At 41.5% G+C, this 101330-nt stretch overlaps 13 protein-coding genes across 21 annotated transcripts in view; 6 read left to right on the forward strand and 7 right to left on the reverse strand.

Annotated features, from left to right (window-relative positions):
• Positions 1-5657, reverse strand: part of RB195_013873 (uncharacterized protein) — a gene marked incomplete at both ends in the record, with an annotated part of 6374 nt that extends 717 nt beyond the window's left edge. The window contains 23 exons of the mRNA XM_013442831.2: positions 571-717; positions 791-889; positions 941-1075; positions 1134-1256; positions 1436-1519; positions 1581-1703; positions 1761-1860; positions 1967-2068; positions 2127-2223; positions 2417-2515; positions 2584-2669; positions 2743-2795; positions 2876-3023; positions 3196-3275; positions 3342-3455; positions 3530-3620; positions 3724-3792; positions 3872-3966; positions 4021-4129; positions 4215-4324; positions 4381-4480; positions 5435-5496; positions 5553-5657. Coding sequence (XP_013298285.2) covers positions 571-717; positions 791-889; positions 941-1075; positions 1134-1256; positions 1436-1519; positions 1581-1703; positions 1761-1860; positions 1967-2068; positions 2127-2223; positions 2417-2515; positions 2584-2669; positions 2743-2795; positions 2876-3023; positions 3196-3275; positions 3342-3455; positions 3530-3620; positions 3724-3792; positions 3872-3966; positions 4021-4129; positions 4215-4324; positions 4381-4480; positions 5435-5496; positions 5553-5657 — 2331 coding nt within the window. The remainder of the gene's footprint in view (positions 1-570; positions 718-790; positions 890-940; positions 1076-1133; positions 1257-1435; positions 1520-1580; positions 1704-1760; positions 1861-1966; positions 2069-2126; positions 2224-2416; positions 2516-2583; positions 2670-2742; positions 2796-2875; positions 3024-3195; positions 3276-3341; positions 3456-3529; positions 3621-3723; positions 3793-3871; positions 3967-4020; positions 4130-4214; positions 4325-4380; positions 4481-5434; positions 5497-5552) is intronic.
• Positions 5658-12762: 7105 nt separating this feature from the next.
• RB195_013874 (uncharacterized protein) lies at positions 12763-17462 on the reverse strand (the record flags this gene model as incomplete). Of its 2 annotated transcripts, XM_064203883.1 has the most annotated exons (8): positions 12763-13080; positions 14493-14553; positions 14622-14771; positions 15377-15510; positions 15837-15972; positions 16034-16214; positions 16819-16838; positions 17413-17462. In XM_064203883.1, the coding sequence occupies 8 exons, from the start codon at positions 17460-17462 to the stop codon at positions 12763-12765; spliced, it is 1050 nt and encodes a 349-aa protein (XP_064059763.1). The 2 variants fall into 2 exon arrangements, with proteins under 2 accessions (XP_064059763.1, XP_064059764.1); XM_064203882.1 differs by lacking the exons at positions 16819-16838; positions 17413-17462 and adding an exon at positions 16516-16532 and having other exon boundaries at positions 16034-16252.
• A 342-nt stretch (positions 17463-17804) lies between these two features.
• Positions 17805-22037, reverse strand: RB195_013875 (uncharacterized protein; the record flags this gene model as incomplete). The annotated part of the gene is made up of 8 exons (XM_013442830.2): positions 17805-17913; positions 18243-18333; positions 18390-18498; positions 18558-18717; positions 18774-18848; positions 19033-19170; positions 19252-19406; positions 21909-22037. 8 exons carry the CDS (start codon positions 22035-22037, stop codon positions 17805-17807), a joined length of 966 nt encoding a protein of 321 aa, XP_013298284.2.
• A 338-nt stretch (positions 22038-22375) lies between these two features.
• RB195_013876 (uncharacterized protein) lies at positions 22376-26974 on the reverse strand (the record flags this gene model as incomplete). Its single annotated transcript, XM_064203884.1, has 7 exons — positions 22376-22519; positions 22922-23073; positions 23422-23530; positions 24853-25002; positions 25062-25241; positions 26641-26761; positions 26823-26974. 7 exons carry the CDS (start codon positions 26972-26974, stop codon positions 22376-22378), a joined length of 1008 nt encoding a protein of 335 aa, XP_064059765.1.
• A 294-nt stretch (positions 26975-27268) lies between these two features.
• Positions 27269-29554, forward strand: RB195_013877 (uncharacterized protein; the record flags this gene model as incomplete). Of its 2 annotated transcripts, none has more annotated exons than XM_013442829.2 (7): positions 27269-27411; positions 28323-28442; positions 28514-28607; positions 28685-28814; positions 29111-29265; positions 29317-29414; positions 29482-29554. In XM_013442829.2, the coding sequence occupies 7 exons, from the start codon at positions 27269-27271 to the stop codon at positions 29552-29554; spliced, it is 813 nt and encodes a 270-aa protein (XP_013298283.2). The 2 variants fall into 2 exon arrangements, with proteins under 2 accessions (XP_013298283.2, XP_064059766.1); XM_064203885.1 differs by having other exon boundaries at positions 27368-27411.
• A 167-nt stretch (positions 29555-29721) lies between these two features.
• RB195_013878 (uncharacterized protein) lies at positions 29722-30012 on the reverse strand (the record flags this gene model as incomplete). Its single annotated transcript, XM_064203886.1, has 1 exon — positions 29722-30012. One exon carries the CDS (start codon positions 30010-30012, stop codon positions 29722-29724), a length of 291 nt encoding a protein of 96 aa, XP_064059767.1.
• Positions 30013-31069: 1057 nt separating this feature from the next.
• Positions 31070-31354, forward strand: RB195_013879 (uncharacterized protein; the record flags this gene model as incomplete). The annotated part of the gene is made up of 1 exon (XM_064203887.1): positions 31070-31354. The coding sequence occupies one exon, from the start codon at positions 31070-31072 to the stop codon at positions 31352-31354; it is 285 nt and encodes a 94-aa protein (XP_064059768.1).
• Positions 31355-32020: 666 nt separating this feature from the next.
• On the reverse strand, positions 32021-46828 carry RB195_013880 (uncharacterized protein; the record flags this gene model as incomplete). 2 transcript variants are annotated; one of them, XM_064203888.1, is made up of 10 exons in its annotated part: positions 32021-32149; positions 33109-33162; positions 33586-33720; positions 39050-39101; positions 39277-39373; positions 39678-39753; positions 39810-39865; positions 39927-40051; positions 40832-40890; positions 46766-46828. In XM_064203888.1, the coding sequence occupies 10 exons, from the start codon at positions 46826-46828 to the stop codon at positions 32021-32023; spliced, it is 846 nt and encodes a 281-aa protein (XP_064059769.1). The 2 variants fall into 2 exon arrangements, with proteins under 2 accessions (XP_064059769.1, XP_064059770.1); XM_064203889.1 differs by lacking the exon at positions 46766-46828 and adding an exon at positions 41063-41146 and having other exon boundaries at positions 39810-39869; positions 39931-40051.
• RB195_013881 (uncharacterized protein) lies at positions 42641-52347 on the forward strand (the record flags this gene model as incomplete). Of its 2 annotated transcripts, XM_064203890.1 has the most annotated exons (10): positions 42641-42758; positions 42836-42969; positions 43031-43088; positions 43455-43556; positions 47347-47439; positions 47491-47593; positions 47763-47853; positions 47965-48055; positions 48406-49185; positions 52142-52347. In XM_064203890.1, the coding sequence occupies 10 exons, from the start codon at positions 42641-42643 to the stop codon at positions 52345-52347; spliced, it is 1776 nt and encodes a 591-aa protein (XP_064059771.1). The 2 variants fall into 2 exon arrangements, with proteins under 2 accessions (XP_064059771.1, XP_013298281.2); XM_013442827.2 differs by lacking the exons at positions 42641-42758; positions 42836-42969; positions 43031-43088; positions 43455-43556; positions 52142-52347 and adding an exon at positions 49238-49404 and having other exon boundaries at positions 47373-47439.
• A 7993-nt stretch (positions 52348-60340) lies between these two features.
• Positions 60341-60664, reverse strand: RB195_013882 (uncharacterized protein; the record flags this gene model as incomplete). The annotated part of the gene is made up of 1 exon (XM_064203891.1): positions 60341-60664. The coding sequence occupies one exon, from the start codon at positions 60662-60664 to the stop codon at positions 60341-60343; it is 324 nt and encodes a 107-aa protein (XP_064059772.1).
• Positions 60665-63204: 2540 nt separating this feature from the next.
• Positions 63205-70121, forward strand: RB195_013883 (uncharacterized protein; the record flags this gene model as incomplete). Of its 2 annotated transcripts, XM_064203893.1 has the most annotated exons (15): positions 63205-63261; positions 63340-63484; positions 63640-63735; positions 63793-63896; positions 63955-64065; positions 64168-64218; positions 64545-64601; positions 64827-64907; positions 64969-65034; positions 65107-65388; positions 66875-66940; positions 67012-67109; positions 67167-67273; positions 68894-68965; positions 70084-70121. In XM_064203893.1, 15 exons carry the CDS (start codon positions 63205-63207, stop codon positions 70119-70121), a joined length of 1431 nt encoding a protein of 476 aa, XP_064059773.1. The 2 variants fall into 2 exon arrangements, with proteins under 2 accessions (XP_064059773.1, XP_064059774.1); XM_064203892.1 differs by lacking the exons at positions 68894-68965; positions 70084-70121 and having other exon boundaries at positions 67167-67284.
• Positions 70122-70136: 15 nt separating this feature from the next.
• On the forward strand, positions 70137-90344 carry RB195_013884 (uncharacterized protein; the record flags this gene model as incomplete). Its single annotated transcript, XM_064203894.1, has 22 exons — positions 70137-70175; positions 73139-73217; positions 77634-77827; positions 77951-78120; positions 78553-78667; positions 78912-78996; positions 80082-80170; positions 80261-80336; positions 80416-80480; positions 82115-82219; positions 82282-82390; positions 83209-83313; positions 83478-83637; positions 86519-86673; positions 87277-87385; positions 87444-87507; positions 87562-87685; positions 87748-87903; positions 88109-88162; positions 88215-88335; positions 89990-90131; positions 90204-90344. The coding sequence occupies 22 exons, from the start codon at positions 70137-70139 to the stop codon at positions 90342-90344; spliced, it is 2457 nt and encodes an 818-aa protein (XP_064059775.1).
• Positions 90345-90902: 558 nt separating this feature from the next.
• RB195_013885 (uncharacterized protein) lies at positions 90903-99374 on the forward strand (the record flags this gene model as incomplete). 4 transcript variants are annotated; one of them, XM_064203895.1, is made up of 18 exons in its annotated part: positions 90903-90979; positions 91888-92172; positions 92228-92345; positions 93629-93704; positions 93774-93838; positions 93932-94036; positions 94283-94391; positions 94447-94542; positions 96413-96566; positions 96656-96807; positions 96870-96975; positions 97031-97094; positions 97620-97749; positions 97841-98002; positions 98056-98109; positions 98174-98294; positions 98711-98852; positions 98923-99063. In XM_064203895.1, the coding sequence occupies 18 exons, from the start codon at positions 90903-90905 to the stop codon at positions 99061-99063; spliced, it is 2157 nt and encodes a 718-aa protein (XP_064059776.1). The 4 variants fall into 4 exon arrangements, with proteins under 4 accessions (XP_064059776.1, XP_064059777.1, XP_013298275.2 ...); XM_013442821.2 differs by lacking the exons at positions 90903-90979; positions 91888-92172; positions 92228-92345; ... (3 more) ...; positions 94283-94391; positions 94447-94542 and adding an exon at positions 99296-99374 and having other exon boundaries at positions 96463-96566; positions 98923-99059; XM_064203897.1 differs by lacking the exons at positions 90903-90979; positions 91888-92172; positions 92228-92345; ... (3 more) ...; positions 94283-94391; positions 94447-94542 and adding an exon at positions 99296-99374 and having other exon boundaries at positions 96506-96614; positions 96673-96807; positions 98923-99059.
• Between the last annotated feature and the right edge of the window lie 1956 nt (positions 99375-101330).

Raw genomic sequence — 101330 nt, forward strand, 5'->3', positions numbered from 1 at the left:
TGATGGAAAATTTGTGCGAAAGAAGAATTTGCAAAATATTACCGCCTTTCCCTGAGCCTATTATACCACTTGAGAAAAGCAAGATTCTAACGCTTTTAGAGAAACTAATAAAATTAGTGGAATTTACTAAAAGGACCGAAGAAGTGTTTCACTATGCTTTTCAGAGTCTTTACTTTTGAACGTAATTTCTTGAAGGATAAGAAAAGCCAATTTTTCACGAACGATTAGTTTTCCGCTTATGTATCCAGTGTAAGGAAGCTGGATTGAGAGGAGAGATCTCATGTGCCTTTCATTCTGTTTTGGTGAGAGGTGTTGATATTTTGTGGAAATGCCTCCTTCAGAGTGGAGAATAGTTTCTCCTCTTTTGATTCTGCTTAAATGTGATCAAAATAAGAAATAAGAAATAAGAGAAATAAGAAGAAACAGAGAGAAGAAGATCAAGATGGAGATGAAATGTTTCATTGTTTGCCTTGTAAGACATACTTGTTACAGAAGATTCGTAATATTAACAACAGAATTTCCAAGTCAATAATAACGTCACATACACGACGCGACGCTCAAAGACCTTACCGCAGGCGCTTCCGGAGGTGCTATACGAAGTCCTTGCGACAGGATTCCACCATAGTTAGCCGTAGCTGAACCATGCCACAGAAGCATCCGGTTCCCGAGATTGACTTTGAACTTCTCCTCTTCGCCTGTACGATCAACGCGAATGATCTACAAGATGCAATACACTTCCGGAAAGGAAATCTGATGAGAATTTCGAGGAATTGAAGAACGCATGACGTACATCTACAATATCGAGATCGAACATAGTATGTGTAGCTCCATGAGTGTTTACCATGTACGTTTTAATAGTGTTGAACTCAGGCGAATCGTGTTCAACAACCTAAATTTTGATAGTACGCATTCAATTCTCACAGATATTTCCCTGGCTCACCTCCATTTTGCATTTGAGTTTCTCATAATGTACATCCACAGGATCGCGATCCTCTGCTTCTTCTCCCTCTTCTTGTTTGATAACCTGGTATGCGATTTGAATCTCCAATAACGAATCCAGCATAGCACATTTTTCCTAAAAGAATAATTAAAAACTTTTCCACCGTTAAAACAGATTAAATATAATCTCAAACTTTAATTAAATCGGCGGACTGCAATAGCGGTGGTTTCTTCATCCCAAAGTTGTGTGGAATAAGAGTGTAGAAACGGTTCGAAGCATCAAGAATTTTATCCGCGTCCAATTTCTTCGACATTATCTGTATATAGTTTCAAATTCAGATTCTTCATAAGAAAACTAAAGTAACCGATATCAAATGCGGGTACAACTCTATATATGAAGAATTAATGACGGATCCAATCTAACTCACGAAGAGATAAATACGATACTGATCTCCAAACTCACTCAATTGTCGTTACAGAGATAGACGTGACTAACCGTTTGCAATTCCGTTAATACTGCATACGCATTGGTTATCTGCTTCCTCGAGAGTCTACCGAGTGGCATCTTATCTAAATCGAGCTGAAATGGAGATTAAGTTAAAGAAGGAAAGGAGCAGCAGTGTATTGAGATAACCACTTACTTGAAAACCAAGCATTTGAGTTTTCATTTCTTCCATGTCAAAGATCATAAGCATCAGGTCTTTGATGACAGGATGAAGTTTGCTCAACGAACCAGGGGTGACAGACGAAACTTTCGGTTCCCCCTAGAATACAGACGACGAAAAATCTATTAACGTTTAATAAAGAAAAAAAAAACATACCTGTGCAGTAAAATCGGTATCCACGAAACCCAAGCGGCCTGGCACTTTCTTGAAATTGTCCTTGTTTTCCCATTCATTACCAGATTTTTCCAAAAATAGGCTAAAAATGCCAAAATTTTGCACTTGAAAGTGATGTTTTTTCTTCGATTTAAACGATTGAAACGTTAAATCTTAACATGAAATCATAGTAATCATAATGTAATCACTGTTCAAAGGCTTCTACAGCGTTTTCTTCATTGCGGAACATTTCCGTTCGTGTACCTCCAATCATAGTTCCAACACGACCCCAAGAACGGAACACGTAGAATCTAAATGAAGAGGAACGAAATGCAGCTACGAGAGGAGCAAGAAACGTTCAAATTATACGTTGGCTTATGGTCGTGTTTAAGCAGTTGTATTTTGTAGTAAGAGTTCCTGTTCGTCTGCATGTCAACGCTGCCCAAAACTACTGAGTACAAAACACCTGCAAAACTTCTTACCTTGATCCGATTGATTGGACGAAAAGAAGAGGGGAAGAATACTTGGAAGAATATTTGTCTAATGTCAGGGATGAGAAAAACAAGAAAATGAGCTCGATTAAATTCAATAATCAAAATGAAGGACAGAAAAAGAAAAGTGACCTAGATCGAATGAATGAAGCGTTGAGAAAAACCTACCATTTTTCCCACGATGAACATGGGACACCTGCGCATATTCACATTCTTGATCAACAACAGTGCCTCCTTTTACCAGTTGTTGTGATATTCCCGAACCCACTAAGACGGAACACCTTATTTTCAACCACAAATCCTTTATAGACGGATTAAGAACTTTTCTGAACAACCTCCGATACTCTTCCCTTCCGTATCACCTTTCTCTTCAGATGAAGTCATTCCACGCGATCCAAGGTATTTAAATTGATCGGAGTGACTGAAATAAAATCTCCGCCACTACTCCTATAGTTGTGAAAAGGTCTGACAAAATAAAAGGAGAAACCACTCACCTCACAATAGTCTCATTGGCAACTGCTTCATTGTACACACGGTTCTTCAGCAGCTGAAAAGACGACAGCTATGATTAATAAAAGAGAAAAGGGAGGAAAACAAAAAATACAACTAAACAATGTGGAGACTCACATTAACTTTGAGCTTTTTGATGTAATCATTCTCCTTCATCAGATGTTTCGGGATCACGAATTTCTTCCGCTCTGGATTTTTGTCGTGATGCGTGCACTTGGTATATTCCGAAATCTGTCCGTCGCATATATAGGTTCTCGAAGACGAACTGTAAACACGCTTGGCATCACCAAACAGAAGCTTTACTGTGACAGCTATCCCATTTACAGAAGAACCAAAATGTCCTATTTAGAAAACATGTTATATATATTTATATTTATATATATATAAAACATAACTAACAACAACATATATAAGCTCATATAAATGAGAATAAATACCTGTAGCTTAGCTGACCTCCACATTTCGGACACGGCAAGCATACGCCAAAAACTACACAGTCGACAAGATGATTTATGAGCTAAGGTGGAAACATTAGCTTCATGATTTTGCTAAAGACCACTAAAGGGACCAAAAAGATCTTCACCCTATCACCAGTTGGGGCTTTCTGGGAATTCTCAGCGAGCATTTCCACCATTTCATTCTTCGTTAGATTGTCCTTAATATTCTTGTGTGTTTCCCACAATAGATTAGATTGCATCTGGAATAAGACTAGATGGATGAAGCAATTAAGCATAATACATTCAAATTATTTATAGCACTTATAAAACATACCTTAAGCATTTCCCTATTGGACATCTCAGGAGAAACTTTTCTTTGTTTCTTTGAAGGAGCATCACCAGCACTCTTAGATTCGTTCTGCCTTCTAAAAAAATTCCCAAGAAGATGTAATTGTTAGAGGTTCACAGGTTATTCTGAACAAAATAAGAACGGCAGATTTCATAGTGGTGAGTTTATGAGGTGCTCACTTCGTGCTCTCTTTGATATTTTCCTTGCCTCCATCGCCATGTTCTTCCATACCCTCATCCTCATTATCTCTAAAAAAAGCGGAAGTTGACCCCTAATATCCAGGTAATAAGAGCTCTAAATGAATGATGACTTGAAATAGCTACCCACAGATATGGCACCGTGAAGTCCTTCAGTGCTTCCAGCAATTTCTCCTGATCCTCTTCTGAGAGATAACAAAAACCATTCATTTCATCTACATGTCCCTGCAAAGAAACTTCCTCTTGAATGAAACAACTCATGAACCGCACTTAACATACTCCAAAGACCACGTTAAGAAACAGGCATTTCTGATGATACCAATTCGAACGCAATCCAAATTTTATTTCTTTGATAGGAATGATCTCTTTGCAGCGGGAACATTTGCCTCTAAAAAAGCAATCTATGTAGAGATGTTAACTTGAATTCGGGGGAATGATCGATTAATTACAAGAATTATTAATGAAGAGACAACCTGTTGGTTTTGGCGTATTCGACTTTTATTGAAGAAAATGATGAATCCATAGGCGGTGCATCGCTATTACTGTAATTCATGAAGGCATTAATCTTCTCACGAATTTTCTCCTGAAAAAGAATGTAACGTATGAAACAACTTCTAGTCGTAGAATAATGAGAATCACCTGATCATCCCATTTTAGCATATCCATGCCTCGAATCGATCTTTCATTTATCTGAGTTTTCCCCGGCTTGAGTCTTTTCCAAAAGCAAGCATGATGAAACCTTAGAAGAGAAATATGCGATTGTCTATAACTTTTCATCCTTTCTTTCTATCGAAGCAACCATCATAACCAAGTTAAACACAGATGGTAATATTTTTGAAGCTAGCAAACACATCCTAAAAGCCCGCTAGATATCTTAGTAGACTGCACAACTGCAGAATTATTTTCTTCGCATGATTCCACCTCCCACCTACATGAGGTATTTTATCGAGGAAAAACAGTGAGTTCGTCCAGATAGTGGCATGCGGATGCTATTTTCTACAACGAGTTCGAATGGAGCGCGCCAACCTTGTGCATGCGCCGCGTCTTTCCGGCCGTTTTTTACAGCAATTAGGAAGAAATGGACGAAATAACCCTCCCCTCCATGATCTACGACCCCTTATAGGAACTCTCCACCTAAAATCTTCACCACCCCAGATTCGTGGGGTGATTGATGCCTTTAATACAAATGCATGTTTTTAAGGGTAGGAAAGGGAAGAGGTTTCCTTAAGTGTGACTTTGAATAAGCGTATAGTGGGAAGAGGCAGGTGTGGCGCAGTTGGTTAGAGGTCCGCTGTAGCTACATGATCGAGGGTTCGAATCCGCCCTAGTGCTCACCAAACCTTTCATCCCTCCAGGGTCGATTGGTACCAGAATTGTCTGGGAGGATAAAAACACTGACTTGATTATCGGGTGGCCGCCGCAAGTCATTGTATAGGCCAACAGGCGTTCCAAAACCTCAACGATTACGAATTCCAGTAAAACGCGTTGGCGCATCCCAAGGGGATTGATACGCCAGTGACTTTATCCTTTACTTTTATAGTGCGAAGAAGTGACCAACTGAACACTATCAGAACAATGTTAGGAGGGTACTGGACAATTTTCAGTCGCCTAAGACAGGCCAATTAGGGTTTCAAATTAACCAGTTACGAGAGATTTCCCACTCTCTCCTCTTTATATACTGCCCAAGACTTACCAGTTGTCCTGCATACCATCGAAGAACCTGCTTGGCTCTCGAACAGACATACGAAGGCTGTCCTGAACAAGGAGGCCTCGTGAACTTTTACGAAAATTTCAACAGTGAAAAAAAAAACCTGTCCAATGGTACTTTTGCACCCCTTACAAAAGGCCCGCGATGACTTTGCATATCCAGCGGCAAATGGTATATTCTTGGAATCGAATACATCCGTCGAATTCATCGCTCAAACGACTTCGCGCAATAGTTCACAACCTCCAAGCATTTAAACTTCACTTAATTACTTACAATGCGGCATACTACGAAGCAGGAGGTGTTGACCAGATTAAACTGGATGAACAAAAAACAAGTTGACATTTCGAAATAACACCAACTCTTACATTTTAGCAAAGAGATCTAGGAAAAACTTGACTGGAACAAACATCAAAACAAACAACTTCAAAATGGTAGGAATTCCTTCAAAATCTGTACAAATGTTCGCCCTATTCGCTTATGTCACTTGAGCAAATGAGACCCACAACGAATTTGACACAAAACTGATCTGCTGCCAAATAAATGCATTCAAACCAGAGACGGTTGACGCGGCGAAGATGTAGTTGCGGTCAATATATTGCCGTGGCGCGCCTGCTCCAAAGATAACGATCACAGAGTTAACGCTGAACCATCTCATCAGTGTAGTCACTAACTTCTGAATGTACTGTGGATGACCCAGCAAAGATTTTGCCCTCTCCCTGTGTCTAGAGATCAGGCTTCCATAGTTAGGTAGAACTATGCGGAACAGGTGTGCGGTACGTCGGCGCTGACATTTGTATCAGGACCCCAATTCTGTGTTGTTGTTATGCTATACTTTGTGCACAGTTTCATATATCCGTTGTACAAACATTCGGCATTGTAAAGAATTGTATTTTGCCGGTAATCTTATCGAGATGACCGCCCACGAAGTTTGTTTATTCAGCGATTGCTGATGAGGCCTAATTTATTAACGACCGCCCAGATCGGGCATTCCTGTGTTTGTGGCTCCCAGTGAGCACACCGTCTTCGTTCGCCTATCAATAAATTATTAATACCACTGAACCACCTGTATTCTGAGGCATTAGCCTTATCGCTCTACTAATAGGGCATAAAGAAGGAATCATATAATTCCTTCGCACCATCACATGGGCTAACAGTTGTAGTTGGGGTGGAACTGTTGTTAACTCTACATGGACTGCAGATATGAGTTCGTTGTCCCACCTCGATCGCGATCGTGGGGTGCTTCACCGCATAGCACCGCTCACGCAATTGCACCAGCCCTTAGGTCGCGGTGATCCGTCTCTATTAATGATGGGTTGCTGTTCACGTTCAATTTCAAAACTAAATGGAATCATTTTCTTCAGATGAAGGAACCGTAGGTTTCGATAATGCTCATGGAAGACGTCTTTTGTTCCAGCTGATTTCGTTGACAACTGGCAAAGTCATCAGTATGTGCCTCCCTCAGCATCCAGCATACTCTCAACAATAAACGGCACATATAGTCAAAGCGACATGAAACAAGGGACAATTGCGTAAGCGGCTGCGCTCGAAGTGGCGCAATGGAGACAGCGGTTGGAATGTGGAAGTGGAACCGGGGCGAACTACAACAATGAATGGTGGTAGCAGGGGTCCTAACTCGAACCTAACAGCTGCGCTGCACCGCACCGCTTCGAGTGCAAACGCTTACGCAACTACACCGTGCTTCATGTCGCTTGCTCTACTATATGCAAACGCTTTAAACGTGCCGAATAAGGTATATTTCAGTGAAGAAATCGGTTTTTTGCGCAATATCGTGTAGGCGATTACGCACGAACCGACCCGGTTTTCCATGTTCGAACGGGTATAGGTTCCTTGAATTTTAATCCTTTGTTTTACTTTGTATGCAGTTTTACACAGCTGTTGAATGAACCTGAGTAGAAGTGCATACATTAGCCTATGGTGTATAAGGTGCTATCTTAATAAGAAATCATCAAGAACAATTGCTCTAATAATTCTAGCTGGCTACGATGAATATCTGACATGACATAAAAATATGTGAGAGGTATAGTCGTGTCGAAACGACATGAATCACGAGTGTAGTTGCAGTGCAGTTACGTACACGTTCGAAACGTCGCGGTTCAGGCACCAGTTGTAACCGAGTTGGGATTGTCGCAAACTGCAGCGATGGATGGTATCAGCAAGGGTTTCACCACGCTCTTAGCCACTACGCTCCACCGAAGCGCCTCGAGAGAAGCCGCGTACGCAATTGCGTACGTACTTCATGTCGTTTTGACCCGACTATATAGTCGGGTCAAAACGACACGAATCACGAATGTAGTGGCAGTGCATCTGCGTACGCGCTTGAGAGGGCGAGGTGGAGGCAGCAGTTGAACAAAGTTGGGACCGTCGCAAACTGCAGCGATGGGTGGTGCCAGCAAGAGTTCACTGGTTTCACCTAGCCGATATGCTCCATTGAAGCGCCTCGAGAGAAGCCAATTGCGTACGTGCTTCATGTCGTTTTGACCCTACAATATGTGAAAACATGGGATTCACAGGCAACATACTGGTACCGTAACGTACTAGTTTTGTTTTCCTTTTCCTTAGGAGAGCATAGTCGGACCAAAATGACCTGGACCTTTGTGCATTTGCGTAGACGGCTGCACCCTAAGCGACGCGGTTGAGCTTGCGGTTGCGAGCGACTCGGACTACTGTAATGAGTGGAACTAGCGAGAAAATCGCCCGCTTAAGCTTCAGTAGAGGCGCCGTTCCAAGCACGGCTGCTTGCAGAACCGCTCTAAAGTTGAGGTCGTTTTGACCCGACTAGCACAGTCGCTACGTTGCGCTAAGAGAGTTCTGTACGCTCTCTAAGAACAATGAGTACAAAGTTCCGGGAACAGGAAAAAAGAGATCAGTAGTTGAATGATACCAAGTCTTGACATTATTAAAGAGTGGACTCTGATAGTATGGAGCGGGAGAAAGACACGTTTTCCCCACTTCTTTTCGCTTGGACCTTTCTTTGAATGAAAATGTCCTATAGTCATATGGAAGGCTTAATTATATTAGTTTAACTGTTTTCGTTGTTTTAGTTGCTTCCCTAGCTTGAAACGTGTAAATTGATACATCTTAAGCCAAACGGTACTGCCCCACTTCTGGTTTCTCACGCAAAAATTAGATTGGGTTCACTCGTTTCTCAGTTAGAAATGAGTCGAAGCAAGCGCTGCTTCAACCAAAGAAAAATCATTATAGATATTTTCTGTGCCGCATTATGCAATTTCCCATACTAATGGGGCCGCTGAAAGCATAGAATTACGAAGAGGATATGGTAATTTTAGGATATGGTAGCTTAAAGGCATCAGTCCATGAATCTGAGGTGGTGCAGATTTCAGGTGGAGTATTCGTATACAGGATGGAAGACTACGGAGAGGGGGGTGATTCCGTCCATTTCTTCTTAATTGCCGTAAAAAACGGCCCGGAAGATAGGGCTTCATTCGTTTTGGCGCACCATTTTGTACAAGAGGTTCGATTGGAGCGCGCCAGTCTTGTGCGGCGCCGCATCTTCCGGGCCGTTTTTTACGGACGGAATCACCTCCCTCTCCGTAGTCTCCCATCCTGTATACGAATACTCCACCTGAAATCTGCACCACCTCAGATTCGTGGGTGATGCCTTTATCTAGTTCGCGACGATATCAATGACTAAGCGCTTCTGCTTTTGAGAAAAAAGGTCGAATAAACTGCGAACTCGTTACTTTGAACAAATTCCGTAATGTGATGGAAAACTGCATTCGGAATCAATTCACTGTATTTTCCTTTTTTCCTTTCCCTTGAATATTTTTTTATCTATTCCAAAGCACTGCCGTCATGCTCAGCCAAAGCAACCAAAACAAGTTCTCGTTGTTTTCCATTACGATAACTGTTGTTCGCCCCGTATGTTGTGAAAAGCCCGAATCATAACAGAGACAAGAGAAAAAACACCGGATCAAAATAGTAACGGAAAAATAGAATCTTTTTAAAAACCATGTCACAAACGATAGTATTAGGTTGGAGCAATGGCCACTACCCATCAGACTGCAGTCCGAGCGAAGCTGGCGATCGTGTCCTCTCAATTCCAACTCCACTGCGCCGCTTACGCAACTACACCTAGCTTCAGGTCGGACTCAACATAATTAGGAGCGAAAAAGTTAGTATAAAGTAAGGAATACTAAGCACTCAGAGACTAAATAAGATAAAAAGATTTTTGATAAGACACACCAAGAATCTATGAATCATCATTCCTTTGAAATATCAAGAATGTATCCGAAGAAGATAGCCGTTGAAAAATATAGTGGCGAACAGCAGTGAGCAATTTTAAAAAGCTACTTACTGATGGACTTTTCTTTCAAGTAGACCAAAACAAGTTTTAGGAAACTCTTCAATAAGAAAGTACGATTTCTTTGGACATTCCAAGAGGACGCTACCGGTGCTGCGCTTGATGACTGGTTTGAGTTAAAGAAGTAGGGTTGAAAAAGTCCTAGAGTATCGAGTAACAAATCATTTGCCCAACTAAGAACCGTCTGTCCTAGCTCAGCTGGAACTGAAATGTCACATTCCTGCACTTGTACCTCGCTCCTCAAACCCTCATCGCTGTCCTCCGCATAACTGCAAGTAGGCACCATACGTTCCTTTCAATATTTCTACTTACGGATTTTCATTCTTCATTTCTTTTTAGTTTCACATAAACATCTCGTTTCGTACTGCATTGTGCTTTACACTAATTCCAAAAATTATCAGGACACTTTTACCCTTAAGATATGAAGCTGAATGTGACGGGTTCAGCTGAATTGTGGATCACCCATTTTAATGTTCTTCTTGTACACTATCACGCTCATACTTCTGCTTGTTTTTTTTTTGTTCAAAAAAGGCAAAAATTGGGCTGTTTTTCCTTCATGCTTAAGGTTTTTGAAGCGTAAACTATAATGTGTCCAAGATTCGCATTAAAACAGTTCTCACGCAGCATTTTATCACCGTTAGAAATAAATCAATTGCGTAAGAAATGTGAAAGAAAGAAAAGGAAAAAAAGAAAAGAATTTGGGCAAGTCAATATGTAAATGGCTGCAGTGGTTATCAACAAAATATTTGTCCAGTTTTGTTTCTTCTAATTCACAAAATCGTATATAATCGAGTCAAAACGAGCTGAAGCTCGGTGTAGTTGCATAAGTGCTCAAAGCGGTGCGGTGAAGCGTAACGACTACGATCGAAGAGGGACCATTCCTAGCATTACGGGAGCGGTAAAGAGGGTCCCAGCTGATTCACTGCGAATACACGAACATAACCCGACGAAGTCACGCTCCAGACGTCCACGGAGACGCAGACAACCGTCTTAGATGCTCTTCTGGACAAAGAGACACAAAGAACTACACAGTCATAAGAAATATCACTCTGAACGTCCGGCTAAAGACAGACTTCAGACTTTTTGTAGTGTTCGCTTCGCTGGCCTTGACCAATCAATAAGAAATAACAGCAATGACTTTTTTTTGTGAAATTATAATTGTTTTTCCTTCTATCAACGTTTTTCTTTTCAATATTTTCCTTCAAAAATTTAGGCATACAGGAGAAATTTCGTGATTTTCTTCCCAAAAGCGTCAGTACTATATTTGGAGAGCAGACAAACTTAATTTTACATTTACGCTTCTCTGAAACCTCCACAATTTGGAAACATTATTCGAAGTATGAGTTTCCGCTCTCAACTATTAGCACAAAATGATGTGCTAACATGAAATGACGTGAACATCATCATCGTAGTGATGAAGATAAAACTCTACGTCACTACGTGAACGTGTGTTGGCTAGTACTGTATCGAAGCAGCCGTTTGTATGTGTGTTTCCACTTTTTTAAGAAAGGATGTTAGCAGCATAGGGGAATGTCCTTGGAAATAGATACGCGAATGAGTCGTAGAAATTCTACTGTTGGGGCTTCCGCGCACCAACCAGACACAGTGGGTCCAGTCTCTCTTATCATCGACCCCGATGATAGATAAGGGGCGTGGTATAAAGTACCGCTCGCTGTTATGGTTATTTTCGTGGCATAACGACTTCTACCGTCCAAGATTGCGGCAGGCAACGCTCTCCCCACCGGTCGCTTCGCTCACATTAATTGCACCATTCTCTGCCTACTGTGCAATAAATATATTCCACTTAACCACCGTTTCGGTCTGTTCAATTAGGATGATAAAATCCCTAAGTTTCTAGTCACCCACTTGTATAGCCCTCTCTTTATTGGAATTTCGTGACACACACACACGCACACACGCACGCACGCACGCACGCACGCACGCACGCACGCACGCACACACACACACACACACACACACACACACACACACACACACACACACACACACACACACACACACACACACACACACACACACGGACTAGGCGCCTTATATATAGTGTGATATATATATATATATATATATATATATATATATATATATATATATATATAACATGATGTAAAGAAGAGAACGGGAGCGAATTTTGTCTAGATTTTACCTTCAGGAGGTCTAGAAATCTTATCAAATGAACCTCTTTTTCTTCCAAGAGTTCAGAGATACAGAAATTCCCTCTCTTCGAAAATGAACTGAGCTACAAATAAGCTTGGGACTCACAGGATAACGATAATCCTCATTCCCATCACTGTTGAAAGTTGGCTGTTTCGTTTTTGACGGAAATTTTCATATTTGAAGGTATTATTATAGATGCATACTTCTCTCGTAATTCACGTGATTATTTCCCTTACTTCTGCCACAGTTACAAATTTGAGGTCATATCACATCAGAAATTTTGCAGTGGATCTGATCCTCCAAAACAATCTATTACCTCGAGAATTACATCTCAGCCGATAGCCTAGCGCATGAGTAAGCGATAGGTAAGCAGAGGCAGTTATTTAGGTATTTACGAAGGTGAATCTCTCTTCACCTTCGCTAATTCCTCTGCCGAGGCACGATCGCGGTGTAAAGAAGGTTCGGGCAGATTTTCGACCATGTCGCTCAAAAATCTGCCCGGACCCTCTTTACATGCATCCCTCTAGCATCAGTAATCATTGCAGCTCACGATGTTCCCGCCTCGATCTCAACCGCTAGCTCCTACGCGCCGCTACGACAAGTGCCGCAGATGCAACGAGCTCCATGTCGTTTTCATCCGACTACACCTCATCAGTAGATTTAATGAAACTTCAATTATCATGCTCATAACTGCAGTCTAATTAGTTGTATTCTGACACATCATTCACAATCTTTAGAGGGAAATACTGAAATGTATGTAATTTCATCTTCCTCATTTAATCTGCACTCCAAACCTCTACACATCTTTGTCGAGTCGATACCTATTTTCTGACACATATTCACGGAGAAAAACACTGAGATACAGAGGTAATGGCATAGTTGCAGCGTGAAACAATGAATGAGGGTCAAAAATCCAAAAAATTGGTGCGAAATCGAGTGTTTCAAGTAGTACGGATCCATTGGTCCAGATTATAAGGCCTATCAACATGCGATCGGAACGCGATAGTCGACTGAAACGCTTCCATCGAAAAGTGATATAAAGTAGATACATAGCAGTAGTTAGCAGTGAAACGCCTATGCAGCAACGCATGTTGTACCCGTAGTCGAAGTGCTGCTAAAATAAAAAAAGCATTAACTGGCGTTATTACGCATATTTTTTTTCTTCTCTACTTCATCTTCCAATTCTCAATTACCCATCTTTTTCGATAACTTTTGTCCATTTTGATGAGAATTTCATAATTCCGCAATTGGAAAAGTCCTCATTGGCAAAAAAACGTGACTATCTCATTCTCACAAGCCTCTCTTCAGCCCAGCTTTGTATCATCAAAGAAATTTTTGCAAATGCTTGAAAAAGTGATAATCACTTGAGATAGGTCGGGACTATACGACGGGTGCGGTACAACCACCCATTCAGGCTCTCGGAGCTTCTAACCCTTCGTTAAGGATGTGTGCAGCCTGGCGCTATCTTAATGGAACACAACATGTTTCCTATTGGCCAATTCTGGCCGGTTCTGGTCGATCGCTTGCTTCAATCTAGTAAGTTGTTCACAGCAGAGGTCCCAATTAAGAGTTTGGCCTGATGGGAGGAGCTCGTAGTGAATGATTCCCTTTCAATCCTATCAAACACACCGCGAAACCTCTTCGGGCGCTTGGTGATCGTTTGGGCTGGCTCACCGCGATCGGACCACAATCTTTTCCGGTTTTTGTTTCCACATGTTATCCATTTTTTTATCGCCAGAACCATCCGCTCCAAAAATGGGTCGATTTCGCTAAGCAAAGAATGGAGCAAATGCAAGCAAGCAATCCCAGGCATCAATTCGGTCCAAAAGATTTGGATATTCGTTGGAGTATACCTATATCGGGTCGTAGATTATGAACACAGAGGTGGTTCCGCTCACCTCTCCTTGCATTAATGTAAGCGGACTACTACGGAATGCGGTTCTTTACGACGCCCTCTACTGCAACGCTCCACCCTTGCGCCTCACCCTTGCCTGCGACTCGTCGAAAACCCATTCGGACGGTGCGATAGGCAATTCTTTTCATTCGACGAATCGCAGGCGGGGGCGCGGCGCAAAGGTGGCGCGTTGCAATAGAGGACGTCGTGACGAATGAATTCGACGAATCGAATTCCGAAGCCGTATGTTTACAATGATGGAGGGAGAGATGAGCAGAACTACTCCTGTATTCATAATCTACGACCCGATATAGGTATACTCGAACGAAAACGTTGTGCAATGCCTTTAAGCTCTTGTACCTCATATATCCTCGCAATTTCAGGCAGGGCCCCTTTCTTATGATTTGTGTGTTTTTTTGCCGCGGATGGCACTATGCTCATCGAAACCCCTAATTGCATCCCCACCTTGTTTAGCAAATAGCATGGGATAGGAGTTCACGTTCTTTCTGCGCTTGATTACAACTCTGCGTTCGTTTCAAGAACACAGAAGTGACCCAGCAAAACCAGAGGTTCTTGACATCACAAAAGAATATATTCAGCTCTGTATTCATTCCAATGAAATACCCACTCACCGTCATATGATAAACATGCCTTGTAAACCATAAGAGCAAAAAAGAGCCGTAGAGAGTGGATCTGAAAACAAAACATTTTGCTGACTCAGCGACTTCAACGTTTTGTATTCGTAATAGCTGGAAACATACAATCTAGATCGGCTTGTGATTCCAATAAACCATGATTGGGTGAAACAGAATGAGACGTACGACGCAGAAAGTATGAAAGCAAACGCAGAAAAATAATCGAGGTACTCGGTAACCCAACAATCTCGGGCGTGGAACAAAGCCGAGCATATCCTATAAGCACATGTGCGTAGTATGCATAGTACATGCACATATAGATAGGAAGGGAAAAAACCGGTGTGAATACTTAGGAGTGAGTGATCTAGGTGTAGCTTACAGCATTAGTATTTCCATATGGGTTCACATCACCGTCAAATCTCCGGAAAAAACCTTCAACTGTTCTCGAAAGTATCACATAGAGATATTTACTCAAAATATTGTGGAATTGGTTTTGTCCGTGATTGTCTTTGATTTATTTCAAGATATGACGCTCATGTAACCCATGACAGGCGACTGTTTCTCAATTCTAGGGCGTTCCTGTTACACTGGGGTTGTATTTGCTGAATCACATAGCAATTCTCATAATGACACTTACACCTTATTTTGGACAATGGAAATGAAAAGAGTACCCATGAAAAACGCCGACGTGCGGAGGCGCTCGTTGCGAGACAAACATATGAGGGATTCGTGGTGCGAGGCACATACGGGGAGGACGATTGTTTGTCAAGCATGAGCACCGCGAAGAACTTACGAAATCACAAAAAAAAACTTGCAATTACCAACTACGAATAGCGTAACAATTAATCTTTTCAATACACAAGAATTCTTGACCAACACACCATGTTACTAATCCGGTGAAGGTGTAAATTCTCCACGCCTCTCGACTCTCAAGCTGGTCTATCAATTTTACCTGTTGATAGAACAACCATAGAGAATAAAAATTCATCAAGGAGAACACGAAAGATGCAGGTTCCTGAAAATCATAGTTTTTTTTCAATATAGAGCAGGAATTTATTGTATGATAGTAATTGCTTCACCAAACAATCACAAATTAGCTACTTTGTTTACATTGCTTAAGCTGCCTCATAGTATTCGACAAGAAGAAATTTCATTCATATTAACGCTTGCGCTGAGAAGATCCGCATTTCCGCAATGTTTTCCAATAAAACTATATTTACTCTTTTCTTGACTTTGTTTTAGCTTAGCTAAATCGAAATTCGATCGAGAATAAGATCTTTTACTACATACGTCCAATTATCTGACTTTGAACAAAATATTCAGCATCAGGAGAAATCTTACCTGAATAACGATATCAAACATTCCTAGGAAAGGAAGCTCCACAGCTACAAAAGGCCATTTTCCATGGAACTGTGGCGCGAATCCGCGATGTTCCATGAACAGATCCACGGTCTTCCACATGCATTCATAACGGCAGCTAAAGTAATTATTCAACGCACCCTTTTACTAGTAAATTTTAACAAAAACTATTGATGAACCGAAAACATGATCCACTTGTCCACGAACAGGAGTCGAACCGTTGTGGACAAGAGTGAGCATCGCGACAGTTATCAGTACAGCTTCGATAGTAAGAAGAAGAGTCCCCAACAGAAGAAGACGTTGTCCGAATCAGTACGGTAATTACAATCACATAATATGCAAAGACCATGTGCATGTAACCTGTAAGTGGCATTGGTGAAAAAGTACTGTTTTCAGGGCTGAAACTCAATATTTCAAGACAATTTTGAAGTCAGAAAATGGACTACGATCTTCTGCTTTTAACGAATATTGTTCTGCTGAGGGTGCAGCTAATACTCTCTCAACCTTGGTCAACATCTTTGAATACATACGATACGATTTTTTTTTTTCGCAGCGAGAAAACTATGAAAACAAATATATATCGTTCAGCCCTCAAGCGTTTACAGGTTAAGAACATCAACCTATTAATTAACGACGTTAGTGCGCTTCCATCTATACTCACCTGAGCCGAAACAACATTGGCTGCAAACGCAAACTGATTCCTGCAATACCTGCAGGTTGCAGGCGAGACTTTATAGTGCAAGTCAGGTGCAAAGATTGCTAATGAAATTCAATGGTCCTATCAGGACCTCTCATCTAGATAGTGTATGTAGTTCTCAGCGAAATTAAATGCTACGAAAAAGAAAGGCACTGAAAGATAATCTCGGTAGAGGGGGAATAAACAGAAATAGAATAGGAAGATTAATTCGTTCGACAGGGAAATGTCACTATTCGGATATCAGGCCAGGACGGATGACAAACTCACCTATATCTAGGAAAAGTGCTCTAGACACGAAACCAGTTCATTGTCACTAGGGTGAGTATCTGCTCAGAAAAGTGCTGAAACCATAATTTTACCCTTTGCTGCTTGAATGTAATGAGTTGTCCTAATATAGAAAACCAAGGTGAATTCTATTGTTAAAAATCTGCCTCGTAGCCGCAAGCGGCTTCTCCATAACCAGTTCCTCACGGCATGATCCACAGAAATCTGCATAAACGAGTGAAATACCACTACCACGACTAAGAAGATAGATACATGTGTTATTTATTACATTTTTACTATTGGTTTACTAGTATCAGGAGAAGAAGTTAGGAGAATATTTTGCATGAAGAAAATTGCTATAAAGAAATTTGTTCCGAGCAAATAATCTATCGAAAAAATGTGCTGTCACACCAAGGAATTATTTCGAGTATCTGCAACGGGTATATTATACTCCTCAGAACGGTAGCAGTAAACAAGAGTTCAAACTTTTATTAGCCAACTTGATGGTGATATCACAGAACATCTACACACATAAAGTAATCTTCCTCTGTTGAAACAAACCATCAAGAGAAAAGAAACGTAAGAAGAATAGCTAACTGTGTACAGTGGAAATCGGCAGCATAGCTACATACGTACGACGGTAGCATACCCGTTATTATACAATAGGTAACTAAACGTAGAAAGAACTCAGCAAAATTGAAATATTCGCTAATGCGTGTATAAATAAGATATTAACATTTTGCATGGCCTTTTTTGAGCTGAGCAACACCAACAAATAACGAATAAGGATTCTTAATGACCAATGAGGGTGACTAACTCTGTTGTAGGCACGATAAAATCCCTGGCGTACCTGATTGCTATGCTACGGATGTTTGGGAAACAAAATTATAATAGGAACAATCAATATGCTAATAAGAAAATGATGCAACTTATGAGAGGATTGCGCTAGTCGAAAGACAATGACATTTCTGAGGGTAAAAAGGAGATATTTAATGTTCCTCTGATAATACACTGGGGTGACTTATCCCAATAGTTAAGATGTAAAATAATGGTGGCACCGGGACGAGCAAAAGCGAGAAGAAGCTTACAGCCGAGTCCCTGCAAAAACAGTTAATAAAACACACCAAGAATTGCGAGAAAATCCAATAAATGAATAAGTCAGTATTTTTTTTCAAAATCAGTTTTCCAAACAGATCACAGATCTGTTTTAAAGGGATAACGAAATCAAAGCTATTGTCTTCGCATGAAAACTCCTTTTCTATATGGGCTTCCAGAATAACTTAGCAACCAACTGATCCCCTTTTATAATTAATCTTCTGTTGCTGACAAATCTAGAGTTAAAATCACCATAAACAATTAATTAATTGCTTGAATGAAACAATTAATTGAAGCCAGTAACGAACATTATTTTGAGAAAATAAACATACTTCTGCACTGAGATGGCCAGCAGAGCAAATGCCAACAAGGACATGTTCACCGTTAGCATAGCAATGTGCATGGGAGAAGTGCACACGATCTCTGCAACGGTAAATGTGAAGCATTTGAAAAGGTCACATGAGCCAGATTATTCTTACTCGCTATTTCCTTCATTGAGACTTTGCCTTCGGCAGCCAAATGTATCGCGTTTGCACACAGGCTCCACAACATCACAATATACGGATAAGACTGGTACAATACGCCCGCCTGTACATTGAAATTTTCGTATAGAAGACGAAAATTGTTGAAAGTGTTCAAAACCTCACCAGAAGTGCATGAATAACAGCAACTTTGGGTACTGATAATAATGCGTAATAATATGCTTTAGCATCTCTTTTTCGCTTCAGAACCACAAGATACAGGAATGAGCGAAACACCAATATCGCACACAGTAGAAAAAGCAGGTAGATAAACGGCAGGGAGTACCTGAAATGACGTTAGGCTAGTAAGAAGTGGTACGAAGTAGGCAGCAGCAAACTTACAAAGGAAAAACCACTTCATAGGAACAGCGCATGGGTTTCACATGATTGATGATGGGGTTATACAATTCGGGGTACCTAAGAAAAATACATGACCATGAAAACGAGTATCGTATGAAATAACCTTAGAGGAAAAATCAGAATAACAAGGACGATGAAGAGGAAAGGAGCCTCTTATTTGCCGAGCGTAATGGTGAAGAACAAAATCTTTCCACCTTCAAAAAAAGACGATGTTATAAAATCGCATGACAATCGAACTAACCACTCTTTGATATTCGACCTTGCACAACCCCATAATTTGAACGAAAGTCGTGGTGGGAATACTAGCACAGTGGCAATGGAAGCAGCAATACATTCAAGGACACAACAGAGATGTTCGCACAACTCATGTACACGGGACCTGAGAAGTTATTTGTTTAGGTAGCACAAAAATTCGAAAAGAAAAACAGCAGAACTAAAAAAAAATCGATGAAGGAATTACGTTTTCTTCGGTGTATGCCAATGCACACAAAAGCAGTGGACGAGGAGAGGAAGAATAGCCATAAAAATCAGAAACAGCCAATCGTATGCAGACAACTCTGATTCACATGGAGTGCATACACGATGGTCTACCGCACCACTTCCCCACTTGCACGGCTATAATAGGATAACGATTAGGAAATAGGAATTTGAAAATCATCTCAGAAGTGAAATGATATAAAAGCAGTTTTAAGATCCCTTCAGTTTCCTGATACTTGCTCAAGGAAGGCAATATCCATGATAAAACTGTTAGGAAGTAATACCTCAATAAAATAACTCAAGTCGATTACAAAGGATGTGAACAAGTTATATATCAATTAGACGAAGTAACGTCGCCCAAACCCGTTTACGTTGTCGTTTGTCTGAGAAACAACTCCAATTATTTAACGTAGAAGTTTGGACCACCTCCCTGTTCTAGTACGTGTAAACATGTGTTAGCAAATAGTGTAATAAGCGCGCAATTCAAGGGTGATAATGATTACACCCGAGGGTCATTTCCTTGATCTGCCATTATTTTCAGAAGAATTGTATGTTGTCCCGTTACTCCTAATAAACATCAAGTCAACTTCAACAAAAGCTTAGTCTTATAAGCTGCCTTTGAAGTGCATTCTGTCTAGTAATAATATTATCGAAAAAATTTCAACAGGTGAAAACCACGAACCTACAGACTGCATACAAGCAAAAACTACGGATGGTTTTTTCCAGGATGATCTCTCCGAAATATCTCGTAATCAAAACGAAACAACACCAGATATCAATAGCACATTAACTGAGCAGATATTCCTCGCAACTGCTCATGCGGATTTCCAAACGTTCACCAAGTAAAATTGTACACATAATTGCAGATCGCGTTACCTAGTCCGTTGATAAAACCAAAATATACTGCTGGCATCATTACTGACAAACCCAGTCAATTATTTTGTTTGTTTTAGCTGTATAACTGCAACTACGAACGTGTGGTTCAAATAATATCTGCGCGACTGTCGAACAGGAGTCGTAAGAAAACGAATGTGAACTACGGTTAACCTTACGCTAGAGATTAGTTTTTTCATATAGCAAAAAATCATAAGTTTTCTCCACAATAACAAAATGTTGAGAATGTTGGAAATTTAGTTTCATTAGAACTTATTTCTCCTTTAGAGAAACTATGAAAGAAAAATGCTAGTAAACATGAAGAATGCCTAAAAAAAGGAAGATGTGAGGAATAGATACGAGATTGGAATTTTCTAAATTTTTCTAAATTCTAAAATGAAACTGTCTCAAACATTTTAGGAACTTATTACTAACCAGTCTGAATGTCCGGCTAAAGCCGGACTTCAGACTTTCAGTGGTTTCAGCTTCGCTCCCCTTCACTGATCAATGAAAGTTAATAGTAATGGTGTTTTCTGTAAAATTAGATTTGTGATTTTTTTAACAACGCTTTCCTTCTCTTCTTTATACTATAAATTAAGGCTAAAGATTACGGAGTTTTCAATTCTAAACGCGTTAATTCTACATTTGGAGAATATTCGACCATCAGCTACAAACACTCCTTCGATGCCAGAATAATGTAGATACAACTTGAAAGCATTACTCGAAGTATTTGTATTCCTCCTGATTTCCCCCAATAGTTAATAATGATGTTTTGGCATGAAATGACGTGAAAGACATCATCCTACTGATAAAGACAACGTTCTACGTCAGATCACATAAACATCTTGCCACTATTTAAGCAGCCGTTTGCATGCGTGTTTCCACTTTCTGAGAACGGCATGCTACAAACATGAGGCGAACGAAGAAGCAAATATGCACACGGAGGAGTCATAAAGGTGAAGAGCATAGCGCCCAGTGGTCACAGCTATGAAACGGCTGCAACCATTTATCTTTTATCTCATGCACACTGAGTTATGGCGCACCAATGACCGGGTCCACCGCCGCCGATGGATTCCCCGCACCCCATATTATGGATATCTGGCGCCGGCGCACCAATCTGACGCCGGTGGACCCGTCGCACCCGCTTCTATAGGTATCTGACGCCGGTGGACCCATCGCACCACCTTCCATAGGTATCTGACGCCGGTGGACCCGTCGCACCCGCTTCTATAGGTATCTGACGCCGGTGGACCCGTCGCACCACCTTCCATAGGTAGCTGATGCCCGTGGACCCGGCACACCTCCTTCTATAGGTATCTGACGCCCGTGGACCCGTCCCACTCCCTTCCATAGGTATCTGGCGCCGGTGGACCCGGCACACCTCCTTCTATAGGTATCTGACGCCCGTGGACCCGTCCCACTCCTTTCCATAGGTACCTGGTGCCGGTAGACCCGTCGCACCACCTTCCATAGGTAGCTGACGCCCGTGGACCCGGCACACCCCCTTCTATAGGTATCTGACGCCCGTGGACCCGTCGCAACCCATTTTTTCTAATATTAGTCAGTTATTAGGGAATAGTCTTAGTTAAAAGAAATTGCAGAAAGTTCCTCTATTCTTGTTGCTTAAAAACTGTTGACCTCGAAGCAAGGTGTTAAGAGGGAAAAATGATAATGAAAATGATTCTCGGTTGTTAGAAGCGAAGGCAGGGTTTTTGTTCTATGACACATCTTTCACGATTCATAAGTGAAATAAATCTACTGTCTTACTCCACACTGTGACCAGAGAGGCTCTGAGCTGCTGTCGTTCCCGATAGGTAGCATATAACGACCACAGAATCCTTGACATAATGGTGGAAGCGAGCCCGCATCTCCGAGCAACGGACCAGAGGACACCATCGAGACCTCGTCACCTCTGTGGTATGCATTACAGCATCTGAAATTGATAGTAAAACCGCTGATAGCACTTCATAACACAATCATGAACATCGAGAATAATATAACGGGCACCGAAACAAGACGCAAAAAGTAGAACGGATCAAAACTTCCATCAGTTTCAAAAAGTGAGAAGCGAGATCTCAATTTTCATATAGAAACTTACAACGTATAGTATCAGTTCGATAGGATAACGAACACAGACTAAGTAATCACAATGAACAAAGGCACAAAAGTAGACAAAAAATGATTGCAGCCATTTAATAGAAGCAGAGGTCAGTGGATAGAATGAAATAAAATGATCATTTTCGACGGCGTATATTGCTATTCGTGACATCGTCAAAGTTGTTCTGAGACGGCAAGACTTCCCATCCAGGAACCTCAGAAAAGTTGACAGAGGAAGGAACTTCGTCCACATTATCAGGAATGTACTCATCATGAGGAACCTAGATCAGAGGACAAATAAAAACAGTTGGCTGAATACGCTACATCTCAAAAGATGCAGAATGTTCTACTCAGAAACCTCTTGAATTCATCTCCTACAAAAATCTGAATCGCTGAAAAAATTCGGTAGTTACAATTTTCTTTTTCAAGCACAAACTTTCAAAGTTCTAAGAAACCTACAACAGACAGTCATAGATATAGACTGGAAAATGAGCAAAAAAAAAGCCCATAAACAAAATCTGGATCTATTTGTAAAACAAAAATTCAAAATTCGTTTAATTGAGGCAAACTATCATATAAAACCATTTGAAAAAGTGATTAATCATTAGACAAACGTATAATGATATCATGACTGGTAAGGTAAGGATAAGGTTCAAAATCTAGTTAGTTTTTCAGGAACGTACTTTTGGGCGAATCATGGTTGATTTTCCATTCAGCCCTACGTCCTTTGAGAAACTTCTTGGGAGAAGGGAAAACGCAGTCTCAGCATTATGAGTCTCTGAATCTCCAAGAAAGCTTTTCACTCCCCAGTAACAAATGATAGAGGAAAAGCATACTGAAAAAAGACCGTTATGAAGTATCCGCTGTTATCACAAAGACGCCAGTAATCAAAAGCTAATGTGCAGACGCTCATCCATTAAGACATAGGAGTGTTATCGATTAATTCTGAATACTAAGAAGAAAACTGCATATCCTTCTTTATAAGTTCAAAAATATGTAGCAGATACAGCAGCAAAACAAGCTACACACGTACTTAAATATAAATATTTGTTCTTTATAAAATAAAGTAACTAAGAGCCACCATAACATTAACTTAATTCCTTCAAAGGAGACGAACAAACTAGAAAAGTTCGTTATCGATTGAGTTAGCTTCTGACAACAAAAACAGTATCAAAGAACTGACCTGAGAAGGAACCAAGAAATAGAATCAAAGATGTAGTAATTGGCCAATTGTATAGCAAATATCGAATAATTCCAAATTGTGCTCCAATCACAAGGCTCGCACTGTCAACCTTTAATCAAACTATCGCGCCGTAATAACAGGAGAGGATAAGAAAAAAAAAAAAACAAAAACAGAGAGTTATAAGTGTCCTCTTCGAAGAGTTCCAGTAATTTTCTGTTCAAATGACATTACTAGCCAAAATTAGCATTTCCTCATCCTATCCAATTACGCCTTCAAATCAAACGGTTGTATATTCTGAATAAATGCCGTCACGCAATATTCACTAAATAAATGTAACACTGTAATAATAAATGTAACACTCTGCACATCTAAAGGCATCACCCCACGAATCTGAGGCGGTACGGATTTCAGATGGAGTATTCGTATACAGGATGGGAGACTACGGAAAGGGGGGGGGGGGGGGGGTGATTCCATCCATTTCTTCCTAATTGCCGTAAAAAAGGGCCTGGAAGATACGGCTTTGAGCGTTTCGACGCATCATTTTCTACAACGAGTTCAATTGGAGCGCGCCAGCAGTGTGCACACGCCGCATCTCCACCGCCGTTTTTTACTGCAATTAGGAAGAAATGGACGGAATCAGCCTTCTCTCCATAATCTACGATCCCGTATACGAATACTCCACCTGAAATCCGTACCACTCAGATTCGGTGGATGATGCCTTTAACGGATGTTTTGTGGTTATATGCAAGTCCACTAACGAGACGTAATCTGGATTCAATTCACTTTAAAAGAGTGACTAAGAGCCTTCTGTGAATTTTCAGACAAGCAATCTATTAGGCTAAACGACAACGACGAATTAAAGGAGACTGATCGAAAATAAGATTATGAGCTGATGCCCGGACAACCGTTCGCCATTCTTCACATGCCCATTGCCAGGAAATGTCTCAGGAATAGGAAAAACAGCTATTACTACATTGAACATTCACAACAACAAGAGCAGTACAATAGAGGAAATAGTGACAATGGGACAGGAATGGAAAAATATGCGGAGCACATCTGATGAAAACTGAGAACTTGAACCCAAATGATTTGCTTTTACTGAATCGGGATCCCTTTCCGAGCAAAAAAAAACATTTAAAAAACGCTAACTGCTGACCGCTAATCCATTAAGTGAACATATACGGAGAAAGCGAGTGTTGCACTCACAGACTGAAGACTTCTTAAATAAAAGTTGTAGATAGGAAAAGCTAAACCGGATATTCACTTAATTTTCACGTTTACAATGAAGAAATAGGAAAGAATTTAAATTTTGGTGAAAAAAATCCCACAGGGTTATACCAAATTCAAAGAAAAAAGATCTAATGCATCCAGTCAGCACCAGCTTCCCAATGTACTCGTGATTTCTCAAACTACTTAACGGTAAGTTCATACCTGCGCAAAACGGTCCTGAAGTTCATAGAAAAGCTTTGTTGAAGGATGAGTTAACGTCTCAATGTGGGAAGACGTCATAAGAATATCCAAAGAATTGTAATCATGAAAAAATCCGGTGAAATATAGCGGAAAGAAAAACACCCATAGTGCCTAAAATACTAACGCAAAAATAGTTTAATGGAAATTGAAGAATATGGCATGTGACGCACCTTAGTAAAAAGGCTTGGCTCCCTCAAGTAAGATGTTTTCGTGTAAGTTTTTAGTTGTTGGTTCTCGTTGTGGAAAGACAAAACATTTTGGAAAAATCCTAATCTACGTCCTTGGTCATTATCAACGAATCGAAGCCGAATTGATAGAGAATATTCTACGGTTGGTGAAAACAGTGTTCCCTAAAAACATGCATACGTTTCTACGAACACGACTATCACATAAATTTGTTCAAAACAAAGAAATGCTTCCAAGCGCACAGCTTTGGTTAGGCCCGCAAATCAATAAGCTGGAATTGACATCGTAAATGCCGAGTGAAATAGGATTGTCAGAATACTTTTTGAAGCTGATTATTGCTACTCAAGGCGGATGCGACGTAGTCGGTAGTCCATCGGAGGTCAATAAATTGGTACCAAACTTGTTTGGAAAGAAAAAAAAACAGTGACTTTACAGGCTGCTCCGTAAATTGTTGTAAAGCTGCATACTCGCGGCTATAAACCTCAGACTATTCTGACTTGAAGTCGGATGCATAGGCGTATTCTCGTAAAGATCAACGAAAAAGCGATAATAAATGCAGGGACAAAACCCATAAACATGATTCCTTGCAAAAGCGGCAAGCATACAATGAAAAATTGATGAACTAGTAATCATTGTTCTGAGAAATGAAAATGAGAACTTATGTGCCTTGTCCAACGCCCAGCAAATATTTTGCTTGAAGATTTTAGGCTCGTCTCCTGATACTATTCACGCTTATAACCTCCAGCATGAATTCGCAATTTCAGCCAAATTTGACAAACGGTTTTCGTGAAAGCTAGATGAGCCACACAGAAAACAATATAGAACGAAGTGAGAAGGCATAGGAATTCCCCATACATATTCAACGTCCAAGCTTCCTTTTTGATAGAATTTGCCGAAGAAGCTTCCGAATAAAATTACTCCTTTATTTTGCATCGGCAAGCACCATGATACATATGTGAGGCATACATGAAAGCCAGTAATGTTTTAATCATAGGTGTGATAGGGAGAAGCCGAACCCTCCTCAGGTGAAGGGGGTTTAGCTCATGGGGCGCAGCTCAAGTGAAGGGAGTTCTTTCGCCAACCGTCCAAAGTGAAGGGGGTAATTTCGCCAACTGTTCAAAAGTGAAGAGGGTCAGAGGACCGGCTCCGACTATCGCATCTATGATTTTAATGGCTCAAACATTCTGAAGGAAGTAGAATATGCGATAAAGAAATTAGCTCTGAAAAGTTGGAGAGGTGATATAGTTGATCCGTGGCATTGTAAAGTCAAGTTTACGTGAGTTTGCTCAGAACTTATTTTGCAATAAGTAGTATTCCGAAACCAGCTTGGAAATAATATTCAAGTGCAAATGCAGGAACGAATCAGACAATAGCTATTGGGCACCAACAGGAATCGCGAGTGCTTCGCGACAAAACGGAAGTTATCAAAAAGTTATTATAAGTCGATAGGGAAATAAACACCTAGGCGAAAAAAGCAACACAAAACCTAATAACGTAAAAGGAATCGAAATCCCATTCCCACTCATAATCTTCAAACATTGTTAGGAATTAATAACTGCTAACCTTTTCGTATTCTACCGCTGCAGATGGAAAAGAGCATACACCGTGGAGGTCGCTTCTACAAGTACTGAATGAAAGATTTAAATCAATCTCATTTTCAATAGACGATGGGAGTGCAAGTCTCCTAAATATCGTAAGTACAAATGAAGAGAAGCTTTCACCGTAGCAGATGCAAAACTACGTACCTTACCACTAGTGGTACAACTAGTGATGTAACTAAAGCTAAGGAAAATTGGAAGATTAGCAACGTTGCTGTGTAGACGGGGTTCACGCGCTCAGAAAAGCGGAAAAGTCGGCCTATCCGCAAACGAAGGAAATGAGCAACTTCGGATAACATCCCTACATCTGAAACGCACATTCTAATGAGAAGAAAGCAAACGAAAAGCAGCAACCTTCCTAACGCGAATCTCACGACACGGAATCCCCTCGACGACTTCGATTTGTTTGGTGATCTCGCACCGTAGCCTGCGGTGCTGTTCCGGACCCTAAATTCGCCGTAGAGCGCTGAATGTGTCGTGCGGTGGACCCGCTAGGTACTGGTGCGTAGCTGGTTTATTTTTCGTATTCTCACATGCAGAGCATATATTACAGAGCAAATCCGTTTTACTAGAATACATGATATTTAAGATGAATGATGCTACGGATAGGGCAGCATCTTTCGCTTCCTGTTGAATCGCTTGCGTGGAAATGTGGGGCTGGGAACAATGCTCGTCGTATTTCACAAGTTCTGATGCTGTCAAGGTTTTGCCGACAGGACCAGCACTATAACGCGGTGTGAGTGGTGCAGAAGTCCTTATTCACCACATATTGGCTCAGTTTTTGGATTTTCTCTCCAATTTAGGCCTAAGGTTCTACCTAAGGTCGTTTAGACTGAATTTGATCTGCCTTACGTCTTCATGGTCAGGCCAACGCTTGCGGGGTTGCAGTGTTTTCGCATCGATCGAAATAGACCCAACCCATGCCTATTTCTCGGTGTCCTCCAGAACTTCCCAGTCCTGACTATACAAAAATTGAAGTGGTTGAGTACTAAAAAGCATCACAAAGAAAGGGATAGAGGGACTGAAATTAAAAAAGTGGATCGTTGGAAGCTAGATGGGGGAAAATGTAGTTGGGAGGGGGGGGGGGGGGGGGAGCAGTCAACTGCGCTTTTATTTCGAGACACTGTATCTTCCATTTTCTCTGTGCAACTTTAGCTTACATGTCGTAGATCCCTTAAAGAGGTATGCTTAGGTCTTACAGCCCCAACCCATTTGGTTATTTACCTTTCAGAAATAAGAGCGCGTTTTCTTAGCAGTACCCTCCCGCAGTACTCCCCTGATTCAAATAGCCGCATTTAGGCAAAAACTTGGTTCCATATCTACAGCGTAACACCTCTCCTCCTCCCCCTTCTCTCTCATTGAAACAGGTCTTTTTTGTTGTGATTTTTCTCTTTTTTCCGAGGTAATTTCCACATTTGCAGGATTTTGTGAAGAATTTAGACATAATAGGAATCTTGTGAGTTACAATTTTCGTTAGTTAGCCGTTTCCGAACGCTGTAAAGCTTTTGGCAGACTGTACCATCTCTGATATTCTTGCTAGTCTCGAATTTGTCTCATCTTTGGTAGTGAAAAGTCTGAAATTGAACTTGGTGTAAAGGACTAGACATTTTCCTTTTCAATGAACAAACAATAATTCCTAATGTTCAGTTGTCGGTTTTCCTCAAGTCTTTCTGGCAAAGCGAATGATTCCTTCAGTGGAAAAAGAACATCACTCGACAGTGGAAGATATAAATTTAAAACAATTCCAAACGCATTATGTGTTGGGAGGTATATATCATTCCAGTAGTGATTCATTGCGCTTTTTTTCATGTGGAAAACTTTAACTAGTGCTTTTAAAGGATTGTAGCAACTCCTATGGTCGGTTACCTTGTGGTGCAGCACGAGTTTCCAATCGCATTTGGTTTGTTTATTGCCGCTGGGATTACTGATTTGGTAAGACTTCTTCTTCCATGATTTGAAAGGAATTACTTGTTCGAGAAGGCATCTGTTGCGACCATTGTGGTATTCAGCTGGATGGGCTAATTGCTCGCAACATCCCAGGACAAAAGTCATTGTTTGGCTCTGTGCTAGATCCGATCGCGGACAAGTTGCTTGTCAGTGTGATGTTCATCACGATGAGCTATGCAGCACTTATCCCATGTACGTTTTCTCTTCTCCAACTCCTTTTCTTGCTCGTATTTTTTAAAGCTCTAGGATTGCTTCATGACTCTGCCTATTTGTCCTTTAGACTTCCTTAAGATACGTGAACTGGGCTGCATCACTTCATTACTACAAGTTACTTCATATTACTTACGTCGTTTTGAAATTCCCAAATAATTGTTGTTGGAAATGTAATTTCGAAATTTTTGAATCAGAAATCAGAAAACATGAAATTGCTGTCAAGAGTAGTCCTCCCAAATCATTCACGGTTTTTTCATGTTGAGGTATGTTAACAGGGCAACTGACGGCGGTCGTTTTGCTGCGAGATATATGTTTGCTTGTGGGTGGATTTTACAAGAGATATCGGTCGATGGAACCCCCGTATACGGTCCAACGATATTTCAATCCTGAAGTGTCTTCGATGCAAGTCGTACCCTCCACAATGAGTAAGGTAAGATAAAATCTAGCTCTGTTAAGTGGTAGATTATTTGGTCATTTTTAGATAAATACAATCCTTCAACTTTCTGTCATAGCGTGCTCTTTATCCATACCTGTATTCAGTCTCGGTGAGTTCAGTTCGCAGACCGCCGCTGGACTATGGTGGGTTCTAAATTTGTTGCAGTTTCAATTATTATTATGAATATCCAATTTTAATGTTTTTTTTCAGCTGGGTCACCGCATTCACTACTATATACTCTGGTTTACAGTATGCTAGTGGTCGTGCATTTAAGAAAATTTGAGATGGTTAAGTTTGTTCTAGTTCCTTCTCGTTACATTTTTTGTGTTCTTTATTTTGTTGATCTTATTTCGTTATTTTGTATTTGTTTTCATCTTGTAGCATAGAAGATGTGACTCTAGTAAAAATACTAATGTTAGTATCTATTACATTTGCCGCAGCTTTCCTCTCTTACTGTTTAATCATTAGATTTTTTGGCATCGGTCGTTCGTCGGTTGCATATGACCATATTGTGACCGTCGTGTTGTGACCATTGTTTGCAGATAATAGTCTTCTAAGTCTATAAATAAATAAATATTTGTCTGTTGCTGTTGTCCAGCACCATGCCAGAGCCCATACCCTGAAAGGTCGAATACCTGACGGAAGCATGGAATCTCTGGCAACAAACATCCGTCTCATAACACTGAACTGCCGGGCGCTGCGAAGTGAAGCCCAACAAGCCGATTTCCAGATTTCTGCCATATCTGCATGCACCGTTTAATACTTTGTTGAACCGCCAAGCTCCGTCTGTCCCTAACCTCGAGTACGTCCAGTGATCAGAATACAACGCGATCAGCGAAGAACCACCGACGGAGGTTCTCGTTTGTATTCAAAAAATGAACAATGGAAAATCTGGCGGAGACGATGGAATCAGCGCAGAAATGCTGAAATCTCTCCCTCCTTTTGGGATTCGTAAGATGACAAAGACCATCCGTTCAACATGGATTGACGAAAGGATACCTGATTAGTAGAAACACGCTATCATAATTTCTCTCCACAAGAAACTATCCGTCACGAAACTCAAAAAAAAAACCAATCAATAGCACTGCTGCGTGTAATGTACAAGATTTTGTTTGCTCGTTGTGTTTATTGTGAGGAGAGTGATTAAAGTGTGAGAGCGGCATTGGAAGCCTCAACATTTAGCTTCCCTGGACTTCGAAGCCGCATTCCATTCTCCTAATCGAAGCCGTCTTTTCAACGCTTCTCGCGTCGGAGGAGTTCTAGGAGAATCCGTACGCCTAATTAACGACATGAACAGAAAAATAACTGCTGCAGTTAGGATACCAGCCGGATGCACTACACCGTACGAAGTGGAAACTGGTGTGAGACAAGAGGCAGTGGCGGGACCTTTTCTTCAACTTTGCCGTCAATGAAACAATTCGAAGCCGACATTGTAATATTCCCTTCCAGCAGCGCGAAGTTACATGTTGTTAACCTCGGAATTAGCTGCAGCCTGTGTTCCCTTTATAAATGCACGAAGATGCGGGTGTCCTCGAAACCTTCAGCGGAGTGGACGGACAACTTATTCAACTCATGGGTGAGTTCTGTTATTTGGGTTGTATGCTTAAATGCGATGGCAGGTACGAGAGAGATATTCAGCAAAGGTGCGCCAAAGCCAATTCAGCATTCAACTCATTGACCAAATACCTGTGGTCGGTTCCCTCGCCAATGAAGTCAAGCTGAGAGTTCACCCTATCATGATCCTACACGCAGTTCGCTCTATCATGATGTACGGGATCGGGTCGCGCCGTCAGCGGTGATGAAGGAGCTTGACTACGTAGAGAGGGAGCTATCTGGACGACTGTCAGGTTACTTTTGGCGGATGGTGTACCAAAACGAAGAACTTTACTCGAATGTGGATGTGGCGTACTGGAGGATCCCAAGTGGAAAACATCAACATCTTGGTCGGGCTTCTGAAGGAGTCACGGAAAACCATCTGCGCTTCTTTGGGCACGTGATGAGGAGACCGTTTCATCGCCCTGAGGATCCAAGTTGTTCTGAGGATGTTCCTAGAATCGGACTGGAAAATGAGACCAAGTCGTAAAAGAAAGTCCTGGACGGAGGTGGTGAAGGATGATCCGAGGACAAATGGTATCGACAAAGGCAGGTCACTCGAGACGTAAAGTATCGGGGATTACGACTGCAATTATGCTGAAAGTCGCGTTAGGCCGTAACCCATGCCCGCCGATTAAGTCATGTAAGTCATGTTTGTTGCGAAAGGGAGGGACAATGTGTACAGATTTACTGACTACCCTCGTAATTTAATAAAAGCAGTAATGCAGTAAAGTGAGTACATCTTTTTTCATGACAAACTAATAATAGGAACAGAGTAAGAACGAGTACTCTAGAAGTTCATTCATATTTGAAGAAGTCCCTAGTCTCAGGCATATTTGAAGCTAGTCTTCGGAATGCTTGTGATGATCATGTTTCGAAGTAGTAGTGAAGGTTCTAATTCTCAAAGGAAAAATGTCTCGAACATGCTCTGAATAATTGGGATAGGAAGTGTTTCCCATTCGCAATAATGAAAATCAGTTGCTACTGTTGAAAAGACTCAAATTATTCTCCAGACGCAGTATCAGGTGCATCAAATGGTATATGAAGGAAGTGTTTGCGGATAAAAAGGATGAACAAGTAAACGCCATGAATGAAAAATGATGAAAATCTCGTGAACACCAGAAGAGATGGTTTACAATTAGAAGACATTATTTATTTATATTCTGGCATGCACTCCGCCTGTTATAAGTATCGTTTCTCCAGTGATATAATTTGCATCATCTGACACAAGGAACGCCACTGCTCCAGCACACTCTTCTGGTATTCCAAGTCGACCTAACGGGACCTGAAACCAAGGAATACGGGTGATGTATTAGAGAGCCAGAAAACAAATTCAGGTGCTGTGACGATAACCCCTAAGCTGTATTAAGCTTTCTCGGATAACAGATTCAATTTATTAATATACTTATTCATTACATAGTTATAGTAAGGTCAAAACATGAAGCACAGTGCAGTTGCATAAGGGGTTGTGCTCGAAGCGCGTGATGGAGATAGCGCTTCGAGTCGAGGTGGGGCCATCGCGAACTAGAGCAAAAAATGATGTCAGCAAGATTCCCCTCTGGATTCTAATCGCAACGCCCCGCCGAACCGCTTCGAGCGCAGCTGCTTATGCAACTGCACCGTGCTTCATGTCGTTCTTACCCTATTATATTTGTGTGCCTGAACAGAGCATACAAAAAACAAACAACAAATGTAGACTAAAAAAGTTAGGTAACACGTTACTCAAAACAAGAAAAGAAACCTTTAATTACTTGCTTGCATAGGGAAGTCATTAACAGTTATTTTCTTAAAGCTAACACACCACGAACCTGATGTGGTGAGGTAACCTGCGCGAAAAGTTAGAGATGGGGTTGTAGATTGCGAGATCCGCAGTGATTCAACTCATCCCTCCCTAATCGTCGTCAAAAAAAAAAAAACGGCTTGGAAGATGTAGCATTTTCGGATGGAGAAGGAACCAGAAATTTTCAGGCTAGTATATCCATTCATTCTATCTATGAATATAACCTGTCTATTAACAACGTAGTAGCTACGAACCATCATAAGATGGTTTTATAAAATCAAATTAATTTCAATGAGATTACTTCCATAACTCGTGGCACGAAAATTACATCGCGGCCGCTATGCTTGCGCGCTGGCCGCGGTCGTTTAGCAGCCGCTGGGGTGACTTGGGTTCGATGATACGATTACAATATTGACAGTTCCACATTATTATCATGTTTTTATTGATGTGAAGAAAAAAGTTACCTCCATTGTATCTACCATCTGTTTCTCGCCTTCATCACCATTACCATCCCACAGCTGAAATAATGTTCTGTAAGATTTGTGCACATATACATCGTTGTAATAGTCCCCCGGCAACTTCGTACTGCCTTTTGTTTTGGTGCACCTACATTTCATTCGACATTATTTTCAGGGGGAAGGTGTAGTTCACGGATATGACTGCGATCACGCTTATTTCTCGCTAATGAGAAAGGAAAAGGCATTTGAAACACCCCTAGTTGCACTGATGTCTCCAACGATTTCTGGACGAAATTTGCATATTATTAGAGGGAATTGAGCTTGTTTGCGTCTACATTCGTGAACCACACTCTTACCCTTATCCATCCGAACAACGTCGACTTCATGATCTGTTGCTTCCAAATGCATTTAACGTGCTGTCAAATTCATTTGCACCTGTGCATCAGCGCCAACCCATAGGAAAAATAAGTTGTATATGCTTACCATTTCACTCATCTTTGTCTTGATTACGCCAGGTGCAATTGCGTTCACACGAATGTTGTCTTTGGCTAAGCCATTAGCCAGAGCCTTAGTGAGACCAAGTAGAGTCGTCTTTGTGATAGCGTACGCAGCTATTCCCTTAATAGTACTGAAACTCACAACCGATATAAACGAACGCAAAGGACGAAGATATAAAGAAAATCGTAGGCAGGGCAGCCTGGCCGCTTATATGATTGCCACCTGCATCAGGCGTTCGAGTGTACGCATTGGGAACGTACGAGCCATATAACCCGCACTGTTATATGGCAAAAGATTCTCATACATTGCAAAAAGGTGCTGTCGTCCAGCACCATGCCAGAGCCCATACCTTGAAAGGTCGAACGCCTGAGGGAAACATGGAATCTTTGGCGACAACCATTCGTTTCGTCACGCTGAACTGCCGAACACTATCGAATGAACTTCAACAAGCCACCCTTTCTAGGCTTCTGCGATATCTCTGTGTACCTCTTGCTCCACTGCAGGAAACACGTATGGGAGGTCGGCACGTCATTAGTACCGAAAATTAGGCCATATACTGCGGCGATGCTGATGAGAAGACGTCTTCTCAGCTGCCACGTGAGCTGATGGTTGGACGTGGAAGCGATGATGAAGCTCGTCTGTTCGCATAAAGCTGTTTGGAACGTCGCGTTCGACTCTGACAACCGTCCCGTTCTTCTCAGCCCTTTTAACGTCTGAAGAGCAGCGCAAGCGGAAGATGAGGACTCTTAAACTTCAGCTCGATTACGTTCTGGAGAGGAATGTTCCCCAGTCAGATGTCCGAAAATCTAGAGCTGTTTGGGACGTCGCGTTCGACTCTGACCACCGTCCAGTTCTTCTCAGCTCCAAGATACGGTTCCACAGGAGAAACCGCGGAGTTCCTCCTCAACCGAAAATCGACCTCGCAAGTCTGAAAGACGAAGAATGCTGAACAAAACTCCGCTAACGTGTGTCTATTCCTGTTGGATTACGGACCAGGAAGAAGATTAGCGATGCGGACTCTTTCACTATGTGAACAAAGGCGCTGCGAAGGAAACGTTCCCGGTTCTATTGCTGCCGAAGAAGTTTGTCTTTGCATCTGCGTAAACGAAATCCACGTACAACTCTGTACGTGTTGCGCGCAGCACTGGTGACTTCGACCGGGAAAAGCATCTTAGGAGGAAGTTGCGTAGTCAACTGCAACAAGACTTCGATAACGAGTGGACAGCAAGCACCGCCACCTCCTGAACTCGAGCACGTTCATAGGCCGATGTATGCGGTTAATGAGGAGCCACCAACCGAGTCGGAGTTTCTAGTCTGTATTCAAAAATGAAGAGTGGAAAATCTGGTGGAGATGACGGGATTAGCGCAAAAATGCTGAAATATCTTCCTCCGTCTGAGAGTCGTGGGATGACAAAGATCATTCGGTTAGTATGGGTAGACGAAAGAATTCCTGACTCGTGGACTCATGCTATCACAGTTCCCCTCCACATGAAGTGATCCATCACGGACCCTAGGAATTATCGAAGAATCTGTTTACTGCATGCTATGTACAAGGTATTGGAGCGGATTACCCTGGACCGACTCATTAACGTGCGATGAGCAAGCTGGCTTTCGTGCTGTCGATCGAAGTATTGTTGCAGTTGACCACGCAACTTCCTTCTAAGAGGCTTTTCGTGGTTGAAGTCACCAGTGCTGAATTGAATCCGCTTCGCTAAGCTCCTTCCTGGTCCGTGCTAGCCTACACTACAATTGACCAGGTGTTCTTCGTAAGGAGAGTGATCGAAATCTGACAGCGGTATTCGAAGCCAATGCAATTAGCGTTTCTGGACTTTGAAACCGCTTTTGACTCTGCTCACCAAAGCCGTCTTCTCAGCGCGCTCTGCGGCGATGGAGTACCAGGAAAGCTCGTTCGCTTGCTTGATGACATGAATCAACGAACAACTGCTGCATTCCGAACAGCAGCCGGATGTACAACACCATTTGAGGTGGCAACTGGAGTTAGACAAAGGGCAGTGGCAGGATCCTTCCTTTTCAATTTCGCCATCGACGACAATACGCGAAGAACAGTAGATCAGTGTCCTGCCGATATCATTCTAGCACCATCAGAACGCCCCTTGATCTCGAGTACGCTGACGATGTTGTTATATTCGCGGAAAGCAGTACTAAACTTCAACATGTTGTCAACCTTGTATTAAAGATTGCTGCAGCCTATGGAATGTGTCTACGCCCTGACATATGCAAACTAGACAACTAATTAAACTCGACGATTCGATGAGTTCTGTTACCTGAGCTGTACGCTGAAGAAAAACGGCAGCTAAGAGAAAGATATTTAGCAAAGATGCGCTAAAGCCGTTTCCGCATTCAACTCGACGAAATGGTATAATGGTACCCATGTCACCAACGAAGTCCAGCTGCGAGTCCTTCGCCCCATCATGATGTACGGATCGGAAACTTGGGCGGCACCATCTACGGTGATGGAGAGGCTTGATTGCACGGAAAGAAAGCTGCTTAGACGGCTACTTGGCTACTGCTGGCCTAGGGTATGCCACAATAAAGATCTTTATGCGGAAGTCCATCTGGTGTGCCGGCGGGTGACACGTAGCATCGCCATTGAAAGTGGCTAATCTTCGCTTCTTTGGTCATATACTGAGGAGATCGGCAGATCGTCTTTTTCAACGAGTTCTGGGGGGGGGGGGGGGGGGGGGTCGTTAGGTACCCGCAGCCGATTATCTGTAGCTGGATAAGTGCCTGCAGAAGAGGCTGTCGGTAGGCCAGAGCAGGCATATCTTAGGTTAGCCGTAATTACTAAGCCACACCCATCCATTACCACGTCACTAAGGTCATTTTCCGTGTTTGTATTGCAATTACGTATTAGAGTTGATTTTTGGGAAGGTTCAAAGAACAAAATGGCAACAACGTACTAACGTAGAAAATGAAAGTGCTAAAAATGAAGCAAAACGTAGATGATTTGTACAAAAACAAAACAGCATCAGAAGACATGAATGGAGCTGAAAACATTCCAAAATAAAAGTTGAAAAGTGTAAAAACGAGGGCCTGATCGTTGGAAGACGTAGATTTGTGACTGGAAAAACTATATAGAAGATACAGACATATATTTGTATTTATACAAAGTATATAATGCATTAGTGCACTGTATTCATTTAATACTGAGTCAGTCTGTAAAAATTTCGATTTGTTTGTTCTACACAAATAAAACACTTTCTATTTCTGGCATTCGAGTGCAATCTTTCGATGTATCTCTATAGGTAAGCGATCGATAGTCCGTACAGAAGCAATACCAGAAATAGTGTGCTTCTGTAAGGCATATTTCGCACCTCATTAGATGATGAGGGTCGAAGATGGACGATGTGATCGGCGGGGCATAGGGCGAACGCAGAGCAATGCTCTGCTGACGCTACTAACTGCTGCACAGCGCAATTAAGGATGCCAGTCGTTTCCCCTAAAGATGGGTTGTCGCGGAGGATGCGGGTACCTAACGATACGCACCCCGAGTTCTGAGGAGTTTGTCGGGTTCGAACTGGAAGAAGTCACCTGGCCGAGAACAGAACAACAATTTCTGGACTGAGGTGGTGAAAGAGGACTTGAGGACACTTGGCGTGGAGAGGCAGTACAGGCGAGACGCAAGGTTTCGCAGAATATGGAATAGCGACGAATGAATTGATTCTGTGCAAGCTCTCGCAGAAGATCGAGAAGGTTGGGTAGAGCTATGGTCAAGGATGGCACACCTCGGCGAAGATGCAGGTAATCGCATCAGACGGTGACATCAGCTCCCGATTAAGTCAAGTAAGCCAGGGCAGCAATGGTTTTGCTCTGTTAACAGAGGCTATAGTCAGGGACGGTCAAGAGCTACAGTATAATCTGCCGCCGCGTATCCAGGAAGTTGATGAGCGGCGAAAATTGCCCTGCGCCGCTCCTGACAGCGTCGTTATCGCCGCAGCAGCGTCGTAGGTCCTTTTGCGCTACGTTCTGGTGATCTCGCACCCACACCTCCCTATCAGGACATTTCGCAACTCATACGATACACTTTGAATCGAACAAAGAAACACGCGTGATTGCTTCGGGCGTTCTGGCGCGCTATTTTCTACAAGGAGTTCGACTGTAGAGCGCCAGCCTTGTCCGCGCGCCGTATCTTCCGGGCCGTTTTTTTACGGTAATTAGGAAGAAATGGACGGAATCATCCCCTCTCTTTAATCTACTATTCCGTATACGAATACTCCACCTGAAATCCGTACCACTCAGATTCGTGGGGTGATGCTTTAAGCCAAGTAGGGTGGGTGAAGAAGTATAGGTAAGTGAAATGCCGTTTAGACAGTGGCTGAATGTGCTTATTTTCCTGTTCTCAATTCTTAGATGGAAATCATTCATTTATCTTTAGAAATAGAAGGGATAAGTAGAAAAATCCTCCGCTGATTGGTGTTATACTATATTTGCTTACTTTTTTTGTTTTCTAAACATTATTTTGACATTTTGAGCACTTTTATTGTGCACAATTGGCTACGTAAAATTGGGATCCAGCGCTTGACGCAGAGCGATTAATGTCTCGCAAACATCCATAGCACCTCAAGGTGTATCTCGAAGATGCAGAGGTGTCTGTTTGTCACTCATACATCTAGCCGGTCATATTGATGCTACGCAAATATTACATAGAAATTAAATTATAAAACGCCGTAGAGAATTGAAAACAGTTCAAAGAATCATATAAAATTTTACTGAATAAAACGTACAAGTGAGTATTAGAACACTTGACATGCACTATATAAACATGGTAGCGACACAAAATTTTGACAAAGCATCGATCTAAATAGTTTCTTACATTACGGTACATTATACTCATCGCTAACGTTCTTATGACAGTACTCAAGAAAGAAATAAAATTAAATAAGAAAGAAGAAAAAGAATCTTAATAATTAGGCTTAATTTTCTAAAGTGAGGTCAGTGTACGTCATGATAACAGCATATGACACTTTGACACGCCAATGATGTCATATTCTTGACTCGGATAGAAAGACCGATCTCATATCTTTTTTCAGACAATGTGTGCTCACTTTGCCTTCTTCGTACATCACAACCTGCTGCATCAATTCACTTTTCACTACTCTCTTTTTGTTCCCTTCCCAATTCGCAGTTTCTATCACACTCATCACCGACGCAACGCGATGGTGAAGGTGGCGCGCGTTGGTTGGAGGACAATAGGCGGCTGGGGTCTACACAGTTCCAGGGGGCCGCTTGCGCAACTCCACCGAGCTTCATGTAGTTTTGACACGACTATACCTACTACTTTTTCAATTTTTTTTCTTCGGCTACTGTAAGAGAAATAAATGTTGAACCGCAAACAAATTTCTGGATCGAACGATCTTTCACCATGTTAACAACTAAGACAAGACTTGAACGAAAGGAAAAAAATTAAACAAAATTATTTATAACTCACAGGAGGCGATTTATAAGCTCCAACCGACGCGTTGAACACGATATTCCCTCCCCTTAAATAGAATAATGAACTAATGCAACAAAATTTCATGACCAAATACCGTGGCGCAATCAAACCCATATTTTACTAATAATTTCTAATTTTCTAATGAATAACAATGTCGTGAAACTCAACTTGAAGGTTGATTATTGTAGAAAAAAAAAACTTTCCAAAATCCCAAAGCTCACCCGTTCTTCACCATATGTGGATGAACAAGTTTTGCTAACTGCCAGCCCGCCTTGACATTCACCTCAAACAGTTTATCCCAAATTTTCTCGTCCACTTCTGGAAATCAACAAATAGCAGCAACCAAACTATCTTCTATATCCGGAAAAAAGTGAAAGTATTAAGAAAAGCTAAAACTACACAGCTGTGAGCAGTTAAAATAAAAATGACTCCAAATGACAGACCTTTTTTGCGCCCGCCAAGATGCCTGGATGGCATGCGTACGAATGCACGCATCTAGTATACAGCAAAAAAACCCGACATTTTTCCACTACATTAATTACCAATGAGAGATAGCTACTGGATTCTTTACAATCTCCTTTTTTAAGACTCTAGAGACGTTCGACATTGAAGAAAAACAAACCCAATATATGTCCAAATGCAGGGTTGATTCCATGGTTATTGATCAGAATATCAATCTTGCCAAACTTCTGGATTGTCTAAAGATCAAGTTCTGAAGCACGATAGTGAAAGACATAAGGAATACGGAACCCACAAACTCAATGAGTTTTAGTTGATGCTCACTGTTGGCCACGTGACATGCGACTCCATCTACCTGTGAATGATGGAATTTTGTGATTTCATGGTTGCTGGGAACAAGTACCCGAAACACCAACCTTAGCAATATGTTTGGATCTAAGATACTGCACGGCCTCATCAACATTTTTCTGATTCCGACTGCAAATTACTAGAGCTGCACCTTCGAGACCAAGACGTTCGGCGATTGCTAGCCCTATCCTGCAATTACTCATTTATCACAGAACAGGAGTGATAAAATCGCTTTTCTACGGAGGTGCTAAGTTTTTTTGTTCCTAGAAAATGTTGATGGCAGCGTATCATGACATTGACTGGGTGCGCAAATCTCAGGGAAAACTTATAGTTCGAATGTCGTAGATCACGGAAACTGAGGTGGTGAAGAAACCACAGGGAAAGCCCAGAGTTCGCGTTGTAGATTACGAAAACCAGTCCGGTTCCGCTCATCCTTCCCCAATCATCGTAAAAAAAACAACATGTGAAAGCGTTTGTTCCTACGAAGTACAGTAGGGTAAAACGACATGTAATATGGTGCAGTTACGTAAGCGGCTGCGCTCGAAGCGGAGCGGTGGAGAAAGCGTCTTCCCTCGATTCTACCGCACCCCTTCGAGCTTAGCAATCATAGCGCAATGTGCACAATGATAATTCGCAAATGATTTCGTAAGAAAGAACACCGTCTTCCACGCTTTTTTTAAAACGACGATTAGGGAAGGAGCGGAACCAGGCTCATTTCCGTAATCTACAACCCTAACTGTAGGCTTCCGCTGTGGCTTCCGCATTACCTCAAAATGGTGATACGCTGCCTTCAAGTTTACTGATCGAGTAATGCTACTAGGTCGCGTCCTCCACGGTTCAGCCGCTTTCCTTGTTTATAACTGTTTTTCCTACCCTGTCGCCTAATAATGGTGGCAGCAGCATTTGAGAGATAGGAGACGTAGGGGTTGTTGAGAATTGAAGAGAAAAGAACATGGATTCACAACCCACCCTTTAGTGGCAGCTGTTACAATGGCGACTTTTCCTTCCAGTCGATGACAATTTGACATCTGAAACACTCATCTTACGCGAAAAATAATGGTCATTTAGTTCTTTGAAATTAAAAAAAAACAAACGAACAAGCAAACAAAGAAGTTGCGCTCATCTATGGACATATCACTTTACATTACACTTTATCATTTAACAACAGTGAGTAAAAAGCGTATAATTGAAGGGGCGAACCAACAACGGGGAGACAGGGGCCGAAGTGGTCGATAAGCGAGGTAGAGTGTAGCGAGCGATTGATCTTCGATAAACCTTTCGCATTAGACAGACTCGCGATAGGCACCACAGAGCGGTAACGAGTTCACTACGGGACCCAATGCCTGTATTCTACAGTAGAGTCCTCTTTCGCACTATGAGGCCTACAGGGCTAGAATTGAGGTGAAAGTTACTCCACTGGTGCGTCTTTTACCAAGCTTTCCGTATTTCTCGAACAGAAATTATATCAGTCATTAGATAAATGAAACTTTTGTTGGTAATTAGGTGTCTCGGTTACTACTGGAGCTATCCTTGATTGGTTTGTTTTTGATTGAAACAGGCACAATAAAAAGCACCAAATATAAATTATTTCAATATCTGTAGGTCATTTCCCAGAGTACACCTTTCCTACATTATTTCATGAAAATGAAAGAGACACATATTAGTGAGAATTAAACAAAAAAGGTGTTTGATAAGTAAATCGTATGACAGATGTTAAGTCAGTGGAAATAAAGAACTACATTCTTCAAAAGCTTGGATGTGGTTTAAAAACAAGCTACAATTGAAGTATAAAGTAAATGTTCATGTGAAATCCTTACGGAACTTAACTTAAGCGAAAGAATTGAAGTTATCAAGCTAGAAAACCTATGCTGAATAGATACTTTGTGTAATTTACCTAAAATTCACTGCCTTCAAAGCACTAGGAATTTTTCGGCGGTCGATCCAGGTCAATTAATTCGGCTCTCTCCTGGTCGCCTTTCGATTTTTGGATTTGAAATCCATCTTGATGATCGATCTGTCGTCAAGCGTGGAAAAATTTCCCGGTACAGTGGAAATATATCTTTTGGAAAAAAATCGCTGTCATATGAAATATTCAAAAGAAGAAGAAAGCTCAAGAAGACATTGGTGAGAAATTAATTGTGATTTCGAACTCCTCCAACTATGCAGTGGAGATTAGTTGTTGTGTAACGATCAAAGGGTTGGGGACTGGTAAAATAAGGATTCTAAGATATCAATTTTCAACAGTCGAGTGCTATACGTACAACGAGGACTACCGTAAAACTACTTTTTTGCTTTCTCTTTCTTATTGCACTCGTTTTTTTCTCGTATGTATATTAATCCTAATGCAAGAGAGATAGTTTACCAGAGAGATTAGCGAAGTTACATGAACATAAATCTTTGCACCCTTGTTCAGGTTGTTGTCTCAACATGAGACAATCCTACCCATACGCTATTATTGTCTAAGCTTTCCGCTGACATTTCGCTGTGTGTTTTCGGACCGTGGATTGACAGCGCCACACAAAGAGCACTGTGGGCGGTCTGTAGCCATCAGAAAATATCCTGTCATATTTCCCATTCTTTCCGAGCTTCCGGTTCGAAAACTGGAGATAAGTTCAACTTGGAGATTGTGAGTTTTTACTAGGGTCCTAAGTGCGTTAATTTACACTCACGTTATTATTTTTTTCACGCGTTTTAATTTTTGAACCATTTTACACATTTTTTATATTCCGATGATGCTCCATTTTTAGATTTCCATTTCTTTGTTGTTTAGGAACGCAGATGTTGAAGACACTAGCTCAGTTAGTGTTTCTTGCGTTTACTGTTCCATGCTTGAGCCATTCTGGGTTCTTTATAAAACTTTTCACTGACTCTGGATTGGAGATCAGTTGTCCTTCAGGTAACCATAGACGGCAAACTTTCAGATTCAAATAAATCTTGACACTGTCTATTCCACAAATAGATTTCTCCTTACAGGAAATCCTATCTACATCAATCCAGTCTCTGCTGATCTCCAACAATGCCATCAACAACTCGGGGTTTACAATGAGACCACATGCCCTGGAGGGACTGTCTGTGAACGGTTTCCAATCCTTGTACCTGAGTTTCAGGTGGAATATTCCCCTATTTTTTCCGACTTTTCCTACTCTCCTAATTTCTTTGGTTTTGAAGGATTACTGCTGCTGGGAAACGAAAACTCCTACAGAAGAAGACAGACTTGGGGGGAAAAGTGAGTCTCAACTATGTCACCAGTAATTTCTTCGCACAAATTTTCAAATTTGAATTTGAAAATTCAATGTTGATGTAGGTCATCCTTTTTGGGAACTATGTCCATGCGATTATGGACCATGGCGGACACAGATCCGAATAATTAGATGGGTTTACCGACGTGAGAGAAAAAAGTCTATGCGGCAGCGCTACAGCTTAGGGAAATGATGTATGAAAGTGAAGCCTCAGTAGGTAAAACACGATTCCCAAATGCTTGTGGCACTTGTTCCACCTTTCTAACTTGGAATACAGTGACCATATCGAAGATTCATATGAATGGCTGCTTAAATCAGTGGAAATCTCAAGAAGAGGAGGATATTTCTTCCAGCAATCTCTCCAGAAGAAATCCCTCCGTTCAGTCGACGAGGTGCACCGGATAGAGGAGTTGTGAAGGGAATCGTAGAGCGTCCAAGGACTGTCGTATCCACCGGTGAGTTCAACTAGTTGAGCAGCAATGTCAAATTCCTTCTCAGTGAATTTCACGTTGGACCTTCCTCTGGTACATTTGGCACTGAAGTAGGCTAATTTCAGAGCCGACAACCAAAATTGTTGCCATTTTTTATCTCGACTAATGTTTCGGCATCGTTGCCTTCTTGAACGTGAAAAATAAAAAAATGAAAGTCGAATATATGTGTAATCTAACACTTTAACCCTTGCCACTCCACGAGATATGATTTGGCCAAGAGATGGTTAAAAAACAACGTCAAAGAAACATATCACCATAGTGTCCATCCTAAGAGCCGTAAAGCCCCTTTAGCGGACCCAAAATCGGAAAGGTCTCTTGTTATGGCACCAGCTCGCTTTTCGCGCGGTGGTGGATTCTTTACTATTCATTATCGGAATTCTGGCTGTTATCTGAGAAGCCACTAATGGTTTTGCACCAGATCGTTAATAGTCGACAATATCATGTCTGCTAGGGGAGTGTAGTGTAGCGGTTAGAGATTCCGCTGCCTGCACGCTCGATCGGAGGTTCGAATCCGTCCTAGTTCTCACCCAGCCTTTCATCCCTCCTGGATCGATAAATTGGTGCCAGACTTGTCTGGGGGGATAAAAGCACTGACTTGACACATCGGGTAGCACCGCAAGTCATTGTATAGGCCAGCTACATGTTCGTGAACCTCAAACGATTCGTGAACGAATTGAACGGAGGAGCATCCCAAGCGGATTGATTAACGCCAGCAACTTTATTCTTTATCATGTCTGCTACCTGGAAAGGGATATTGTCATGATACTGTCTGCGAGGTTTTTTACGGCAGTTAATAAGAAATGGACGGAATCGGAAAATGGAATAGTAATGAACTGGAATGTTTTTTTTTCATTTCAGTACGGTTTTGTTTTCCAACTTCCTCTGCATAAATGGAAGTGGACTTTGAGAAACGGCAGCATACCGTCTTCCGGTTTTGCTCCTGTGTTTTTTCTGCCGTCTATGTGGTAAAAGGGGTTAGTGGCTCTAATTTTTCGGGTCCGTAGTTGCTCCTTGACTCGGGTAAAAAGTGCTGTTTCAGTTTCGCCGACGCACCTAGTCCCAAATAAGTGATAGTATAAGTGATACATAGTGATCAAGTAGATATCTTATTTTATTTATAATCTTTCAGCCTTGGAGGCAAGAATCAGCAGGTTATTTTCTTTCGCATCTTATCAAAGTAAAAAAGCTGACGCAGCCAGAAGATGTGATAATCAGTCGGAGCAAGGTCCGGAGATGCGGCAGATGCTGAAGAACCTTCCACATGGAGGGAGGCCGGGTGTGACGATTTGTGCTATTTTGCTGTGGACCTGGCGTTATCCTAAATCAGTATGATTTGGCCTTGTCGATGGGGTCTTCTTAGTAGAATAGCCTCTTTTACACGGTAAGACTGAGCAATGTAGAGTTCCGTGTTGACTGTGCTGTATTTCTCAATCATCTAATAATGAAGATATTCCCAATCCCACCAAAGTGCTCTCTTCGAAGTCAGGTCTTTTAGTGCGAGGCGGGTTGCCGAGGTCAAAGCTGCCGTTTTTCAATTTTGCAGACTATTTCTGTGCAGTAAGCAAACCTAGTACACGTCCGTAGACGTCACTAGCGTCCCGAGGCTACAAGGCTGCGGCAGGCGGCTTTTTGACTTCCATGAAAACCGAATAAAGTAGGTGTCGAAAGTTCTGATTTTTGCCTCTTGAATATTCCATTTTTAAGTAAGTGTGAAAAATAATAGAAACAATAGATTATTCAAAAAACAATTTCCACAGTTCTGTGGAGCAAAAAGAGGTCTTTCAAAAAATGCAAACACCTTACCAGAGAGTAAATCATTATAAAGTAAGATATGATATAAAACTCTACGAACCTGTTCCCTAACCTCATATATCTACGGAGGCAATGCGTTCTCGGGCATTAGATAAACCGTAGCGGGTGTCCTTAAAGACATCACCCCACGAATCTGACTTGGTACGGATTTCGGGTGGAGTGTTCATATAGTAGATTATGGAGAGGGAGGTGATTCCGTCCATTTCTTCTTAATTGCCGTAAAAAACGGCCGGAAGATGCAGCGCGTGCACAAGGCTGGCGCGCTCCAGTCGAACTCCTTGTAGAAAATAGTGCGCCACAAGGCCCGAAGCCGTATCTTCCAGGCCGTTTTTTACGGCAGTTAATAAGAAATGGACGGAATCGGAAAATGGAATAGTAATGAACTGGAATGTTTTTTTTTCATTTCAGTACGGTTTTGTTTTCCAACTTCCTCTGCATAAATGGAAGTGGACTTTGAGAAACGGCAGCATACCGTCTTTCGGTTTTGCTCCTGTGTTTTTTCTGCCGTCTATGTGGTAAGATTGCACATTCAAAAGCATGCTTCCGTTTCGGTCTGCATTGGAGATATAAAGGAAAACAAGTATATCGAAATATGGACAAATATCGGTGGCACAAAAGAGGTTTGAGATTCCAGTAGAGGACTTCCCAATTAAACATGGAAGCAACAACTGGCTATTGAAGAAGGGAGTCTTTGTTCCATGGTCAAGCCTCCAATTTGTCTACCGTATTGTCCAGAGCAGCGCAATATGGAACGTCCTGGACATTTGTTTAGCAGCATAACAGTTAGCTGTGTCATGAAACTGTACATTCTGAAAGACTTGTGCTGTTTAAGGAAAAGCACTGATGTCGCTTCCAGAGCAGCACCAATGGAACGTTGCTGTAAAGCGAACTGAATTTCCACCTTCTGAATAAGGCGTGACGCTGAAACTGTAGTCGTAATGAAGATCGATAGCAATCTTGCTGGTCCGCTCAAAAAGCAGTATTCTCCCAATAGTTTCCTTTTAGAATGATTTTGTCACTAGAAACACCCTCTTACACACAAATTCACGAGTGAGAGGCATCAGTCTACCCAACGAAACAGCTTTTTACACCAATAGAATTGTCAAGATGAATCCTCGTAGAGCGGATTTCACCACTCATAAACCGTCTAAAGACAGTTTCGCCAAAAGCTCACTTCACGCTGTTCCAATCCGTCAATTCTATCCATGTAAAGGGTGGCCTCGTTGGGTTAACTGATGTCTCGAGTGCTCCTGATGCCTGTGGTTCCTTGAAGTGAAACTCTTACTAGTAGTAAAAAGGAGCAAGTTTCAAAACTTCTAATTGCTAGCTTCAGCTGGCTGAACATTCTGAAACATGCTTACCATTCTAGAGCACTCTCTGCTCGTGTTGTGATTTCGACTTAGTAAAATCAGCCATTTCAGCATTTGTTTTTAAGTTTCAGTTTCTCTACGAAAATGTGCAGAACTCTCTGCTTAGATCCTTGCGATGCGGCCTTGTGTCGTTTTCGACGTTGTCCTCATTTCTAAAAGAAAATCTTTGAAATTCCATCAATCCCAATGGAGAGCTATGTGTGAAATCCTCAAGGTACTTAGTAACGTTCTAGAAGTTATCAAATATGCTCGTGTATGCATTAAATCCGCTGAAATCATGCAACATGTAGTCTAGCACCACTAATAGAAGAAACAAATCCTACTACTACAGCAGAGTCAGGATGACGTGAAGCACATTCGGTTGTGTAAGCGGCGGAGCGTAGCGATTGGTATGATAATGGTACCGCAGCGAACTACAGCGAGGAATGGGGTCCCTCCTGGACTGTAACCGCTATGCTCGACTGCACCTTCGATCGTAGCCGCTTGCGTAACTGCACCGCGCTTCATGTTGTTTTGACCCCACTGTACTTATCTACCTGGCAAACTGCTACAATGATTTTTTTCTCATGTAGAAGATGAAATTGAAGAAGTCGGAGAGATGGAAGACCGAGAAAGAGGATCAGTTAAGGCAATCAAACCCTCACCTTCTCCAAGCGAAGAAGATGGTGAGTTCTTCCCAAGACTAGGTTTAGACGCAGTTGTGAAGTCGATTTAAGAGTCCGAGTGGGAAAATGAGCCAACGAAACGCACAAGAAGGCCTCGTGGTAAGAAAGTGACTGCAACCACAACACAAATGCCGGAACCAACGACGAAGAAGCCGTGAGCTGTTTCTTGATTATATAGCTTTTTGGAGTGGTGTTAAAGAAGGCGTGCAAATAAAGGTTTTAGTTTTTTGTTCTGAATGAAAGTGCAGCTGTTTTGAGTCTGTCTTCACTGTTAATCTGCTTCTCTCCTGATCATGTTTAACACAATTAATACATTTTTGAAGTGCTCCGAATCATCGCCTTCCGCAGTGCAACAATCCGGATGAGTCGGTCTTTATTGACTATGGAAATCGTCTCAGAGATTGTTATTTTCAGGTTAGCAATCACTGGTGAATCAGCCAGAATTGTCTTTTGTTTTCGTAGTTTTACCTAATTTGCACTTACCTGTGAAAGATCTTATCTCTGAGAAAGAAAAACTCCTTCCAGCAATGTGGACGTGGATATCGTTGCGAATTCAATAAATACATAAGGAGATTTATATGTTGCGGTCAAGACAGCGGTATTGTCCCGCCCCCAGGTGGGTTCCAGTTAGCTACCTCCGATCGTCGGCAGTTATCATGGCTCAGTTGATTGCGACGTGATTACGTCTGCAGCAACTCTCTCCCTTCTTGCCATACACCCTTCCTTCTGTCCTAATCGGCAGCACCTTGTGGCCGAAGAGTCAACGATGGTTCAGTTGCCGTCTGACGCCTTCAACAGGATGGCCACGATATGTCTTCTGATTTGTACAAATCAGAGATAAGATGGGGTGTGTAGGTGAGGTGTGGGAAGAGTGTGAGTTGCGGTAGACACATCACCGACTGAATGCATGCCGACAGTAAGCGCTGTCAACTTTGCTTATCCCTATAACTGCTGCGATTAATTCAGGCTTACCGATGATTCCGGCACCAAAACCGCTCAACCCACGACCTTTCCGTCCTCCACAACGCCCTTTTCAAATGCTTAGCGATGGAGAAATAGACGTGAGCGATGGTCCTCGCTATCGATCAAAATCTTCCTGTTGCGAAGAGAATGATTGCAATGATTATGGAGGACGTCAATGGGAAAGAGGGTGCAAGAATACAAGGTGTCCTGACGGTCAAAACTACGTTAACTGTAGAGGCAGAGATCATGAAGATGACTTGGGCGTGATGGAGAGGCGCGGCTCTCCTGTAAACCCAGACTTTCGTGGAGCAGAGACTGACTTTCAAGGAAATGAATGCAATATGAAGCACGAAAAAGGCAATAGATGTCCATTCTCTCAGAGTAGAGTTGAAATGAGTAGAGGAAATATACAAGGATTACCCTTAGTGAGGGGAGACCTACAATCCATGCGTGGTCCGGAAATTTTTGGAGCACAGTCTCAACGGGAGGTTGTTACTCAAGCGATGAACAAATTCAGCCCCATGACAGACCTTGATCCGCAACCATTTGAGCAGCATAGGATGATTCAGCTACCATCCAAAGAGTTGCGACCATTACCACCAAGAGTTGAACAAGTGCGCAGCGACGAAGAGTTCCTTATAAATGCGTTACCTCCTCTTCGACGAGAAGTTACTCAAGGACAAATTCAGTCTCCGAGTCCACGAGGTCGTGCTCTACAACCATTTCATAAGCTCAGCAATCCGAGCACATCGAGTTTGCAAAATGAAAACGGCAGAATTCAGGGTTTGTTTTGCTCGAGTTATATGTGTACATGTATTGTCTTGGAAAATTTCAGAGGATGCCTGCGTTGTCGGCACAGAATACACCGTCAATGGCCTCGTACCAAGTTGCAGTCTGGATAAAAGCAACTTCTGCCCAAATAGTCATCCTCACTGCTCGTATTCAATTTCACTTCGGAATCAAGTTTGTTGCTCAAAATTGGCGCTTCTTTCAAAATTATAGTGTCAGCCGTCATTCTCAGTGCCTTATCAAGCATCTGTATTCCTGTTCACGGTTAGAAGCCTCTTTTTTTTCCGGTGGAGACTTCCTTACACATCCTTCCTCTTCCCTATTACTTTTTTCCTCTAACCGATTTTGTATCAGTGACATTCTTTTACAACTCTTCTCGTTGTTAATCTATATGCTCAGTGTGTTATTACGGTTTTATCCTATTTCCAAGATCAATTATTTTAGAACTTAGTATTTATTGGTTATTTTTGTGCAGAGTAGAAATTACTTTGGTAAGAATGAATTTGAAAAATGTGTCTGGAAAATACATTCGTTGTTTTTTTAATATATGTTCAATATATGAACAAGGTAAGATTATGCCTGATTACTCGTTCATTAGGTCCATTGGGTGATGGAGCATAGATCCTACCTTTCTAGAATGTAGCAGCCTGCAGCTATGTTTGCACGGAAGACCGCTCAGTCCATCCGATTAGAACAAAATTGGAGATTAGATGAAGCAAAGATGGAACGGATCTGTTGCGGACGTGTAGCGGTCAGCGGCATAGAGTGCGGCTTCGGCGACTATGAGTTCCATAGCTTTGGTTGAGATCCAACTTAATTTAGGTGCTAAGCGGACATCCGTACTTTTTTCCTTTTTTCCCTACTGAGTAATGAAAAAATTTGAAAAGCACTACACTACTGTAAAAATGTATTATTCAGAGACTATGTAGCGATTATTTGTTTGAGGAAAATGATTTTTTGAAGTTGACCAGAAAGTTTCCGCACCAGTTTCTGTTTTTGCCACCACGTTCACTTCAATTCAGAATCGCTCGAGGTTTACGAATGTGCAACTGTAATTCGTTATCGTTGAGGTTCTGGAACGGTCGTTGGCCTATACGGTGACTTCCGGGGGCTAGCCGGTGTGTAAAGCTAGTGTTTTTGTCCTCGCAAACAAGGCTGGTACCAATTTATCGACCCCGGAGGGATGGAAGGGTTGGTGAGCACTAAGGCGGTTTCGAACCTCCGATCGAGCGTGCAGGCAGCGGAATCCCTAACCACTACACCTGCCCCTCGATAAATATAGGCGGACTAAAAAGACGTCTCATTTGACGAAGAATCCCTATCATTTATGTAACCAACAAGTATCTGTCTGAGATGCCTTCCTGTGACAATTGCAACTTAGACAATAGCTTTTATATCGGCCAAAAAACCAGTCGAATACAAAAAGACAACAACGCTGTGGTTCAAGATGCGATCACTTATCGAAGCATGACAAACCGAGCGTAATCTGCTTCTTTGTGTCCAGTAATCACTATCCAGCCTGTTTATTCAGCCAGTCTGCAGGGATCCAGTCATGTGACCCCTCTAATATTTTTATGGAAAGCGGAAGTATTTTTGAAAACTGACTAAGTAGGGCTGTCTGTCTTCGCCTCTAGTTTGAAGCTAAATCATCTCTTTAGTGAACAAATCAAGAGAAATCGAATCTTAAGGAATAATGATGAAGTGCTAGCGTCGATAAAACCGTTTGAGAAGCGCTAATGCGTTCGAGGTTTATGTGCGTATGTGGCCTAAATAATGACGCGGGGGCAACCCACGTAGGACGTTAGTGTTCTTTTAAATCATCCTAGACAAGTTTTTTAGTAATTCATTCAACTAGAAGTGATGAAAAGCTTGATTGGTCTTAGCTAGATTTCTATTCATCTACGGCCCAATCGCAGCGGAATATTACCGCTATGCTGTACCCGCCCACTTCAAGGAATAGGCGAAAAAGGAATGAAAAACACGGAGCAATACAGTAGAATTGCAAGTAGAACTATTGTAACCGCAGATTCTAAATCCAGCTATAGTATATACATGTTTGAAAGAGCACATACGTTCAAAATAAATAGCTGCTCTTTTTTCCGAGCTTCGAAGGAAGAAACGAGTGGCTTGGGTTATAAGAGGATGTAGCGAAGAAGAACAGGAAGGAGAACGGTAAAGAGGGTCCCGGCGGATTCTGCGCGAATGCCTCCGAGACATAATGTGCCCAGTGGATATGCCGGCGGATACGCGAGCATACCTCGAAGAGGTCACGCTCCAGTAGTTCATGAAGACGCAGACAACCGTCTTAGATGTTCTTCTAGCCACAGAGACGCAGAAAACTGCGGAGTTGCAAGAAAATATGCAAAGAAAAGTGGTATGAGCTGTCGAAAATTACCGAATAAGTCAAAGAATAATAGTGTTAGATAGAAGTATATGGCATTTTGTATGGTGTATTAAAAAAGAAAGGGAGTGAGTTTGTCTTTTATCACCTTCAGAAAGTCTAGAAATCTTACCAAATTTGAACTCTTTTCCTTCCTGTAAGTCTCAAGAAGTCAGAGATACAGAAGATCCTCTGCCCAGAAATAAATTAGGCCACAAAAAAGCTTGCGAGTTACAGGATAACGATAGTTCTCATTACCGTTACTTTCGAAAGCTGGAATTTTTCGTTTTAACGAAAAATTTTGTGCACGTAATTTGAAGCTATTAGGTACATCCTTATCTCATTTTTTACGTGAGGATTTCTCTCGCTTCTGGTGCGATTACTAAATTGAGTGAATTATATCCTAGCCGGTGATGCAGAGTATGATTAGTGGTAGGTAAGCAGAGTCAGCTATTTAGGTGCTAACGAAGGTGAATCTCTTTAGGACACGCACCATTGTAAATTCCTTTGACGAGGCATGACCGGGGCATCGAAATTCCGCCGGGACCCTCTTTACACGCACCCGAACAGGAACAGGAAGATTTCCGAAGCTTGGGTCAAAACACGTACTTCGTGCTTTGACCTATGCTTCGGAAACCTGGGCACTTCGCAAGCAGGAGGAAAATGCGCTGAGCGTCACTGAACGCTCAATCGAGAGTGATACTAGGCACATCCCGCTTCGCGCAAGTGAGGGACGGGATTTGAAGTTCTGTCCTACATCAGGGATCGAAGATTAGAGACGTTCTCGCGTTTTCAAAGAAAGCAGAATAAGGTGGGCCGGACACGTGATGTGCTTCAACGACCAGAGCCGTGAGCGATGGTCCGACTTCTTCACAAAGTCTTTAGAGGAAAAATCCGATGCCCTTCGCGTACGATGCGAAAGGAGAAACCACTGGGCGACTCTCCCACGCGATCGGGACAAATGGAAAAATTACTGGCGCCCGCTCGACCACTTCGAAGAACAACAGGAGTAGGGTAATCAGGGGGATGTGTGCGTTACGATATAGTAGATATTTTTGCTGAATTATAGATGTAGCGAACGGTATTCAGAGTAGACAAGCAAAGAAAGTGACTAGATGGGGTATCGAGTGGATAGACATTTACTTTTAAATACGACTGTGCTGATTACAATATAATTTTCAAATCTGCCATCTATACTGTGGCTAGCACTCTCAAAAAAGCATATTTTCTTATCGATTCAATAATTAGGGTGCAAACATGTAAAAAAACCCGACACAATCCTTCCCTAATATTTGTTCATCTTCCAACACCACTCTCGAATAGTTCTGGGGAAACTCACGCTGCATCTGACAAGATTCCAGTATAGGAAAAAGAGGAAATTCGAAAAGCATTTCGAGGGTTGCGGTTTTATGGCGTCACAGGCATCTGTTGAATCAATTTTTCGGACTTGTAGAGGAAGGTTTCTTAGCGTGAAAAAAGAAATGCGTAACAATACTAGATTCCGGCAGGTGCGGTATGGAATCTGCCTTTATTCCGTCTATTGCCTTCTTAGTCTACATGTGCTTCTTTCTTTAAAGATCAATATCAGGAAATTGTTCGTTCATTGTTTCGTTGAATTCTTTGCGCAGCAGCAGAAAACATCCTACGGGAATAAGATCCAAAATATCGCCTACGCCAACTCGAAATGGATTCATGTGACAAAAAACACATTGTTCGTTCTCCTTTGTTGTGATGATAGTCTGGATTTCTGAACGTGTGGAAAAAAGGCCCTTGCATGATTGCTGCATGTGAGAGGGTCGATAACGATTTTGTTTAAAGGCATCACCCCACGAATCTGAGATGGTACGGATTTCAGGTGGTGTGTTCGTATTCGGAATCGTAGATTATGGAGAGGGAAGTGAATCCGTCCATTTCTTCCCGATTGCCGTTAAAAAAACGGCTGGAAAGATGCGGCGCGTGCACAAGGCTGGCGCGCTCCAATCGAACTCGTTGTTGTGCGCCAGAACGCGCGAAGCCGTATCTTCCGGGCCGTTTTTTACGGCAATTAGGAAGAAATGGACGGAATCACCCCCCTCTCCTTAAGGTGCCTTTAAGGTCTTGCCTATGGTGATACACTTGAAAGCCTACAACGATCCGCATTTTCTGAAGGACTTTCGTGGATGCTTTTGAGATTTATGGTATTGCTTGAGACTTCTAGAAATGTGCGCTTGTATGTGGTTGTACGAAGTTCAGTTTTCTTAAGAAAAATGAAGATCGTCGTATCTGTTTGAATGATTTGTGATCTTCGTATCTGTTCGGGGTGGAATGTATCTATGGATCGCGGGAAAACCGACAGCGAATTGTGGTATCCAAGGAAGGGAGGGGAGGGGGGGGGGGAGGGGGGGATATTACGACACCGAGCGTCTCGATTCTGTCTGACCGCCGCCAGCCTTTGTTGCAAACCGAGAATCTCGTTCCTGGTGCGATGTTATCAGCCGACAATTTCCCTACATTGAAGCATCAAGCTGTCGTTTAATCCTTGCTGAGCCTTCCTTCACAGTGACCAGTCCTCAGTGGATCTACGCTTACATTCACTCCTCATCTATTTTCAAGATGCAGTATGCGCAGTAATTCATGAACTTTATATCATTGGACAGAAATTGTCGTATTTTTTGTTTCCAATTAATTTGACGCAAAAAAATGTCGCACAATATTAAAGTTCGCTCTAAACCTAGACAGCGATTTTATGTGAGGAAGATTAGCAACTTTTCAGGGATTCAACAAAATTCCTTTTATGGAAATTTAGAAACAAAATTCCATGTTTATGAGACTTTACTCAAGATGCCGAAAAGAAATGAAATCACTGTTTAGTTTTCACCGAAAATTTGTGTACAACAAAGGAAAATTTAAATATCCCTACAGTTCCATAAAATTTTTAATGTCTGGTGTCGGTACGCCTGGAGGTTCTATGCGGTCCTCCACTCTTTTTCCCTCTTCAAGTCTGGTTTTGCATAGTATGTGGTCAACTATCCCGTTCTTTAACGGGTGAGTTTTTGTGAAATTGCCGGAGGAATTTATACGTTTGCCAATCGGTCGAATCTGCTCGTTAAAAGCTTCAAATCATCGAATATTCGAACAGTTCATCATGCATTCACTCCCGAAAAAAAGACAAGGAAAATCTGAACTACGTAATTCATTTGATTTGGGACAAGGTTTCTCCCATGCCAGAGTTCCAAGTGTTGCCTTATCCCGAATGCGTAACTGGAACTGAATCGTATTTGGGGATTTTTTTTAGCAATTCTTCTTCTCGAAATCGGTCCCACAGAACAGTAAAACATTAGCGATGTGACTACCTAAAGCGTTTTATTTTTTTTCGTATGAATATAATTTGCTGTCTAATAGGAGTTTTGACAAAATGCTTAGAATTAGGACCTCAAGAAGAATTCCATGGTAGGCTCAGCTAAGAACGTCCACATAAAAGACTGGTAATTCTCTCAGTAAATCGACAGGACACCAAAACTTTTTCAAAGATTTAAAAAACTGGAATTTTTGAAAGAGTTGTGTGAGTTTCTTGAACGTGAGCAGATGAAAACAAAACAACCGAAAGTAAATAACCGAACAAAAGCATTGTTTATGCCAAAACGTGTGTGGAAGGTACGTAGTAAGTAAATACCCATCTAGGTATATAGTGCACTCCAAAAACTCCAAAAACTTAATTTGAACTTGTCAAAGCTTTACTAGGGTTCGCCACTACTTTCTATAATAGAGAGCAATATTTGTTTTTGAAATGATAATCGAATACGAGAGTTTCTGGAAGTAGGGAGCAAAATAATCCGCGGTGAGGAAGTGGCCAGAGATCAAGGCCTCGTGAATCAATCGGAAAAGAACGCTCCGTAAGGTGCCGTTAGTCCGCGATTTGTATTGATTCCTCAAAGCCGGTCGTAGCGGCGGTAGCCAAAGAGATTTCTTGGAATTAATGCGCAAAATGCTTCGGCGAGGTGGATTGCGTGCAGTGCACCAGGAAGACATCTCACATGGGTCTTACGAAAACTTTCACTTCCATATTACTGTTTCCGTGTTTTTTTTCCGCTGTTTTCCTCGTTACTCGAGAGTGCGATAGTTTGATGGGATTTGTTTACCTAGTCGAACATGAGATTGCGCAGATTACGCGAATTTTTTTATATAGAGGGGTCGAAACGACAAGAAGCGCCTACGCTATTGCGTACGCGGCTTCTCTCAAGGCGTTTCGGTGGAACGTAACGGCTAGGATCGTGGTGAAACCGTTTGTGGTAGTATGGGACGGTCCCCACTCGGCTCCAGCTGCTGCCTCCACCGCGTCTTTACGTACAGAAATGCACCGCAACTATACTCGTGATACATCTCGTTTTGACCCGACTATAAAACGACATGCAGTTCGGTGCAGTTGCGTAAGCGGTTGCGCTTGAAGCGACGCGGTGGAGGGGACGGTTAAGCTCAAGATGGGACACCGCGAACTGCAGCAGTGAATAATGTATGCAAAGGCCCCCCACCGATCTTTACTGCTACGCTCTACCGCAACCGAAAATTGTATTCCAGGGAGTCAGAAACTCTTTATCGGATTTTTGATGATGGGCTCTCTTTGTTAGCCCGTCATTAGAAAATGCTCTCTGTCGCGTGATCTTCCGATCACTTGAATCTCCACGCTGGTAATTCTTGTTGGGACCACCTAACGTTTCTAATATGAGACGCACATTTTATCTTTCGATATACTCTATTTACATGGGATAAAGAACTGAGTCCAAAATAAATTTAAAAAACAATTAAATTATTAAACCAAAAGGGAAATTCTCTGCGCATTACGCATTATCCACCGCTCAACTACCACCTGGACCGCGTTGAAACCACTGTCGCGACTAATTGTACAAAAAATTACTGGATGTGCTGTAAATAGAGGATAGAATTCTCTCTATACAAATAATTTTCAAAGGCGAATTGATGGATGCTAGAATTCTACACGAAGTTTAAATGGGTCATTGTTTGATGAACATTGTTTGCACGTCCTCCCTGTACGCGCTCCAGTTCTTTTAGCAGCCTATTTATTGATTTTAATTGAATAAGCTGCTGAGGAAACCTTATCGATTTCCAACCGCTCGCTCGTGGACGCGTCGCACGCGCCAGTCCTCATAGGCAGAACCGCCATTTATAGGAAGATTAGAGAACATTGAGCGGGCCCACGCCCATAATCACAATCTACACCTCCAATACTAAATATTTGAGGTTTCCACACTGCGTCAATCTCGTGATACGCTGCCTTTAAACGCCTTAAATTGCAGAGCCAGCATCAAAGTATCAGAGACGGAAAAATTAGAGCAGCTACGAAAAAAAAAATAGTTACCAAAAAACCATAGACTGTACTAAACAGCGATAGATTAAGTGCTGACGATCACGTGACCTTCGTAAATGGTCCAGTGGCCGCAGTTGACATCCATACGCCTCAAAGCCGAATAAACCTGACCTCATTGTCATCACTAGAACAAATTTGCTCTAATTACTTGAGGGGATTGAGGTGTTGAGTAGCACCGGCGGTGAAGAAATTCTTACCGAATCATTACCCGTTCTTGGGTCGCAGACAAAAACCTGGTAGGAATGAATGGTCGGCAATTGTAGCAATTGTAGGAAAAAACCGCTGTGAAGTTCATAGCGTTGTGCTTAATGGACAATTTTTTGCGAGTGGCATATAGAAAAATATCCGAGTGACCTTGAGGTTTGTATGTTTCCAGTACTCACTGTGACTGATTATTCAAAATTTTCATAAAGAAAATAAAAACAGTGTGAGGACCTCAGTCAAGTTCTTTACATTGTCACCTTTCACAAAATCAGATTTTCAAGGTCTCATAAGTTTCAGCACCTGAAGTTGATTTGTGGGATAAACTGAGATTTCTAGGTAGTCCCGAGGACTCTAACTCCTGGAGACGTAAGGATATCTCTGGTTTTCACTTCCATTTTTGAAAGCTATGTCCCGAACCCCATTCATAGTCGGGTCAAAACGACTTTAAATGCAGCATACCACGAATCTGGGGTGGCACAGATTTCAGGTGGAGGTCGGGGTCGTAGATTATGGAGACCGGGATGCTTCCGCTCATCTCTCCCTGCATCACTGCAAACAGGCGCCTCCAGAATGCTGCTGTGTACGACGCCTTCTACTGCAGCGCGTCACCCTTGCACGCGTAGCGCCCTTACTGCCTATCGGGGCAGTCCGAATTGATTTTTGACGAATGGCGTCTACAAAACAGCATTCAGGGGCCGGCTGCTTGCGGTGATTCAGGGAGAGGTGAGCGGAACTGCCCCCATCTCCATAATCTACGACCCCGTATACAGATACTCCACCTGAAATCCGCAGCACCTCAGATTCGTGGTATGCTGCCTTTAAACCCTGAGCGATTGCGTAAACGGCTTTGTGCGAATCTGCGTTGTAGATCCGACGGTTGTGGTCCATGTGGGTCAGCTGCTAACTCCGCTCGGACTGCAAGGCCGGCCATGGGTCAAGGTGGCTTGGCCGGTTACCCAACTCCACTATGCACCTGCTTCAGGTTGTTTTGACTCGATTGTATTAGTGGAGAGAGCAGGAGACCAAAAATTCCTAAAATCCTACCCTAAAAAATCTCACACGTAAAACTAGCTATTTTGAACGAACGCGGGACTCAGAAACAGTCCTTTGAATGCATATAAATGTGTAAAGCTGAAACCTTTCTCGGTGATCCATTTCCTAGGAACACTCTTTCTCGAGTGGTTTTCTGCCAAAACAGGCGCAATCGTCATAGGCGCCAAGATACGTGTTTTTCTTGACGCTCAATGGTCTTCATGAAAGCCAGCGAGACTCGATCTCTTGTGAATAAAAAAAGACATTCTCGATCCCAACCATATGAGATGTAAGAAGGAAAAACTAGGAAACTAGGAAAAACTCATGAGCAGAACTAAATTTTCCGCTGAAATTTACTTCAAGTTATTTATTGTAGAGATTCTGAAGATTTTCTTCTAAAATTTGGGAATATAGTGATTTTACCTCATATATTGCTTCTTTGCCGAGAATTCACAAATCACAAACTGGATCTCAACCGTTCAACTGGTTCTGTAGTGAAACAATCTGAGTGAAGCCTCGAGAACTTTATTTCGTAGCTTCTTTTCCAATTTTAAAAATTATTTTTTGAGATCCAATGTCGCAAAAGAGATCTTGAATGTGTAGTTCAACTTTCTGCAGCTTCGAATGATGATATCTCATGAATGAGGGCATGGAAATCCTGTTATTTTATTATTAATGGTTATTCTTTGGTCCTCTCTCTAACCGATTTCTCTTTTAAGCTTTATCTCTATATCGGCGATCTTATCGTTTTTTCTGCGCTCATTCGTGTGTCCTTGAGTTCATCAGGAAATCCCACTTTCACTGTGTTAAAGTGAACAATTGATCTCTTCTTGGTTCTCATCGTTTCTCGTTTTAAAATCGTTGCTATCGCTAATCCACTAAAGTCTCGGTTTTTCTTTACGGTGTTTTTTTTCGTCTCACCAAAATCACTAACTTTCTTGGTAGATTTTCTATCTTTTGCATTTTTTCTTCGATTGATCAATTTTTGATTTTTTTATGCGAAGCTTGCAGGTATGTAGTCTAATATGTAGGAGTGCATACAAAGCAACATCTTGTGATTTTCCTTTGTCTTTTCCAATTTTTATTCAGTTCTTTAAAACCCACAATTTACTGGCCTTTTTTTTTGCTGGCTCGCACCTTACATATGCTAATATTCCTTATTTTTTCATTTCCTACTTTTCTCCCTTATTTTTTTTCTTTATTTAACCATGCTTTCCTTATTTTTATCCTTATTTTCTCAATCCCTTTTTTTTCGATCTCCTTTCTTCTTTCCTTATACGAGTTCTGCATTTTGTGAGCAATGCATGCGTGAAAAATCCTTGAATGAAATATGAACCTCATCCTCTCTTTTGTATTTCGAACTTCAGATTAATCTATTTCATTCGTTTAATGATCTTCAGCAAGCAGACGAATGCTCTCTTCTCTTTTTTCTACAATATTCCCTTCCTTATCTGTGGTATTACATTCTGTCACCCTTTTCTGCAGTATTCTATAGAATCCGTGGAAGGAACAGGAAACACATTAGTGCTGTCCACAATTCGGCAAGCAGATTGCCTCGCGATAAAATTGCAGTTGATGACGCGATTTTTTTTCCACCTCGCGAGTGAAGTCTTTCTCACGGTCATTCAAAATCCACTTAGTATCCTTACAACTGCAAAAACTAGTGCGGTGGCTTTTACTACGGAAGGGAGAGAGATACGGGTTTGATGTGAAGTCAGAAACTCGAACGCACTCTGTTATTGTTTTCAGTTATCGAACTCACGTGAGTTTTAAATGACAGCAAGCGAAGGAGACGATCACGGTGAGATGGTGAAGCGACCAATCAACGGTTAACAGGAAAAACGAGCTCAAAAGGAAGTGTGGATTGAATCGTTTTAGACGATTGACGGTCGCCTTCACTTTCCATGACCTCTTCCTCAATTTCTCCACCATCGCGCGTACCACCATACGACCATCGATACTCAGCCGTTAACCTAGAACAACTTTCATGTTTTTTTCCCTGCGGATCCCTAACACTCTCTTGGGTTTTTTCTTCTCTTGAGGAAATCCACTTGTGAAACTAGCTTAGCTGCTGTTTTCGTCATAACTCTCTCAAGTTCCTTCGTTGCGAGACAGTGAAGAGCCAACCGCTTCAGTTGAGCTCTGATCGTTGCGCATCTTCCGGTGTCCTGTCAATCTGTCGTTGTCGTTGTGTTTCGTGGTGTGTTTACGCGAAACGATATGTAGCCGTTGACGAAACGGGTTACGTCGACGTCGTCGATTGCGCTGCAGCTGGATGCTGGCCTCCGCCCCCCGCCGTCCTCGTTGGTCTCTGAGAATGACAACATGATCAACTGGATCTTGTTTCTCAGCACATCTCGCCCCTTAGCCATTGCGGCTACGCTGTTAAGCTGTCTAAAAGCCATCAGCGTTAACGTTTCTGGATTCGTCAGAGGATTTTCTTGCTGGACATCGCTGCGAATGCTGCTGCGATGACGTTTCTGCTTGTATATCATGGATTAACTGCTTTGTTCCTTGGTCTATCAACTGGTAGCACCAGTGTTAGACGCCTGGGTGCGAATGTGGGTCTACTGTAGTGAAGCCGCTTAAATTTGCTTAAATTCCCTGAATTATTTATGCATTATGTTTTTATTTGTTTCATAACAGCTAACTTTTGTGGCTGACGCAGTCGGTAAGAGGTTTTGCTGCGACTGCGCAATAGATCGTTGGCTCGAAACGGCCCCAGTGCATATCAGGCTTTTATCCCTCCAGAATCGGCAAATTGGAACCAGAATTGTTTACGATGATAACAACACTGACTTGACGCATCGGCTCGCCCCCATAAGTCATTTTAAGGCTGCACGAGCGCTCATAAACTTCACACAGCTATGAATTGAAGTCAAACTTCCAGGCGGATCCCCAAAGGGATTAATCAACGCCGTGCACTTTATCCCTTTCCTTGATATGTGGATGACTCATGGATGCGTGGACTGTTGTAGACTGGACCACCACGTTGCTTCACAAAGTACACCATACGAAGACATGCAATAGGAGCATGGTCGGGCAAAGACAGCATGAAGCTGGGTGCAGCTTGAAACGGTGCGGTGGAACATTGCGGTTAGGACCGAGAGGGGACCGTTGTTAGCACCACTCATTGTTGCAGTTCGCGATGGTCCCACTTCCTCCTATCCAGTGCAGCCGCTTATGCAACTGCAATGAGGTCCATGTCGCTTTGACCCGACTGTAGGCAGCAGTATTTCATTTTGATGTGTCTGCTAGCACGTGACTCGACTCTGCCGATCTGAAAAGTCGCAGTTTTCATATTTGTCTTCGGGTCTCAAAAAGAACGTAGTTGTTTTATTTCATTGAGTAGCTTTAGCACTCTGTGTATCACCGGCATTATCTACCCATTCCATAGTGCTCCAAGCAATCTTAAAATATTCACTTCTTTATTTTGCTTCTAACTCATGTTTAATAATGTAATGATTCTTGTAACTTAACGCGTATTGTCTTAAAAATTATTTTATCACTGGCCTGAGAACGTGGGTATTTTGAGACACCAAAAAGATTTTTTTTAAATTGGATTGAAGGTGTAAACTTCATTTCGTACTGAATAATGGACGAGGGATTGTTGTTAGATTTTGATGGTGAAATATCTTGATGAATTTCTGGAGGAGATGGAAAAAAGTGCAGCTGCGTTCGATCTTTCTTCAGAGAGACACTCGGAACGGCGCCATCGTGTCCAACAATAGGAATCTTTCTTCGATCAATGAATGCTTGATGGGGAAAACTAGGGATGCCAACTCTTGGTAGAATTCTAATATGCGTTATTATTGTTGAAATATTCGCCAGTGTATCTGTTAGAATCCAGATAGTTGGTTCCTTTTATAAAATAAAATAGCAGTTTGTCGAGAGTTTTTCATCCAGAATTCACGTTCCTGTCCTTTTCCTTTTCTCATTTTCTCACGTCTTAGAGAGAAAAGCAATATTTCATCTCGAAAAACTCACAGCTTCCCCTCGAACGTTCTCGTTTTCTTCAAGAGTTGGAGAAAATGAGATCAGAATCAATTAATCTCTTCCATTTCGTGCGGACATTTTTCAAGGAACATGATCATTGTCTTGGAGACAATGTGATATCACAGAGAGAAGATTCGTTGACGTGAACGTTTCGACTATTCCTGTCCTCGTTTGAATCGTACACTTTATGAAGAAGACTTTTCTTCATAAGGTCGTATGAAGGAGAGCGTTCGAACAACTGATCGAGTGCATCTATTTCGAATGCTTCGCCCCTTGATCCTTGTTCTTCTTTATTCATTCACTTCTGTTTACCTGTAAATGTGTCCCTGGAGAACTTTTCCTCCCCAATTTTCAAGCAATTATTTCCCGCTTGGTGTTTTTTGTTGTGTTTGCATGGTGTCTCTTCTTTGAGGGTTCTGATAAACTCAGCCAATCAATCACTTATTCATATAAACAAAAAAGCACTTTTTTTCTGAAAGATGCACCGAGTGGGTCGGCTCCACCCTGAGAAAACCCGCCATAGCATGGTTAAGTTCATACGATCATATAACAAGCAGTTTTCAGGGCAGAATGCAGAAAATATGCTTGTAGTAGGCTGAATAATTATCAAAGCTGCGTGTATAGTGCGTAATTAAATTTCTGGATACGGGTTTTAGTGTCGCAAGAGAAACAAACGAGTTTCGTGTCGTCTTTCGCAGTTTCACCTATTTTTGGATCAGCGCGATGTCACTTTCCCCAATGTTTTTCATGTCGTAACATTTAAGATAGTCTTTCTCTTTTGAGTTTCATCCCTTGAACAAAGAAAAAGTGAGTCCCGCTTCACAACTGCAGCTATAAAACATATGTACCTGTTAGCGATCATATGTATGCTCAAAAGTTTATCTCATTTTCTTTCGAACTTCGAATATCGCAGATTTCGTGGTGTCGAGAAGCACAGTTCAATGTTCAATTAATTAGTTTAAAAATATTTCATTTTCAGACATTCACGAAAAATAAGCTGCTCCTTTCCGGCACACCATTCCGAGAAGGATAGTTCCATATGCAGGCACTTTTGATTTTAGCTTTAATCACCACATGCTGTGGTGCTGGCACAAGGGTAAATTTGTTTCTAGTTCTCAAATGGAAAACACTAAGATCTTGGAGAACTGATGAACTGAATTTCTTGAAATTTAAGGTAAATCGGGAGGTAAGAGAGCCGCAGCAGTTCGTTTTAGCTGCCACCTACCCTCCTCAGCGGATCGTTGGAGATACGATTTCCAATGAACGCTCGTTCAGAGCCAGATCCCGCGTTTTCAGAAATGTGCAAGTGCAGGTAGATGGTGGGTTCACTTGTTCTTCGGATTTTTTTCGTTTCATGGACAACTTAAAAAATGTCCACTAAGCAGCTTTATTCAAAAAAGTAGGCTTCTATTCGAGTCCTTCGGTTTTTTCATTTTTAATATTTCTGTTGCTCCTTACTTGTGGGAAAAAATAGATGAACCTCGTCTCTACCGCGCATCCGGAAGATTCCAGAAAAGGGTTGTTGCTGCTGCCCCGATCCATGACATAACTAATGTGGCAGTGGCTAAAGGTAAGTCGAGCACGTATGTATGTCCATTCATCTAGGAGAAGGATTAGAATATTCCAGATTCTCCACCCGTAGCCCCTCCAGTATCATTCAATTACGACGAGGGAAATCACCATCTAAACAAAATGACCGAAGACAACTCGATTATGGAGGAGGCTGCTGAGGTTTAGGTTTTTCGGAACAATCCCTTGCGAAGAATGCCTAGAAGAGAATGAGTTACAGTATGCGAAAGGTTTGGAACGAACTACGGTAGCTGTACGAGGTGACCACGATCTGGTCTATACCACTGTGGCGCCAAATGTTAGTCTACAAAATGTACCCGCTATCATAAAGGTCAGAACAGTTCATTGCGCGAAAAGCGCGAATCGATGCAAAAATCATGCACTTTTGCTGCAGAAGGATAGTCCAGAACACCGCTAAAACATAGTTTTCTAGCCCAGAACAGAAGAAAAGAAGTTTAAACAACCACCACCGGCGTTCACTCAGGTTTGGTTATTTTTCTGACCTAAGGGAAGCTGTAATTCGCTAGCAGTCGAATATTTGACGATGGTCAAAAAGCGTCCTTTCTTGACATTTTTGGAAGGTAGTGAAGAAGTAATGAAACGGTTATTTATTTATATTCGCTAGTACTTCAGAAATCCGCAGGGAATAAGTTCTTTTTCTGCGTTTGTGTTATTTTTCGATAATTGGTCATAAGTAATGTGGGCTTTTCCTATTTTGTTTGGCGAACATATCAACGGTTTGTTAAAACTGCCGCGAAAAACCGTTTTCGAATGAACTTCTGTAGGATTTTGAAATGTTCCTTTTTTTAGCAACCAGCTCTCATTAGGCCGCAGGCAAATACGTTTACTAGTACAGTGGTAGCGCAGGTAAGATCAGTTTTGAGTCATCTCAAGTTTAAAAAAGATTTATTTAAGACCTATTCCATCCGTTTAAAATATTGTTTTTGTTTGGGATTTTCCTGGTAAGTTTGATGTCAAAGAAAACACTCGAGTTTTATTGTCCTTCCTTTTCTTTTAAATAAAAAAATCATTTGAAACCTATTCCATTCGTAGTTTATTCTACGTTGATGTGCGATACGAGTTCCCTTGCAGACGACATCTGCGCTTCCCGGATTCGGTGCAAATAACAACATACCCACACCACCGAACAATTTGCAAGGCCCATACCAACAGGTGAACTTTTCCAGAAATCCATTCATGTATTTTTTCACTCGTTAAGGAATCACATGTTTAGAATACTCTAGCACAAGTGTCCGTCGCTCCAATGATTCCTCTTTCCCTGCCACCTCCATCGAATCCAGTAATTTAGAGCCTTCTCTACATTTGCAGCGATTGTTTACTGCCCCTTTTAACAAGATACCCAATTTTGCAGCAAGTTCTTCCCGGATTGGTCCCACCTCAACTGCCACCTCCACTTCAACAAGGGATTCCTCAAGTACCTGGTGCTCCACCTATCCCAGGCCCACTGAATCCCCCCACTCCACCACTGGGCGCAATCCCTCAGATAACGCCAGGAGCGCATTTCCCACAAGTTCACCCTGGGCAAGCGGCTTCTGTGCACGGACAACATCTGTCGGGCGGACCTCCACCTACACCGCAGACACCATCGCTGCCACCACAACAATCGCTGCCTGGTCAGGTTCCGCATACTCAGGTACGCCGCTCTCTCTGAGCTTCCTATCAGTTACCTTATGTAGTAGCCATACTTATTCGTTTATTGCGCTCAATGGGGTACCAAATGGATAGCACGGAAAAGAAGATGTACGAGTTTGAGAAACGCCAGGAAGAATGCAGAAAAAAGTATGCTTCACGCAGAGAACGTGCACCAAGTTGCAGCGGATGCGTAGCGGTTGCCTGAAGAAACAGGTGTCGGCGGTCGTGACTAACTTTAATACACATCGATATTTTAGTCTGAATCATAGATAACTTCTGTCCAGGCACATGGTGGTTATTTTCATTGTTTACGTAAACAGTGCGTTACCTCAGCAAAGGATTTTTCTTATTGCAGAACTTCTGTTAGACTTAGGACAAGCGTCTAGTGTTACGCACATTACGTTTAGTTTTTCTGTTCACCTTGGAAAAGAGAAACAAAAGATACACTTAGGCCATGTGATGCATTAGGGATTCAAGCAAAGGGATTGTTCCGCCACCGCTCAAAAATTTGTATGTCGAAGGAGTGATGTGGCGATAGGAAATTGGCTTGTCAAACTCCGTTCTATGGACGTGACTTTGAAAGGCGAACCAGTGGAGGGAGGTCCTCCTTCAGACTTCGATGACGATACTTTGATGTCAAGATTGGAACAAAATCCCCGTCAAACAACGCGAGAGTTAGTAGAGAAACTCTATACGTCACAATCAACTGTTTGGCGCCACGTAGAGAAATGCATGCGAACCAAAAAAGGAATTTATTTACGATTCAACGATGAATAACGAGAAGCAATTTTTGTCTTGCAGTAGTCAAGGATGAATTTATCTTCCCGCGCATTTTTCAATGTATGTGGCGGGCAGTTTTTTGAAGCTATTATCTTATTTCCACCTCCAATACCTATCCTTCTACTTAACTCTCTAACTTTTTGAATTGGGCGGAGCAAAAAGGAGTGTCTGTAAAGCGATGCCGCCCGACGAAAGTCAACCGCAAAAAAAAATTGAGCTCATGACTGGCTCACTGAACATGAACCGAAATAACGAGAAAAATGGATCAAGAAGTCGAAAAATTTAGGATCGGCTCCTAAGAATTTTTTTTTGCCATTTTCCTAGTCCTACCTCACCTTTTTCATTTTCAGTAAGTTTTTCTGGGAACTCAGATTTAATTTCGACTTCATGTATCCACGTTTCGACGGTCACAGATCGTTGTTAGTCTAGCGACTTCCCGAAAATAATCCACTTCGTCATTGTGGATTTGCAGGTTACGCGGATCATCCACTGCGACGTCCAGCTATTCATAGCAAAAATCAAACGCGTTCATAAAACTTTGAGAAAAAATTGCCAATTTTTTGGAAAAGTTTTATAATATTTTTAAAAAGATTCCTGCAGGCCAAAAGTGTTTTTTAGTCTCTTTTTATCGCTATTATATGTAGCAGTTTCTGGAAATTTTCTTCCAATTCCAAAGATTGATAGAATTGATACTAACGGAAATTCAGGTACCGCAGTTGACGCTACCCAATCGAGCAGCTCCTCCTCCAGCAGCGTTCCCTGAACGTGTAGAGGTTTAAGAAATTCCATAATCTGGAAAAGACATCTTTTTTCTACTTTTTTCAAAATCTTCTTCTTGATTTAGATCATCAATGGCCAGGCAGCAAATTCATCGTTAGAGCAGTTGGGTTGCGGCTTCGACTGGCTGACCAACACTTGCAAGGATGTATTTGCAATTGGATGGTCAGCGAATCGTTTTTACCCAAAAGGAGCCCTTTACGGCAAAATAAACATTTTCAGGTGCGGTCAATGCCACGACTTCGGGAACATCTTCGTTCATGATTGTAAATGTGTTCGCCCACTGATAGTGCTGCCACCGCGGCAGCAAACACGACCAGCTTTCTTTAGTATGATTTAATCTAGGTGTATTATCTGTACAGCTGTTATAATTATCTTTCTTCTCTGGTTTTTCTTTTCTTTTCAAGTGTGGGAGTGATCACAGGTTTAGAATATAAATCCCACTTTTGTATGAATGTGAACTCTTTTTGAACCGTTGATCTCTGTGTAGATAGTAGTGAATGTTGAAGGTTAGTATGAATAAATCGTTAGTGTGTGTTCAGTCCACACTCCTCGCCCTACTCAACGCTACCTACCGCGCCCGATTACAGTTCTATCAGAACAGCAGTTGAAATTTGAGAGGATTTCGTTTTGCAGCAGAGACTGTCACTAGCCAGAGACTCTCAATACTCCTCTTTTTTGCAACATTACTCAAAATATCTCTCAAGCAGTGGAATTTACTAAGTTATGTGATGAGCAGGGAACGTTTGTAAACACCTAGATACTTCCCCGACTTGTCACCAGTGGACACGGGTTTTACCGGAAGAATCCTGCACATGTTTTTGGGATAAACATAGCTATGACGGTGCTTCAACCCCCGCACTTTGGAAGTGATCGCACCCATCTGAGCTATTACTAGTAATTAGCTTTGCTACGGCACAAGCACCGTGGGACATTTCAGATAAATTTCCTATCGCACCTACGGCATCGGAGAGCACTTCGATCAATGTCCGCAGACGGTTTTCAGGCGAGGTTATACGTTTGATTAAGCCAAAGTTGGCGAGCCCTCCCTTCTGAACTCTCCCCTTCCGTTGCTGAGGGCCTTGATGGACTCGTTCCTTTTGGTTTAAGTTGATCACCCAAACCCTGGTAACCGTTGTTTTACGATAGCGATTTTTTTGGGAAAAGGATATTGCGTGCGCTGTTTACCTTCCGTAGCAGCGGAAGGATCTTCCAAAAAACACATTAAAAAAAAATTTAATTAATATAATAAAAATAGAATGCCTGTAGTATATAAGTGTGTAAAGTGCAAAGTTGCAAAGTTTGAGCAAAATTCTACTTTCTAACTTCTGCTTATGGGACAGCTGTGAGTGTTTTTGGTAAATAAATAAATCTCAACCAAATGGGGGAGGTTTCTGCATAATAGCTCGTCATAAGATAGCACATCCGGCTTTTTTCTTTCAATTTGCAAAATAGAAAGTGGTAGCGGTTTTCGCAATAACTTCCACGAATAAAATCTTCTCTATCATCTTGACCACTGCATCAAAACAAATTCTGACCCCGTGTTATCTGGTGCACTTCTCGTTATCAGATTGAAGGCAGCGTCACAGTTGTGCTTCCGATGAATACCCACCCCGTACCAGTAGAAAAAGCTGTTCTGTTTCTATTCACGTTACTTAGTTGGTTGTTACTGTTTACATACTTCTATGTCATCATATCATTTCCCTGAATTTCATGTTTGTTGCTAATGATAACTTTGCTTCTTATATGTATGAGTTCTCGTGATGTCTCTCCTTGTTATCTGAAACTTTTCTTGAGTTCGAAAATTTTCACCTTTTACTTTGAACTTCTCCATTTTCGACTTAACATTCAATATTCATTTGAAATTATTATACGCACACTTTCATATCATTATTATATCTATATTTGAGATTTAATATTAGAACTCTTAAATGTGTTAAAACCCTCAGAGCCGAGCCACCGTCGAGAACAGAAACGGTACGAAACGAAGTCTGTTGATCGAAGCGTGGTGTTTAATCGACGTAAGTTCAATTTCAAATTCCAATTAGAATTCAATAATCTAAAAAACACTCGAAAAATAAGATTAGTTTCGCATCTACTTTAAAAGTATTATAGTTTTTGTCATCTTCCTTCAATAACTTCCTGCCTCGATGTTGATCACTAAACGAGCTCGACATGTAAGACAAATAATAACAAAGTAATAAATATAGTAAGTAAAAAAAGCAACGCCTGCGTAGTCATGATAAACAGGTAAGCTCTTAGAGGATAAAAGGATAAAGTGTCTGGCGTTAGTCAATCCGCTTGGGTTGCGCCCCCACGTTCACCTCAACCACCGCAAGCGTTAGCACAGAGATTAACGCTTGCGGTGGCTAGCCAATGTGTCACGTCAGTGTTTCTATTCCCCCAGACGAGTCTGGTACCAATTTATCGACCCCAGAGGGATGAAAGGCTTGGTGAGCACTAGGGCGGATTCGAACCTCTGATCCATCGTGCAGGAAGCGGAACCTCTAACCGCAACTCTAACCTGACCTGAAGCTCTTAACACAGAGAAATACACCAACTGAAATTTTATAGATAAGAAGATAAACTAACCCGTTGTTTCCTTGAAATACAAGCTTGGTTGAGCACTGAGGATCGCTAGAGTTTTCCTTTATTTATTTTTACTTCCAGATAGCGCAGGCAAAGGAAAACAATAGAAGGAAAACGTTTTCAAATATCACTCCTTATCTATTTACCAAACCATACATGTCGTTTACACTCGCCAGCGAACACTCCTTCATCTTTCACTTCCGCTGGCATCTATTTTTAATCACAGAATGACTGATGAGTCGATTATGTCTCCTATAACTTGTTTCACGTTCCACCCACCCATGCGACAGAACCCTTGCCTCAGTGAATATTTGTAACTACATATCTAAACAATCCTAGAATTTAACTAGATAATCAGAAGAGCTATATATCACTGTTCCTCTTCATCTTCTTTGAATTTCTTTGAAACAATCACATCTACTATATATTGAATCCGTATCTGTATTATCCGCACAGTAAATACTTTCAGTGCCAAAAAATATACCCCTCCATGAAACCACAGGAGAAATCCACACTAATAAAAACTCCCCTTATTTTTTTTTATTTTCAGGCAATAGAACAGCCGTAGGCCAACGAACGAAGAAGTGAATCCAGAGAAACGCTATGAGAAGCTCATCGTTTGCGTATGGTACCGATGAAGTGGTGCGTAAAATGTTAGCTGTTTCATTTCCTTCATTTCTTCGTGCGCATCGAAAGACAAATTTCTAGCAGCGTTGACTTGTGTTCGAACAAATCGGCAATGCGATAAATAAACGAAGGAAATATTTTATAAAAGAAGAAGTGTTGTTATTTTCATTGTTATCGAGCATGTTGTTTCACAAAAATACCAGTGGCAACCTTGTGGGATTGAATGATTGATCGAAACTGTGCCCCTAAAAAAGGGTTCCAAAATTTTTGTAGCTCTTCGCTGAGTCGATCTGACCCGCGATCACCAGGCTAAGACCTTTTGTCTCACACAGCGAGACAAACTAAAGTGAATCGTCCAGGTAGAGGCGAAGCGGTCCACAGTTTCAATTTCAGACTTTATCCTTTCTCTTAATGGCGCTCTAGGTGATATCGGTCTCATTGCATGGAACCCCAAACCATGATTGTGTTTTTACGGAACTATTGTTGTTGCTATCAAGGATTCATTGAAAAACGATCTCCGTGGGATCTCCATAGAAACGGAACACTCAGAAAAAGGCCTGAAAGTCAGCTGCACCGAATGTTGTCACTGTTTTGTTGTTTTCGATATCACTCTTGTTTTTGTGTTCCTACACAGGAATAAATTATGCATTTCAAAAACAACCAGTTCCACCTAAGCATACATGTGTTCGTCGTCTCTAGATTATCAGCTGAATACCTGAAAACGTTTCCTGACTGTTCTAGAATATTCTAATAGGTCGAGTATGACTTGTTCGGCTACGCGTCGACCAAGGGAATCTACTTTTTTTCTACAGAAAACGTTTCTTCACAAAATTTCAAAACATTTCATAAGTTGAAACAAAGGAGAATAGTGTTGTGCTATGGTGGAAGCACATAAATAGAAATTTCAAGTACTCAGAAACTAAGAAATTATTTCAACTCTACTGGAGAATGAAGAGGTAGAAGAGGGAAATTTTTCCGAACATTCGAAAAAACTTTGGGCCACTTTTTCCGGTGGTTTAGTCCCACTGCCATATATTAGGAATAAATGTAGCGCTTGGTCAGCCCCGAACAATTAATTCGGATTAGTTCATCATCATCAGCGTTCTCCTATGAACTGAGACAAAGGAGAATTTTTTTGAGAAAAAGACTAAAATCGAAATCCTACTTTCACTCTTTATTCTCAAGAATATTTTTCATTCTCGACAAGTTTTTTAAAGTAAGAATACCAAAAAAATTGTTAGAGTCAAATATATTTTCATTAGGGTAAACTTAGGCTGCGTTATATCCGTTTTTGGACCCCAGAAGAATCGCGCTAGGAAATATATCTGAACTCTGAACAACCAAAGAACGAGCAGTATTCACACGCGCAACCAATAAATCATACATTGTCACAAATAAAAAGAAAACAACAGACCAACCACTTCCGCTGCCAAACTCCTACAAAAACACTAAATTAAGGGAGAAAGGCTACCCCTCACCAGTCCCCAATGAAAGCTCTTGAGAACGATTGTAGGTGCATCGGTGATTCGCAGGATGAACCAGTGCTCTGGCGCTTTTGCGCCATTCGTAGCAGTAAATCGAAAAAGGTTAACGAAGATACTTTCTACTGCAGCCCGCTCTTCTACTTGGAGCCCCTCCTTTTTAATTTATGACCGACGCTGAAGAAGAATACATGTCAGTGTGGTCAGTGCTACCTGAATGAGAATGAATTGTTGAGTTCGGTTGCTAGGAAATGCATTTTCTCAAGATCATCCACATATTTTCAGCTGTAGTCCTCGTCCACTAATTTTACATTTTCACCCTTTTTTAAATCCTTTTTGGTGAAAATACTACGATCTTCGGCCATATTGGCAGATTTACCATAACTAAAGCCGAAGTGAACGACTATTCGGACAAATGAGCCAGTTGCGCATGTCTCGAAAAGTAGAGTATTCAAAAATTGTATGACGTATGGAACGCTGGAAATCCGGAAATTAAAAAATTCCCCACAAATCTTCCTAGTATAACGTCTCATTCTCTTTGGCGGTATAATGGAATTTCCACTATAAACATGGCGGTGGTATGCTGAATGCCGAATATAAGTCTTCAATCTACGGTGCTTCCATTATACTGTTTTATCGCTATACAGACATGCATTTGAATGATGTGATTATTGGAAGTTGGTTTAAAAAAAAATCCTAAAGTATTTAAGAAGAAATTAATAGAAAAAGAATACTTGCGAGAGATGGGGGGAAATCAATGGTTTTATAAGAGTGTAAAAGAAGAGCATTCTCTGTTCTTTATTTACATATGGCGCCATAGCTCGAACATTCCTGCGCGAAGTTATCTCAAAATTTTATTTTAGAGGCCTATATTCCATTTTATGTGTGAAAGAAGCAGTTGTAGGTGGGAAAATGTAGAGAGAAGGCGAGGGGGAGATGAGACATTGACGACGATGGGGAAATATGGTCTCCTTCTTAATGTTCCATTGGTGTGGTTAGGGGACCGGTTGTGAGTGCACCACTGCATGGTTCAAAGCCGCCCTGGAGCCAACCAAGCTGTCACGCCTTCGGCGTTGATAAATTGCCACCAGACCTGTCCCGCGCAACACGTTGCGATTGATCCACGTCGTACACTTTACACTTTCTGTTTATTCCCTATGATTCAATTCAGAATTTTTGATGTTTGTCTATTGCTGTCAGCACGAAACCTGTCATCCTGCCACAAGGGCACTCTCGATAATCGCATCATGCTATCGATCCATATCCGTGGAAATTGTGTTCTTGATGGAAGGGCGTTGCATGAATGTAAATTTTTGATCCTATGCTCTGTAGACGATGTTTGTCATTCACATTTTGGTAACGCTCATCGAAGCGTATGTTTTTCGCTCTACACACATATTTACCGTGCTACGACTCGCTGGAAAAGAATTCTGTTGAGTTGTCAATGGTTTGTATCTGCCTGTCAATAGCACGATCTGCATGAGGATGAACTTTCAGACTCCGATGATGTCATCGGAAAGTTCGTTGAAGAACAATGGCACCATAGTGGCAATGACGGCGATTTCACCAGAGAAAGGTAAGGAGCAAAGTGGATCCTTTTAGAAAAATCTATAGAACAATGACTTTCTCAACGGTTCGCGAGAACCCTTCAGTGGTTGGACTGTCAATTCCTACTTCTATTTATTATTATTTATCTGTTCGTAAGTATTTTTTATGGTAAATAATTTCATGGAAACCAGCAAACAGTGGAACCAAAACCGTGTCAAAATTAAACAAAAACTCTCGAATTCCTTTCTTTTTGCACAGCGGAGACTCTCGATATGTTACACTCTTTCTTTCTGCTTCCGAAGTCCAAAATGGTTCTGCGAGACGTTAGAGATGAGAGATTCGAAGACCTCTAAACAAATGATCACGTCAGTCATCATGATCGTGAGGCCTTTGGGGCCAGGATTTCCCATTTTCTGGGATATTCCACCTTTCCTCCATTTGTTTATAACAAATGGAGGAAAGGTGGAATAAGTACATGCGCTGTCTGAGGGAGCATACTGAAGGAGACCTCCTGGCGTATTCAATAACGTAAGTTTACTTCCTAAAGAGTAAATACTGTAACGTTTTTGTACAAAACATGTGCTTAGACTTCTTACACAATACAAATGTTTCTTTGCTTTGTTTACTTGATAGGCACACTTCCTTCCATATTCATTTTCAACTTTGCAATCAATAAATTCAATTTTTTTTACTTTTGTTTTTCAAAGCTCTATTTGAAACTCTTCGATTTTTTTGGAAGCTTCGCAGAGCATGCATAATTTCTAGTTACCCTTCAAACTCAAATGTAATTTCGAGCGTCACTTTTTCAAAACTTTTCAGACGGAGTGAAAGCCGACCACGATTCCAAATTTTTCGGCTGACGTGACTGTCCAATTTCTTGATTTATCGTTTTTATTCTTCTGAAACTCAGCTAACGTAATTTTTCAATAGATTTTTGGATGTAAGCAAAACGAATTGTTGTTGTGCACGGGCGCCAAGTTCCTTGCATTTCATTTCCTATTGGAACGTGTTCTCAAACTCTGTTGAAGTCTGGCAGGGCACTCTTTATGCTTTTGCGTACCGTTCACACAGGATTTCCATCATCCTGTTCACCTTCACTGAACTTTGGAGCCTGGTTTTTTCGAAGAAATGCCCTATTCGTCCAACAAAGAAGATCCTAATTTTACTTTTGGGTCTCATGGTTACGAATGTAAGTGTAGTAAGTCCTTCTTTAGGGTCGCAGCTAGACACTCATGGTGACGTGAGTAGCGCTACCAACAATACAGAGACATTCCTCGTTGCGATTCATTATTGGGCTCTTGGAGTGAATCCGAAACGGTTTCAGAGGCGTCGCAATGCCAGATTTACGCGCCAATATCGTGATCTTAACTTTAAAGTCTCCTCCGTTGTGACGCCGCACCCTATGATCACTTAAAGGCATCACCCCACGAATCTGAGGTGGTACGGATTTCAGGTGGAGTATTCGTATACGGGATAGTAGATTATGGAGAGGGGTGTGGTTCCGTCCATTTCTTACTAACTGCCTCAAAAAACGGCCCGGAAGATCGCGCTCCAGTCAAATTCCTTGTAGAAAATAGCGCGCCGGATAGCTGGAAGCCGTATCGTCCGGGCCGTTTTTTGCGGCAATTAGGAAGAAATGGACGGAATCACCCCCCTCTCCATAGTCTAAGATCCCGTATACGAATATTCCACCTGAAATCCGTACCACCTCAGATTCGTGAGGTGATGCCTTTAATGCAGCGACCTGATGAGCGGTCAGGTGATTTCCTTTTGCTGTCCAGGTGTTCTTTAAGTCAAACGCACAGAGGTTCAGCCGTTTCTGCTGTGTGTTCGTCGCCGCAATGCATCAATCAGATGAATCAAATGAAGAGCAATTTCTTCAAGAAATTCCTTATTCGCACATTACATGGAGATGAAAGAAACCAATTCTGACGTCTCTATTGACTAAATCGCAGTCTTCGAAGCGAACATTAATGCCAACGCCTTCGCATTTGTCATCGCTCCTGCATTTAAACGCATGAATATGTTCTCATATAAATCGAATACTAATTAATTTTTACCAATAAAATATTAATTTATACTGCTACATTACACCTATGCTACCGTACTTTCTGGTTGACGGCTGCTTGTACGAACATGGACAAAATCACTCGCTCTTCAAGGTTGTTTGCGTTGTTTCGATGCTATCGCTAGGAAAACCTTACAGAAACGTGCAGCCCTTCAGTCTTTTGTGCGTTTTAATGTGAATCAGCTATGCTGGATCTCATTTTTAGTGTATGTGCATAGTGTATGTGTTTTAGTATAGTGTATATGTTTGAAGTATTAAGCAAGTGGAACTACAGGAACACTAGCTAAAATACACTAAATTTGGATTGAAGACTAACATTATAGCCCACCAAGTCTTTTTTTTTCTTCTCTGAAATTTTCAATTTGTTGAGATCCCATCATCCTTAATTTCCTGCCTAACATCCTTATTATGAAGAACCTTTCTCTGTATTTTCTCTCTATTTTTTACTCTAAGAGAGGAATCGCAATTTAATCTAAGCGCTGTGAAATTTTATAGCTTTGTACCAACGTAATAGGATATAACGGTAAAAGATGTGGTTTCCATCTTCTTTGAAGCTTTACTTCCCACATCCATCCATTTAAGTAGGAAAGGTAAGGATTTTTAAGCAGCTTCAATCACGCGGATGCAGTCTATGAGGAGAATAAAAGAAAATCTACATTTCTTACCATACATTACGTCCTTATATTCTTCTCCTTTAGCCACTCATGAATCACAAGCGTCGAAAATGCGCGAATTGCCCTCTCGATATCTATTTTTCTTCATTGTGGGAAAAATCTAATGAGTTCCGGTTTTTTGTTTGTTTTTACTTCCCACTCGTCCGAGACGTAAGCCTGAAAGCCTCCGTATCAATGCGTATTTATGAGTCTTCCTTTTTTCTGTTCATATGTATTTTTTAGTGCAGAAGTGAATGAAGTAAAACACACAGTCAGTGATTTTTTACGCGCACAACCCACGCGAAAAATCTTGGCTCCTTGGCCATTTCAATTTTTATTTTCTTCTGTTTCCGATAGTTTGTATGCTATTTTCGAACAATATTTTCTTTATGTGGCTGAGAAATAGTAGCCTTACACATACCCGTGATAAAGGAATTGATTTCAAGTGACATCTATGCTGAAAAGGCCACTAGCTGTTATCAAACAACAATCTCTTCTCATTTTCGTTTTTTCTTATCCTATCGTCTATAATTTGAGGAGAATCCTCTCGAGAAAAGATCAGAAGATCCCTTGATGATGTCTTCAGTTGATAGCTAAAGATATGCTTGCAAAGTAATATTACTGCTTGTTCTGAAGAAATAAAGGAAAAAAATAACATCGACTTATTTAGTCAGTTTATTTGATCATAATATCAAATTTAATCATGGTGGCTTAGAATTGAAGGACTTTTATAGCTGCAGTTGACTAGGTCTCTCATTGTTCTCAAATATAATGGAAGTTTTTGCAAAATTCTTGGGATTCATAACAGCAAAAGTGTGCAACATCATGAAAGAAGCAGTTTTATTAGTAATCCAAAGTTGTAACTCGCAAGGCCGAGAAGAGGAGTTGGCCAAGGAGGGGCCATAGGGAGAAATATTTGATGATGCACAGAAGCGATCCACATGATCTATTGGGTTGAGCCATGAATAACTTCCGTTTTGTTTTCCATACATTCCTCGGGGTGGCGGTAAACAGTTGATTATGACGTACTGAGCTAACTCGTTACTAACTCTTTCGTTATTTGACGTTTTATTCCAACATTGACCTCAAAATATCTTCATGGAAATCTGAAGGGCGACCTCCCCTTGGCTCGTCTTTCAAGGTCAGACCTCCAGAACGAAATTGGACAAGCACCGCTCCATCTGTTATTACTCTTTCGTCATATACACTGCATAGTTTTTGAATCGTGAACACAACACTCTTACTTTGTTTAAATTCCCATAGCATCACGTAGGGTAAATGTATTTTTTGATTCTCCAATTCCAAGGTGAAGGTGAAAAACAAAACGCAACATGCAAAACACTAAACTGCTGCATAAAGACTAACCAAAGTTCTTTCTGCGTAGCGATAACAAAAACCATTTGTTTGGGTGACCCATTGTATGCGTTGACAATAACAGTAAGCACCGCGCGCCTGGGCGGAAATTATTTATGACTCAACCTAATATAAGAAATATTTCAATAAAATGTAATATGAACCAAACCAAAAAAACTAAAGTTACAAATGTTTTCCTAGATTTAGTAGGTTTTTCCTACAAGCAATCGATTTATCCGTACCACGAAGACTCGTACAGTGTTTGGTGAGGGCTGCGCTGCGCTCCTTTCGTCTAAGTTATATCCACGTCCCTTACATGCATGGATATGCACGGCTAATCGGTGTCCCCTTCATAACATATCGTCTTTAGGTTCCGTCGAGATCTACCCTTCTCGCACCGGCAAACATTTTCGTCATTTTTACATCCTTGTATGCGTCCTCCTTCTGTTCATGCTTGCTGGGATCATCTTATCAGCGATTGTAGCCGTAAGGCTTGGCCATATGGAGAGGCAAGTGCAGAAAGCGCAGGTACAACTGCCGCAGAACGTTAAGGAGGCTCTAGACGTGAGTCTGCTATTAAACAGAGTCATTTCTCATACTTTTCCGATAGTATGCTGCAAAGTGCACCAGAAGCACAGGAGTAGCAGATCACGAACTCATAAATCGACTAAAAATAGATCCATTCAGAAGTTGAAGCTACCGACAGGGTGGGAAAATTATATTCCTCGCCCTTCTGCCCCACCAATATCTCCCGACGTTCCGCCAATACAAGCCGAAGTTCATGAACCTGAACCGGAACAACAGACGCAAGCCTACCCACAAGTGAAAGGATGTCCAGGGCAATGCAAGCGTAAGGAGTGAGTTAATTGATGTTCCTTAGCTCCTAGGTATGGAGGGAAAGGAAGGATAACAAGGAAAGTAATTTAATTGAGACCGTAATGTGACCATAGAGTAGTTGAACGGGTTCTTCCAACACGTCGCGAGTCTGTAGTACCTTCACGTCGCCCCCGTATCCGCTCTTTCCTTCTCAAAGGTTAAGATCAATCAACTAGCCAATCAAATTTCGGGATTTTTTGGTTGTCGATGATCATGGTATATTGTGAACTAAACTGCTATTATCCCAAGTATTAATGCTAAGGGAAAATCACACATTTGTTATCCGAGAACAGCGCAATAGTTCACCCAAGTTTCCTCAAGTCCAGTAGAACGTCTACCTTCTGAAGTTCTTTTTTTTTTGGCCTAAGCACGTGGTGCACAATGCAGAATTTTTAAACGTTCAATCTTTGTAGCTTTCTTAAACCGCCGTTGGTAGTCTTATCGTTGGATGGCTTTGCTCGTGAATATCTGGATCGTTTCACTGTTGCAGCACTTGATTACATTGCAAAATGTGGAGCAAAAGCCGAAGTGAGTAAAATTCAAATTCTTTTGTAACGCCGTCCGAAAGGAAAGTAATTCTATCAAAACTAATTTGAAAGGTACGTTAGAGGAAGAAATGGGTAACAAGTGTTTACACTAGTTTCTATGCCGGTGATTTTTCTTCTCTTGGGTGTGTGTGTGTTTTTAAGTGAAAACGTACATAACGTGATTTTCTGGAACAAAAACAAGGCATTCATGGATTCCATAGAGAAAACTGTGTAGAAATCTGCAGAGAGTGTATCCACCATTCCCATCGAGGACGTTCCCAAGCCATTACACCATGGTGACAGGGCTATATCCAGAATCACACGGCATAGGTGAGTTCGAGCAACGTTTTCTGGCTTAATTTTATCTATGCGATTTTCAACAGTTGGGCGAAGGTATCTGCTTGAAAGGCTGCGTTGCGCTCTTAACTGTGGTGGAAACGTGCAAAGAGTTTGCTGAGGAAATAAAAAGCATGAAAGCCTCTATGTTTGAATTTCAGTAAACCTCTGCATGATGACGATCCAGTGTTTGTGTCCTTAGCTTGAGCCGGACAAGAAGTTATTATAGCCCTTTATTATTGGCTAACGCTTTTGCGCTTCTTAAAATCCTGAAAAGATGAAATCACTCTTCCTTCTATTCATTTTTGGACCTTTTGCATTTATCCAAAACGCTTTATCCAGAACGTGAGGTATTCGACCAAATGTCCTATCCTCCCAATAAAAAAGATCCTAAATTTATTTTTGGGTATCATAGTTGCAAATGCAAGTGTGGTAAGTCTTGCGTAAGAGTCGGAGGATATTGCTGAAACAGCTAGATACTCGTGGTGATGTGACTAGTGCAATCAAATAATATAGAGGCATTCCTCGTTGCAATTCATCTTTCGGCTCTTGGAGTGAATCCAAAACGCTTCCAGAGGGTTGCCCGCCGCAATACTAGGTTGTCGAGCGAATATCGTGATCTTAACTTCAAAACCTGTTATGACGTCGCCCCCTACTGCTGCCTAATGCAGCGGAGTCAAGTAATTTGCTATCGCCCTCCAGGTGTTCCTTAGCTCAAACATATAGGGATCTAGCGGTTTCTCCTACGTATTCGTCAGCGTACTGCATACAGTAAATCAGATAAACCACATATGAACTCATGCAATCACATTCTTTTTTATTCGGACATATCTTGCCCTCCGGCAAAGTGCAAATACGGTAAAATGGACGATTGAAAATCTTGAAGGATTTGTAGCGAATGTAACTCCTCCTAGTAATCTTAGGCAACATACTCAATCGCTTATATGACCGTGTTTGCACTACACAGGATTGGGAGATATGTCCAGATAAAAAAGAAGGTGATTAAATGAGTTTCTGTGTGGTTTGTCTGATTTCCTGTATGCAGTGCGGTTTTGGCTATACTAATAACTAAATTGTAGTTGACAACAACATCTTTGACCCGAACATTTCGGACAAGATAGAAAGTATGAAGCGAGGAGATGTGGACGGCTACTATCAAGGCGACCCGGTAAGAAACAAAATATCTTCCAGGTTAGATTTAGTTTAGAAATGTGCATTTACGGAGAATTAAATCTATCTTTGTGAATAATCACGTCAGATCTGGAACATATACAAACGACATGGTGGTAAAACGGCTTGCCTATATTGGGTTGGATGTGGCTTCAATATTTCAGGTAGGATCGATTTTTCTTCCTTCTTTCTTCTTCTTTCTTTTTCTTCCTCTCATCATAACCTCCAAACGCATTGTTACAGGTCTTCGTCCAGATATATCACCTCCCTATAACAAAGACCTGCCATTCAGGAACCGATTTGAAATGGTGGGTGGATCTTGCTCTTTCATCTTCGCCTTAGGACAAAGAGTCATCAAGCATACAATCGTCGTAAATGACTTCTTTCATCCTTCGTTGCTGTTAGCAGATGTTCCATTGATCGTGCGAGGCTAACTCGTATTTTCGCACGAAGGAGACATGATTAGAACCACTACAGAAGGATGGTACCACCGAAACTTCAACTAGGCACCATGTCCGATCGGTGAGTATGTGGTCGATCTCTGCACGAATCGTGCCACTCGGTGATCCCCATGACCATTGACGATCACCTTTCTTTATGAAAAGGAAGGTTCCATGAAAGAGGCGAGCGCCCAGGAGAGATGATTTCCGTTTTCATTTTCCCCTCGTCCCCTAGTGCAAAACTTCCGGTCCTGTACTCCTCTTCTGTAGCCTTTCCTAGCTTTCCGTTGAAGTCCACGACGACGAATTTGTAGAAGGACTTCTCATTGCGGATCACTCCCTCCAGCTGCTCGTAAAACGCGTCCATTTCGGATTCATCAGCTGATGATGTTGGTGAGTAGCAGTTGATGATGCTGATGGGTTTTTGGTGCAGAGGGCGGAAGCGAAGAATGATCAGACGAGGTGATCTCGTGAGAATCGACAGGATGAACGACAGAAGGCACTTTACAACCAATACCGCCTACATTTCGCGACGAAACCTTTCTCCACGAATGGCGAATGTACTGTTATTCATCTGTCGTACGTCGCTCTTTCTGCTCTCGGTCACCTGCAGAGCAATCACGTGGAATTTGATTGCTCCGAGAAGTGCATGTAGGTCAGCGTCTGTGGACACTGTTCTCGCGTTGTAAGTACGCAGTCTGAGACAGTTTCCATGGCGAGCCACGCAAGCGTCCCTTGGTGTAGAATTGAAGACGGCCTGAACAACCTGTGATTTGATCGTTTCTCGCTGTTCGCCATACCGTTCGACATCTGAGAAGACAGAGCCCAATGTTCAAGGTACTTAGGCAGTGTATATATTTGAGTGGCAAAAAGACTTTTTGCTCAACTAAGCAGCTTTGCCATGGCGAGCTTAGCTTTCACCACAGGTCGTCGCTCAACTTATATGGATCAGGGAACCACCTTGCGAAATTCGGAATGTCAGATATGTCGAGCTAGTTATTAGCTTGTAGACCCTGCCGAAGGACGTACCTCAGCTGTGCATCGCAGTTCGACGCTCAGAGTCACCTCCATGCCACTTTGCGGCGGTAAACCGTTAAGTAACCGAATTTTAAGTAAAGGCCAAAGAATATGTATGGTAGTCGTGCTCAGCTAATGAGTAGACGTCAAAACACGACATAAGGGGGCTTTGAACTTTCTCCAAAAGAATATATCAAAGAGATTCCAACTTTTAGCACTGACCGGTAAAACTGCATAAATTGCAAGGATTTACTTTGCGAATTGGACAGAAATGCTTGATACTCCCTATTCAAAAATAGATGGTCAGGAACGGTAAATAAAGGGAAATATCAGGAGTAAAAAATCCAAAATAGTTTGCGTTAGTTCTTTTTGAGCATTTTGAAGAGCAGAATAAAGAGTTCATCAGAGAAAAGCGTATAGAAGCTGTCAGTTTAAATCTTGTAAAATAAATTAGGAATAATAAAGAGGTATCCAACTTATTTCAGATTGTTGATTGGTTGTTGATGCCTCAAGAGAGTCGTCCAGGTTTGATTACTGCCTACCTCGACCAACCGGATACCGCAGGACACTATCAACTAGATGATAAAGATGTCAGTGAGGATAGCTAGATGTCTTAAGAAGTAAAAAAAATCAAGACAATAGAATGTTCTAGATTGAATCTCAAATCGCCATCATAGACAGGAATCTTAGATATTTGATCGACACCTTGGATGAAAATGGTCTTCTCTCCTGCATCAATCTAGTTATCGTTTCCGACCATGGTAAGACTTGTGTTTTGACTCTGAATTGGGTTTGTACAAGCTTACAAGCGCCATGCTTGAGTAGCACGCATTCTCGACGAGCGTCAGTCATGCGACCGCATCATGTATCATGTGGGGATCTCGGGGATCCAGGCGACGGTGATGCTACAGCGCGCAGTTCCCAGCCGCATAGATGAGAACTCCACTTAACCTCTTCATGTAGTTTTAACACAAGGCTAATAAAAATGTCAATTACTGTAATATTGTCATATTACTACCACTCATTACCTTTACAGAGATGATGCCGTATTTGCAAGTATTTCCAGATATCGCTGCAGCATCACTGTTGTCTGGCCAACCCCGGCGCAGCACGATGCGATCACGTGAGGTGGTACATCTACCAGTACTTTCTCGCCATCCATAAGTGAAAAAATAAAAAAATAAAAAAAAATAAAAGGATTAGCGGTCGTTGTGCTGCTTTTAGTTTTTTCCACTTCGTATGTCACTGTTCATATTAAACTGCACCATATGTCAAGTTTTTTGTCAGGGGTGTGTTGCGGAAGTACAGTATAGGGTGTCTCAGAATTTGGCAAGATTTGAATTAGATAGACTTAGAGAATTAGATAGACAGCTTTTTTCAATTTCATTTTTTAACCAAAACATAAAGTACATAGGATAGGGTAGAACATAAAGTGCATAGGATAGGTCAGACAGACTAGATCAGGCTTGAGAAGAGGTGTAAAAGAGAAGATTCAGGAAAAACATGAGTCTTCAGGAATCCCTTCATTTCATAACGTTTGGACATTCGTAAATGCTGACAAATTCCCATTGCTTTCAAGGTATGCAGCTAACGAATAGCACACAATATATCTCGGATTCTATCAATGATCCTGAAATAATATCTGCATCTGGAGTGATTGGAAGAGTTTATAAACACAGATCAGGTATGCAGATGTTTTTATTGTCATTTTCTTTTCTACATTTTCTTTGGTGTAGTGACTCTAATGCACTCGGCAAAATTTCTAATTCTGGATGACTTAAAGTCAGGATGACTTGAAAATACCTGTAGTGGGACTAAGCGAAAAGATACGACCGATTTCTATTTCAGCAGCGCCTGTGAGTCAATTAATGAGACCGTTTGAATGTGATCAAGGAAAAAAGTGGAAAGTGTACCAAAGAAGCACTATACCAACAAGGAAACACTATCAGAAAACGAAAAGAGTTGGCGACATTATTGTTGAAGGAAACTTGGGGACGTCGTTTTACAGGTTTGCTCGTATTAAATACAAAAACTATACGTTAAATCATGAAAAACTGCGGCACTCCCAAAGTCTTGGCAGGAAAGATTGAAAGATTCTTTTTTAAAGAGAAATAGTTATTATTGAAGTTATGGCCTTGTTTTAATAGCAGCGTTCCACAAAGCTATGTTGGGATTTTCGTGGGTAAATATAAGGATTGGGGCTTAGATTATGGGTATGAACCTATTTCCGCTCCACCCCCTCTAATCGTCCTGAAAAGCGTCGTGTGAAACCGCGTTTGTTCCTACGAGGTACGTGAAAACGTAACCCCCTTGAGGACAGGCCGCAATCGAGGCGGGCGGTCCAAAATCTGGTAGGTCTCTTCAGCAACTTATTCGAGTATACATAAATACGAAGTTGGAGCGTGTAAGTATGTAAGGTATGTAGGAGGTAGCTCGTTCTTATTACTTCATAGGAATAGGAACAAGCGCCGTTTCCCACGCCGTTTTTAGGACGATCAGGGGAAATTGAGTGGGGCCATGCTCTAATGATATTCTGGACAGTTTGCTTACCCACTTCAGAAGTGAAAGTTTGGGATGAGTAGTTCAGTGGACGTCACCAGAACAACTGATGTTCAGCGAAAAATCTAAATAAATCCCAAACCCCACATTTTTTGATAAGGATCATTTTTCATCTCTGAAAATAGGTGACTCACGCAAAACATTCTGAATTAAAGAAGAGATAGAGGGAAGGACTGATCATCTTCCGTAAGGGGGGGGGGGGGGGTTGGGCAGGGGTCGGTCCAGGGACTCATAATGCATCTGTATCATATGTGCCGTTGATCGATTTGCTCAAGAATGCACCAGTAATGCTTCCATTTGTCTCGATTGCGCGAAAGGATTGCCCTGTGCCTTCTCTTCTTGCTTTTTTAAGAGACTCAAAGAGCAAGAATCATTCTTCTTTGAAGGACTTCGTAAAGAGGCCTAACCATCGGTCTCCCGGCGGTGCGTTTGATGCCGCGCGGTATCCACTCGCTAACGGCTGTGGTCCAAGTATTGGAGTTGGAACGCATCATGTCTGCGGCCCCCCTAATTATTGTTTTCTTGGTTTATGCGGTAGCGTCTCCGATTCTTGATAGGTGATATAGGACTGAACTTCGAATTCCTTCTTTCACTCGCACAAAGCTGGATACTCCTGGCATTCAAGTTTCTCAAGCGTAGGTTAAGGAAGGAAGACGGTGTTGAAATGGAGGGCACAGAGTGTATCAACCTCGTGTCATGCGGGTTTCCTCGACATTGGGTGATTAAACTTTATTAATAAAGTAATAAATCAAGAACATAAAGATTCAAAAGAAACAGACGATGAGCAGTCTGTTTCTTTTGTTCTATTTTGAAGAGGCAGAGGGGGTTACGGAAGTGCAAGAGTTGTCAGCAGGATAAGTGAAATGTTGCAATTCTCGTATGTGATCTGTCCAGAGATGCCGTTTTCTCGAGCTAGAAGCTAGGATGATTTTGATTTCCTGCGGAGATCTTTCTAATTGAAACTAATACAGGAAGCTCTATACAGAGCCGGATGTTCTTAGTTCTCATCATGACATCCTCGACGCTATTACATGCTCCCCAAGCCTCTCGGAGATAAAGTTGTTCAACATGTTTATTCTCCGACATAAATATACGTAGCTGAAACTTTCGGATTTATTTCTTCTATTCAGCGTAAATAGGGCATCCAAGACCACTCCTCAGAAACATCGTGCACGTTTCATCCCATTCGACCAGCATTCGTTCCACCTGTTTAATGCTTGATGTTATCAGAACGGTGCCATCAACTGAACGAGGATGATTTAACTGCTGGCGGTCAACGTTTACTCCCATTTTATCCCATTTCAATCCTCGCATCGAGTTTTCGAGAGTGGCGCTGAATATTTTGAATCGGATTTTCTCACCCTCCGTTTGCGTCGACTGTGACATCATCGTAGAACTGGCCAATCTCTGATGTGTGTTTACTGCAGGACAGCAAGCAAGCAAATGGCACAAGAGATATGGTAGAACCCTAGACAGTGCGGTTTGTTGGAGTTGGGCTGTTCAGTATGACGAAATGAATGGTTCTTCCCAATGATTCCATGCTCCCTTCAGGAATTTCATTTTTAGGTTATAGGATTTGGCAATGTGCAGGACGACAGCACTTTTTGCAGTGTGTGAGAATCTTGCGCCGTATAACTGTGCAGGTCATATAGCTCGTACGTTCCGAATCCGTACAGCCGAATGATTGTGCTTAGTTAAAGCAGCTCCACCACGGGCAGGTTCCAATCAGACTTGTATACGCGGCCCCGTTTTGAGCCTACACTACCCATGTATACGCAAGTCACCAAAAATAACACATCTTTTTAAATAGATTGAATATTGACATACTTGAATATTGCCCTTCATCGCGACATATTGCTCGGGGTTACTCAGTCATGGACTGAGTAACCCCGAGCAATATGTCGCGATGAAGGGCAACGTGTAAAGTGCGCGGCTTTGATCAGTTGGATTCGCCTATGCGTTCGTTTTCAATTCAGAATCGTTTGGCGCTTGTGAACGCACGTGCAGCTTTACAGTCACTTGCGATGGCGAGCCAATGTGTGAGCTCACTAACTTACGCTTCCAAAAAAGCATTGATTTACTAGTTTAGGTTTGATTCCATTTTTAAACCAATTTGTTGACTCTAGGGGGATGAAAGACTTAGTCAACTCTAGGGCGGTTTTATACCTTCTCCAACATCACAAAACCTGTTACCCACTCTACTTCTCACATCCACTCTATTTGTCGCGGTACTTCTTTCAAAAAAGTTAGATATAACGTTGGAAAATGTGGAATATACCGGAGTTTTGATGCAATGCATATCACAATCCTAAAACCGCTACGTTTTTCAGCACTCCTGCAGACGATTGGCATCTTAGCGCTGATCATGGCTATGATTACATACGATCACCTATGCAAACCATATTTTTCGCTATGGGACCATCTATTAAGAAGGGTGTGGTGTTGCCAGCCTTTCAAAACATCGAGTACTTGAATTTATGGATGGGTACGCATTCTATTGCATTTCAAGATTTTCAAGTAGAAAGTGAGCTATTCTGGAATTAAAGGTAGGAACCACGAATGAGCGTGGTGAAGGAATCCGTGGAAAAAGCTAGCGATTGCGTTATAAATTGCGGGATCCGGGGTGGTCTCATCTCTGCTTAGACGTGGAAGGTGTGTTTTTCACGACGATTTCAGTTGCAAGGCGCCTCCTTTGCGCACGCGCTGCATCCAAATGCAAGAGGTAAAAGGTCAGTGGTGTATTCTCATCAGCCTATTTAAGTGAAACCTTTAAGGTACCTCGTAGGAACAAAAGCGGATCCCACGCCGTTTTCCTTACAAAGATCAGGGAGAGATGAGCTGAACCATCCTGAATCCCGCAATCTATAACCCCATCTCTAGCCTTTCCCTCTGGTTCCCTCACTATGTTATATTCGTGGTATGCCTCCTCTAAAGAGTTTTGCCAGATTTCGAGAAAGGAGAGCGGCAGAAATAAGAAAGACCTGGATGATTTTGCGTTAATTCGGGTTCTTCGGTTCCCTTGATATCCTAGAAATGCGTTCTGGAAATAGAGTGAAGGTAAAGAGATACCATTTATGAAGAAATTCAGATCTCCTGGAACTACCTCATGACACCCCTAATAATGGAACTCTAGGCATTATGGACGACATCCTAGTTCATCCACCTTTCAGGACTCCTCAGTTTCACTTCCCTATCTCGTAGGTTGCACATAGATGTTATGCAGTTGTTCCATTATTTATACACTTTAGTTTATAGGGAATGCTTGGCAATAGGCGTTCCTGGTGCCGTTGATTGTGGCTCATGCTCTGCGGAACAACTTGTGGGTTATTGTTTAGTTTTCGGTTCTTTTAGGCACAACAGGAGCCCATTGCAGAATCGACTGAATGCCAAATTGTCGTGTGCTTTTCCTCCAAGTTTTCCATTTCAACTATCGTCCACTACGCCACGGTGCATTCAGAATTATTGTGAAAAGTCTATAATTACTAGCGGTGAAATAGGTTATCATATCAGATTTCTAGCTCTATCCGATTTTACAACACCTTCCAGTGCCGTACTTCAGGATCTACTGTCACCGTGGTTGAAAGGATGAAGAAAGAAGAGACGAATGCTTCGAATACTTGCGAATTTATTAACTCAAAGTACGGTAACCTGTGTTGGGATCGAATCAACGCGACAGGTGTCGTCAGGAGAACGCTCTCAGCAGACCTTGGTTCAGGTGAATGGTTTGACACTCTCCTGCCCTCAGTGTGTCATACGAAGGGTGATAACGATACTTTGGCGGTCCTCCGATTATCCTCTGTCGACTCTTTAATTTTGCTCCAAAGCAGTCATTTCACCATATTTCATCGAGTCATTATGGAAAATTCATGGAATTTTTACTAAAAAAAATGTAGTCAAAGCAAAGGAATTTTTCTATTTAGAACTTGCTAATATTCGATCTATTGTGACAACCTGGAACAGTGGATTTGTCAACGGTAATGTTTTCTTCTCTAGACCCGCGAGCTAATCTCCGAATAAATGATTCAGACATTCTTGATCCCCTGAATGAGTACACTCGATCTCTTGCCTTGAAGCTCGGACAAATCATTTCTCTTACTGGAACTGCGTTTGACTACAACTATGACGGTGTTGCCGACACAAAGACAAGGTAATTCGCTTAAAATCGTAATTAGCTTGCTCTAGAAATAATAAGAGTAGCTTGCTATCTCTGTGTGTGGCTCATTTTGATATGTTCGGAAAATTACAAATATACCAATATACAAATAAAATGGACAAATAATTGTATGTGCAAATAAGGGGCGGGTGTAACGCAGTCGGTCAGAGATTCCGCTGCCTGCACGATCAATTGGAGGTTGGAATCCGCCGTAGTGCTCACCAAGCTTTTCATCGCTCGATGAACTGGTAGCAGACTTAACTGGGGGCATCAAAACACTGTCTTGACACAATGTCTAGCCCACGCAAGTCATTGCAGTACACGTTCGTAAACCTCAAACGATTCTGAATTGAAGTGAACGTGGTGGCGCATCTCAAGCGGATTGATTAACGCCAGCGACTTTATTTTCTTATTTATTTTATTGCGTGTAAATAAATATATAATACTATGCATGAGTACCGACAGCGAGTAAAGAAGCGGTACCATCGGCCACAGTGCTTGCTCTTAGAGGCATCACCCCACGAATCTAAGGTGGCACGGAGGTGAAGTATTCGTATACAGGATCGTTGACTATGATTATGGAGAGGAGGGTGATCCCGTCCATTTCTTCCTAATTGCCGTAAAAAAAGGGACCGGAAGAAACGGCTCCAAGCGTTCCGGTGCTTTCCTACAACGAGTCCGATTGGAGCGCGCCAGCCGTGTGCACACGCCGCATCTTCCGGGCCGTTTTTTACGGCAATTAGAAGAAATGGACGGAATCACCCACCTGTCCATAATCTACGATCCCGTAAACGAATACTCCACCTGAAACCCGTACCACCTCAGATTCGTGGGGTGATGCCTTTAAATTGTCATGAAATGGAAATTGCAGAACAACATATGTCATAAGATTCTCTTTTTGAGATCTATTCAAAAACCGTAGACAAAATCGTTGAGAGAAGAGCAAAATGGAAAAGAGCCAAATATGCCTAAAAAACAATAACTGGAACCCAGTATAGCCTGAAGTTATATTCGGAAAAGTTTTCTGAGACTCGAACTTTCACATTTAGCTTGAATATCACGAAATTGTTGGAGGGAAGCATATGAAATTCTTGATTTATTACTTTTTGCCCACATTTTCTTACCTCTGCAAACTAATTAATAGCATGCTCTCAGGTTTCCATCGCTTCCAACAGTTTCCTACCGATAGTTTTCCAATGCTCTTCATTCGTTTTCTTTCCATGCTTTTTCTTTCTTTCCCTCTTTCCTTTTCGCTCCCTTAAAATTTTCATGCTTTATTCGATGCCCTTCTTGCAGAGCACAAATCTCAGTGGCCTTAACCACCTTGATTAGTTATAAAAAAAGAGCTGAAGATGTCGAAAGTGATAAGTTCTCTCATCCTGACGCTCCATCTCAATGATCTGAAATGACGAAAATCAACAAAATCAGGGCAAACGTCAGGACTCGGTTTTCGTAGATTCAGCAATTCCCTATCAAATGATGTGTACTAGGAAATGCTTTTTTATTTAATCTATTTTTTTTATTTTTATACCTTTTCACTTTGAAAAAAAAACGCAAACGACTTTTTCTTCAACCCAATAAATAAGTACTTGATTATATGGGTACGGAGAAATGTAAGTAAACAAACAAAGCGACGATATCATTTCAGCTCATCTCCATCACATATTTATCGAGTATTAATCGCTTGTGCTGGACCGTGGTCCGTAGACGGAGCATCATGCGTGAACTCCTCGGACACGATGGTGCTCTCGTTCATATTTCCCGTCATGGAGAAGGACTTTAACTGTCTTGTAAGTCGACTAGCGTCATTTTAAAGGAAATAAATCACTTCACAGCGTGCACTATCCAGAAATCATTTCCAGCCGAAGGGCGAGCTGCTATTGGACTACACGGCACGGTTGCTGGACGTTGAGTTAATAACTGGACTAAGGTTCCTGTTCCCAGGCCTATCCCAGATGCATACTCTACAATTGAAAACGCATATTAGCACCGACATTTGGTAACGAACGGCTGCCACAGCTCAAACGGACGATTCAGGATTCACTTTCACCTATAATGCATTTTGAAATTGTTTGTAAGTGACTTGTTAAGCGTGTACGCTCTACCGCATTTTTCGCTACAGATGATGACCGGGTGTTGTTTTCATATCTCTTTCTGCTGTATTTACATCCTTATAGGTAAATAGTCCCGAAGCGTTTCCTCTCGAGAGGGGAAGCTTCCCAGGTATCCTCGAAACAACATGCATGGGTGTGTCCCAAACATGAATACGATTACGACACCGTCGCTGAGAGCACAATTTCCATAATCTCATCGTTCTACCAGACTCGTTGAAAAATTCGATTGTAAAAAATACTTTTTCCTTCGTCACTTCTGACATTTCTTTCATTTAGAAATTTCACTTAACATGTCTTATGCTCTACCATATTTACAAGTAAAAAACCGTTACTTCTCGTTGTGTGCTTTTGTGTTCTTAATTTCCCCACAAATCTGTATATTTTTATGTCTTGTTTGAAATTACTCGCTTTCCTTTTTTGCTATCATATCGGTTTTGAGGGGAAAGCATGTTCGCGCGAACTTGTGTCAACCATATCGTTCTGCTTATCTGCACACAAATAAATATGTCAACTTCGATGGGAGTGTATGAAGGAATATGTTTTATAATGAAAATAATTCTAAAAAAAACATAAAAAAGAAGTCAAGGAAATTTATCGGAGAAATGCGATGTTCGTCTAGTTCCGAAGAAGGAAGATATTTTATGAATACGACAGACAGACATTGTAAATCAAGGTTGTTACAATTATAAAAGTGGTTCTACCTATCGATGCGTTTGTTTCGAATTCTGGTTGATTAGTTAATTGGGTATGTTAAATAAGTTAATGTTTGAGAAGCACTTCTTTCATATTCAAAAAAGATTATTTGCGCTTCGTTCATTTTATCATATTTCAACTTTAAAAAATAAAAATCGCCTAAAGAAAGAAATTATCACTACCTCATTGAGTATCCTTTGTTTTAGAGCGGTTTTGACTCTCACACTAGGGATCCCAACATTTAAAGACAAAAAATTAATCAGTTTTCATTTTTACAGGTACTGCGGTGTCTTATGCTGAACAGAAAAAGTTGTTGGTGGACCACTATGGAACGTATGCAATTTGAGCGTATTTATAACTTTTTTTTTTGAAAAAAAATTTTCCTTCCAGAGGTAGGGAAAAAATTCAGAGTTAAGAGTTATGGAGGCGGGGCAATTGAAATCGTCGTAAGAAATCGTCGGATTCTCGAAAGAAAATCGTAGACACACAGAAGTAGGCCAGTAATAATCGTTGGTTTGCTTGTTCAGTGACTAACGAGGTAAAAGTGAAGCGGTAAATCATTTGTATATGCTAGGAATGTAGAAAAATACAAGTTTTTTTTTTTTTAAAGAAGCTTTATCAACTTTCAAATCCAAACATTTCATTACTAATTTGAGAATATCATAACAATATAATTTCATAATTTTGTAAATAGTTTTGTTTCCAATTTTCTACAGTTTTTCACTCTGTGTTCTCTTAGAACAGTTTTTAACGATTCGGATTCGCTGCTACAGTACATGCTGCACGTGACTTTTCCAGACTCTCTCGAGAAAATATCTCGCAAAACCTTGTATGTTGTTGTTGCTGTCCTTCTTCTCGTAGTGGCACTACTTGTGGCCGCTGTCGTCATCCTGATTGTGCTCGCAGCGGGCACCGGGACCCGGTCTGATGATGTCAAAACCAAGGCTACTTCAGTGAAGGAAACGGACAAAATGATACAGATGTGGAACGATCCATCCCGTTCGAGGAACTGCGCTAAACCCGAGTAACGTGAGACAATGAGGATCAAAAATCCATTTGCTTTATTTCCCTTCTTTCAGATATTTACAACCGCATCCGCCCCTGTTGATCATATCGATAAATGGTCTCTCCAAGTCGTTGCTGATCCAAAACTTGAATACTTTCAGGAAATTGAGTGATCTTGGAGTAACTTCTACGGTTAGTACTTAAATTTTTCGAGGCGCAATTCGATCGAGCGTTCTTAATTGGCGTTTACTAATTCCTTCTAGTCAGTTTTTCCTTCTTTTCCTGCCCATAATCTCACCAATAAAATAGCAATCACTACTGGATTGTTCCCGCAGGCACAGAAGTTCGGTGGGTGATTTCTCTTCTGGACATTATATTTGAAAGAAAAAATCTTCATGTGACTGGGTTTGTAGTATAACTTAATATGAACTCCTTGTTTTGTGTTCCTATTTTGATGTGTGCATTGGAGAAGAATGGACTTCAACTTTGAGGTCTGCCAGAAAACAGGAGCTATGAAGGGGAAAACGGAAGTTTAGAAAATCCTGTTGCTTCAAAAGTGAATCTAACGTAATTAGCACTGAAAAAAGTGAGACTCTTACAAAATAAAAAAGAAAAAATTGTAGTAACCAGCAGGGTGTTCAACAGTAATATACAAACATATAGATCGATTGAAATGTTTGTCTTGTGTTGGTATAGTTCAAGGAATGATAAAATTAGATCAATTTGCACTGGAAACGCCAGTAAAAGGAGATTTTTGCCTAATTTCTAAAAGAGTTCCTTCAATTCTACCATTTTCATTCGCGTAACCGCATTTCGTTGAGTGTTGCCATGAATTTTACAGCTATTTTTAAATTCCGATTAGGATTATTGCAGATTCGCATATAACGAGTGGAGAGGTAAACGTATCTGATTCTTCCACTGCGCAACCGGTTTGTATTTTAAAGTATGCTACTGTATTTTCTTGTTTTCCTTCATTTAACGTATAGATGAAAAGGTGATCATATGATGAAGAACAAGATGAGCAAGCAATAAAATATATATGGTATTATTGGAGATTACAGCAAAAAAAAAATCTGAAACGTGTGGAATAAACAACTATTTTAATTATTATCTATATTATTATTTTTTATATTATTTTCTGGCTTCCAACGAAAGTAACAAATACGAAGAGAGTCGAAGCACGCTCGCCACTAGTTGATTTTTCTACTCATTTTGTCAAAGTCCCTGAATTTCGAATTGTGATGGTGGAAATTAAATCCCAACAGTACTTCTCTTTGCCCGGATAATTGCGAAGCACATTTCTCAGCACACACACTTTCTTGATTCTCTGCCGTGCTCCAATCGGATGAGCAGCGCGGTCGCTCGGAGAAACATAAGTGTCGAATAAGTACTCGGATTTGTTTCCCTTCCATTGCTCTTCCAGAAATTTCGTCACGTTATTTGTAGAATAGAGCCGAAACTGTGATTATTTACAGATATGGTTGGCTTACAAACAACAGACTGATGGAATAACTGCTTTGCTCTCTTGGCCACTGCATCCGTTTGAAAATAGTACGTTTCTTTCCCAAAATCTCCGCGAGAGTGGAATAAATGTAATGTGATACGACATGTGCCTTTTAGCAAATCGCCCGGATTACTACGAACTCAAAAATGGTGCTACAACGTTGGAAGAGCAGCTGAATAAGGTTGAGATCTGTTCCTCAATAGCTTGTAACTTGATGGGCCGTTTAAATGTGCTGTACCTTTGAAGAAAACGAAGAAAGAAAGAAGAATTTTAGAGTCTAGCCTTGCTTAAAATGGATTCTACCTCTCGCCCAGGTCTGATTCTGCTGAGCTGCGATGAAGTTCGAGAAGTCGCAAGAAGTGGCGTGGATGAGTATGAGGTTTGTTCATCTCTCAGTGCACACGTGAGCGCCTACGTTTGCTTGAACAAAAGCGAGACACTTTTGACTGGCGCCATGAAAACGTTAGAAGAAGTACGTACTTGCTCGGGATGTTGCGCTGTGGCGGACGCGAGGAGGTCACGTTGGCGTTGGTTCCTAAATTTGCTCTTCCTCTTTGAATTAATATATTTTGTCAGATGATGATACATACAAAAACATGACAACCCTACGAGTAGTGCTCTTCAGGTCCAGGAAATACTGAACAAAATCGATGAAGTGCTCAACTCATTTTTCACTAATCTACTGAACGAAACAATTCTGGATTGCATCAATATAGCCATAATATCAGATGAAGGTTTCACGTTTGATATTTGCGAAAATTAACTTTTCTTCGCAAGTTTGATGTTCAGGAATTAACAATGGATCTATACATGTCGATATCAAAGAATTTAGTGTCGATGCCGTTGCCCCTGGGACCGTAGCACTGATAACCACTGGGGGATCAGGTGCGCATCAGCATTAGCCATGCAAACAGCATTTTTTACGCTACCTAAGAATATTTCGTTAGTGACCTCTGTCTTTCATAATGGATTATACTTTTTTTGAGAACAAGACTACAAAAGCGCTGATCGAAAGCATAGTTAGACTAAGTGTTCTTTTGTTTACTTGGAAAACGACAGTTTTGTAAGAATTCATTCATTTTCTGTGTATAATGCGCCAGTTCCTTGCGCTCTGTCGTACCTCAGACGAACGCGCGCAGCTTTTACGTCCACGTAGTCTTTTCCAACCTAGGTTTGAGACCACCCCCAAGGCAACTAGGAGAAGGCAATGCGATGGTCTCCTTATAATGTAACTGAAAAAGCGAAGACTGTTTTGAGTGATTCCCTTGGAGGACGAGGCAAGTAGATATTTTCCTTGCGTCATCTGCGGTTACACCAAATCCACTTGTGAGCAAAAGTCTTTCCTATGGCCTACCACTGCCCAAAAGTAGCCAAACATCCGTCTGTGCAGCTTCCTTTCTGTGTAGACGAGCTTTTTCATTCCTTTTCAATCACAATTGGCGCAAAGCATGAAAAGACGACCTTGGTTGAGAGTGTCGAAGGCAACTTTGAGATCCAGGAAGGTTTCGTGAGAACATTTCCCTGTTCAGCATGTGCAAAGACCGATGTACACTCCGGACATGCTCGACTTCAGAGACTGATAGCGCTTGTCTGTTTAGCAAGTTGAAGTTGTTCCCTCCAGATGGGTAGGGTTGCTTCCTCGACAGCACCTCCTTTGTCAGTGTTGAGTACAGGAGATCACTTCCCTATTTTGCCGCTGTACACTATCAGCAGAGCATAAGTTTCTTCTCACGCACCTGTCCTCCCACACCCTTTCAAACGCCCTCGTTCTTGACGTCCATTCATTCTTACAATCACATTTCAGCTGACGTCGCCTTCTCCTCAGACGATTCTTCTGGCCAAGCTCACCAGTAGTTCGGACGAAACATACAGAATTGTACGTGAAGTTTGACTGCGAGGATGCAAAGCGAACTTCTTATTCGGCATCAAAACCGGGAGAGGTTTTTTGCAGCGTTATTAATACAATTGGTGAAGGAGTCGACGTCAATAAGCTTCTTTTTTGTTCGTACTCCAAAATTTTATGGCAGACCCTATTTCTGCATTCCTCATCCCTTCGACCTGCCATCTCGGTCTTCCATTGAGGTACAACTCTTCGACTTCTTTTCCAGAATTGCACCCTCGGGCTGAGAAGAACTGGACTCATTCCTCACAGCTACCGCACAACTTCCTACTTTCTTCTCGTCAGGATCACCCTAGTATATTGGGTATCTTTCGATCCTGATAACGAGACGTCGTCGTCTGATGCGTATTTCCTGGAATGGAGCAGAAGGTGGATTCAGATATCTAAGTAGTCTGGGCACAGCGGTTTCATAGAGTTCACATAACAGCGATCGTTCGTTAAACGTTCCGAGACGGATGTTCGTTGCCAAAAATTGCAGGCCCCCTCAGGAATTTCACCTACTCTAATAACGTGCTGGACAACAGCACCAAGGCGTATACTCAGATGCCTGACTGCGTTTACTGAAAACATGTCCATCACGTGGAACTAACAACCAGACTTGTGTACGCGGCCCCCACATTTATAATATAAATAAATAAATATGTATAAAATCCTATGCAACGATCAACTGAGCAGCGGTACGTCATAAAGAAGAACCAAGTGTTTGCAGCCCGAGACTGTGATGATTCTCCTCTAACCAAATCGTATACATTACATTAAAAGCAACTGAACTTTACATTGAAAATCACCATTAGATTCATTATAGATGCTTGAGAGCTCTTGATTCATTCGCATTTGTTCGTCATTTACATTTAGGCATAGCCAATCTGACATCTTCGCTGTCTTGCCAGAGAGAAAATGCTCGGATGGTATTCCTGCCTTCCGCTATGCCCACTAGATGGCACTACAATGGCTATGAAAATAGTACTGACGTCATATTACTTGTCAGACGTAGCATGGAGAAGTGCAGGTTTATTGCCAACATGGCTTACAGCGGCGATTTTCTCCAAAAAACACAGTAAGTTTCTTTCCCCAATTTTCTGAGCACATAGTGTTTAGGAATTGTAAACATCAAGAAAGTGCCGATATTTCTGGATTTGATCACTTGGATGAAGGAATGCAAACTGTTTTCTATGCCCACGGACCATCATTTAGAAGTGGTGCTCTACTGCCAGCTTTTCAGAATGTTGAATACATGAACCTGTGGTCGGGTAGGAATCTGCTTCAGTGTGTTTTGACAACATGGTGGTTTCTGAACGTCTTCTACGTTAAGATTTGCTAAACCTGCGTTATGTTCCCAATAATGGGACCGCTGGTTTCATGGATGAAATTCTCAGCAAACCTACTATTCGACCTCGTAAAAATAGGTTTGGAATCAGGTATACGAGTTTTTCATGCAATTGTTCTCTTTTACTCGTTATTTACATCACTTAGGGAATGCCCGTTCACAAACGAAGAGCACGCAGTCAACTGTGGCGGCTGCACGACCTTACAACTGGTAAGAGATCTTTTTAAAATTTCCTTTGTAAAAAATAGAGAGTTTCCGCTGAAGATAGAAGGAATGGAGTTCGTTTGGAGGTTATTGTACGATTGTGGTGTACTGTGGGGGAAATGTGTGGAAATAAAAAGCTCTTTCATTTTGGTACAGTGCTCGTTGTATTGCTGCTGAAAGGTCTTGAAGGTCCGTCGTGACGGCGGCGATGCGCGCAGGAGCCTATGAGAAATAAGCGCTCGCTTTTCTAAGAAAGTCAGAGCCAAATCCTGGGAGGGAGAGGCAAATGGGACCGAGATTTCACTTTCTGGCAAAAGGATGAGAAAGAGGAGAATGTAGATTTTTCTAAGAAGTTCGATGTTGAACAATCAACTCTTCATTATTCCATTTTCTTAAGAATGTGATTTTTGTGGTACTCTATCAGATTTTTTACCGTAAATATTGAAAATTTCATTTTTGCAAAAAAAAAAGAAAGAAAAAAGCAGTAGTAGGAATTCACTTCTCAAAATATCTTCAACGCACAACTTTAAGGTACGTATAGCTAATTGGATGAGCCATTGCATACAACCAAACAGGCCTATTGTGCTGCTGTCGTCATCATCTTCATCACCATGCTACCAAAAGATCTGCGAAAAACTGATAGTTAGAGGGACTCATGGAGGTTTGTTCTTACGTGAAGTTTTTTGAGACTCTTGCACGGTCAAACGAAGTCAAACAGGGTCCTCTTACTCAATCCTCGGCGATGTATTTAGACGAATCGCTAGCGTTGGTGGAACTTTTCCACTCAAACAACACCATGGCAAAATCGCAGTCGCCCTGCCGTTTTGTGAGTTCACGCTACGAGTTTGAGTGTCCCGCCGAGACCACACCGGAAGGGCTTCAATCGAGATCTCTCTCCGCCAATCCCAAAAAAGGTGGGCTGATTCCTATAATATTTTCCACCGGAAAGTGGGGATGTCTATTCTAGTTCTGGCTCGAATAGCAACAATACAAGTACCATGGAGCACTCGATTTATCAGCGGTAGAGAAACTAATGTCCACATAAGCGAGAAATGGAAACAGCTGTAGGAAAAGAACAATTTCAGCTGTGTTGGATCCTCTCAACGAGTACACGCTGACCATCTCCAAGGAGCTCGGCAGAGTGATTTCTATCACTGGTACTGCTTACGACTACAATTATGACGGAATCGCTGACGAGGACAAGAAGTTCGTGAATAGATGCAGCCTGGTTTTTGTTAAAAAGCAAGAGAAGTTGAAATTGAAATTTTATTCTATTGGATAATTACTTAATACTTGGATATTTACTTAATATACTAATATTGCAATATCTCTGGAGTAGTCTTTGCGAAGCTACATACTGTTCACTGCTTACTGGTCCCCTTCAACAGTATGAGCGCCGACAATGTGAAACCTTTGTGAAGAGATAGCGCTGTGACCTCGTACAGCAGACCAAACTAACTTGAAATTCTGGACAAATTCCAATGAGCCTGAATTTGGAAAGGATCCCTGATCGCTGACAAATAGATAAACGAAGCCGTAAATCACACCAACAACTCAATAAATACTGCATAATCCGTCTCACTGTCTTTTTTCTTTTGATCCCAGAATAGTCCTGTTTTCAGAGGTTCTCCTTCGCATCTTTATCGTGTCCTAGTCACTTGCGCTACTGGCTGGGTCCCGGATGGATTTGCATGTCGAAATCCATGGAGTACTAGAGCAATTGCTTTTATATTTCCGCACATGGACGGTGATGCGAACTGTTTGGTGCGAGTTAATGTTGTCGCGGTTATTGCCTTTAGCTCTACAACGTAAGAAAAAAATCTAATTTTTACAGCCTTCTCGAGAGCTTCTCCTACAGTACACTGCTCGAGTGAAAGATGTTGAAATGATATCAGGGATGGACATTGATCTCCCGGGAGTTCCACCATCTCATGCCCTGCATTTAAAAATGAATTTAGCAACGCAGTTGTGGTAATTTGTTCCGCAAGCACAGTATTAATTTGTAAACCATTGTTTTTCACATTATGATCGGCAGAACAGAGTTCTGATCGCAATGGAGTTATTAGGGGAACATAAGTGTTCATGAGACTGTATGAGGTTTATGATATATTTTTTCTCTCACTTTAAAGATTTGGGTTGTTAAGAATGAACCTTTCAATCGCATAAATACAAAGAATGGGAGTAAAGCTAACATGATTCTGATTCAGTAACGATATTTATGGTGTAAGAAGCGGACATTCACGGTTAGATGATGATGATGATTCAGATCCTGCTGGTCATAATTAGGCGGTTTGTGACCATGTATAGAACTCAGTCCGTTCCGTAAAAGTGGATCGTTGGTCTTAAGATAATAGTGTCCAACATCCATGCCGCTTTGTTTGTCAGAGCATAATTAGAACAAATCCGGGTCACCGAACAAATAAGCAACAAATAAACAGCCCATAGCAAATTTGAATTGAAGCGCCTAACATGATGAAATGTGGGCAGTAACCTTTCCCTTTTCAGCTTGTTTATATCCCTAAAACACCCATGTATAAGAGAACATATTTGAAAAAAAGCCGAAAACAGGACAATTACTGATCATATTTGAGCAGATTACGGGTTAGATTTATTCACCCGCTTATTACATCCATTTTACATGCGCGACCATGGCCTGGATAGGACAGGCGGAGAAAGAACTAAAATGGAAAGCATCTTCTGGGCAAAAGTAAGGAAGACAATTGCATAAGTTGAGAAAAGTGAGTTAGATCAGAATTTGGCTCTCCTGCCTTCAACGGCGTATCCACCATGTCTAGTGTCCAGCAGCAAATAGTAACTTATCGGATAAGTAAAAAAATAACACTGATGCTACTGTGCTCATATGGGAAAGACGGGACAAGCTCTCTTCTTTAGTAGTAAAGTCGACAGCTCTCATTGTCTCCACTAGAAGCGTTTTGTACGCTTTGTTTGTGCTTATTAGAAAAGATTTTGGCTCTTAAGAACTTACTTTTACTATACAATTTCGGTTATAATTTGTGTTTCCAGACATTATTGTTGAAAATATGTGCTTAATCCATTAGAACTTGTGTCAGTAATATCTCTGCGTATATGAGTCGCCGTATTTATTTCCTGGCTTTGATTTTATTGTTTACCTAAACACATGAAGCACTGTACCTATCTTTTTCCGGACGCTCGGGATGCACATTTGGTTTGAGTAGAAAGAAAGAAAAGAGGAGTGCGAAAAAGGAGAAAATGGTTTCGTGCCACGCGTTCACCGCGGCGCCGAGGGCAAAAATAAGTGCAGGTGACTTCATTTTTCGTCTGATTCCATTTTTTGTCATATATGTCGTGTGGCAGATGTATGATGAGTATGAAGAGTTCATATCCGTTCGAAAACAGTTGAATGGAATGAGTAGTTTTATTCGGTCCCAAGCAAACCATGTCCAATTTCTTCTGCCTTCCTTTTGAACTCGGATACGATCAGCAACGTGGTTTTCAATAGCACATAAAAGGATGCTTTCCGTGCAAAAGAATAAGGCACTAATCTGTCCTACTGATAACACTGCGTTCAACTTTTCTGGACATTCGGTATCCGTGAGTGAACAAATAAATAAGTAACTGTGAGATTTGTCTTGTTGCTTATGATGCTTTAATCACAAATTTACATCTAGAGACATCGCATTTTTTATCTCCTTATGAAAGATAATTTTTCGGCTACCTGTAAGCAGGGTCAAGCATACGTTGAAAATTTCTGGACTGAACTTTTGAAGAGGTGTTTGGGAGCAGTAGGGGACCCTATCGGGAGCAGCATGGAGAGACAGGATGAAGAGAGCAAAGAAGAAATGACGATGGATAGTCAATGCAAAATAAATACAAATTATGCCCATACATATTAAGGGATACAAAATGTTAGAAAAATGGATGGCGCGAAGCATTTTTTTGAGGAATCTTGCGAGAAATTTCCACACCTTTCTGTCCGGTGCTGGAAGAGGGACGAAGACAAGAAAAAAGTGTAAATTGCCCAATGCTTTCTGAGCTGCACTGTTGAATTGGATAAGAGCAGAATTTTTTTCTGTTCGTTCTTCGGAAATTTCTTTGGAGTTGCTACTAGAAGGCCATGACGCCCTGAAGATTGTCTGGCAGTGATAGCTCAGCGCCAGTGAGCGCTATTTGCATGGCGGCGTGGTTAGGTTCGGATCCCAACAAGCGCAATGATGAACAAGAACTCTCTCACTGAATGTCTGTGTTGTTCACCTACATTAT

This window comes from Necator americanus, chromosome V (assembly GCF_031761385.1).
Source record: "Necator americanus strain Aroian chromosome V, whole genome shotgun sequence".
Taxonomy (NCBI): domain Eukaryota; kingdom Metazoa; phylum Nematoda; class Chromadorea; order Rhabditida; family Ancylostomatidae; genus Necator; species Necator americanus.